The 144,179-nt window shown below is 36.0% G+C and overlaps 3 protein-coding genes across 16 annotated transcripts; 1 reads left to right on the forward strand and 2 right to left on the reverse strand.

Moving 5' to 3' along the window:
- Window positions 1-3,164: 3,164 nt before the first annotated feature.
- LOC141402776 (F-box/WD repeat-containing protein 4) lies at window positions 3,165-100,493 on the forward strand. Of its 4 annotated transcripts, none has more exons than XM_073984718.1 (5): window positions 3,183-3,256; window positions 3,314-3,467; window positions 42,017-42,248; window positions 42,450-43,031; window positions 75,337-76,302. In XM_073984718.1, the coding sequence occupies exons 3-5, from the start codon at window positions 42,049-42,051 to the stop codon at window positions 75,785-75,787; spliced, it is 1,233 nt and encodes a 410-aa protein (XP_073840819.1). In that variant the 5' UTR covers window positions 3,183-3,256; window positions 3,314-3,467; window positions 42,017-42,048; the 3' UTR covers window positions 75,788-76,302. The 4 variants fall into 4 exon arrangements, with proteins under 4 accessions (XP_073840821.1, XP_073840822.1, XP_073840819.1 ...); XM_073984719.1 differs by adding an exon at window positions 7,642-7,757 and having other exon boundaries at window positions 3,216-3,467; XM_073984720.1 differs by having other exon boundaries at window positions 3,165-3,467.
- On the reverse strand, window positions 75,827-87,394 carry fbl (pantothenate kinase 3 fbl). 11 transcript variants are annotated; one of them, XR_012412718.1, is made up of 9 exons: window positions 87,102-87,394; window positions 85,138-85,316; window positions 79,651-79,824; window positions 77,303-77,421; window positions 77,104-77,229; window positions 76,865-77,041; window positions 76,676-76,811; window positions 76,128-76,611; window positions 75,827-76,048 (listed from the first exon to the last, which is right to left on the reverse strand). XR_012412718.1 is itself a non-coding variant. In XM_073984714.1 (8 exons), the coding sequence occupies exons 1-8, from the start codon at window positions 87,145-87,147 to the stop codon at window positions 76,303-76,305; spliced, it is 1,266 nt and encodes a 421-aa protein (XP_073840815.1). In that variant the 5' UTR covers window positions 87,148-87,387; the 3' UTR covers window positions 75,827-76,302. The 11 variants fall into 11 exon arrangements, 5 of the variants coding, with proteins under 5 accessions (XP_073840815.1, XP_073840816.1, XP_073840814.1 ...); XR_012412719.1 differs by having other exon boundaries at window positions 77,303-77,418; window positions 87,102-87,352; XR_012412717.1 differs by lacking the exon at window positions 87,102-87,394 and adding an exon at window positions 86,022-87,033.
- On the reverse strand, window positions 96,586-100,062 carry trbl (tribbles pseudokinase 2). Its single transcript, XM_073984717.1, has 2 exons — window positions 99,227-100,062; window positions 96,586-97,636 (listed from the first exon to the last, which is right to left on the reverse strand). The coding sequence occupies exons 1-2, from the start codon at window positions 100,060-100,062 to the stop codon at window positions 97,090-97,092; spliced, it is 1,383 nt and encodes a 460-aa protein (XP_073840818.1). The 3' UTR covers window positions 96,586-97,089.
- Window positions 100,494-144,179: the final 43,686 nt, after the last annotated feature.

Genomic DNA, 144,179 nt, shown 5'->3' on the forward strand with positions numbered 1-144,179 from the left:
GAATGAAAAAATTTAAATTGACATAAAGCTTTGGCTAACCTTTCTTATTAAACTATGGTGTGATCCATATAAAAAATTTCATCTATCAAAATGATGTGTGACTTTTTCGTTTTAGAGCCCTTCCTATTTTTGTATGTACAATAAATAGAAAACAGCTGATTTGTTTGTTTTGATGAAAGCAGAAATTTGCAAAATTTGCTGAAAGAAATAATTTCTTAAAGAAACAAAAGCTTCGTTCCCGTACTTTTTAATAGTAAAACTCGTAAAAGAGAGAACTGTAAAAAAAATTTTCTCAAACAAAAGTTTTTTGAAATAGTTCGGGAACGGAAAAATGGAAAATACGTCAAAAAAACTGGAACAAATGTCAAAGTCGGCGTATCAGCCAATCAGACGCCGGCAACCCTGTTACTATTTTTTACACGCTCAAATTTGTCGAGTAAAAAGTTTTTAAAGAGAGCGCCATTCAGCGCCATTTTTGTTCAAAGAGAAGTGAACATTTTACAACTTTTTTGTGTACGGGAACGGTTTTTCGGGTAAAATGTGTAAAAGTCGTAAAAATTGTAAAAACTTTTTAGTTCTGGAACACAGCTTTAAATAAATCGATTTGATAAAGGATTTGTGTACATTTGTAGGTTAGTTCACACAAAAAACATATACTGGTGTAATAGCAAAAATTATAAATCATATGTAAAATGTCATTTTTCGCAAACACAAAGAATTACACGAGGACAAACAAATTCAAAACATACACACGTAATGTAATATAGCTATTACGTGTACAACATTAAGTTTATTTGTTTTCTTTTTTGAGATACATCTACCTATTTCTATACAGTTCGACATTTCTATACCTCACAGCGAATTCAAATGACAAATATAAATTTTGACAGCTCCATGGTACAATTACCTAGGTAGAAACATAGGCGAATTGCTACAACAAAGCATTTTTTTGTAATGTAAAATGTCAAAATTTTCGCCAAATTGTCTCTTGTCTCTTTTTATCGCATGTGTTTATCTATAAAGCGAACACATTCTATCTCTTACTTACCAAATGATATGTGGCCTGTTCCAGTACTTTATAAAGTGGTAAAAGTCGTAAAAGTCGTAAACGTAAAATGTCAAAATTTTCGCCAAATTGTCTCTTGTCTCTTTTTATCGCATGTGTTTATCTATAAAGCGAACACATTCTATCTCTTACTTACCAAATGATATGTGGCCTGTTCCAGTACTTTATAAAGTGGTAAAAGTTGTAAAAGTCGTAAACGATTTTCATATAAACTTTGTGTACGGGAACGCAAAATGTGTAAAAGTGGTAAAAATTGTAAAAACCTTTTAGTTCTGGAACAGAGCTATGGTTTTTGTTTTGATTTTTCATGGTGAATTCCTAGTTTTTTGACGTTTTAGATTCGATCAGCTGGGCGGAGGCATCTAGCTAAGTAATTGTACCATGGACAGCTCAAATCGAAATCATCTGATTTTGCCGGAGGACCTATAATTGGGCCATGACACAATAAGAAGGTAGCAGCAACTGCCGTTTTTGGTAACATAAGATGTCAAAATTTGACATAAATTCATTGCAATTGACACATTATGTTACCATCGGCTGGGCTGATAATGCTACCTTCTTATTGTATCATGAATTGGGTCATGGGCACCATGGTACAATAATACAGGTAGCATTATCATGCCAGCTGATGGTAACATAATGTGTCAACTGCATTGAATTGATGTCAAATTTTGACACCTTATGTTACCAACAATTGCCGATACAAATATAAATTTTGACAGCTCCATGGTACAATTACCTAGGTAGAAACATAGGCGAATTGCTACAACAAAGCATTTTTTTGTAATGTAAAATGTCAAAATTTTCGCCAAATTGTCTCTTGTCTCTTTTTATCGCATGTGTTTATCTATAAAGCGAACACATTCTATCTCTTACTTACCAAATGATATGTGGCCTGTTCCAGTACTTTATAAAGTGGTAAAAGTCGTAAAAGTCGTAAACGTAAAATGTCAAAATTTTCGCCAAATTGTCTCTTGTCTCTTTTTATCGCATGTGTTTATCTATAAAGCGAACACATTCTATCTCTTACTTACCAAATGATATGTGGCCTGTTCCAGTACTTTATAAAGTGGTAAAAGTTGTAAAAGTCGTAAACGATTTTCATATAAACTTTGTGTACGGGAACGCAAAATGTGTAAAAGTGGTAAAAATTGTAAAAACCTTTTAGTTCTGGAACAGAGCTATGGTTTTTGTTTTGATTTTTCATGGTGAATTCCTAGTTTTTTGACGTTTTAGATTCGATCAGCTGGGCGGAGGCATCTAGCTAAGTAATTGTACCATGGACAGCTCAAATCGAAATCATCTGATTTTGCCGGAGGACCTATAATTGGGCCATGACACAATAAGAAGGTAGCAGCAACTGCCGTTTTTGGTAACATAAGATGTCAAAATTTGACATAAATTCATTGCAATTGACACATTATGTTACCATCGGCTGGGCTGATAATGCTACCTTCTTATTGTATCATGAATTGGGTCATGGGCACCATGGTACAATAATACAGGTAGCATTATCATGCCAGCTGATGGTAACATAATGTGTCAACTGCATTGAATTGATGTCAAATTTTGACACCTTATGTTACCAACAATTGCCGATGCGGCTACCTGTGTATTTGTACCATGATGGGCACCATGGTCATGATTGATTGATGTCAAATTTTGACACCTTATGTTACCAACAATTGCCGATGCGGCTACCTGTGTATTTGTACCATGATGGGCACCATGGTACAAATACACAGGTAGCCGCATCGGCAATTCTTGGCAACATAAGATGTCAAAATTTGACATAAATTCAATGCAATTGACACATTATGTTACTATCAGCTGGCATGATAATGCTACCTGTATTATTGTACCATGATGGGCACGACGAAAACAAAGTTTTCGCCTCTGTTTACGAATTTTGACATTTCAAATCTGTGTTTTTATTTGAATTCACTTGAGAGAGGTCCTTATAATTGGGGCATGGGCTGACGCATCTACCTCGGCAATTGTGCCACGGTTATCTCCATTTTCGATCTATAGATCCATCTCTGTACCACCATTTTATCAAGCTATGGATCCTTATCGCTACAACCAATTGTCGATCTATAGATCCATCTGGGTACCCAATCTGATTTCCTGTTTTGTTTTGATTTCACAGTTTACTGTCTTTACCTGCATTGTTTTCCATTGTTCAATACTGTAATATTATCTTCGGCTTATTTTTCCTTTAGGAGAAGTTTGACATTTTCACCATAGGTAGCGTTTTTGGTCCTGATTCCAACGGTGTATAAATGTTGTCCCGGAAATGTATACTTCCCGAGATATAGGCCTCGAAAGTTCCGCAAAAACCCCAACTAGGACTTAAACGCATTTACTAAACTCAAATCTTGTCAAAATTTTGTTATTACAGGTAAGTATTGTCCCCCGAAGCGGCTGTAATATCTAAATTTTCCATTTCGGGTAATCGTTCATATATGGAATTGTCTACATTATCTTCGCACCCACTACATTCATTAGGGTTAAGTCCGTTTCGTCGCATTGTGCTTGTGTCATCGTCAGCATATACATAGCTCTCCTAAAAATACTGTAGATGGTCTTCCATATCGTTCTGTGGGCTTATCTTTCCTTTACCGACCCGCCTCAGAAAAATATGAAAAAATTACCACAGATAGTGCTTTTTATCCCGATTCCAACCATGTATTGCTTTTGCTGCGGAAATGTATACTTCCCGAGATATGGCCCTCCAAAGTTCCACAAAGGCCCTAGTATAAAATGTTGGGAAACCACCGCAGAAAATGATTAAAAAATTACCACAGATAGTATTTATACACCGAATCCAACGATGTATTGCTTTTGTTGCGGAAATGTATGCTTCCCAAGATATGGGCCTCAAAAGTTCCACAAATGCCCTAGTCTAAAATGTTGGCAAACCACCGCAGAAAATTATTAAAAAATTACCACAAGTAGTGATGTTTATATTGATTTCAACTATTTTGAGAAACATATTTAATTTGTTCCTGTTCCCGAGATTTGCACCAGTCCATAGGAGAAAGTCCTAAATCGCGGCCGAAGGACGGCTATTTAGAGAAAAATAGGTTAGGGCCTTTGTGGATCTTTTGAGGCCCATATCTCGGGAAGTATACATTTCCGCAACAAAAGCAATACATCGTTGGATTCGTTGTAAAAAGAACTATCTGTGGTAATTTTTTCATATTTTTCTACGGTGGTTTGCCAACATTTTAGACTAGGGCCATTGTGGAACTTTGGAGGCCCATATCTCGGGAATTATACATTTCCGCAACAAAAGCAATACATCGTTGGAATCGGGATAAAAAGCACTATCTGTGGTAATTTTTTTCATAATTTTCTGCGTTGGGTCGCTAAAGGAAAGGAGTTCCCTGTTCTTTCTGACCTTATTTTGTTTCGTAAGAGGTCTTTGTTGTGCCACAGTCATTTCAAGATCTCTTCCAGCTTGCATATTTTCAAAAACTTTGCCTAATTTGTTCTCTCATGGATGTGTAGAGAAGATAACGTTCACCACTTCAATCCTACGTCAGCGAGTTCTTTCGTACTGGATTGACCCAGAACAAAACAAAATCATCGTTCCGGCCAGCGGCTGTGTTGGGAGCAGTCCCGGAATGCCCGCTCCGAATTCTTTTAGTACGTGCCGGGACGGAGGAAAACCCAGGACCAATATATCTGTGCTCAGTTTGTCACATCCGCATTTTCACCCACATCCAACCTTCGGTGAGATGCAATAGATGTCAGGAGTGGGTGCATCTAAGGGGTTGCTCTGGACTTGTCCACGTGAGGGACTACGACAGGGACTATGTTGCTGCGTGAACACAGTCCCCAGTGAGTCGTCGTCGGATGACGAAACTCCCTCGTCGTCTCACTACGAAACTCCCTTGCAGTTTCCTCGACAACAACCGCACGTGCAACCTTTAACACCAGCCGTTGTCCCAATCCCAGAGAATGCATCCTTTTTGCTATTTAATTGCAATGGACTCCGAGGTAAGATCGAGGAAATAGTAGATTTCATGAGTCGGAAGAACATCAAGGTCGCTGCGGTGCAAGAAACCAAGTTCAACAGCAACTGTGGCTTACAACATTGTGATGGTTACAATGTGCTAAGGAAAGATCGCACCAGTGGAGGTGGGGGATTAGCTTTCCTATTGCACCAGTCTGTCCAATACAGAGGTGGATGATTAGCTTTCATATTGCACCAGTCTGTCCAATACAGACCTATCTCGCTTGAGCCTGTCTCTAATGACCCGTACATGGACTGTATGGGGGTAGCAGTCAGGTGTGGAACTGCCGAGATAGAGTTGCTGAACGTATACATCCCGCCGAGAAATAGCTGTATCTCAGATTACGTGCCTAACATTAGCCCGCTTTTGGAAGGTCATAAATAGAGTTGGGCAATCTCGTTCAATTGAACGATCCGGATCACTGTCCTCGTTCAAAAACGAATGAGTAACATCATAAAAACCAACGTGTGAAATTAAGTATACGCAGTTTTACCAAAGAAATTACCGGTGTCCATTCCACGAGATAGTGATCCGGATCGTTCAATTGAACGAGAGTGCCCAACTCTAGTCATAATCGTCTGGTCCTGGGGGACTTTAATGCGCATCATGAGATGTGGTATTCGGCCCTCGGAAACGACCAGAGAGGTACAGCGCTGGCTGAGCAGATGGACAGCTCTTCGTTTTGCACGGTCAATGAGGACGCCCCTACCAGAATTAGAGGAGAGTGTCACAGCTCGCGGGACATAATCATCGTGTCACCTGGTCTGACAAATGACGTTACCTGGCAACCCGTGATTTCCCTTGGATCAGACCATCTCCCCATAATTGTCTCCATTAGCAGACCACCTGATTTCATTACCTTTGAACGCCGCACATTCGTCAATCATAAGAAAGCTGATTGGCCGGGTTTCAGAGAGTTCACCAATCACCGCTTCAGAGAACTGCCCAATCCTTCTGATGTTCGGGTAGCGGAAAGGACGTTCCGAGACATCATCACTGCTGCAGCCGCTCGCCATATGCCTGCTGGTCGAATACCCGAAGTAAGACCAACCTTCCCAGCAGAGACGACGGGATTAGCAAATGAGCGTGATGAGCTTCGCCGAACCCACACCAATGACCCCAGAGTCAGGGAGCTGCCACTGGAATTTAACAGGCTGGGCGGCGAGAATAAGCGGAACAAGTGGTTAAATCATCTGGAGAGTTGCAACATTGGAGCCGGTATAGGTGAATTCTGGGCAACGGTTAAGTCAGAAGGGAAGATAGGACCTTTGTCACGTTTGGCGACGTTACGTTGACTGACCCGACGAGGTGCGCAAGTTATTTCAATCGACAGTGTGTCGAGCACCCCGAGAGTGACAGGGCCAAGAGAAGAGTATTACGTCGCATCAGATCTCTTCCTGCCGAGGAGGAACCACCACAGATTACAATGGATGATGTTGCCAATGCCATCAGACAGGCAGATCAGGAACGCTAAATCATCCAAAGCGCTGGGCCCTGATGGAATCTCCATGGTAATGCTGAAGCAGCTCGATGAGCCGGGAGTGAAGTATCTCACTAAAGATCTCAACTTCTCGCTATCCACCCTCATTGTTCCCGAAGTCTGGAAAATGGGCAGGGTGGTCTCATTACGGAAGCACGGCAAGGATGCCAGCAAAAGTGAATCGTAAAGGCCGATTTCGTTTTTGTCGCCCGTAGAAAAGACCCTTGAGGCCTTAGTCCTCCCCAGTATCAGAAATAGCTATCAAGTTGCCGATCATCAGCATGGATTCCGTAAGCAGCACAGCACGACAACTGCTCTGCACGCCATTACCACACATATTTGTCAAGGACTCAACCAGAGACGGGTGTACGATAGAACAGTGATGGTGGCGCTTGACTTATCAAAAGCCTTTGATAGAAACAGGGAGTTCCCCAAGGTGAGGTGATATCTCAGGAATTGTTTAACCTCTACCTCTCCTGTATTCTGCCCCTCCAGACGACATCGAGATCGTAAAGAGGAACCCAGCAAAATGTTCGATGCCAAAGATGACATTCAATCATGGGTGCAAGTGATCTAGCATGTCATCTTTTTAGCATCTTCATCGATGAATTTTATATGAGCGTGGACCCCAAAAGATGACGTTCTTTTCTGGATCCTAAGCATGTCATTTTAACCAATGCTTTGGCATGTCATTTTCACCAACCCCTTTGCATGAAATTTTCATGTCTTGTTTGGAAAATGGTTTTCATGAAAAACAAAACTCTTTATTAATTCAAACGAATTCATGAAATAGCTACAATTAATTTATCAGTTTAGTTTTTCAAAAGTTTACATCCAAAATTGCAATGTAATCCCGCTGCAACGCAAAAGATTACTTCCTCCGTTCTCCGCAACTGATATTCTTTCATCTTACAAAAGGTTTTTTCAATTATCTTCCCATCACCAGTTCAGATTTCAACATGAACTCCAAAAGCACTCCTTTATGTATTTTTATTTTGTAAACTACTTTTATTTTATAATTTTGTTATTTTATTTTATAACAACATTTTGGTAATTTATACTCTTTTGTTTAGTGACGGAAATATGTAGGGATCTACAACCCGGCTTGCTTTAGGGATCTCTAAGAACAAAATGTAACGAACGGGGAGGAGAGACTTTTTATGGAAAATACCATGGTTTAATAAGAAAGGTTAGCCAAAGCTTTATGTCAATTTAAATTTTTTTCATTCGAGTATTCATAAAACTTCAAAACAATATACACAAACTGTGTATGTGTGTGTGGTGTTTGAATAATATGTCAAACAATTTTAAAAAACAATCGAATTCAATGATTTTTAAAATTATTTTTGGAACATTTGTATGGAAATAATTCGTCAGGTTATCATTGAAACAAGCATTTTAACATACCCACAACTTGATTATGCGGAGAAACATTGGTCCTTCATTCATTTTTCGCGATTTTTATATAATGCTCAAAATTGGTGTTGTAAAAACAAACCCACTTGTTGCTTAATTTTGAAGTTTTAGGAATTCAGGAAAAACAAGGGTTCTATAGATTTTTTTCATTTAAATCTACCTCTTTACTTATACCATGGAAAATACCATTTATGCTTAATTAATTTATTTTTAATTGTTTCTTTCCAAAAGTAGTTTCTTCTTTATTTTCAGATTCTTGTTCCTTTTCGTTTCGGACTTTTTTTCAAATTCCAAGAAGCGAGATTTGATTGATTTCATTCTATGTCAGATTTAGAACAGACAAGGGAACTTTTAAAATAGCAATGTGTGCAGTCCGATTCTATTTTTAGCTCGATGGTTGGGACTTCATATAACACCAATTGTTTAGAAGTTTTTGTTGTTCGATATGCAGGAAATGTAAGACAACATCACGACGACAGTTCTAACAACTTTGGTCTGTTCCAGAAACTACAAGAATCTACTTATTTTTACTACGATAACAATTTTTCCTTTATGTTATCGGAAAAAATAGTAAAAATTAGTAGATTTTTGCAGTACTGGAACATATCAAAATGAAAATAAACAGGTGTGTAAATAAAAACACAAACATCATCTCTATTGGATCGATGGAATGGGTACAAATGCTGATGAAAAGGACGGATCTTTCACGACTTCCTTTGCATTGGTTCAAATCCTAATGAAAAGATCGGATCTTTCACGAGTTCCTTTGAACAAATGCAAAAGATGACATGAAATCACGTCATCGCAAAGAACCCCTTCCTTCAAATTTTGCTTGGATACGGAATAGTGAATGGTTTTATTATCTGGTCATGTGTATAAGCTTAATTATTGTATTAATGGTGATGCTAGCTTGGGTCTATTTGACTTATTGGCATTACAATGTATGAATAATAAATAAAAATTCTGCTACCGTCGACCACGACATTCAATTCTCTTCCAAACTGCGCTGTCCATGTGGTGAACAGAGGCCGTTGATTTTGTGGCGGAAATCTGCATATTAATATAATATATTATATAATATATATAATTCAAATAATGTAATAAAAATCCGACAGAATTCCGACCACAAACTGCCCCAAAATTTTAGGGGTTACATTCGACACTACTTTCACGTCGTGCGCGCACGCCACAGCTATCTGCGACAAACTGAAAAGTACCCAGCAAAATGTTCGATGCCAAAGATGCCATCCAATCATGGGTGAAAGTGATCTGGCATGTCATCTTTTTAGCATCTTCATCGATGAATTTTATATGAGCGTGGACCCCAAAAGATGCTATTCATTTTTGGATCCAAAGCATGTCATTTACACCAAAGCTTTGTCATGTCATTTCCACCAATGCTTTGGCATGTCATTTTCACCAACCCTTTGCAATGACATTATCATTACGACGAGAGTTTTAACAACGTTGGCTGTGATTTCGAGTCTCCGACAACATCAAGTCTATTGTAAATAATAAACATATTTAGAAAAATGTGTATAAATAAAAACACAAAATTCATCCCTATTGGATCGATGGAATGGGATCAAATACTGATGAAAAGATCGGATCTTTCACGACTTTCTTTGCATGGGTTCAAATGTTGATGAAAAGATCGGATCTTTACGACTTCCTTGGCATTGGTTCAAATGCTAATGAAAATATCGGATCTTTCACGACTTCGTTTGATCCAATGCAAAAGATTCCATGAAATCACGTCATCGCATGGAACCCCTTCCTTAAAATTTTGCTGGGTAGGAACAAGGTCCTCAAGTCCCTAGCTGGCAGCACTTTGGGTGCAGATAAAGAAACCTTGTTGACCACATATAACGCGATAGGTCGGTCTGTGGTAAGCGGCGCCAGTCTTGTCCCCGAGATTATGTGATACGAATTGGAAAAAGATTCAAACTTGCCAGAATGCCGCCCTGAGACCAGCAACAAGGAGCCTCCTCAAATCATCAGTGGACATCTATATGAGGAGGCAAAGATTCTTCCAGTTACAGTTGTTACCGTGTGAGCCATCCCAATCACCATCTTGTGGGTAGGCCCGGCACAGACAGGCAGATCAGGAAGTATATCCATGCTCAAGAGGGAGAGGGCCAACGATACAGGAGAGAACCCCTAGATCAACAAGCGTATCAAGCCGGTTTAAATAGTACCCAGCAAACCAATCGTACCGATATCGTAACGAAATCGGAACAAACTTCGGACGTTACGTCCGATATCTGATCCGAAATCGTAACGATATCTTAACGAAAGTTGTATGAAGTGGTTGACATAATTTCGGAACGAAATGTCGGAGCGAAATCGGATCGATTTCGATCAGAATTCGCTACGAAATCGGAATAAAATCCTTGGGAAATTCGGAATTCGAATCTTTTCCTCCGAATTTTCGTACAGATTTCGGTATAATGTCGGCCGATTTCACGTATTTTCTGTACCAAACACGCTATATATTTCCGATTTCGATGAAATTTGGAATGTGTGACTGAATTCAGTCTAGAAATAAATGTGCCAAATTATATCGAAATCGGTTCAGATTTGGATATAGCACCCATATATATTTTCGGCCGATTTCGCGTATTTGCTGCTATATAAGTCGGATTTCAATGATATTTGGAATGTGTGACTGAATTCGGTCTGGAAATAAATGTGCCAAATTATATCAAAATCGGTTTAGATCTGGATATAGCTCCGGTTTATATTTTACATATTCACAGTGGTGTAGGGTATCATATAGTCGGCCCCGCCCGACTTTGATCCTTTCCTTACTGGTTTAATGATAAAAGTGTCAAAAGAGCAAACTGTCGAAAATGAGTCCAACACACACATTTTTCCAAAATGTACGGGAACGAAAAAATGGCAGAAACGCCAAAGAATCTGGAACAATTGTCAAAGTCGGCGTGTCAGCAAATCCGAAGCCGACAAACATGTTGCACATTTTTGCTCGCTCAAATTTGTCGTGTAAAAAGTTTCTAATGAGAAAGCTATTCAGCGCCATTTTTGTTCAAAGAGAAGTGAACATTTTGCAACTTTTTTGTGTACGGGAACGCCTTTCGGGAAAAAATGTGCAAAATGTGTAAAAACTTTTTAGTTTTGGAACGAAGCTAATGTTTATAAAAACTATTTTCAAAGAAATTTGAGAAAACTTTTGTTCTATACCCTGATTTTTTCTCTATCAGGACAATGCCTTTAAAGGCTAGTGTAATATGGGGCAAGCCTTGGCCGATACTATCAAAATATCATTAAATTGTTTGTACATACTCTAGACATAACCGTTAATGATTTTCCATAGTCATATTTTTTGGAAAATAGCTTCAAAGCAGGAAATTTCTAGCCAAATTGCCTATGAAGGGACATTAATAACAATCATGCCAAAAATATGTCAGGAACATCATTTTTTCTATCGGAATCAATGACAACACTACTAAAAACGATGGGGAACCTATTATTCTCCCATTCTGGCATAAAAAGCGAAAAATTTGAAAATTATTAATCGATTATTGTTGTGCATCATTTTTAATGCTCAATTTAAAAATGCCCATTTTTTATTTTTTGTGAAAATTTTAGTATACAGTGAATCACAGTCAAAAGTACCCACTTTACTTTCTTTCATTAAAACTGCGATTTCTAAGAGTTAATGATAGCGATTTCATTCTTTTTTTTATATTTTTACATTAGTGTCTTAACTTAAATATTATAAAATAAAATTAACAAAATTCAGGTAAGTTTAGATAAAAAAATAAAAATTGTTAAACAACATCGATTTCTACCTCACAGTGAAAAGTATGCACTCTAAAAGTTTCATGAAACAAAAAGGATTTTTTAGGGTTTCAGCCCTTGGTATGATATCCTTTGTTATCCTTTACAGCTTTTAGCCTTTTTGACAAAGATTTAACTAAGTTTTCGGGGCTAGATATCGGAATTTTTCCCCATTCTTCTTGCAAGGCATATTTCAGGGTTCCTATATTTTAGATGTTAAGATTTTTTATATTTGTCTCCAAACTACTCAATAAATTATCTATAGGATTCAAATCCGGGGAGGTGTTCGAATCACTTCTGGACAGTTACATAGCATCCATTTTGGAAAAATATGTGATTTGTGCTCGGGCTCATATATTGATAAAATTGGAATGTTGACCCAAATCCCATTTTTTCAGCGCCTAAATTTCAAAATATCCTTTCAGAATGTTTAAATAATACATTTTAATTAATTCCTTCGATAAAGACACGATTTCCTACACCGGAAGCACTCATACAACGCCATGCCACAACAGAGTCTCCTCTGTGCTTTACTTTTGAAATTGTGTGTTTGGGGTCCAAGGCGGTATTTGCTCTATGACATACCTTAATTGGTCCATATGACCAAAACAGGCTGCCAATGAAAGCAATGAAGACAACTTTAACCTGTGAGGTAGAAATCGATGTTGTTTAACCATTTTTATTTTTATCTAAATTTACCCGAATTTCGTTAATTTTATTTTATTATATTTAAGTTAAGACTCTAATGTAAAAATATAAAAAGGAATGAAATCGCTATCATTAACTCTTAGAAATCGCAGTTTTAATGAAAGAAAGTGAAGTGGATACTTTTGACTGTGATTCACTGTATACTAAAATTTTCACAAAAAATAAAAAATGGGCATTTTTAAATTGAGCATTAAAAATGATGCACAACAATAATCGATTAATAATTTTCAAATTTTTCGCTTTTTATGCCAGAATGGGAGAATAATAGGTTCCCCATCGTTTTTAGTAGTGTTGTCATTTATTCCGATAGAAAAAATGATGTTCCTGATATTTTAGGCATGATTGTAATTAATGTCCCTTCATAGGCAATTTGGCTAGAAATTTCCTGTTTTGAAGTTATGGGAAAATTCAGATATCGTGCATTGAAAATTTAGTTAAATTTTTGCCAAAAAGGCTAAAAGCTGTAAAGGATAACAAAGGATGTCATACCAAGGGCTGGAACCCTAAAAAATCCTTTCTGTTTCATGAAACTTTTAGAGTGCATACTTTTCACTGTGAGGTAGAAATCGATGTTGTTTAACCATTTTTATTTTTTATCTAAATTTACCCGAATTTCGTTAATTTTATTATATTTAAGTTAAGACACTAATGTAAAAATATAAAAAGGAATGAAATCGCTATCATTAACCAATTCTTAGCAATCACAGTTTTAATGAAAGAAACTGAAGTGGATACTTTTGACTGTGATTCACTGTACATTCGCAGGAAAGGTTAGTGTTTTTCCTGCTCATTTAACATACTGTTACGAATGTAACTGATAGGTTTAAGTTAGTTTAGTTTAATTTCCGTTAATTTAAAAATTTGAATTGTAACGTAATGATTTTATTACGCAGTTACTTTATTTAAGCAACAACAACTACCATGTAGAACTCTCTTCATTATTCTAGATGTTACTTTACCTTTCATTAATGTGCTTTTATTTTGTTTTGCCATAATCATGGAATTATTGTTTAGTTTGTTACTTCTTTGCACTTGTTTGTTGTTGTTACGTCATTACTGTGCTTGTCGTCCAATTGTATTCCCCCATGTATTTATGTGAGTATGGTTGTTCGCTTAGTGCGAATGTGCGTCTGTGTGTTCGCTGCACAGATTCGAGATGTTGCCATATGTGTTCTGGAGGACTCTAGAACAGGGAGACTTTGGGGTATAAATACCGGGGAAATGGCAATGACGGAGTAGTTGTGTTTTAAGCGTTGAACTGAACAGATCGGTCAAAGAATAGCTGCGTGCTAACTAGAGACTTGCTGTGTGCTTAGTAATTAAAGTCGGTTCCGAATAAGTGTAATAAAGTAAATAAAGCATTGTAGAAACGTAATCTAAAACGAACCCTGTTTTATTTGGTACAAATCGTACTGGGGAATAAAACAACGTCTACATGGAGATTAGTTAAATCTAATTCCGTAACAATACATATGTGTGTTACACGTGTTATGTGTTCAAATTGTCATGAAAACGAGGAAACAAAAAGGAAAAATAAATTATCAGGTATGTGATGAATTTCGAATCGATTTGGTATGAAAACGATTTGTCCAAAACGAGTGAATTGCATTTAGATGTGATGGGAACCGCATCGAATTTCAATTCTACGTTGTTTCAATTTCATTTAATTCCCACATACAAAAAACGGACTAGTGATCCCGAATCTGCAGTTGAAAGCGACATAAAAGACTTTTTGTTGTGGCGAAGGCAAATGCCGAAGTAAAATTTAATGGAAAATTAAATAAATGTGTGTTCTTATTGAAATTGACCTATATGAGAGCTTAATGAGGAAATTTTTGTGCTATTACATGATGAGAACTACAAACAGCGCATAACAACATAAGCGGGTGTCTTCACCAATTTGGAGAAAACACAGATGTTAAAAGTAATTTTTTGTTCTGTGCTTTTTTTATCAAAATTTCAAATATTTTGTTAACAAAATATTCCAAAAATAAGTAAAATAAATGTTAAGTTATCTTTATATTCCCGTTCTTACATTTCAAACTTTTTCTCATAAAAAAATCTATCCAAATTTGTTACATCGTTTTTCAATCGTCCCCAAAAATATGACCGTTTTCAAAACGAGAAAAATAAACGATTATCGGATTGCATCACACGTCTTTTTGATCAATTTTTCCATAGAACAAAATGGAATATGAAACCGATATCGAAAACAATTCGATGTCGGAAAATGGACATGCATCACACCTACAGTCGTTTTTGACTCGTTTTGAGCTCGAAATCGATTTTCATCACATGCCTGTATGTTTCTTTTAATTACCAATGGTTTCTTGGAAACGGGTTAATTCGTGTACGTATTTCGAGAGGCGAACAACGCAGCTCAAACGCTCGTGTGAAGATGACATTAAGTTGAACGTTTTTATTACAAACCTAATATGTGTAGAGTTTTTGCGGAAATTTACAGCTCTTATTTTTATTGTTATTTACATTTTGTAATTTTTAAATTTAGTAAATTTTAATATTTGTAGATATTTACATCATTACAACTGTAAAAATTCGAAACATTTGTAATAATTATTACAAATTATCGCGTACACGGATAGGCATAATAATTGCATATACAGTGATCACACTCAAAAGTATCCATTTCACTTTCTTTCATCAAAACTGCGATTTCTAAGAAATTGTGTGGTATTTGCCCTATGGCATACATTAATTGGTCCATATGACCAAAACAGACTGCCAATGAAAGCAATGAATGTTTTGGTCATATGGACCTATTAAGGTATGTCATAGGGCAAATACCGCCTTGGACCCCAAACACGCAATTTCAACAGTAAAGCACAGAGGAGACTGTTGTGGTATGGCGTTGTATGAGTGCTTCCGGTGCACTATAGGTAATTTGCCCAGTTTTTGAGGCAAAAAGTCGATTTTGCAACTTTTAATAATAATAATTTTTTAGTTGGCATTGAAAAAAGAACATGTCAAAATTTATTAATATGGATGAAATTTTTTAAAATAGCGTCATTATCGCGGTTTAAATTGCAGTCAAATTGAGAATTTCGAAGAAGAACTAAAAAAATATATGTTGTAAGGCGTATTTCAATGTATTTAAAACCGCGGAAAAATAAAACAAATATAAATATACATATGTAAAATGGAATTGATTGGCAATTGCGAGAGGACCAAAAAACACAAAAAGTCAGACATAAATATTTTATTTTTCTTAAACTCACTTCATATAGACTAATACTAAATTGGCCGTGTTTGGCCGTGATTTTGCCACCTAGAACACATTACTGAAAGTCTTCTGCATTGGTATTACTAGTTTTCAAAACCCGATTTTGTCCGTTTTTTGATATTTGAGATTTTATTAGGTTACTTCTCAATAAAAAGTCCTAAAATTGTGGAAGTTTGGTTTGAGGAAATAAGCAATAAATGTAAAAAATATTTTTGTTTACAATTTCATTGCAAATAAAATAAGTAATGGCGACAAATTGTTCGGTATATCTGTAGTTTTCTATAAACGTTGCGGCAGTAGTAAGCTTTATTTTATCTCTCTCTTACATATTAATCATTGATACGGTTTAAGGAAGTACTAAACTCGTCTTTATTAGCGTATATTAAAAAATATACAAAACTGTAGTAACAATTCATTGGAAAATCTACTCGCGGGGACAACATTTTCGTTACTTACTACCATGATCGTTTTCAACAGTTTGTCGTGCATAAGAAAACTAATGAAAATGGCATTGGAAAAAATAGCTTTGTTCGTTATATACGTAGTTGCTTATAACCGTTGTTCCTTATATCTGAATTTATATGTAAAAATCTTTGTTTTATCTCACTTCTACACATAAATAATTTAAAAAGCTAAAAAATCCTTTAATTCCGCTGTTATTAATTTTTGTCTCAAAAACAGGGCAAATTACCTATAGTGCGGTGTAGGAAATCGTGTCTTTATCGAAGGAATTAAGGATAAGATGTATTATTTAAACACTAGCAAATGCCCGCTACTTCGTATTTAGAAAGGCCATAAAAACACACGTTTTCGTATATCCTCATTTAACGGCACCCCTCGACTTCCCAGCAAAATGTTCGATGCCAAAGATGACATTCAATCATGGGTGCAAGTGATCTAGCATGTCATCTTTTTAGCATCTTCATCGATGGATTTTATATGAGCGTGGACCCCAAAAGATGACGTTCTTTTCTGGATCCTAAGCATGTCATTTTAACCAATGCGTTGACATGTCATTTCCACCAATGCTTTGACATGTCATTTTAACCAATGTTTTGGCATGTCATTTTCACCAACCCCTTTGCATGAAATTTTCATGTCTTGTTTGGAAAATGGAAATGCTGTATTGAAATATGGTTTTCATGAAAAACAAAACTCTTTATTAATTCAAACGAATTCATGAAATAGCTACAATTAATTTATCAGTTTAGTTTTTCAAAAGTTTACATCCAAAATTGCAATGTAATCACCACCGCTGCAACGCAAAAGATTACTTCCTCCGTTCTCCGCAACTGATATTCTTTTATCTTACAAAAGGTTTTTTCAATTATCTTCCCATCACCAGTTCAGATTTCAACATGGACTCCAAATGCACTCCTTGAAGTATTTTTATTTCGTAAATTACTTTTATTTTATAATTTTGTTATTTTATAACAACATTTTGGTAATTTATACTCTTTTGTTTAGTGACGGAAATATGTAGGGATCTACAACCCGGCTTGCTTTAGGGATCTCTAAGAACAAAATGTAACGAACGGGGAGGAGAGACTTTTTATGGAAAATACCATTTATGTTTAATTAATTTATTTTTAATTGTTTCTTTCCAAAAGTAGTTTCTTCTTTATTTTCAGATTCTTGTTCCTTTTCGTTTCGGACTTTTTTTTTCAAATTCCAAGAAGCGAGATTTGACTGATTTCATTCTATGTCAGATTTAGAACAGACAAGGGAACTTTTAAAATAGCAATGTTTGCAGTCCGATTCTATTTTTAACTCGATGGTTGGGACTTCATATAATACCAATTGTTTAGAAATTTTAGTTGTTTGATATGCAGGAAATGTAAGACAACATCACGACGACAGTTCTAACAACTTTGGTCTGTTCCAGAAACTGCAAGAATCTACTTATTTTTACTTCGATAACAATTTTTCCTTTATGTCATCGAAAAAAATAGTAAAAATTAGTAGATTTTTGCAGTACTGGAACATACCAAAATGAAAATAAACAGGTGTGTAAATAAAAACACAAACATCATCTCTATTGGATCGATGGAATGGGTACAAATGCTGATGAAAAGATCGGATCTTTCACGACTTCCTTTGCATTGGTTCAAATCCTAATGAAAAGATCGGATCTTTCACGACTTCCTTTGAACCAATGCAACAGATGACATGAAATCACGTCATCGCAAAGAACCCCTTCCGTCAAATTTTGCTGGGTAACTAAAGAGCAAATAAAGAATTATTTTATCGGAGTTTGTCCATCTAAAATAAATAAACGAATTATTTTATCGTTTAGACATCATAATCATCATGATTAAAATCAACTTTGTACATCAAAACAAATTTAATTTTTCCGCCTTGTTAACAAATTTTTACATTTTAAATTATTTTTAGTGTATAATTCACCGATGCATCTACCTTGTTTCTTGTGCCAGCTTGCAACTTTGTGTATTTTCTAGCAACATGTTGCAAAAAACAGAGTTGTATACGAGGATTTATACCAGATTTAAAACAAATCCACTCAATAGAAGGATTTATTTTTGTATGGGAAATCTGGTAGATTTTGACTGGATTTAGCAAATACAGTCAACCAAAAAAGTCTACATACACCCTATAAATTTCGGGTTTTAAGGGTAAGGAAGCATTTTTATGAAAATCCAAGTACATAGTTCTATCTCATATCCCTAATAAACAATATTACATACAACATAAATATATTCCATAATATGAATAACGGTAAATTCTATAAAAATTAAAAAAAATAATAGGGAAAAAGTGTACATACACCCAATGAAATATTAAGATTACCGTAAAATTTATGGAATAAGCAGTAAAATTTTTACATTTTATTCCTTAATCGAACGTCTCTCGTTGTCTATGATATATTTTAGACAAAATAGGAACATATTTGTGGATTAATTGCAGTTACTTAATGTCAGACTTCGCGTATAGCTCGTTAAGGCGGGCCCTTGCAGATTTCTTTGAGTTTTTCAGTCTAGTAGTTTATGAAACCCCAGAAAATACAGTGGGACTAACAATTTTGGGATCCAAGAGCGCTATGAAGTTTTTCTTGTGGGTAATATATGCTCCTGAGCTTCGAAAATATACGAATTCCTGAGGTTTCTCATAAATTTAATAGTTTTCACAACATTCCAAGGGGCAAATTACATGCAGAAGCCTTCGAATTACCTTGTAATAAGGTCTGGTACAATCCTCGAGCATCCATTGAATAAGCAATGTAAAAGTATCCGACATTTATAGCGCTTCAAGTGACCTAACGATCATAATACGAGAGCATACTAGTTAACAGTGTAAATTTCATACAAATTGCATGCATTCTTTGGTGGTGCTTTTATTTTGATACTTTGGAAACTTTAGGAGCGGGTTTGTATAATAATGTTGTACATTTCTGATTGAGTTAAGGTCCAAAAATGTATTACAAAGTAATTCCAAGGTTCTTGCTTGTAGTTTGACCCTTGGAATGCTGTGAAAACTATAAAATTTATGAAAAACTCAGGAATTCGCATATTTAGCGAAGCTCAGGAGCATATATTATCCATAAGAACAACATCAAAGCGCTCTAGGATCTCAAAATAATTAGTCCCACTGTATTTCCTGGGGTTTCATAAACTACCAGACTGAAAAACTCAAAGATATCTGCAAGGGTCCGCCTTAATGAGCTATACGCGAAGTCTGACCTTAAATAACGCCAATTAAAGCACAAATATGTTCCTATTTTGTCTAAAATATATCATAGACAACCAGAGACATTCGTTAAAGCAATAAAATGTAAAATTTCTATTGCTTATTCCATAAATTTTCCAGTAATCTTAATGTTTCATTGGGTGTATGTACACTTTTTCCCTATTAATTTTTTAATTTTTATAGAATTTACCGTTATTCGTATGATGGAATATATTTTTGTTGTATGTAATATTGTTTATTAGGGATATAAAATAGAACTATGTACCTGGATTTTCATAAAAATGCTTCCTTGCCCTTAAAACTCGAGATTTATAGGGTGTATGTAGACTTTTTTGGTTGACTGTAAATCCTGATGATGTGCTAAATCCGGCTAATGGTGTCATATCTAAATGGCATATAAGGGACACAAGTCAAATGCTAATTTATATTAGAACCGTAGACAATTTGTTCAATGCATTTGAAGAAATTTTAAAGTTGAAATCGCTATCATTAATTAACACTTTGCAATCACAGTTTTAATAAAAGAAACTGAAGTGGATACTTTTGACTGTGATTCACTGTATATTATTTTTAATTTTAGTCATACAAAGCGAACGCGCCAACAATATATTTTTTTCTATTTGAAAATTTTGCCTTTTTAGGCGAAGATCATTTTTAGTATTATTTTTTTTTTAATTTATTAATCGAGCTTTTTTATGATCTATAATGCAAATGAAAAAGGAAAGTCGACGATTCGAACCCACACATCCACCACTATGTTTGGCTCTGAACCAGCCATGCACGCGTCTTTACGAAAAAGTTAACTACAACTCTCTTTCCCATACAAAAACCCAAAATAGCATTCTCTTCTTGTGCACCATTGCTCTGAACGCTAACACGCCGTGACAACTTTTTTCCTGTGTTTTTCATTTCATACTCAATATGAAAATCATCACCCTGTTCTGTTCTGTCAGTGTAATTTTACCCACACATAAACAATTTACAGTGAGTGTCAAAAATATTCGGTTTTAAATTTCACCAACAATAACACCTCAGTATTTTAGAAGCCCATATCCGATATTCAAAAAACCAAATACTTAAAAAAATGTTGGTCAGGTGGCAATTAAAAAATGTAATTAACATGGATCCATGGCAACCCTATAAGCGAGAATAACAAAGAAGAAGTTGTTAACCCTGTTTTCAATGCGTCAAAAATATTCGGTTTTTGCAACTTTTGTTAAATATTTCGGCAAAAACAGGTCATTATCGAACTTTTTCTGCAATACTAGTATACATTTTAATAATTTCGAACAGAATCTTTGTTCCTGTGTGCACAAATATCATATTTCTTAGCAAATTATCAAAATTTAGGGCTAAGGAAAAACGCTATCCTAGAAAAGAGAAAACTGTTTATATTTTATTATAAAAACGGCAGTTTGACCAGTTTTCTCTTTTCTAGGGATACGCAGTGGAATGCAATAATCGGTTTTTCGATTATACGGTTTTCGTGAAAAAATTAAAACTCGATTTTCGGTTAGTCGATTATTTGAGAGTGTACTAAAAGTCGACTTTCGATTATTCGTTAACCGCCGAAAATCGATTATAATCGAATATAATCGACCATTTTCGTTGAAGCGATCCATCATGTATATATGTGTACAAAGTACCGTCCATTACGGGGTTTTAGCACAACCAATAGTCAACTACGACTAATAGTTGTCCACGATTAATAGTCGACTACGAATAATAATAGACTACGACTAATGGTCGACTACGAATAATAGTTGACTCCGTCTTTCGAAAGTCGATTAAGAAAAATCGATTATCCGGTTTTCGCACAGTCAATAGTCGACTACGACTTTTAGACATTTTGCGGCTAATAATCGATTAATCGATTAACCGAAATCGATTTTACGTATCCCTACTCTTTTCTAGGATAGCGTTTTTCCTTAGCCCTAAATTTTAATAAATTGCTTTCAAATATAGTATTTTTGCACACAGGAACAAAGTTTCTGTTCCCAATTATTAAAATGTATACTAATATTGCAGAAAAAGTTCGATAATGACCTGTTTTTGCCAAAATATTTAACAAAAGTAAAAGTAACAACGTTTTCTTTGTAATTCTCGCTTATAGGGTTGCCATGGATCCATGTTACGTACACTTTTTAATTGCCACAGGACCAACATTTTTTTAAGTATTTGGTTTTTTGGATACTTGGCATGGGCTTCAAAAATACTGAGGTGTTATTATTGGTGAAATTTAAAACCGAATATTTTTGACACTCACTGTAACCGCTCGCTCTTCTTGGTCGGCTATGATCTAAAGCATAGATGGGCAAAATTTCTCTTAAATAAAATTTAAGGGAAAATTAGAATGGGATTTTTGTTAAAATTGCTTTGCTTGTTTAATATTTTTTAAACACAGGCGGTATCTTAACAAGTCCAAAAAACTATTATATTAAAAACAAACTTGCAAAATTACCCGTAAATGTTTATTTATGTTGTAACAACGAAAAAGAGAAACAAAACATAGCAACGCTGGCGTGCAAGAAAGCCCATCTATGATCTAAAGCAGAGCTGAGCAAAATCGAGAGAGAGGCAAATTTAAGAGAGAATTAGTATTTAATTTTTCTTGATGTTTCAGTACTTATTTCAACATTTTTTAAAAATTAATGTTGTCTAAAATCGTCCACAATGCAAATTTTTAAAAAATATAAATAAAAAATTGCATAAACTTTTAATTGTTTATGGTTCACAAAAAACTAAGAGTACGTTTTCACAATTTGGCTGTGTGCTAGCACACAGGCGTGCTCACCCCTAATCTAAAGCAAGGGTAGGCATTGTGACTCACAAGAGAGCCCATTTGCTCTAAGTGACCGTAAATTTGTTATCGCTCACAGACTGTGTATATGCTAACACGTTGTGAACAACAACAAATTTTCGCTCATTGAGAGCACAAGAGAGACCCAAAAATTTTCTCTGCCTCACTCTGATCCAATGATGGACAAGAAGAGAATGCTATTTTGGTTTTTGTATGGGAAAGAGAGTTGTAGTTAACTTTTTCGTAAAGACGCGTGCATGGCTGCTCCGATCTAAAGCAGACATGACCAAAAAGAGAACGGAGAAAATTCAAAATATTGGCAACTTATAACAGTGTGTTAGTAAGTTTGTATTCACGCAAGCTATAAAACAATAACAAATCAAAACATTTGTTCTCTTTTGTACGCTCTTTCTGTGCATTCGGGTCGTGTGTGTGTAAATTGCCGAAAATCATCGGCACCGCCGTGTCAAAGAAGAACACATTTGATCTAAAGCAAGGCTGTTCAAAGTGCGCACTTGGGCTGTCGGTGTGTGTCAATTTGCTCACACACACATTTTAAAAAGAGAGCTTTTGTTTTGAATATTTTCAAAATTACCAATCAGTCTCTATTGAACATTCAATGAGAAAGGTTCTGTTTTCGATTTTGTCTATGAATTTATACGCGTACACTGAAAAAATGAATGAAGATACTGAATACGAATTTTTATTTGCCGAAAATTATTACGGCAAATTAGAGTGTTTGGTTTGTCAGCGCACTTTGGCGCAACAAATTATAGCATCAACAGTCATATTTGGTCAAAATAAATTAATTCTTCTACTTTAAACTTTGAAACATAAACAGCCCTATTCTGAACGCATGGGACATTCCCACATTTTCGTATTATGAACAAAATTTTGTGGGAGTTTTTTTCCCATTTCCCATCTCCCCTAATTCTGAATGAAGTTCGAATTGGGAATTTGTTCCCATGGGAAAAAAGTACACATTCTATATCTTGAATTGTGTTAGTCTCCTCAACGACACGACAATGATCAAATTATTGCAATGCTATTCCATTTTCCGAAATGCCTTTTCTTGAATAGGATCGTTATTTTTGAACGTAGAAGCTTGAAATTTTTCAAGGGCACGTGTTTTAGTTTTAGATTCAATCAAAAACGTACTTTATTTTTTTTTTTGTTTTTTGAGATACGTCTTCGGAAATTTATGGTGACGATATGTAATAACACGCAAAAATATGTAATAATTGAGAAAAATATCCGAATTTATCTTTTTGATTTTTTTTTAAATATGCAAAATACGAGTTCTAGCGATCATTAGGAATAACTAAAACTAGCGATATAGTCGTTAACCCAGATAAAGCCACTGGTCGTTTAAACGCCACAAAAAATTGTTTGCAAAAATTGACGTAAAACTCTGGTTTTTTTCGAATATTTTTGTGGGGTTTTTCGCATTTTGTTATAGTAGTGTCTGTTATCTGTCATTTCAAGCTTATAACGCTTCATTTGACCTACGCATTTCCACGCAATCGACCTAAAACCCAAGCTATTAAAAAAAAATCGACTTTTTTGTAATTTTCGACTTTTGATGAAAAATTTAAATATGCGATATAAATTTAATCATAAATGTTAGAATCATATAGGGTCAGGGATTTGTTAGGAATATAGTAAGAGTATTTTCTCAATCAAAAACCAAGGGATTGGCATGTAAGGATACACCAATATTACCCTCCAAAGTTTTTGGCACTTTTAAATGAAGGCCCGATTGCAGGAAAACTATGTTTTAGAGAAAAAAGGTATTTCTTAATAAATGCTTAAAAAGTCTCAAAAATAAAATTTTCATAAAAAATTTTAACTTTTCTCGCAAAAAAAAAATCTAGGCGCTAAGTGGGTTAAACCCCTAACTAAAATTACTCCGTATCAACATACAATTTTTAAATTCGTTACAAACTTAAAAAGTTCCGATTACTTTATACACAAAAATTATTTTTGCCTACTAATTAAAAAAATTCTTACACCAATTCGCACATTCTGAAGAAAATGTGCTTATTAGAACAACATCACACATCGCTGACTCCATTCACTTAAAAATCCATAAATCAATGCACGGTTGTTGAATTCAGTTGTGCTTTTGCTAATCTAATTCAAAATCCGCGAATTCAATGCAAATAGGCATTTTGTATTACAAAACAAAATTACAGCTCCCAAAAGTATGCTATAATAATTTGGTGTAACTAATTTCGAAATTTTAGCTCCCATGGTTTGCTGTTCCCACGTCGTTTAGAATATGGAAAACGTGGGAATGGAAAACAGTTCCCATGGGAATGTTCAGAATAGGGCTGAAAATAAAAAAAAACTTGTACAATATTTCTCACAGTGTACAGAGGCAAAATGAAAACATTGAAATTTGTGCATTTCAAAACCAACACAATAACAAAATGTATTTCAGCCTGTTTCTGTATGTCGAAAGAAGAATGTGTGCGAAAGAAACACGTCCAAACTCTTGTGTGTTTTTCAAATTTGTTTTTTGTTTTGAAGCAAAAGCAAAGGTAAAATTATTTCGAAAACTAAAGTTCGGGGGTGTTTATTTCGCACACATTCTTCTTTCGACATACAGAAACTGGCTGTTTGTATGCGTGTGAGCAGGCCTAATCTAAAGCAGAGTGAGGCAGAGAACATTTTTGGGTCTCTCTTGTGCTCTCAATGAGCGTAAATTTGTTGTTGTTCACAACGTGTTAGCATCTACACCAGCCAAGATCATCCATATACGTTAACGTATGTGAGAATAACAATCAGTCGTCGTTGAGCAGCCCACAAGTAAACATGTGCATGGATATACGCATAATTTTAGTGGGGACACTGAACAAAACCGCACACACCCCCCACATGTTTACTGGTCACAGGTCTAGCTATCACTGAATGCTGATACAAACTTTCTTGTGATTCTCTCACTACTTTACTCTCTTTTTTTATTTTGAGCATCAATGATCTACACCATAGCCAGCCATGCACGCGTCTTTACGAAAAAGTTAACTACAACTCTCTTTCCCATACAAAAAACAAAAACAGCATTCTCTTCTTGTGCACTATTGACCATAGCCGACCAAGAAGAGCGAGCGCTTAAATTGTTTATGTGTGGGTAAAATTACACTGACAGAACAGGGTGATGATTTTCATATTGAGTATGAAATGAAAAACACAGGAAAAAAGTTGTCACGGCGTGTTAGCGTTCAGAGCCAAACATAGTGGTGGGTGTGTGGGTTCGAATCGTTGGCTTTCCTTTTTCATTTGCATTATAGATCATAAAAAAGCTCGATTAATAAATTAAAAAAAAAAATAATACTAAAAATGATCTTCGCCTAAAAAGGCAAAATTTACAAATAGAAAAAATATGTTGTTCGCGCGTTCGCTTTGTATGACTAAAATTAAAAATAATATACAGTGAATCACAGTCAAAAGTATCCACTTCAGTTTCTTTTATTAAAACTGCGATTGCTAAGAGTTGATTAATGATAGCGATTTCGTTCTTTTTTATATTTGTACATTAGGGTCTTAACTTAAATATAATAAAATAAAATTAACGAAATTCGGGTAAATTTAGATAAAAAATTAAAAATTGTTAACCCAGATAAAGCCACTGGTCGTTTAAACGCCACAAAAAATGGTTGCAAAAATTGACGTAAAACTCTGGTTTTTTCGAATATTTTTGTGGGGTTTTTTGCATTTCGTTATAGTATTGTCTGTTTTCTGTCATTTCACGCATATAACGCTTCATTTGACCAACGTATTTCCCCGCAATTGGGCTAAAACCCAAGCTATTCGAAAAAATCGACTTTTTTGTAATTTTCGACTTTTGATGAAAAATTTAAATACGCGATAAAAATTTAATCATAAATGTTAGAATCATATAAAGTCAGGGATTTGTTAGGAATATAGTAAGAGTATTTTCTCAATCAAAAACCAAGGGATTGGCATGTAAGGGTACACCAATATTACCCTCCAAAGTTTTTGGCACTTTTAAAAGAACGCCCGATTTCAGGAAAACTATACGTTTTAGAGAAAAATGTTATTTGTTAAAAAATGCTTAAAAAGACTCAAAAATATAATTATCATAAACAATTTTAAGTTTTCTCGCAAAAAAAACTCTCGGCGCTAAGTGGGTTAAACAACATCGATTTCTACCTCACAGTGAAAATTATCCACCCATATTAGTTTTTTTCGCACATTTCCCGTCATTAAATGATATTTTGTATGCGTATTATAATGACGCCTAAGGTAAGATGGATATACATTTTTTATTGTTGCATTGCAGACGAGGCATTCTGCGTCATTAGAAATATTAATACAAAACAAAAAATCATTTTCAAATTCTTCCCTCCACATATTTGCTGTACAACTGCAAAATCTTTTCAGTGTACCCAAAAAAAAAAAAACAAATAAAGCGGCATCAACCTGCTTGCATGACATTCAGTACAAAACTAAATTAAAAAAATCAAAACATTTGCTCTCTTACTTTGCGTTCGGGTCGCGTGTGTGTGATTTGCCGAAAAACTTCGTAACCATATCAATACCAACGAACGGGTTTGATCTACACAGGCTGTGAGCGATAACAAATTTACGCTCACTTAGAGCACATTGGCTCTCTTGTGAGTCACAATGCCTCCTCCTGATCTAAAGTATAGGAACCCTGAAAAATGCCTTACAGGAAGGATGGGTAAAAATTCAGATATCGTGCACCGAAAATTTAGTTAAATTTTTGCCAAAAGGCTAAAAGCTGTAATGGATAACAAAGGATGTCATACCAAGGAATGAAACCCTAAAAAATCCTTTTTGTTTCATGAAACTTTTAGATTGCATACTTTTCACTGTGAGGTAGAAATCGATATTGTTTAACCATTTTTATTTTATTATCTAAATTTACCTAATTTCGTTAATTTTATTTTATTATATTTAAGTTGAGACACTAATGTAAAAATATAAAAAGGAATGAATTCGCTATCATTAACCAATTCTTAGCAATCGCAGTTTTAATGAAAGAAACTGAAGTGGATACTTTTGATTGTGATTCACAGTAAATATGTACCTAATTTAACTTTCAAAAAATATTTTAAACAAAATTTTCTAAGAAGTACATACCTACAATTTAGTTGCAAATTTATTGACTACCATTGTATATGCATCGTCAGCATTTTAAGACCTATGACCTATATAAGACCTATAACGATCCGACCCATGGTACAAATTATTGGCATCGTAAAATTTTGAAAATTTTATGTCAAAATTTTCTTTATGTTGTTGGGGAAATTACAACAAAAAATTTTAAAAAAGGGATTTGACTTTTCATGTTCGTACAGATGGTGTGATACCACTACCTAATTGTGCCATGATCCGACCTTAGTTCGTAGACGCACTACAGACCATGGTGCAAGATAGAAGGTGATACAATAATACCAAGTGATGTCTTCATTTGCAGTCAAAACATATTTTTTAATCAAACATAAATAACAAATATTTCGTTTCTATAAAGAATATCTGTGTACGACAACTTTATTAAAGCTTCGCGAAGAATATTTGACCTTTTCTCCACCTTTTGTGGATATTTCGAGCAAAAAAAATTTGACAGCAAATGAAGACTACGGCCTGAATTCGCCTCAATTTGACTTTTGGATCATCTTCTTAAATTCGCCTTGCTATAGACCAAAAAATATGTTCTTGTTTTCAAAAACTAATAAATATTTACAGTAATATTTTAAGAAATGAAATTACAGAAAATGTGCATATTATTATTATTATTATTCGAAAACACGTGCATATGGGCAAAAATTTTTAAAATTGAGTTTTCTTTTTAAAAAAAATCAAAAATTTTTTTGATGCTACATGAATGATTTTTGGTACATAGATAAAGGGAAAAATCGACATTCCAAATATACAGTCAACCAAAAAAGTCTACATACACCCTATAAATCTCGGGTTTTAAGGGTAAGGAAGCGTTTTTATGAAAATCCAAGTACATAGATCTATTTCATATCCCTAATAAACAATATTACATACAACAAAAATATATTCCATAATACGAATAACAGTAAATTCTATAAAAATTTAAAAATTAATAGGGAAAAAGTGTACATACACCCAATTAAATATTAAGATTAGCGTAAAATTTATGGAATAAGCAATACAAATTTTACATTTTATTGCTTTATCGAATGTCTATGGGTGTCTATGATATATTTTAGACAAAATAGGAACATATTTGTGGATTAATTACCGTTATTTAATGTCTGACTTCGCGTATAGCTCGTTAAGGCGGACCCTTGCAGATTTCTTTGAGTTTTTCAATCTGGTAGTTTATGAAACCCCAGGAAATACAGTGGGACTAATTATTTTGAGATCCTAAAGCGCTTTGAAGTTGTTCTTATGGATAATATACGCTCCTGAGCGTCGCTAAACATGTGAATTCCTGAGTTTTTCATAAATTTTATAGTTTCATAATATTCCAAGGGGCAAATTACATGCAAGTCAAGTATAAATTTCGCCTTGATGTACCTTCAAAACTTGATGTACATCAAGAACTTGGTGAAAAGGAGTTAGTTTAGAATGTCTAAGCAGGAAAATCAGTATACCACCAAGTTTCCCGCCTTTCTGTGTATTCCAACACAAAAAGTACAAAGGAGCCTCCGGACACTAGTATTTATCAATGACTTATGATGTGTTACAAGGCCATGAAAGGCTTTATCCTTACGATTTTTTTGGAATGTAAGTGCATATTTTCCATCTTCTGAAAGTCATTTAGGACTCTGTGACCAATTTCAAGAAAATTAAGGGAGGTTTAACCGTAATTTTTCAGGAGATTCCTCTACCTTTCCTACCAGTCCTTGGTTTTGGCTGGCTTATGTGTTTCACGAAATCGATTATTTCTATAATTTCGGGACTTTTGCACATTATTTCAACTATATTCGACTAAATATTCAAAAGTAAGCAAAATTTCCTTTCATTTCTGCTGTTTTTATAATAAAATATAACCAGTTTTCCCTTTTCTGGGATAGCGTTTTTCATTAGCGCTAAATTTTGATAATTTGCTATCAAATTTAATATTTTTGCACACAGGAACAACGATTCTGTTCGCAATTATCAAAATGTATACTAATATTGCAGAAAAAGTTCGATAATGACCTGTTTTTTGGCAAAATATTTAACAAAAGTTACAAAAACCGAATATTTTTGACGCATAGAAAACAGGGTTAACAACGTTTTCTTTGTTATTCTCGCTTATAGGGTTGCCATGGATCCATGTTACATACACATTTTAATTGCCACAGGATCAACATTTTTTTAAGTATTTTGTTTTTTGGATATTGGACATGGGCTTCTAAAATACTGAGGTGTTATTATTGGTGAAATTTAAAACCGAATATTTTTGACACTCACTGTATGTTCCTATTTTGTCTAAAATACACATAGCCCAGAATGTCTGCGTTCACCTCACTACTTTTCAAAAATGATGCTAAAACTTTAATAAATAGGTAAATGAGATCAGTTTTTCTTTCATAAATATGTTATTGGCACTCTTTAGTACCAGAATAAAAAGAAAAATTCCAGAAAATATATTATTATTGCGAAGATAACGATAGAAAAGTGTTACAACTGCTAAATTAGAGCTCCAAAAAGTCTGCGTTCACTTTGTATGTTGCAATAATACCGTTAGTTTTTTTTGAATTTTTTTAAGTTTTCTCCCATTTTTAATCAATATTGTCACAACTGGTCATTCTGCGAGGTCGCTTGCACACTTAACTTAAAAAAGTAAGTTATTTCAAGAATGGAAAACAAGGGCCAAGAAATTGGCATCGATAAAAGGAAAATTCTAGGTAAATTTTGGAAAAAGCTATCGAAATATTGGCGAAAATGTAGGTAGAACAGATTAGTCCATACATAGAGTGATAATTAACTATAAACAAACCAGAATTTTTACGTCAAAACCCAGATCTGGGCATTATATAGGAACCAAAACCTTACAATCTCAGCAGTATGCTTTGAAACGTTATGTTGTTGCAACCAAAATTCAGTAGTCCTTCTGCATTTTGGTTCAAATTGCGCTTCATGATGTTTAGGTAACCATACTTGTCCATTGTCGATTCAATAAATACAAGTTGGTCCACTCCAGAAGCTGCCAAAAAATATGACTTGATTCCGGAATACTTGAAGACTTGTTTATGTATTCATTAGCAAATTCAATATGCTTCTGCCTGTTCACTAGTGATATGTACGGCTTTCGCCGTGCGACTATACCATGATATCCAGCTTTATGCAGTATTTTTCTGGCGGTTTGTGCACAAATACTTTTTTTGGATGCCATTTTCACATTTTCAACAATTTTTGAAGTAATTATCGGACTGTTTGTTTTAACTTTACTAGTTATGTTACGCTCCTGCCGTTCTGATAATATTTTTGACCGTCCAAAACTGAGCTTTGACCGTCCAGATCTGGGCATTGACTTCAAAATTCCGATTTTTTATAGTTAATTATCACTCTATGTATAGACTAAAATGTTCTACCTATAGTTTCGCCAATATTTCGATAGCTTTTTTCGATGCCAATTTCTTGGCCCTTGTTTTCCATTCTTGAAATAACTTACTTTTTTAAGTTAAGTGTGCAAGCAACCTCACAGAATGACCAGTTGTGACAATATTGATTAAAAATGGGAGAAAACTGAAAAAAAAATCAAAAAAAAACTAACGGTATTATTGCAACATACAAAGTGAACGCAGACTTTTTGGGGCTCTAATTTAGCAGTTGTAACACTTTTTTACCGTTATCTTCATAATAATAATAATATATTTTCAGGAATTTTTCGTTTTATTCTGGTAGTAAAGAGTGCCAATAACATATTTATGAAAGAAAAACTGATCTAATTTACCTATTTATTAAAGTTTTAGCATCGTTTTTGAAAAGCAGTAAGGTGAACGCAGACTTTCTGGGTTATGTGTATATCATAGACAACCAGAGACATTCGATAAAGCAATAAAATGTAAAATTTGTATTGCTTATTCCATAAATTTTACGGTAATCTTAATATTTCATTGGGTGTATGTACACTTTTTCCCTATTAATTTTTTAATTTTTATAGGATTTACCGTTATTCGTATTATGGAATATATTTTTGTTGTATGTAATATTGTTTATTAGGGATATGAAATAGATCTATGTACTTGGATTTTCATAAAAACGCTTCCTTACCCTTAAAACCCGAGATTTATAGGGTGTATGTAGACTTTTTTGGTTGACTGTATTTTTGTTAATAACCTTGATATTTGCGTGCAAAAGATATGACTGTTTTAATTTTTATATTTAGAAAAAATCCTAAAATAATCGTGGCTTGATATAATAAGCTGTTATATCTTATTACTGTTAACTGAATTTGTACCCTTTACGATGATGTCAAAATACTCCTAAAATGTTTCAATGGATTCGCGAAAAGTCAAATTAATTACAAAATTGTACTTATTTTCAAATACATATATTTTTGAAATAAAAGCGCTTATGCTTACAAAAAATATGTAAAAAAAATACAACAGCATCCAGACATTGTGAGAAATAAAATGAGGCCAATGGCGTGAAGGTCGGAGCTATAATATTCATGTTATTTGCAAAAATGCGAAGAAAATATGAGGAACAAAATAAAAATTATATTAATCTAATTTTGTTGTTTTATGATTTTAAAGGAAAAGTTGAAGAAAAAATGTTAAAGTTCTTTCTCTTTTTCGTCAAAATTTCGTGCAATAATGCATTTATTCTGTTTCAAATAATTATTGCTTTATAGTTTATCTATTAGAGAAAGTGTTTAGATCATTATATTAAATCACAAGGACTTCGAATTGTGGCATAAAATTAAAATAAAGTTAAAGTAAATATTACAACTTTTGAAGCGCATAGAAACCGCGTAGTAGTGAAAATGACATGATGTGCATCCGATTTTCGAAAACAGCGAATCAATCCCTTTTATTTGATATACACATAGCCCAGAAAGTCTGCGTTCACCTTACTACTTCTCAAAAACGATATATATTTATTCCTTTAAACTCCTATAAGGAGCATAGGGCAATGTTAGTTATGTTACGCTCCTCCCGTTCTGATAAAATTTTTGACCGTCCAAAACTGAGCTTTGACCGTCCAGATCTGGGCTTTGACTTCAAAATTCCGATTTGTTTATAGTTAATTATCACTCTATGTATAGACTAACATGTTCTACCTACAGTTTCGCCAATATTTCGATATCATTTTCCATAATTTACCTAGAATTGTCCTTTTATCGATGCCAATTTCTTTGCCCTTGTTTCCATTCTTAAAATAACTTACTGTTTTAAGTTAAGTGTGCAAGCGACCTCGCAGAATGACCAGTTGTGACAATATTGATTAAAAATGGGAGAAAACTTAAAAAAAAATTAAAAAAACTAACGGTATTATTGCAACATACAAAGTTATCTTCGTAATAATAATATATTTTCTGGAATTTTTCTTTTTATTCTAGTAGTAAAGAGTGCCAATAACATACAGTGACACAGAAAAGTATACATACACCCTACAAAAATGCAGTTTAGGCTAAATCGTTGGGTTTTTACAGCAACAACTGCACTGTGTGGCTCCTTTTTATTTGAATCTAATACGTATATTTAATACAATTGAACAAATTCAATTTTCACAACACAGAAAAGTATACATACACCCCAAGAAAATACGAGTATTATCGCAAAATTTATGGAATTAGTAGCAAAATTTATACATTTTTTAGCTTTGGCGAGTGTCTCTGGAATATATTAACTTCCTGAGAAATTTTAAGGAAAAACAGGTATTAATCGACGTCCAGGAAGGAATGTTTTGTTCAATAACAACTCCAAAGGTTTCTAGGATCTCAAGATTTGCAATCTGAAACTAATTTTGTGCTTTTTATAAAGTACAATACCTAAAAACGCAAAGAATTAAGCAAGGGTCAGATTTAATGAGCTATACAAGACGTTCGACCTTAAATAACGGCATTATACCCCCAAAAATTATTTGTTTTCTCTAAAATATATCTCAGACACCCAGAGACATTCGCCAAAGCTAAAAAATGTATAAATTTTGCGATAATACTCGTATTTCCTTGGGGTGTATGTATACTTTTCTGTGTTGTGAAAATTGAATTTCTTTAATCGTATTAAATATACGTATTAGACTCAAATAAATTTGTGTAATTATGGTTATTTTATCACCATGGAGCCACACAGTGCAGTTGTTGCTGTAAAAAACCCAACGATTTAGCCTAAACTGCATTTTTGTAGGGTGTATGTATACTTTTCTGTGTCACTGTATTTATGAAAGAAAAACTGATCTCATTTACCTATTAATTAAAGTTTTAGCATAATTTTTGAAAAGTAGTAAGGTGAACGCAGACTTTCTGGGCTATGTGTACACTTTGTAAAATTCTATTTGGTGACCACGATGTAGCATCTGTTGCATATTAGGGTGTAAAAAACAGTGCATTTACATTTTATGCGCATCCGATTTCAATGATCACCATTAAAAAATACATCATTCTATGCTGTTTCAATGCGATCGATCGAGAACCGTGGATGTAGCATCGCACTCAATTTTTAGGAAAAATCTATTACATCTCTGGATTCGCGATAGTTTTTAAATATCTGTTTCCGCATATTTTAAGCAGGCGTATAGTTCTATTTATTTAACAAAAATGACCTATCCAAAACGCGTTTTAATACGCTATACTTAAAAAAAAAACATTTTTTGCAAATTTTCAAAATTTGAGGGTATCATATCAGCCGATCTAGTGGATGGATTTGTACGCGCCATGGCTTATTAGATTCAGAACGCAAAAACTTACGCGGGTTTCCACGGAAATCGTAAGAAAGTTGTAAAATTTGGACCAAAAAATAGGGTTTTCAGAAAAATTTACGCACAAAAATGTTGACTTTGAGTGCAGATTTCTGCGATCCTATGAAGACTACACGCTCGACTTATACATAAAAAAATTTGAGTTCGCGAGTACTACAATCACATAATAAGCTTTTAGGCAAATCTAGTTGCGCGTACGGATTAGGGCAAAAATTCCAAAAACACCTGTTTTTTGCTTCAAAATGTCAGCATCCTTTTGACGCGGGTAAAGTGAAAATTCAAAAAAATGATACGTAGGAATCTTAATGTCTGAAGTATATTATTTAACTTTCTCTTTGAGCATTAGGCTGTGCATTGTGTTCTAAAGATAATAATTGGACAATAACAAACAAAAACGTGTTTGCTTCAACACATTTTTCCCTATTTTTTTACATTAATGTGGTCACAGCCGCCGCACAAATAATTATTTTAAAAAAATCCCTCGGTGAATCGTGCGAAAACAGTACTGGTGATGGGAACTGAAAAACGTTTGTAACTCTAAAGCCACACGCTGAAACTTTCATACGAAACTTTCCCATTATTTTGGCGTTCTTAGGTCGAGTTTCCCTATACAGTAATTTCATAAAATCACTTTACTATGGAACTCGATCTATAAACGCCAATAATGGGAAAGTTTCGTATGAAAGTTTCAGCGTGTAGCTTTAGAGTAAGATGAATCAATCAGTTGCGGAGAAATTAAACTATGTTGCGAGTAGCGGCGGTGCTTAAACTGCAACAGCTGGACGGCCGAATGTCAAGTATCCAAATAAAGTTCTCAACCTGTCGCTAGCCACACACATCGTTTCCGAAGTCTGGAAAATATACGAGCTACTGAAGCCTAGCAAGGATGCCAGCAAAGGTGAATCGTGCAGACCAATTTCGCTTTTGTCGCCCGTAACAAAGGCCCTTGAGGTTTTAGTCCTCCCCAGCATCAGAAATAACTGTCTAGTTGCCGATCAATAATCCACACATATTAGTCGAAGACTCAATCAAAGTAAGCCGTGCGATAGAACAGTGATAGTAACCCTTTGAGACTGTCAAGCACTCCATCGAGTGCTACGCTCCGGCCAATTTTGAAACGTTGGATAATAAATTATATTTTTGGACGCCTGTCGTGCGTAGAATTTAGGATCAATATGTGCGAGACCCGTAGAGTGAAACTTGGAGTTGTCCGAGGTAATATTGCAGGAACTGTCTAACATATAACGTATGGTCGATGGTCAGACTAGCACGATTTCAACATGGCGACGTCAAGTTTATAGGCGAGGGGTATGAAGTAGTGAAACCCATGTACATGGTTTTCTGTGTTTGTTATGTTGCCTCTTCTTGTTTTTCGTTGCAAGATTATTTCTTCCATTTTCTTTCATTTTTATTTTCTCAAGCAAACGTTAACAGCAAAACAAACATAAAAAGATTTAATAAAAACATTTAATTAATGAAATAGTGAAAATTTAACTATTAATATTAATTTAATTATTAATGTTAATTATTTTATGTTGTTATACCCTACACCACTATGTGGGGAGGGTATTATAAGTTGGTTTTGCCCAAAAAGTTTGTAACACATCGAAATAATGGTCGTAGACCCATACTTATATATACCAAAATGAATGTCTCGACGAGCTGAGTCGATCTGGCTATGTGTGTCCGTCCGTCAGTCCGTCCGTCCGTCTGTCCATCTAAACCTTGTAATCACGCTACAGGTCGCAATTTTGATCGGATCGTCACGAAATGGGTGTTGCTGGGGGTCCCGGAGGGGAAGAAGCCTATTGATTTTGGTGATGGTCGGATAATAATTAGGGGTCGGAATGAGCAAAAAAGTTATTTGGAGAAAAAGTCTACATTTTATTCCAAAGCAAATATCTCTGCGTCTATAAGGGGTATATAAAAAGCAAAACTTGGCAATGAAAGTAGAAAATATCGCCTTTGAAACGTTGTAACATAAGCTGTCGTAGGCGGTCACACAACGAAGATATCGCAATAGTCGCTAATAGAACCCAACTTTTCATTTTTGCGATTTTAATAATAATGACGGATATCACACCTTTGGGTGGGGACCTTCTAAAAGCAAAGCCTGACTAAGAAAGTAGAAAATCCCATCTTTAAAATTATGCAAATTAGGTTGGCGTAGGCAGTCAAATAATAGAGATATCGCTATAGTCGGTAATGTATCCATTTTTCCCACTTTTCTGCAATAAAACTACAGGTCGGAATTTTGATCGGATCATCACGAAATTTTCTCAGAGAGATAGAAGCCTATTGATGTTGGTGATGTCGATAGCAGTCAAATACACAATTAAATTTTAATTATTTTGGTTCAGTTCGCCTTAAGTCATTTGGTATAAAAAGCCAGATAGATGAAAACTTTCGTATCTCCCTAAAAGAAATTTTTTTTGAGTGAATAGATTATGCACAGAGGTAGTGGTGTAGGGTATCACATAGTCGGCCCAGTTCCGACTATAGCCTTTTCTCACTTGTTTTTTGGTTTATTTATGTCTTTTTTTGTTTTTATTGGTATGAGAAACACAAAAAATGCGAATGGTAAAAAAGAGGACACGCAAAAATCTTAAATTTCACGTTAACGTGTGTGGACACTAACGAAACTTGAAAAGAAACTTTACCGAAATTGGTTTCAAGAAACCTTGCTAGTCTGACCATCGACATGCGGATGATTGTACGATCTTGGTATCAGGTGCCTTCCCTGATGACATTTGTGAATGGCTGAACTCATTTTTGTCTGATCTTACCACCCTTTTTCACGCGAGGAATATACAAATTACAGCCAATAAATCTACGGCCACTTTGTTCACCACTTGGGCGGCAGAGTTGAGAACAATAGAGTTGAATGTCATGGTCGATGGGAGCAGAACCAGGATCAACAGGCCTATCAAGCAGGTTTAAGAAGTATTCACATGAATGCAGTCGCAGATCCAATAAACAACTATCTATCGTCTGCATGCGGTCCTCGGAGAATATCCACCATTTATCTCAGTTGAGGAGCGTGAAAGTAGAGTATTTTTGGCTCAATACGCTCGGGATGGTGCTGCCGTATAAATTTCTATAGGGCAAGGTTTCAGTACACAAAACATCTGCTTAGCATCAAATCTACTAACAAACTTCAATATGTAGCCCCATTCATTAAGCAGAAAAATCAACATCTCAACTACTGTTACAACAACAAACTGCAATTATAATTTTCATGATAATTAAATTATAGTTACAGTGACACAGAAAAGTATACATACACCCCACAAAAATGCAGTTTTGGCTAAATCTCTGGGTTTTTTACAGCAACAACTGCACTGTGTGGCTCTTTGGTGACAAAATAACCATAATTACACAAATGTATTTTAATCTAATGCATATATTTAATACAATTGAACAAATTCAATTTTCACAACACAGAAAAGAATACATACACCCCAAGGAAATACGAGTATTATCGTAAAATTTATAGAATTAGTAGCAAAATTTATACATTTTTTAGTTTTGGCGAATGTCTCTGGGTGTCTGAGATACATTTTGGAGAAAAGAATATAATTTTTGGGGGTCAAATGCGGTTATTTAGGGCCAAATTTCTTATATACCTCGTTAAAGCGGACCCTTGCTTAATTTTTTGCGTTTTTAGCTATTGTACTTTATAAAAAGCTTGTGCTTTTTAGAAGGCTTTGAAGTTTTTTTGTGCGAAATATACCTTTCTGAACGTCGGTAAACGTACGTTTTCCCCCAGATTTCTCAGGAAGTGAATAGATTCCGCGGAATTCTTGGTGCAAATTACATATAGATGGCCTTGAATTGCCTTGTAATATTGTCGGATACAATCCTTGGGCATCAATCGACACAGAAATGTACAATTATACGAAACGTTTCGCGCCTATAGTAACGGTAATGATCATAATACGAAAACGACGTTGTTCACAGTACAAATTTCATGCTTTTTTGGTAGTGCTTATATTTTGTTGCTTTAGAAGCTTTGGGAACAGGTTTGTAACAAAATATGTCACATTGTTGATTCAATTAATGTCCAAGGATTGTATCCGACAATATTACAAGGCAATTCAAGGCCATCTATATGTAATTTGCACCAAGAATTCCGCGGAATCTATTCACTTCCTGATCTGAGGGAAAACGTGCGTTTATCGACGTTCAGGAAGGTATATTTCGCACAAAAACAACTTCAAAGCCTTCTAGGGTCTCCAGATTTGCCATCTGATACGAATTTTGTGCTTTTTATAAAGTATAATAGCTAAAAACGCAAAAAATTAACCAAGGGTCAGCTTTTACGAGGTATATAAGGAATTTGACCCTAAATAACCGCATTTGACCCCCGAAAATTATTTTCTTTTCTCTAAAATATATCTCAGACACCCAGAGACATTCGCCAAAACAAAAAATGTATAAATTTTGCTACTAATTCCATAAATTTTACGATAATACTCGTATTTCCTTGGGGTGTATGTATACTTTTCTGTGTTGTGAAAATTGAATTTCTTTAATTGTATTAAATATGCGTATTAGATTAAAATAAATTTGTGTAATTATGGTTATTTTGTCACCAAGGAGCCACACAGTGCAGTTGTTGCTGTAAAAAACCGACCGATTTAGCCAAAACTGCTTTTTGTGCGGTGTATGTATACTTTTCTGTGTCACTGTATTTCATAAATTGCTTTGAATAAATAAAAAAGCCATGAAAATCATATTTCAGTACAGCATTTTCCGAACAACACGTGAAAAATTCATGCCAAAGAGTTGGTGAAAATGGCATGCCAAAGATTAGCGAAAATGCTATTCTAGGGAATTAGTTAAGATGGCATGCCAAAGAATTGTTGAAGATGTCATTCCACCGAGTTAATGAAGATGACATGCTTAGGATCTGAAAATGAATTGCATCTTTTGGGGGTCACGCTCTTTTAAAAAGAATGAGTGAAGATGCTAAAAAAATTGCATCCCATTTCACTTGCACCCATTCTTGAATAGCATCTTTGGCATCGAAAATTTTGCTGGGAACAGTTCGCGTGTTACAATACACCAAACATGCGCTTCAACATAAGTTAAATTTCTACAAATATGCCCATATGTAACTTTACTTAAGTTGCAATTTTTGCTTTTAGTTGTTTTACTACGCTGATTAGGTTTTATTGTCATATTAATTGTTCATTTTTGGCAACAAATTATGTAAAAACTATGCTGGTTGTTGTGCAAATCTCTTGCTATTGGTCCTCAAAACAATATTCCGTCAAAATATTTACGATTATGAGGGTTGGTTTTTTTATTTGGGATGACGACTTCTATTTTGCTTTTTAAAATAGTCAGGCTTAATCCCATAGTCGTTGTTTTAATATTTTATTAAAGCAACTTTAATTTATTAGTGGGAACAATTGGCGATGTTTACCAAGGGGTGAGGCAGTGAAGACTTTAGTTTCAGATCTCGCCACAGATCTTCATCAGTTCCCTTGTTTCTTGTTTTTCAACAAGAAACTTTTTTTTACCCAAGTGACAATTCCTCGCTCAAATAGATAAGTGTCCAAAGAAACACGCTTTCGAGAATTTTATTGGCACTACCTAAACTCAAGCAACTTCACTTGCACACAAAACCAAGTCTTTCCCACTGCTATGCGTTCGTTGAGTCTCAACGAAAAAACACAAATTTTTTCCATTAATAAATTAAAGTTGTTTTAATAAAATATTAAAACAACGACTAAGCCTGACTATTATAAAAAGCAATTTACGATTATTTAGGATTTAGGAATACATTAAAAATAAGAATTACCTACTGCCTTGGGTGACAAATAAAGAATTGCAAAAATTATCTTATCATTAGTTTCTTAGGGAATTACCAAAGTTGTATTCCATATTCTTCCCACTTTGGCATTTTTAGTAAATCCTGATCATTCGAATTTGGTTTTTAAAATGGACCCAGAAATATATAATGGTTGATATCAGGAATTTGGCCCGAAGTATTTATCATTTTACTGATGTTATATTACATCAGCAATTTACATAAGTAAGATTAATATGTCACGATCTGGCGTTTGGAATACTGGCAGCTGAACTGGTTTGAGCTTTCTGTATCCCTTTTACTGACTTTCAGAATAATGACTATTAAATATTTCCTAATAATGTCGGTGGGGATGTCTACCAAATCTTTATTATATCCGAGAACCCGATTTCGCAAGCTATTTTGCTTTTTATAGAATATAGTACCCAAACACACGGTATTCCAGCTTCCCAAGTGGGTTTTCAATTTACATGTTTGATAGGTTTTATTGAATTTGGCACATTTTAGGAATTTATTATAATAGTACATTCCAGTACTATTGAGTGAGGAAGCAGTACTTTGATGTAGGTCGATTCAAAACACCGCACTTAGGGACTGTATTTGCTCTATATCTTTAAGAAGATTTGTATAAGTTTGGTATTCGCAATACTTTAGATGTCTAACTGTACATCTTTCCTTTTGGTATTAGTTGAATTTTCAAATGTTAATTAACAAATTTGGGGGCTTAAAAAGTTAATTGTCACTTTTTACTTTAAGATAACCCGAATCCTGGATCTGTTTGAAAAATCCAAACAATAACAAACGAAACTTAAAGTAATTAGTCCGGTCAAAATAGACATGCGTATAAGGGGGAAATAGCAAAAATTCCCACAAAGCTGAATTTTGGTGGAGAGCTAGGGTTGGCCATTAGAAGCAACGTCCTAAAAGTCCCCATCGATCCCATGTGTGCAAAACAAGTTATACGGGGTCAAAGGTCATTTTTGGAGGCATTATTCAGTTTTTTTAATTTTTCTCAAAAACGGTAATACTAAGCAAAAGCCCGCTAAAGTAAAAGTTGTAGATTCAATAATTGTCTACAAGATTGGTATTTATTATTTTTAAAAAAGACTTACAATTTTCGAGATATCTCGATCTAAAGGTCAAATAAAAAATTAGCCGCGTAAGTACATTATGAGGCGAACCGGTTAAAGTAATGACACTATGTGTTAGATACTTCCGTAAGCTTTCAAACGATATTCACTTTGCAGTAATCGGTTCAGTAGAACCGGGTCTAACCCGGTTTTTAAATTTGGCCTTTCGGGTCTAATAACCGGCGAACCGGATCCGCAACCGTTGAAAATTATACATTTCCGTAATCAGCGCAACAAACCCTACCATCGGACAAAACTTGAAAAAAATCGGAGAGTTTTCGTTGGGGTCGTTCCCGTTGGGCTTTCGATTATACATGTGGGTTAAATGGGCTATTTTTGCATAAAATGACTCTAACATTGAATAACTCTACTAAACACACTCCGATTTTATTGGAATTTTTTAAGAAGATAGCTATAATTTCACTCTTCAAGAAAATATATATTTTTTTGGGGGACAGACCCGATTACTTCGCTTATTTTAGCCGGTTCGTCTGAATATGTGCATAATTCCCTTATAAGTGCATAAAAATCATGTGTTTTTTAGAACAGCTATATCTCAAGAATGGTTCCTTCTAAGAAAAAAATTATAAGGGTCAAACTTGTAGATAATTTTTCTATCTACAATATTTACTTTAGTCACTTTTTGATTAGATCAACCGTTTTCAAAAAATAAATCCGAAAACCTGAAAACCCTTAAATTTTGACCTTTGACCCCGAATAATTTTGTTTGCACACATGGGATCGATGGGGACTTTTAGGACGTTGCTTCTAATGGCAAACCCTAACTCACCACCAAAATACAGCTTTGTGGGAATTTTTGCTATTTCAATGTCTATTTTGACCGGACTAAATGTGAGGTTGTCTAATAGTAATTGTGAATTATCAAGGCGTATGAAAAGTTTTAATGCAAATAAATAATACAAATACTTAATACGTGTTTTCTTTTTAGGGCTGTAGATTGAGTAATCATATAAAGATAAAATGGGACGAATTGTTGGTTTGCTGGACATAAACACCGATTGTTTAATGAATATATTTTCATACTGCAACGAAAGGGATTTGCAAACTCTTTGTAAAGTCCACTGGTTCCTCAGAGACGTAATCGTAAATAATATTTTCAGCCTTCGAACACTGGACTTACTTATGTGTGGACGTCGAAATAATCCCAGTATAATGCAACGGTAATTATTATGAAACCAAATATGTTTCCAATCCCTTCATTATAGTGACTGCAACAGAAGAACTCAACAAAAAAAAAAACTGCTAATTAATATAAAACTTATATTTATTGTGCACAATTTCGATTTGATGTATTTTGTAATGAAGGGGTCTCTAAACATATCTTTATATAATATTTTCTTTATGTGTACCTACCTATTTAGCACCCAGCAATCACTTTCTTTTGAGAACCGTATAAAAATTGCCCAAAACTGGTTAAGTGGTTGCTATCGTGAGCAACAGTACTTCCATCGATCTAAAATGTTCGCAACAAAGCTGTTACTCGATAGAGATTGGCTATATCTGTCCCACGCAAGTTATATCAGACAACATAAGCGTTTAAAGCACGAACCGCTCCAAAGCAGATATCATAATGAGATCTCATCAGAAAACTGCAATGATATAGCAGATTTTGTTAAAAAAGATATCTCCATATTTGCAGGTAGAGTGTCAGGAAACTGTTTCATATATGAAGACGACTACGTGACAGAACAACAACTTCATAGCCCCAGAGAATACATGTGGTGCGTTGACTTTGAATGTAATATATATGCGACAAGTACTGACCGCTGTGCTAAAATATGGCGAAGATCGGAGGAAATGGGTCTATTACATTTAGATTTAATGTCAACCCTAAGTGGATCATACAAAACACTGCAATTCCATAAAAATGCAATTCGCCTTTATGGTGGACTGTACGATTCCATTACCCAGCGCCGTGCACTGCATGAAATTGATATTGAAAGGTAAGTCAATAATATATTATTAAATTATAGATGATGCTAACTATACACTTTGGTTGTTTGTGTAACAGTGTTTATTATTATGTTTGTACATATGTTCGTTCTTCTGTTCAATCTGGCTCTGGGTCTATCTCTAGTTCCACGAAAGTGGCTGCTTTGATGGGATGTAACCACAGATCCACTGAAGTTAGATGAGTAGGTTTGGCGGGGCAGGTGAAAAGATGTTTTGTGTCGTGCGGACCCATGCCGCATACTGGGCAGATGTCTTGCACGGCGCGGTCGATTTCCGTGCAATAAGAATTTAAGCGACTGCAATATCCCGAGCGTACCACACACACGTACATATATGAAATCAAATGAAAATTTTGATATTTTCATTGCCTCACATTGGTTTGAGAGTTGCGAATTTAAACACAAAGAATAAGTACAGATTACAGAACCTTGTGTACACAGTTTCACCCCCTTCATAACTCTTGCATTTAAACTCATTTTCACGTTAATGAAAATTTTCATAGTCTGGCATAAGACTTAGGCTAAAAAATGTGAAACTTTCCAAAAAATGTCAAATGATGCCTGACGACACTGCGAGTTGCCTAGGCCAGAAGGTTTTTAGTGCCCCTCGTATTGTAGTATACAGCTCGTAAAGACGAAATGCTGTGCATCGTTTTGAACGAAAATAAATACAGTCGAAATCGCTTATAACGTCGGTCAAGGGACCGACCAAAATCGGACGCTATAAGCGATAGTCGTTATAAATGATATTTAAAAAAGAGGTGAAATTATATTATATAAAGTGACTTTTGGGTATAGATACGTTGTTTTAATAAGTAAAGAAATCAATTCAATTTTTAAGTTTTTCATTCTGTATACATATTTACGTATAAATGACTTAAAAACAAAATAATAAAAAATAACAATATTAAATTCATTCTTCATTAGATATATTACGTTAATATAGGCTATGGTTCTATATTAAATAGTCTCTTATTTTAGTTTGGGCCTTTAAATCCCAACATAAGTCTTAAATTTAATTCAGATCTGAATTTTGAAAGGGTTTGGAAACCCTTTTGTACTTTATTTTGTACTTTTATCCCTTTTTATTTTTGCCAGGATAGTGGATATTTGTCGATTCCGGCAGTGCCATTTTAATGATTTTATTACACCTTGGTTCATGGGTGTAAAACAGATGTGACATTGGGTGGCCAAAATTCAATATTAATTGACTTAAGACCGCCTACATGTGAGTCGAAATTTAGTTGTCCAATAGCATCTTTGAACATGTTGTGTATATGTTTGATAATTTGTTGCTATTTGAGTTTTAACAACAAATTGAGAGAAATTTTTCTTCTTCGTATAGTTCGACCTTATAACCGATAGCAAAATTCAAATATTTCACAGAAAACCGACGTTACAACCGATATGACGTTATAAGCGATATTTATTTGTGTGGAATATAAAGGGCAGAAATTCGGGACTTTTGGATTTCGTCGTTATAAGCGATATGACGTTATAAACGACGACGTTATAAGCGATTTCGATTGTACGCCAATGCGAGAACTGTCCCGATTCGCAAATCAAGGTCTTAGAAACGTTTGCACGTCGGTCAACATAAGCGAGGTCCTTTTTCGAGCCCTGCAAACATTTGGAAGATTGTTGGACGATTTTTTGATTAGATTATTCTTCTGCGCTTCTTTCCGGCGATCTTTTAGCCAATTTTTATATAAAATTCACCCACGCGAGTAATTTGCCATTCGTAGACGATTCTCTACAATTATTGTTTATTATCAACCGTTACAACGAATCTTCTGATTTGCACCTCGGCAATCTTTCCGCTAGTTTGTATTATGTTTCGCTTGTTGTTAGTGCAGGCGAATAATATGTTATTCTTCCGAAGCCCGATCACGCGATTTTTGCTAAAATTTTTGATTTGGTTTCGGTCAACATAAGCGAGGTCCTTTTTTCGAGCCCTGCAAACATTTGGAAGATTGTTGGACTATTTTTTGATCAGATTATTCTTCTGCGCTTCTTTCCGGCGATCTTTTAGCGAATTTTTATATAAAATTCACCCACGCGAGTAATTTGCCATTCGTAGACGATTCTCTACAATTACTGTTTATTATCAACCGCTACAACGAATCTTCTGATATGCACCTCGGCTATCTTTCCGCTAGTTTGTATTATGTTTGGCTTGTTGTTAGTGCAGGCGAATAATATATTATTCTTCCGAAGCCCGATCACGCGATTGTTACTAAAATTTTTGATTTGGTTTCATATATGTAATTCTCATATACATATTCTACATAACTTTGATATATGTATGTAAATGGAACGTATAATATTATGAGTATTGACAAACATAACACATGTCCGGGTTTTGCCAAGTGAAATGAAGAAAGTGAATGGAACCAGTATACAACCACTACAACATAAGGAATAATTAAAAGTTATAACAAATCTGAAAAGAAAACAAAAAGGATAAAAATCGAAGACAAACAAGTGAGCCAAGGCTATAGTCGGGTCGTGGCCGACTATGTGATACCCTACGCCACTACCCCTGTTCATAAGATTTTGACTAATAAAATTCAAAATATTAAAATTGGGTTAGCTTAGCGCCTTTGGTCTGAATGTCTTCATTAACACAGGTTAATTTTTTTTGAAACGCATTTAAGTGCATCGACTGTACAACCCAAATAAAAATGGAAAAGTGGGATGTATGCCAACCATCAATAGGCTTCTTTATCTGTTAGACCCCCATCAACCCCCAAAATTTCGTGAGGATCCGATCAAAATTTCGTAGTGTGATTGCACAAAAATGGAAAAAGGGATGCATTAACGACTATTGCAATATCTCTGTTGTTTGACCACCTATGACAACCTACCCCTGAATAATATCCGACCATTATGATGGGATCCGATCAAAATTTCGTAGTGTGATTGCACAAAAAATGGAAAAAGGGATGCATTAACGACTATTGCGATATCTCTGTTGTTTGACCACCTATGACAACCTACTTCACATCGTTGTAAAGGTGATATTTTCTACTTTCCTTGCCAGGTTTTGCTTTCGATATACGTCCTTTTCCAAATTTTTTTTCACATTCCGACCCCTGAATAATATCCGACCATTATGATGGGTTTTTTTACTTTCATTGTCAGAATTTGCTTTTGGAAGGTCCCGAACCAAAGCTGTGATATTTGTCATTATTATTAAAATCGCAAAAATGAAAATTTGTGTTCTATTAGCGGTTTTTGCATTATCTTCGTTGTTTGACCACCTACGACAACCTACGTAACATCGTTGCAAAGGTGATATTTACTACTTTCATTAGCAGGTTTTCCTTTTGATATACCTCTTTTAGAAGAGGAGATATTAGCTTTGAAATAAAACGTTGACTTTTTCTCCAAATAAGTTTTTTGCCCATTCCGACCTGAATATTATCCGACCATCACCAAAATCAATAGGCTTCTTTCTCTGTAGGATCCCCATTAGCCCCCAAAATTTGGTGACGATCCGATCAAAATTGCGACCTGTAGCGTGATTACAAAAAAATGAAAAAATGGGATGTATTATCGACTATTGTGATATCTCCGTTATGTGGCCACCTACGCCAACGTACTTTGCATCACTGTAAAGATAGACAGACTTTGTTTTTGGAAAATCCCCAACCGAAGCTGTGATATTCGTCATTATTATTAAAATCGCAAAAATAAAAAGTTGGGTTCTATTGCCGGCTATTGCGATATATTCGTTGTTTAATCACCTACGAGAACCTACTTTACATCATTAGAAAGGCGATATTTTCTACTTTCATGGCCAGGTTCTGCTTTTGGTATACCCATATTGAAGCTGAGATATTCGCTTAGGAAATAAACGTTGTCTTTTTCTCCAAATAAGTTTTTTGCCCATTACGAACCCTAAATATTACCCGACCATCACCAAAATCAATAGGCTTTTTCATCTGTGTGACTCCAATTAACCCTCAAAATTTCGTGACGATCCGATCAAAATTGCGACCTGTAGCGTGATTTCCAAAAAAGTGGAAAAATCGGATGTATTGATGACTATTGCGATATCTCCGTTATTTGGTCACCTGCGCCGACCTAGTTTACATCATTGTAAAGATGGGATCTTCTACTTTCATAGCCAGGCTTTGCTTTCGGAAAGTCCCCAACCAAAGCTGTGATATTCGTCATTTTAATTAAAATCGCAAAAATGAAAATTTGGGTTTTATTTGCGACTATTGTGATATCTTCGTTGTTTGATCACCTACGAGAACCTACTTTACATCATTAGAAAGGTATATTTTCTACTTTTATTGTCAGGTTTTGCTTTTGGTATACCCCGTACAGAAGCTGAGATATTCGCTTTGGAAAAAAACGTTGTCTTTTTATCCACATAAGTTTTTTGCCCATTACTTACTTACTTAGTTGGCCCATTACAGAACATTTGTTCCATAGACCGAACTAAGAAAAGATCTCCATTCCTCTCTGTTTTTCGCTTGACTTTTTGAAAAACCGCGCCTTTCCATTTCTTCATCCACTTGTGTGCTCCATCGAAGCTTAGGCCTGCCGATTCTGCGTGCACCGCCATGTGGCATGTATTCATACGCCTTTTTAGCGGGTTCATCATCGCTCATTCTCATGATATGGCCTAGCCAACGCAATCGTTGCATCTCGATACGTTTAACTATATGCATGTCTTTGTATAGCTTATATAGCTCGTGGTTCATACGACGTCGATATTCACCGTCAACGCAAATCGGCCCGTAGATCTTTCGAAGAATTTTCCTCTCAAACACACCAAGCACTGCCTTATCTGCTTGCGCAAGTACCCATGCTTCGGAGCCATACATTAGCACGGGTAGTATCAGCGTTTTGTATAGTGTTATTTTTGTTTGACGAGATGTGGCTTTGTTTTTAAATTGCTTACTTAATCCATAGTGGCATCTGTTGGCCAATACAATTCTTCTTCTTATTTCACAACTGATGTTGTTTGTTGTGTTTATGGCAGTGCCGAGGTAGACGAAGTCTTTAACTACCTCAAAATTGTAGGTACCAACTTCTACGGTTGGTCCGAGCTCTATGGACGCTTTGCGCGTCGACACCATCAATTTGGTCTTTTCGCCGTTTACCGCCAGACCCACTTTCGCAGATTCTGCTTCGACCTTCCTAAAGGTATCAGTTACTTCCTTTACTGATCGTCCCATGATGTCTATGTCATCAGCATAGGCAAGTAACATGTGGCTATTGGTGTAAATTGTGCCATTTCTTTTGACATTTGCATCTCGTATTACCTTTTCCAGCAAAATGTTGAATAGGTCACACGAAAGGCTGTCTCCTTGTCTGAAACCTCTTTTGGTACAAAATTCTTCGGAGAGGTTCTTTCCAATTTTAACTGAGGACCTAGTATCAGTTAGAGTCATCTTACAAAGCCGGATGAGCTTTGCGGGAATACCAAATTCAGACATTGCATGGAATACCTTTGATCGGAGGGGACTGTCGAATGCTGCTTTATAATCGACAAAAAGATGAAATGTGTCGATCTGCATCTCTTGGGTCTTCTCTAGGATTTGCCGCAGGGTAAATATCTGGTCAATGGTGGACTTGCCAGGTCTAAAGCCACATTGGTATGGTCCAATTATCTCGTTGACCATAGGCTTTATTCGTTCGCACAGTATCCCTGACACTATCTTATAGGCAATAGGGAGTAGACTTATGCCCCTATAGTTGGAGCATACAGTCTTATCTCCTTTTTTGTGGACGGGACATAGGATGCTCAGGTTCCAATCGTCGGGTACGCGTTCTTCCTGCCAGATGGTGCTAACTAGCTGATGCATACACCTTATCAGCGCGTCGCCTCCGGTTTTAAACAGCTCGGCTGGTAAGCCATCGGCTCCTGCTGCTTTATTATTCTTCAGCCGGTTGATTGCTGTTTTTACCTCATCTTGGCCGGGTGGTATACATTCTATACTATCTTCTGGGATTGGATCTGCGGTATCATCGTCTTCGCCACTATTGGATACCAGCAGATTGGAGAAATGTTCCTTCCATATCCTGAGCACGCTATCTGTATCTGTTACCAGATTACCTTGCTGGTCTCTACAGGAGGATGTGCCTGTACCAAAGCCATCTGTTTGATGTTTCACTCTTTGGTAGAATTTTCGGACTTCATTCTGGCTCCTGTACATCTCGATTTTTTCACACTCCCGCTTTTCCATTTCTCTCTTTTTCTTGCGGAAAAGACGTTTCTCTTCTCTCCTTTTCTCCCGATATCTCTCTCGTGCGCTACGCGTTGCTACTGATTGTAAAGTAGCTCTATATGCCGCATTTTTATCTTCGGTAGCAGCACGGCACTCCTGGTCATACCATGAATTCCTTTGTGGAGGTCTCTGGAATCCAAGTATGGATTTTGCGGCTGTTTGCATGGAGTGGGCAATATTTTGCCATTGTGTTGTTATGTTATCGGGACAAGGAGTGCTCGCGTTAAGCAATTGGGCTAGTTGAGTGGAATATGCTGTGACTATCTGTTGTGTTTGCAGCCTATCGATGTCCAACTTCCGCGTTGTGTCTGTTCGTGCTTTATTTGCAACGTTTAGACGGGTACGTACCTTTGCTGCAACAAGATAGTGGTCCGAATCAATGTTTGCGCCTCGGAACGATCGTACATCCAACACGCTGGATGAATGTCTTCCATCTATCACAACATGATCAATTTGATTACTTGTTCTTTGATCTGGGGACAGCCAGGTGCCCTTATGAATATCGAGATGATTAAATCTGGTACTGCTAACTACCATGTTTTTTGCAGCTGCAAAGTCTATCAGCCTCATACCATTGTCAGATGTTTCACTGTGGAGACTGAATTTCCCGACTGTTGGGCCAAAGATATTCTCCTTTCCAATTTTGGCATTAAAATCGCCTAGAATGATTTTAATGTCATGGGCAGGGCAACGGTCATATGTTTCTTCTAAGCGCTCGTAAAATATATCTTTGGTCTGTTCGTCCTTTTCTTCAGTGGGAGCATGAGCGCAAATAAAGCTGATGTTGAAGAATTTAGCTTTTATTCGAATTGCAGCAAGTCTTTCATTCACTGGGGTGAAGCTGGATACCAGATGTTTTAGTCTCCGACTAACTACGAATCCGCAACCAAACTCATGCTTTACGTCATGGCAGCTATAATACAGTGCGTCACCTTTAGGTGTTGTTGTGACGCCTTTCCCAATCCATCGTATTTCCTGTATGGCAGTAATATCGGCCTTGTACTTTTCAAGTACGTCTGCCAATGCGCAGACTGCACCTTCTCTATAAAGAGTGCGAACATTCCAGGTGCAGATTCGCAGATCATGGTCCTTAAAACGTTTGCGGGGTTCGTCAACTTTAGAGGGGTTTGTTTTTCTTTTCTTTCGTTTTTTCATAGTAGGCTGTTTTTTCCAGGGGAGGGTTACTAACCCGACGCCCAAACCCAAGTTTTTAACGTTCTTATGGGTGAACGCGCGGCACATGTTAGCTCACTACCTTTAACGGGTGTTAAAGGCAGTTCCCCAGGTGACACCACGGGGAGGTCAGTGTCCACTTGAGATGAAAGAGGGACCAAGATAAATCCTGGGCTTTGCCATGTTAAAACCGGTCAGGACCGTTCCTTGGTATCTTCCATCCCCTACGTCACCCGTTTTTTGCCCATTCCGACCCCTAAATATTATCCGACCACTTATCAATGGCTTCAATAGGCTTCTTCCCCTCCGGGACCCCCATCAACATCCAAAATTTCGTGACGATCCGATCAAAATTGCGACCTGTAGCGTGATTACAAGGTTTAGATGGACAGACGGACGGACGGACTGACGGACGGACACACATAGCCAGATCGACTCAGCTCGTCGAGACATTCATTTTGGTATATATAAGTATGGGTCTACGACCATTATTTCGATGCGTTACAAACTTTTTGGCCAAAACCAACTTATAACACCCTCCCCACATAGTGGTGTAGGGTATAAAAATGGAAGAAACAAAGAACAGAGAAGAATGAAAAATAAATTTCCTCTTAATATTTTCTTCTTCTTAAGATCTTCCATATGATTCGTCAGCGAATCTTGGTAGCGATTCGCATTGCAAATTTAGGTTGGTGATACGCGGAAGATTTTTAGGCGATGTCGCCTGCGACAAATTAATCGCCCGGGAGAATCGCGACTTATTCTTAGACGATAGAAAATGTTTGCAGGGAGTGATTTTAGCAAAAAAAAGTAGTTGATTCATGAGTGCAAGCGTTTCCGGACTACACCTTATCATTCGTAATTTTGCGTTTTAATTTTACCGATTTTTGTCGGTAGCCAAAAAATGCGTTAGAGAATCCCAATACTGATTATTGTGAGTTGAAATATAAGGTTTGTCTGGTTACCCAATATTTACTTTTGTACAAATTGTTACAGAATTTTACATCTTTGTAAAACGCCAACAACAATTGTTACAGAATTTTATCTGTAACCACAGTTTTTAAGTGTACTTCTCTGAGAACTTGCAAGTTTATACAGCAGAAATTTCTTGGAAGTAAACAGACACAGATATAAAGAAACTAAATCAAAATAATGAGTAATCAGACAGACCTAATGTAAATTACGTTATGTTTATTGTATGGCACAATTACCAAGGTAGTGGTATCACACCACCTGTTCGAATATGAAATGTCAAATCCTTTTATAAAAAATATTTTTGTTGTAATTTCCCCAACAACATAAAGAAATTTTTGACATAACATATTCAAAATTCTACGACACCACTACCTTTGTAATTGTGCCATGGTAGAAGTCTAACCCCCAGTTTTTGTAAAAAATTTTATTCTTCTCACACGAATTGTCAAATTTTGTATATCGATTTACTCGCCTTAGCGCAATTGTACAGCGCTGATTTTGAAATGAGGAATTCTCTACTAAATATGGAACGTGTCTACGAAAAATTAGGCCTGTATGTCATCTGGGGGCAGAGCTATGGATGACTAAATTATTACGAAAATAGACGAACGAACAAAAATTAGTTACAAAAACAGGGGGTAAGAACCAGTTTTTGTAAAATAATATTTTTCAAACGTATAGTTCGTACTCAAACGAGTCCGTTTAAAATTTGGTTTTTATAAAAAATTGAAAAGCATTCGTTTGATTCCGAAAAGCTTTGTATATCAGTGTTTCCATTATGTTAATTTTTAATTTTTTTAATTGTTCTCTTTGAAAAATATGTTCCTTGTGGCAACCCCAAAAATATTCTATATACACACAAATTTGGAAAACAATTTTCACAGAATGTCAAAATTCATTTGGAAAAATGCTGATATTTTGCCCGTATTGCGGATTTTTAAGTATATGAGTATCTTAAAATTTCGCTATATCTATTTCCCATCATATGCATGAGTTTTCAGCGAAATTCTGTAAAAAACAACAAAAGTTCAGCTCAAAACATTGGGTCTCTTTCTATCGTCTTTTTCGTTCGTGTTTTTTGGTATGAAAACCAAATATGTATATGAGGGAAATCAAAAGTTTCTTTTGGTTTTCACACAAATACAAACAGCATTGGATACAACCCCCCATATCATTGCTAGCGCAAACGATTCGTTTTCGAATGTTTTTCGATAGTTTTGCGGATATTTTGTTCGAAAACGACACACGAGAACGAATTGAAAACGATTCATTCGTCACTCAGTTTGTGGCAGGAAAACCTTCGAATTCGAATATCGTTAATAATATTATTAGCGAATGAAAGATGATAGTTTTTACGATAGTGCCGAAAAAGCATTTTTGGCGGACATGACATGTTTAACTTTATCTGACGTCTCTTGATAGTTCTGTTATGTACCTTTTTCTTCTTTGTAATGTTTGCGATTCAATGTGTGTAACTGTTTATAAACATTGTTGTCTTGTATTCGTAACCTAGCCATATGTTGGGTTTATCATCACTTCTTGCTTATATTATACCTAGCATTTACATATATCGAAAATATTTGAAAGAAGCAAATGGGAATTCTATACGAACTATATAAAATTATTTTTTAAAACTAAAAAATTTCCGAAGTTAAAAATGTTTCTCTTAACATTTTTTCTTGTGAAGAAAAACATTCGCCAAATGTTCGAAAATGATATCGTTTTTAAACTTTTGAAGAACAAAAGAACAACGTGCTTGTGTACACCCGAAAAACATTTACCAATTCTTCGAATGTGATATCGTTTTCGAAAGTTGTGCCGAACATTCGAATAATATCCGCAATTGGTATGAGGGGTTACAAAAACAGGGGGTAAGCCTATATTTACATTAAGATTTTCCCTTGCGGCAACTGTCAGTTTGTCGTTGAGGGAGGGTGTTGAGAGGCAAAGGGTTACCTTGCATCACCTCTCTCTCCATCAAACTGACAATTTTCGCAAGGAAAATTGCCTAATATAAATATGGCCTAACTGGCCATAACGTCGGGTATACCCCCTGACTACACATGCAAGTAACTTGCAGACATTTGTATATACATATTAGACTGGTTTTAACTCAAAGGTGGTGCAATGGTATGCACGCCCGCCTTGCACGCACAAGGTCGGGGGTTCGATTCCCCGGCCAGGCAACATCAAACATATTTCAACGGTGGCAAAATACCCCTCAGTAATGTTGGCGACATTTCCTGAGTATTTCAGGCTTGAAAAACTTCTGCACAAGTGGTGTCCTAAGACACGCCGTTCGGACTCGGCGATAAACAGTAGGTCCCATATCATTGAGCTAAATATGAATCGGGGTGCACTCATTGATATGAGAGAAGTCTCCCTTGTCCCGTATGGGATGTTGTGGAACAATGTTTTGTGTGTTTACCCCCCTAAAGTGTTTAGTTTTGTTAGATGTTAAGATTGCCAAAGTTTGAGTACAATCGGAATATATTAACACGTGCCAATGGTTTCCATAGTGACAAAGTTTCCATAGTAATTTGTATGGAACCAAAGGCGAATTTTCACGAAATCGCTCTACAGACCACATTTACAGCCGGTTTCACTATGTCGAACAAAAATAAAAACGAACGAAACACAACTAAAATCGTGTATGATTTTTAAATTTTGTAGTTGTTTTAAAGTAAGCAAAAAGTCAATATTGCCATGAAAACAAAAGTTGGTTTTCTTCCGTTTTCTTATTGTTTAATCGATGAAAAAGTTTTGCCAGTGGTCTAATTCTCGTATCCGTTATCGAGCGAGTTTTTGTTTAAAGACAAATTACGAAAGCGGGGTACACACTATCAGTTTTGACTGTCGATTTCGGAATTATCGATAACTGTCAAACAGTCCAGCAACCACAAAATATTTTGTGGTTGCTTGATGACTGACAAAAGTGAGCGGCCACACTGACAATCAACCGATTATTTGAGCAAAACTGACAGTCAAAACTGCTCGCTTTATATCGAAATTATTTAAAAAAGTTATCGATACATGCGGTTATCGAACTCTCGTTAATGTGGGGTACACACGATCAGTTTTGACTGTCAGTGTTGCTCAAATAATTGGCTGCTTCCCAGTGTGGCCGTTAATTTTCGTCAGTCATCAAGCAACCACAAAATAATCAGTTACAGTTTTTGTGGGGGTTTTCAGACATTAACCACTATAACTTAGCCATTTGTGAACCGATTAAAAAAAAATAATAACTTGTTCGAAAGATATTATTCACCCCTTTAAAAGGAAGAAGGATCAATAGAAATCCGCTGTGAAAAAAAGAAGATATGCCCGTTTAAATTTGAAAATGTAAGAAACCCAGATTTTCACTACTTATACCGTTATAAAAAAATAAAACAAAGTGACATAAACGAACTAAAAGCATTTTCGTTGTCCATGGATTCCAACACGATAGGATTTTTCATCAGAACGCTTGAATATTTACTGGTCAACTTCTGTAGTCCAGTGCCATTTATCGATATTTTCTGAAAAGTTTGCACCTTCTCAAGTCTAAAACTGCCTGAAGGAGCGTTCCAATGATTTTGCGATGTATTAGAGAGTTCTTAATCACTGTCTTGGCTACAATTTTTATTTGTATCGAAAATCTCAGTGGTTTGGCCGTTATATGCTAAAATGTCCAAAAAAGTCAAAATCGGGAGGCTCGATTTTCGCGGTAGACCTATGGTGTAGTGGACTTTTTTGCTCAGTTCAATCCCAGGAATCAGAAACGCGAAGGGCCCATTAAGGGTTTTTCCTTCCATACAAATCGCACCGCCCTAATTGCAATTTCCTTGCGGCAATTGTCAGTTTGATGGAGAGAGAGGTGAGGTATATGGTAACCCTTTGCCTCTCAACACCCTCTCTCACCGACAAACTGACAATTGCCGAATGTAAATATGGACTATGTAAATGCTAGTTTGAAGATATGATATTGAGATTCCATAATTACATTCTGTTAACACTCTCTCAAAACAGCTTTATTCAGCGTGAGTTACACTGCCGCTCACTTGAATAGAACCCCCCTGCAACATTTTATTCAACCTTCATTTTTACCGAATTATACAAGATATGAAGTTTTTAACTTTTATTATATTTATCTTCATGTGTTTGGAGTAAACTTAGACATTCATTTCCATTCAAATGCAATTTATATAAAAATTATACAAGAAAAACAAAATAAAGTCAAAAATTGGAGTAAAAAATTTGGCTCATTTGAATAGAACCCCCCTTTAAAACTTGCGAATACAGAAAGACTGTATTAGAATATGGATGCATATTTACTCTATATTGAAAACGAAGTACTTTCAGTACTGTTCAGTAAAAAGATATCCCTCCTGATTAAGGATACACCCGTATATCCTGCTTTGGTAAGGATTCTTTAAATAATCAGGTGTAATGCCATACAAAGCTTGCTTTTTTCTGTCAACAAGTTTATTTTTGGAAGCGTACTGTCTCCTAGAGTCGTATATTTTACGCTTAAGTCATTCCCATACAGTTTAGAGAACATTTACCACTGTAGAATATGGTGGCCCCTCCAGGATATCCGCATTTCTATTCAAATCTTTAAGTTTTGATGACTCGAAGTGTACAAAAGTTTATAAAATCGTGATGAAATTGCCACCCGGGATATCCGAAAATGTTTCTTAATACTGGAAATTCCTGTTTTAGAACTCATTTATAAGTGTCGTGCGCATTTAGGGTGAACTAAATTGACGCCCAAGTTATGTGTATAGGAGTGGATGGAGTTAAATTGGATTAGCTAGTGTAACATAGTGTTGGGAATATTTCCCAGCAGCCAATGGAGTAAATACACATAGCCCAGAAAGTCTGCGTTCACTTTGCTACTTTTAAAAAATGATACGAAAACATTACATATAAATGGGTAAATGAGTACAGTTTTTCTTTTATAAAAATTTTATTCGCACTCTTTAGTACATACATACATACTCTTTAGTACAAGAATTAAAAAAAAAAAATACAGAAAATACATTGTTATTACGACGATAGTGGTATAAAAGTGTTACAACGGCTAAATTAGAGCCCCAAAAAGTCTGCGTTTGCTTTGTGTGTTGTAAGAGTACCGTTAGTTTTTTTGCTTGAGTTGAGTATTCCCCCAAATGGCTCAACTTCATCTATTATAGTAAGTTTACATTTAGGAAATCCACTCGATTTCAACTGTCAATTCCATTGCTCAAACGTCAAACGAAATCCAATCGATTTCAGATGAGTTTTCTATGCCATTTAGATATGACTTCATTAGCCGGATTTAGCACATTATCAGATTTTATTTGCTAAATCCACCCAAAATCTACCAGATTTCCAATACAAAAATAAATCATCGTATTGAATGGATTTGTTTTATTCGCACTCTTTAGTACAATAATTAAAAGAAAAAATACAGAAAATACATTGTTATTACGACGATAGTGGTATAAAAGTGTTACAACGGCTAAATTAGAGCCCCAAAAAGTCTGCGTTTGCTTTGTGTGTTGTAAGAGTACCGTTAGTTTTTTTGCTTGAGTTGAGTATTCCCCCAAATGGCTCAACTTCATCTATTATAGTAAGTTTACATTTAGGAAATCCACTCGATTTCAACTGTCAATTCCATTGCTCAAACGTCAAACAAAATCCAATTGATTTCAGATGTGTTTTCTATGCCATTTAGATATGACTTCATTAGCTGGATTTAGCACATTATCAGATTTTATTTGCTAAATCCAACCAAAATCTACCAGATTTCCCATACAAAAATAAAATATCGTATTGAGTGGATTTGTTTTAAATCTAGCATAAATCCTCGTATACAACTCTGTTTTTTGCAACATGTTGCTAGAAAATACAAAAAGTTACAAGCTGGCACAATAAACAAGGTAGATGCATCGGTGAATTGCTACACTAAAAATAATTTAAAATGTAAATATTTGTAAACAAGGCGGAAAAATTAAATTTGTTTTGATGTACAAAGTTGATTTTAATAAACCAAGACTAATATTTACGATGTCTAAACGATAAAATAATTCGTTTATTTATTTCAGATGGGCAAACAGCGATAAAATAATTATTTTTTGCTCTTTAGTTATCATTAGTAGCATAATGTGCAAACATTTTTAGTATTAAACAATAAATTTGTAATTTGACTTATGTTTTTTGAGAAGAATTCAATTTACAAAAAATTCTTTTGACGTTTTAAATTCGATCAGATGGGCTGATGCATCTACCTTGGTAATTGGGCTATGAACAAAAATCAGCTGACTGAAATGAGATTTGTACTGGATTTATTAAATCCAGTCGAGGATTTATGACTAGTCTAAATGAGCTATTCATTATACGTATACACAAAGGAATTTGGCAGATGAAATCGAGTGGATTTCACAAATGTAAACCAAGCATTACAGAGAGTAATGTTTTTCAAAACGAACTGACAGTGTTGCAAAATTTTACTGATCGATACCAATATCATGATTTCATCCCGGCGAAGGGAATTTTCAATTGGCTTCTCAGTTTTTGAAATGATGCCTTTTTAGCGAAAAACCGAACACTTTAAGTGTCTAGTATTCTCATAAGAATGAGAATCACACTCACTTTTCGGCTTTTCCAAAGAAACACCAAAATCAAAATATTTTGCAACATGTCAGCACGTATTTTTTGATTTTTTTTTCATTTGTCTCCCATTTTTAATCAATATTGTCGAAACTGATCATTCTGTGAGCACGTTTGCACACTTAACTTAAAAAAATAAATTATTTCAAGAATGGAAAACAAGGGCAAAGATATAAGTATTGATAAAAGGAAAATTCTAGGTAAATTAGGGGGAAAAAGCTATCGAAATATTGGTGAAAAAATGTATTTTTTAATGAGACGGGGCTAAAAATGAGAAAAGAAATGGAACGGACAAAGCGGGGTTCTTGAGTTGGGTGAAAATGAGAAAAGAAATGGAACGGGCAAAGTGGGGTTCTTGAGTTGGGTGAAAATGAGGAAAGAAAGGGAACCAGCAAAGTGGGGTTCTTGAATTGGGTGAAAATGAGAAAAAAGCTTTGTTCCTTTACGTTCAAGAATCTTCAAGTTTTACCACTTTTTACTCGAAAAGCGTTCCTTTACTTTAGACACCATACAGTTCATATGGCAGCAGTTTTCAACTTTTACTACTTTTGCCGGTTTTGCCATTTTCAAAAGTAAAGGAACAGACCAAATATGAAACGGGCAAAGTCCATACAGAGAGTGATAATTAACTATAAACAAACCGGAATTTTTACGTCAAAGCCCAGATTTGGACGGTCAAAAATATTATCAGAACGGGAGGAGTGTAAAGTACAATACACATTGTCAGTTTTGTATGACGATTTTTTGCAATTATAGATAACTGTCCAACCGTCCAGCAACCACAAAATATTTGGTGGTTGCATGATGAATGACAAAACTGAACGGCCACACTGGCAAGCAACAACAAAGCTGTCATTCAAAACTGACAATGTGTACCCAGCTTTACATAATTAATATAGATAAAACAAATCGTCCGATAACTACTTCAAAAATTGTAGAAAATGTGAAAGTGGCAATTAAAAACATTATTTGTGCAGAAACCGCCAGAAAAGTACTGCATAAAGCATACAGTTGCGTGCAAATAATAGCAGTGCGGAACTGCTATGTACGAAAATTGCAATAATACTGCTATTATTCCTTAAAGGAATTTAATTATCCTGCATCAGGCGACCTCACGGATAAAAGTATTTTACATAAATATGCAACTATTAAGAAACACCATTGAAGTTTTCTGCTCAGGAAGGTTTTTTAGTTGGCAAAATAATAGCAGTGCAAGTAACCTAAGTAAAATTAACATGTAAAAAGTTATTCATTTATAACTATTTACAGTTGAAAAGTATTTTGGAATGAAAATAAGATGAAATACTGACAATATGTGCACAAATGTGGATCTTCACTGCCTTTAGTGCATCACTGCAGCCCAGATGGTCATAAACATAAAAAATTTAAATTTTTCAATGAAAAACTTTCAACATAGTGGAAGATATCGGCGGTATTTTCTCAAAAATTTGTAATTGTCGAAAATCATCGGATGTATCCTCAAAGCAACTAATATCCACAGTACAAATACTATTTTTGGAATTTAATGTAAAAATAATCTGATAAAGCGAAGCAAATAAGACAAAATCTTTTGTAAACGTACTAAAAACCTACTTTTATGGATTGGCATGGTCTTCATTTTTGTTATCCAGAACTAGAGCTACAAGTTTGCCAAAGATCCAAAAATAAAAATCCAATCGGTTTCCGAGATATGAAACCAGCAACAACCAACAACTTTTTATTTTTGGATCTTTGGCAAACTTGTAGCTCTAGTTCTGGATAGCAAAAATGAAGACCATGCCAATCCATAAAAGTAGGTGGAGTCACGGTGGTGTCGCACGACGAAAGCCATACATATCACTAGTGAACAGGCAGAGGTGTATTGAATTTGCTAATGAATACATTAACAAACCTCCAGAATTCTAGAAACAAGTCATATTTTCGGGCGAAAGCAAGTTCTGCATGATTGGAATAAAAGGACTTCAAATAGTTTGGAGAAAAGTTGGAACAGCGCTTGAAAAACAAAATCTAGTTTGGCACAGTAGAATATGGTGGGGTGCCGTTATGGGTTGGGGGTGTATGGCAGCTTCTGGAATGGGTCAATTTATATTTAACTGTCAATTCCATTGCTCAAACGTCAAACGAAATCCAATCGATTTCAGATGAGTTTTCTATGCCATTTAGATATGACTTCATTAGCCGGATTTAGCACATTATCAGATTTTATTTGCTAAATCCACCCAAAATCTACCAGATTTCCAATACAAAAATAAATCATCGTATTGAATGGATTTGTTTTATTCGCACTCTTTAGTACAATAATTAAAAGAAAAAATACAGAAAATACATTGTTATTACGACGATAGTGGTATAAAAGTGTTACAACGGCTAAATTAGAGCCCCAAAAAGTCTGCGTTTGCTTTGTGTGTTGTAAGAGTACCGTTAGTTTTTTTGCTTGAGTTGAGTATTCCCCCAAATGGCTCAACTTCATCTATTATAGTAAGTTTACATTTAGGAAATCCACTCGATTTCAACTGTCAATTCCATTGCTCAAACGTCAAACAAAATCCAATTGATTTCAGATGTGTTTTCTATGCCATTTAGATATGACTTCATTAGCTGGATTTAGCACATTATCAGATTTTATTTGCTAAATCCAACCAAAATCTACCAGATTTCCCATACAAAAATAAAATATCGTATTGAGTGGATTTGTTTTAAATCTAGCATAAATCCTCGTATACAACTCTGTTTTTTGCAACATGTTGCTAGAAAATACAAAAAGTTACAAGCTGGCACAATAAACAAGGTAGATGCATCGGTGAATTGCTACACTAAAAATAATTTAAAATGTAAATATTTGTAAACAAGGCGGAAAAATTAAATTTGTTTTGATGTACAAAGTTGATTTTAATAAACCAAGACTAATATTTACGATGTCTAAACGATAAAATAATTCGTTTATTTATTTCAGATGGGCAAACAGCGATAAAATAATTATTTTTTGCTCTTTAGTTATCATTAGTAGCATAATGTGCAAACATTTTTAGTATTAAACAATAAATTTGTAATTTGACTTATGTTTTTTGAGAAGAATTCAATTTACAAAAAATTCTTTTGACGTTTTAAATTCGATCAGATGGGCTGATGCATCTACCTTGGTAATTGGGCTATGAACAAAAATCAGCTGACTGAAATGAGATTTGTACTGGATTTATTAAATCCAGTCGAGGATTTATGACTAGTCTAAATGAGCTATTCATTATACGTATACACAAAGGAATTTGGCAGATGAAATCGAGTGGATTTCACAAATGTAAACCAAGCATTACAGAGAGTAATGTTTTTCAAAACGAACTGACAGTGTTGCAAAATTTTACTGATCGATACCAATATCATGATTTCATCCCGGCGAAGGGAATTTTCAATTGGCTTCTCAGTTTTTGAAATGATGCCTTTTTAGCGAAAAACCGAACACTTTAAGTGTCTAGTATTCTCATAAGAATGAGAATCACACTCACTTTTCGGCTTTTCCAAAGAAACACCAAAATCAAAATATTTTGCAACATGTCAGCACGTATTTTTTGATTTTTTTTTCATTTGTCTCCCATTTTTAATCAATATTGTCGAAACTGATCATTCTGTGAGCACGTTTGCACACTTAACTTAAAAAAATAAATTATTTCAAGAATGGAAAACAAGGGCAAAGATATAAGTATTGATAAAAGGAAAATTCTAGGTAAATTAGGGGGAAAAAGCTATCGAAATATTGGTGAAAAAATGTATTTTTTAATGAGACGGGGCTAAAAATGAGAAAAGAAATGGAACGGACAAAGCGGGGTTCTTGAGTTGGGTGAAAATGAGAAAAGAAATGGAACGGGCAAAGTGGGGTTCTTGAGTTGGGTGAAAATGAGGAAAGAAAGGGAACCAGCAAAGTGGGGTTCTTGAATTGGGTGAAAATGAGAAAAAAGCTTTGTTCCTTTACGTTCAAGAATCTTCAAGTTTTACCACTTTTTACTCGAAAAGCGTTCCTTTACTTTAGACACCATACAGTTCATATGGCAGCAGTTTTCAACTTTTACTACTTTTGCCGGTTTTGCCATTTTCAAAAGTAAAGGAACAGACCAAATATGAAACGGGCAAAGTCCATACAGAGAGTGATAATTAACTATAAACAAACCGGAATTTTTACGTCAAAGCCCAGATTTGGACGGTCAAAAATATTATCAGAACGGGAGGAGTGTAAAGTACAATACACATTGTCAGTTTTGTATGACGATTTTTTGCAATTATAGATAACTGTCCAACCGTCCAGCAACCACAAAATATTTGGTGGTTGCATGATGAATGACAAAACTGAACGGCCACACTGGCAAGCAACAACAAAGCTGTCATTCAAAACTGACAATGTGTACCCAGCTTTACATAATTAATATAGATAAAACAAATCGTCCGATAACTACTTCAAAAATTGTAGAAAATGTGAAAGTGGCAATTAAAAACATTATTTGTGCAGAAACCGCCAGAAAAGTACTGCATAAAGCATACAGTTGCGTGCAAATAATAGCAGTGCGGAACTGCTATGTACGAAAATTGCAATAATACTGCTATTATTCCTTAAAGGAATTTAATTATCCTGCATCAGGCGAATACTTATGAGGTTCTAGACCTCACGGATAAAAGTATTTTACATAAATATGCAACTATTAAGAAACACCATTGAAGTTTTCTGCTCAGGAAGGTTTTTTAGTTGGCAAAATAATAGCAGTGCAAGTAACCTAAGTAAAATTAACATGTAAAAAGTTATTCATTTATAACTATTTACAGTTGAAAAGTATTTTGGAATGAAAATAAGATGAAATACTGACAATATGTGCACAAATGTGGATCTTCACTGCCTTTAGTGCATCACTGCAGCCCAGATGGTCATAAACATAAAAAATTTAAATTTTTCAATGAAAAACTTTCAACATAGTGGAAGATATCGGCGGTATTTTCTCAAAAATTTGTAATTGTCGAAAATCATCGGATGTATCCTCAAAGCAACTAATATCCACAGTACAAATACTATTTTTGGAATTTAATGTAAAAATAATCTGATAAAGCGAAGCAAATAAGACAAAATCTTTTGTAAACGTACTAAAAACCTACTTTTATGGATTGGCATGGTCTTCATTTTTGTTATCCAGAACTAGAGCTACAAGTTTGCCAAAGATCCAAAAATAAAAATCCAATCGGTTTCCGAGATATGAAACCAGCAACAACCAACAACTTTTTATTTTTGGATCTTTGGCAAACTTGTAGCTCTAGTTCTGGATAGCAAAAATGAAGACCATGCCAATCCATAAAAGTAGGTGGAGTCACGGTGGTGTCGCACGACGAAAGCCATACATATCACTAGTGAACAGGCAGAGGTGTATTGAATTTGCTAATGAATACATTAACAAACCTCCAGAATTCTAGAAACAAGTCATATTTTCGGGCGAAAGCAAGTTCTGCATGATTGGAATAAAAGGACTTCAAATAGTTTGGAGAAAAGTTGGAACAGCGCTTGAAAAACAAAATCTAGTTTGGCACAGTAGAATATGGTGGGGTGCCGTTATGGGTTGGGGGTGTATGGCAGCTTCTGGAATGGGTCAATTTATATTTATTGAATCGACAATGGACAAGTATGGTTACCTAAACATCTAGAAACACAAATTTAACCAAAATGCAGAAAAAAAAACTTGGCTTAGCTACGACATTTTGGTTCCAATAAGGTAACGTTTCAAGGCATACTGCTGATATTGTAAGGCTTTGGATTCAATATAATGTCCAGATCTGGGGTTTTACGTAAAAATTCCGGCGTGTTTATAGTTAATTATTACTCTCTGTATGGATTAATATGCTCTACCTACAGGTTAGGTCGATATGTTTTTCCATAATTCACCTAGAATTTTCCTTTTATCAATGCTTTTTTCGTTGCCCTTGTTTTCCATTCTTGAAATAATTTATTTTTTTTAAGTTAAGTGTGCAAACAAGCTCACAGCATGATCAGTTGTGACAACATTGATTAAAAATGGGAGGAAACTGCAAAAAAATTTCTAAAAAAAACTAACGGTACTCTTACAACACACAAAGTGAACGCAGACTTTTTGGACTCTAATTTAGCAGTTGTAACACTTTTATACCGTTATCTTCGTAATAGTAATGTATTTTCTGGAATTTTTCTATTTATTCTTGTACTAAAGAGTACGAATAAAATATTTATGAAAGGAAAACTGTTCTCATTTACCCATTTATATAAAGTTTTAGTATCATTTTTGAAAAGTAGTAAGGTGAACGCAGCCTTTCTGGGCTATGTGTATTTCCACAGGACTTGCCACAAGAATAGCATATCATTAGCATTTCGATAACGTCTTTAGTTTTAATTAATAATACCTGTAGAAACTGCTGAAGTTATTGAAGCTTGTTCAAACCTAAACAACAATTCTGATTTAATCGGGCATGTTCTGGAATTCACCGTGCATCCATTTCACATCACCCATGCATTTCACGTGAAAAGAGATTTCTGTATTTCACGTGAAAAGAGATTTCACACTTTAGGCCATGTTTATATTATAGCCTTTTGCAGGGTTAACCTTCTTTATGAGGATTTGTTTGACGTATATGTAATGGAATTGACATTTAAAACCCAGTGGGTTTGTAAAATCCGGTTATATATAAACGTACTATTACGAAAGAACTTTGGAAAGCTTTATTAGAGCTTTCAAATTTTATCATTAACAATGAAAAAATATCAGTCTGTGTTGGCGCATCAACGAATACACATGGTGTGTGGGTACCCAGCAAACACAATGTCGGACGTCCGACGCGTTTGCTCAAAGTCGCAATTTTTTTCCGACGCGTCTGACCGACTTCGGTCCGGTTAGTCTGACGAGCTTTTCCCTCTCTCTCTCTCTCTCTGGAGCGATTTTTATACCCTCCACCATAGGATGGGGGTATATTAAGTTTGTCACTACGTTTGTAACTACTCGAAATAATCATTGTAGACCCCACAAAGTATATATATTCTTGATCAGCGTGCAATTCTACATCGATATAGCCATGTCCGTCCGTCTGTCTGTCTGTCCGTCTGTGGAAATCACTCTAGCGTCCGAACGGATTGACGTAGGTTGATGAAATTTTGGGAAAATATGTTATATTTACGTAGGACTTTTGGTATTGAAAGCGGGCTATGTAGGTCCACGCTTTCGTATAGCCCCCATACAAAATGACGCGTGACGCGTCGTCGTTTTAAGGAATTTTTAAGATATTTGGCCCATTTTACCACCGAATTGGTTGTAATTTGGTACTTTGTGTCTCCAGAGGCCAAACAATATTCCTACCAAAGTTGGGTTATATAGGTCCACGTTTTGATATAGCCCCCATATAAGGCCCCATATAAAGTACGCGTCGTTTTAAGGAATTTTTAAGATATTTGGCCCATTTTACCACCGAATTGGTTGTAATTTGGTACTTTGTGTCTCCAGAGGCCAAAAAATATTTCTACCAAAGTTGGGTTATATAGGTCCACGTTTTGGTATAGCCCCCATATAAGGCCCCATATAAAGTACGCGTCATTTTAATATATTTTGAATGTATTAGACCCATTTGACCAAAGAATCGGTTGAAACGTTGTATTTTGTGTTTCCAGAGGCTAAGAAACATTTCTACCATAAAATGTTTATATAGGTCCACGTGTTGATATAGCCCCCATAATACAAATCTCCCGATTTTCGATATTTTGAACGTTTTAGCCTCATTATCACACCGATATGGCTGTAATTTGGTATTTAGTCTTCTTTAGGCGTATAAAACTTTACCCCAGAAATTTGTAGGTATAGGTCCACGCCATCATATAGCCCCCATAGAACGGTACTTTCCGAATTTCGGTATTTTGAAGGTAGTGGCCACATTAATCCACCGAAACGGCTGAAATTTGTGGTGGAGGGTATAAAAAGTTCGGCCCGACCGAACTTAACGCTTTTCTTACTTGTTTCTATTTTATCTTGTCTTGCTTTGGCAATATTCATTATAAATAAAAAGAGAGAAAGAATTGTACATGTTTTGCGCTCGCAAATTCTGGACAAACTGTAAATAGGTATGTAATTGTTGATGTGCTGACGTTAACGATGTACGAACGAAAAAATTGGGCTCGGGTTTTAATTTCTGCATCGGAGAACAAATTTGGTTTATTTTTGTTATGCGTGTTGATTCATGATAGTGTTTGAAGATCATTCATAGCGAACAGTTGTATTATTTGTTTATTTTTATGAAGTTAATGAAAGTAAAGATTTCCTTCGTCAAACTTCAACACTATTCCGTACAAAGTCATACAGTGCCTGGCATAATTATTTTGACAAAATCTACATTTGTCTTAAAAGGCATATAATTATTGTCAGCATTCATAAAACGGGATATTAACAGCTAAGGGGTTTTTTTGCCTCTCATCTAAATAAACAATAATGGATCAAGAAAATTCCAGCTTAATTTGTGATTGGGCAGGCGAATGTTTAAAATGGGAGGCAAAAGCAAAACGGCATAAGTATTTTGACACATAATTATTACGTTACTTTTGGTACTTAATCGTACCTTTTGGTACCAAAATCAATTGCTTTAGTTAAATTATTAACATTTAAGTAAAAATGTACTTGACACCCATAGATTTTAAATTAAAATAGGGAATGCTGGTGTTAAAAGTTGTAACGAAATTTATAATGACAGTTTCGGTGGTAGTTTTAGCTAATGATTAGATATTGCTGCAGTTATCTATTTATTTTGTAACGAACAAACATCCAAATACCGAAAACGCTGTAAATATGCACGAAAATGTCAAATTACAGACGTTGTTCTCCGGTAAATGGAGCAGAATTACAAATCTAATCTTAATTATGTGCACAAATCCTCATCTTCTGAGCAATTTCGATGTCAAAACAAGTTCTCTATTAAGACTAGAACCTCTACACGTTTGAAAAATATTAATTTGAATTAACTTTTTTTTTTCTATTCCACTCGGTTGATAAGACATAACTACAAAAATTATGAATTAGATTTTCAATAAAAATCATTCACCCCCACAATTATTGTGGCTGAGCATATTGTGGACTGATAAAAATATATTTGATCAAAATTCATCTTAAAATACAGCTTGAGTCAAAAAACCACCAAAAAGTTGGGTATCTTTGTGAAATAAATGTCCTTCTGACACTATTTCCATACCCAAATGATCCCTGGCCTGATCCACCCTTTAAATTACTGCAATATTTAATTTTTATCGTTATTGATGAGGACTATAATGAATATTTTGGCACTTTGAACGATCTTTCATAACAACATGGTAGTAAATGGATCGAAGTGTTATGTATTCATTTGCAGAACACTGCTAACTGTGGTAAGGCTGAATTTTGTGGAGCACGTTTGGAGCGTGTTCCGGGTTCAAACATAATGTTATTTCCTTCAAATATCACATTTGCAAGAGAAGAAATGTTCTTACTCTCATAAAAAAGTCGAAATCCGCAAAATATTCCGAGATAATGGGAGAAAATCCTTGAAAATGTTGTTTAATGATAAATCTTTTGATTATCCCTATATCCTTGAAATATCGATCCGTAAATGGATCCATAATGGTACAGATGTGTGTGAAATATGTTATTTTTACGGTAACTGATAATAATCAATAATATAAAAAACACGTTTTTAATTGTTGAGGTCTAAAAATCAATAGAAACATTTTGTCAAAATATTTATGCCACGCAGTGAAATTTCATTTCCTGTACAAAAGTGCAAGCGTATATTTGAATTGATAAGATGTATTACTAACTTTAAGTACTCTAGTAAAGGATTAGCCAGAATAATTTTTCATATTTTTGTAGAAGACTAATCCGGTAAAAAACCAAACACATCAGTTTTTCAAACATGTCAAAATAAATAATATATTGCCAAAGTTAAGTTTTTTATTAACACTTGTTTTACATATTTCACAGATCCTGTTGATGAATTTGCTGTTTTCCACTGTTGGTTTTTCCTACCAAGTGGCGCACGAACATTTAACAGCCTAAGATAATATTAAAAACTTTAATATGTTTATAGTAGATGAACAAACATTTAAATGCAAGGATTTTAATTTTTCTTGAATTCAATTTGACATTTAACATTTTTAAATAAAAAGACAAATTCTGTTAGATAGCTGGTAAATAAACCAGAAATTCATACAATAGTTCTTCAGACGTCGGACGGAATTCGGTCCGAAAGTCGTCCAAAACTTCCGAATTTCATAAGATTTTACTTCCGAATTCGGACCGATATCTGTCCGAACGTCGGTTAATAAATCAGAAACTCATACGATAGTTCATCAGAATTTGGCCCGAATTCGGTGCGAAAGCCTGCAAAAACTTCCGACTTTCATCCGAATTTCGGTCAGAGAACACGTCAACCACGCCATATGACTTTCGGTCAGAGTTCGGACCGAATTCGCATCCGAACTCGGATGTTTCCTCCGACTTTCGGATCGAATTCGGATGTTTCTTTCGATTTTGGTTTGCTGGGTATGTACCCTTTGTTCGTTTAATTGTTTACGAAAAAGACGCAAAGAAACGAACTTCTAAATGTTGAATTTGGTACTTTAAGAAAAAATACATTTTAAATCATATTTTGTTAAGAAAATGTTTAAATGCTAATAGAAAACACATTAAATGTTAGTCCTATGCAGTTTTTTTGTAGAAAATTTCAATTAATTTCTTTAAAAAAATAAGGATACACTCAGCTCTCGCCATCAAAATTACAGTGTGAGGAATACACCCCAACTAGGTGTAAAGTGTGTTGCAGAATAGCTTTATACCCTAGACCAGGGGTGCTCAGAATATTTGGTTATTACAAGTGGTAAGACACTCTCCCAATTGTTAAGCAATGGCAAATCAGAAATAAAGAGAGAATACGTGTGGTTTGTTTTTACACTACCGTAAGGAAGCGATCACCAATGCCCTAGACCGACGGCAACGTTAATTTGCATTAAGATGTGTATTTACCAGGGGTGCCAACTTGGTGGTTTTCCCGCTACTTGTGGTGATTTTTGACGTACAAAAACCACTGTTTAAGCAGGAATTTCAACTGTTTTAAGGTAAAAATCGCTACAGACCTATGGTGCGTATGTGGCTGTAGCGATTTTTACCTCGGAACAGTTGACATCCCTGGTATTTACCAGTGTGGCTAAATTTAGCATTACTTTATTGTATTTAGCCGCAAAATTTCAATTTAGCATTTAGAATTTTTTCAGCATTTTTTAATTATTAGTATAGCATTATTCTATCCACAAATTCTGAAATAAATACTAATACTTTTTTATAAAAAAAAAACAGAATAAATGTTGGTTGAATTGAATTGAACAGCTGCTTGAACAGTTCAAAACAACGAAGTTTTCCGTCTTTAAGACCTCGACACATAAGAAACATGGCGTTCTTGCTTAAGTCATACCTGGTAAATGACTAAAGACAAAGTTCGACTCAATTCAAATGTGATTCTGAAATATTTTTATTAGGTCGAACTTGGTCTTTAGTCTTTTTTTCATATATGACTTCAGCAAGAATGTCATGCTTCTTATGTGTCGAGGCCTTTACTCTGATTTAAAGGATTGAAAATGTGAATAAGCAACCAAAATAAAACAAGTAAACACTGTTAAGTTTGGCCGGTTCGAACTTGTCATATCCTCCACCACGAAATATTCAGAACTGAAATGGAATAACTAGATTTTATTTTTGTTACGAAAGTATCAATGCCACTATTTTAGGTGGAGAAGTTTTTTGACCACTGGGAACCCCAAATACTTAATAATTCAGTCATCTAAAAACTTGAAACTAAAACAGTACCGGGTAGGGGGTATAGCACAACTTGGGCCTATGTACTCAATTTTCGATGGAGAAGTTTTTAACTACTGCGAACTTTAAATACCAAATGACATCAAATTTTTCCCGAAAATGTAAATAAAAACATAAAAAAAAAAACTAAAATCGATGGTTTTTAAAGCACGGGTTTTTTAATCGATCACTGCGGTGTATCATTTTCGATGCTCAATTTAAAAATTCCCATTTTTTGTTTTTCGGTAAAATTTTACTTTTTATTTTTAAAGTAAAATTTTACTTACTATTTGTATGTAAGTCAAGCTAAATCTCATATTTTTATACCCTCCACCATAGGATGGGGGTATATTAAGTTTGTCACTACGTTTGTAACTACTCGAAATAATCATTGTAGACCCCACAAAGTATATATATTCTTGATCAGCGTGCAATTCTACATCGATATAGCCATGTCCGTCCGTCTGTCTGTCTGTCCGTCTGTCCGTCTGTCCGTCTGTGGAAATCACTCTAGCGTTCGAACGGATTGACGTAGGTTGATGAAATTTTGGGAAAATATGTTATATTTATGTAGGACTTTTGGTATTGAAAGCGGGCTATGTAGGTCCACGCTTTCGTATAGCCCCCATACAAAATGACGCGTGACGCGTCGTCGTTTTAAGGAATTTTTAAGATATTTGGCCCATTTTACCACCGAATTGGTTGTAATTTGGTACTTTGTGTCTCCAGAGGCCAAAAAATATTCCTACCAAAGTTGGGTTATATAGGTCCACGTTTTGGTATAGCCCCCATATAAGGCCCCATATAAAGTACGCGTCATTTTAATATATTTTGAATGTATTAGACCCATTTGACCACAGAATTGGTTGTAATTTGGTATTTTGTGTCTTCAGAGGCCAGAAAACATTCCTACCAAAGTTGGGTTATATAGGTCCACGTTTTGGTATAGCCCCCACATAAGGCCCCTTATAAAGTACGCGTCATTTTAATATATTTTGAATGTATTAGACTCATTTGACCAAAGAATCGCTTGTAACTTTGTATTTTGTGCTTCCATAGGCTAAGAAACATTTCTACCATAAAATGTTTATATAGGTCCACGTTTTGATATAGCCCCCATAGGACGATATCTCCCGATTTTCGGTATTTTGAAGGTTTTGGCCTCATTATCACACCGAGATGGCTGAAATTTGGTATTTAGTCTTCGTTGGGGATATAAAACTCCCCCCCAGAAATTTGTAGGTATAGGTCCGCGCCATCATATAGCCCCCATAGAACGGTAACTTCCGATTTTCGGTATTTTGAATGTTGTGGCCACATTAATCCACCGAAATGGCTGAAATTTGTGGTGGAGGGTATAAAAAGTTCGGCCCGACCGAACTTAACGCTTTTCTTACTTGTTTGTTTTCAAATTTAAAAAGAACAAGTTTAAAGTGGGATGTAGTTAAAATTGATTACTTTAGGGCAGTGCCGAACAGCCATTTGTCTCTGGTTACGAAGATTTACGGCAATTCACACACATACGATCCGAACGCAAAGAAAGAGCGTGCAAGATAGATCAAATGTTTTGATTTGTTTTTTAGCTTGCCTGCATACTCTTACTAACACGCTGTCATAAACTGAACAATAAACTACTTACTTACTTTTTTACGTCCCATAATCGTCATAGTTGTCCAACATGTTGCCCAAGTAGCCTTAATTTTAATTGTCGTGCGCAATTGAAAAAAAGAAGGAAAAAAACCTCAACCACAGACACACGCCTAAGGGCTTCTTCTTGGCCGGCACTGCTTTAGAAAATCGTCAAGATAACGTTTGAAAAATCGTCAAGGTAACGTTTGAACTTTCCATATTCTACTCATCGTGGCGAAGCACCTCATGTTCTTGATGTAAGTGTGCTGAGACTCCCGATCTTTTTGGAATCTAATTGTGACCTAATTTACTAAACAAAAGTCATGTGGCTATGCTTTATGGTGAAGAAGTTGTTAAACCACTGGGACCTATGTCTACAATTTTTGGTAGAGAAGGGTTTTGGAACCTCAAACGCCAAATCATAGCTAATTCAGTCTGAATATGTAGCCAAAATCAGAAAAAAACATGAACAGCCCTATTCTGAACATTCCCATGGGAACTGTTTCCCATGGGAACGAAATTTCCCATTCCCACGTTTTCCATATTCTCAACGACGTGGGAACAGCAAAAACATGGGAGCTGAAATTCGAAATTAGTTACACCAAATTATTATAGCATACTTTTGGGGGCTGTAATTTTGTTTTGTAATACAAGATGCCTATTTGCATTGAATTCGCGGTTTTTGAATTAGATTAGCAAAAGCACAACTCACTTAATTCAACAACCGTGCATTGATTTATGGATTTTTTAAGTGTTCTAATAAGCACAGTTTCTTCTGAATGTGCGAATTGGTGTAAGCATTTTTTAATTAGTAGGCAAACATAATTTTTGTGTATAAAGTAATAGGAACTTTTTAAGTTTGTAACGAATTTAAAAATTGTATGTTGATACGGGGTAATTTTAGTTAGGGGTTTAACGAGTATATCGCTAGTTTTACTTATTCCTAATGATCGCTAGAACTCGTATTTTGCATATTTTTAAAAAAATTCAAAAAGATAAATTCGGATATTTTTCTCGATTATTACATATTTTTGCGTGTTATTACATATCGTCACCATAAATTTCCGAAGACGTATCTCAAAAAAAAAAAAAAAATAATAATAATAATAATAATAAAATACGTTTTTGATTAAATCTAAAACTAAAACACATGCCCTTGCAAAATTTCAAGCTTCTACGTTCAAAAATAACGATCCTATTCAAGAAAAGGCATTTCGGAAAATGGAATAGCATTGCAATAATTTGCCATATATGTATGTACGTTTGTGTGATCGTTGTCGTGTCGTTGAAGAGACTAACACGTTTTCAATAGAACGTTAGTCGTCTAATTTAAAAAACCCGATGTTTATATTACGAACATGAGTAAAAGTTGTAAAGATTGTATATATTATGGTTATTTTCCAATATATTTTAATAATTATTGCCAAAAATTCTTTTGAAATTGATTTGTTTTTACTTGCTGTGCTGCGTTAATAGAATCAACCATGACTCTTTTTCTCATATTTCAATACATACGGTCTGTTCCAGAACTGCAAAAATCTACTAATTTTTACTACTTTTTTTGGTTTTGTTTTGTTCGATAACATAAAGGAAAATTTTTTATCGGTGTAAAACATGTTAGATTCTTGCAGGTTTTTGTATCATATAAGAATATGCAAAATCCGAAGTCTACTAATGACATATTTTACAGTACATTTTGTATGCTTTTATTAAGCAAATACATGGCGATTAAATATGAAATTTCATAAAAATATGAAATTTCTTGAAAATTTTTTTTTCAAACTCCCACACTGTTTTCTGGGGAGATTTTTCCCACAAAAACACACAAAATTCTCCCACAAATCAAGATAGAGAATGTATCCTTTTTTTTCCATGGGAACAAATTCCCAATTCGAACTTCATTCAGAATGAGGGAGATGGGAAATGGGGAAAAAAATTACACAAAATTTTATTCAGAATACGAAAATGTAGGAATGGGAAAAAATTCCCAACTCCCATGCGTTCAGAATAGCCTGGAAATCTTCCTGCACCTTTTTATAGATGTTGTATCAAAACATGGACCGATATAATATATCTTCGAACTTGACCTGAAACTGAGTTGCCTATCTCAGTTTTTGTGGATGTCAGAGTGATTACCACAGACGGACAGACATACATAGATCGACTAAGAATTTTACTCTTATCATGAATATACATATATACTTTATATGGTCGCAAATGATTATTTCAATGCTCTACAAACGGAAAAACAAACTTAATTAAACCTTCTATACTGTGGTGGAGGATATATTTTATTAAAAAATAACGTTTTTAAATTTAGCATTATTTTTTGGCATTTTTATATTCGTTTTAGCATTTTTTGCCATTATTTTAATGCTGATTTAGTTGAAACACTTTTTTAAATCTGGTCACACTGGTATTTACGACAGTTTCTGCATTTACGAAACAGCTGTTTCCTGGTAAACAACTGTTTTGTTGTTGTTTGCAACATAGACTAATGAAAACATAGACGAAGGAATGCTCTCACCGAGTATGTTCGAATTGAGTGTGTTGAAAAAGAAACTCAATATAAAATGCCAAAAAATACAAGTTAATAAATATTTTCTTCTGGCAAAAGGCTACATGGGGTTAGTTTTTGATGGGAACTATATCCTCAGATAAAAATATCCATGAAAATATTGCCATTTTCCCGAAAAATCGTCTTCGAACTTTTTTGAGTTTTCGGATTTGAGCAACTTGATTGCGGCAAAATTGAGTATTCCTTCGTCTATGTTTTCATTAGTCTATGGTTTGCAATGCAAAAGGCTACATGGGGTTAGTTTTTGATGGGAACTATATCCTCAGATAAAAATATCCATGAAAATATTGCCATTTTCCCGAAAAATCGTCTTCGAACTTTTTTGAGTTTTCGGATTTGAGCAACTTGATTGCGGCAAAATTGAGTATTCCTTCGTCTATGTTTTCATTAGTCTATGGTTTGCAATGCAAATTGTGTCTCAGAGCATGAATATATGAATATGAGAATATATGAATGGAGAGAGACTCTCCTACATGAATATGGGCTCTCTTTTACAGCATTGTCATATTAAAATACCTAAATTCAGTTTAAATTCCCTTTGATTTTGTGCATTAAGAATGTGGATAATGCACGAATTAATTTGAATTAAGGCAGTTAATGCAAATTAACGCTGCCGTCTGTCTAGGGTATTAGGGGTGTTCAATACACGTGAGGTGCAGAGGTGATTGCCAGAAGATGTCCGGTTATTAAACTCAATTACAATTTCGATTAACAAACTCTGAACTGTGCACCATAGACTCCAAGCCACAGTTTGAAAGGCAACTGTTTATTTTTTCTCAAACATTAGTACTATAAATTTACGTATCGTAGTAATAGTAGTAAATTGGATGAGCTAGTGTAACATAGTGTTGGAAATATTTCCCAGCAGCCAATGGTGTGCTACAAGAATAGCATATCATTAGCATTTCGAAAACGTCTTTAGTATTAATTAATAATACCTGTACAAACTGCCAAAGTTATTGAATCTTGTTTAAACCTAAACAACAAATCTGATTTAAAATAGCGCCGCCAAAAATGTTATTAAACTCAATTACAATTTCGATAAACGAACTCTGAATTGTACACCATAAACTCCAAGCCACAGTTTGAAAGGCAACTGTTTATTTTTTCTCAAACATTAGTATTAACAAACATTAGTATTTTAAATTTACGTATCGTAGTAATGATTGGTTTTTCAAATTTTATATGGATCAACATTATTCTATTTTTAGTGGAACCGAAATCGTCCTAAATTCGAATACAATTTCAATATACGATCTCAAAATTAAAGATGAAAATGTATTACTTACCGCCAATTTTGATACAACTTTTCGTCTTTATGATCGACGTTCCGACAACGACGAACATATATGGGAAGACCCTTTTGATTCATCATTATACTGTTTGGACTACGATGGCTTGTATGCAGTTTTGTGTGGCACAAAACATCATAGTCGAGTAAATTTGTACGACATACGTGTTCCGGGAAAACACATGCAGTTGTACTTTCCACAATCACGAGACAAATACCGAAGAGAGTTTAGGTCATCACCGGTATATAGTATAGCTTCCGATAGCCGATACTTATTTGTGGCAACTGATCGTAGTGTCCACGTAATGGACTTCAAGGTAAACTGTGGTACAATCAGGGACTATAGCAATATAAACGTGCTTCGTAAATAATTCGTAAAAGAATACGTTTGATCATTTCAAATAAAATTATTTTTTACCGTGAAATCATCTCATGTTATTTATTATTTCTGTCAACATATATAAATAGTCAATAAAAATAAAACTATAAGCAATATAATACGAACAAATCACAAAAATGAGCAAAAGATCTAATATGTTGTGCAATGGATATTTGTTGTCATCTGGATTTCGACAGACGCGTCGTCATAGGTATGCCCGTTAAAACAGTCAATTTCATTCGAAAAACCATTTCTAGATTAAATGAGAAATCGATAATGTACACACTCGGTTAATACCAGGAAACCAGGAATGAACGAATGAATTTACATACCTATGGGAGACAATGTGGTCTATATACAATATATAGTATTATTTATGCTATCTACTAGAGTTAAAACAAAGGCCAAAACATAATCGATTACACATAGTCTAGGGGATAATGTTGTGGAAGTATGTTGTTTAATGCTTAAAATAAATAAAGGCACCGCTTAAAAGCAAATTAAAAACTATCTCTGTGTTTCTTTTGGTAAATTGGAATCAGTAGATGTGGTTGGAAAATCGTCTACTGGGGACAGTAGCTCTTCTGTTTTATCCGATGTAGGTGATAATGAAGTGGTTGTACATTTTTCAGACGTGTCATTTAACGCTGCGGCAATTTCTCCATTGAATTGAAGTAAACAGCCTAAAGCGCCAAAGTATCCTTCGTGTTCCAAGAACAATCCCTTAAGTGTACCGTTGGACCAAAATTCCATTGCATAAGCCAAAAGCTTCATGGCTATTGGATTGACCCGTAAGAAATTACCAACAAACACCACCTGCAAACATATGAAATAAGGTAATAACATTGTTTTTCTTCAAATATGTTAAATTGTTACTGACCTTGTCTATTTTTTCATTCAGTGCACACATGCGAGCAATTAAACCAATATTGTTCGTTATTGTTACCAATGTGGCATTTGCAAGATCTTCTCGTGACACCGATGAACGCTTATCTTTGATGTGCATTTGCCCGAAGCTGAAAAATATGCAAAATAACAAACGGGAAGAAATCATAGGTAATTTACGAACCTTGATGCTACAAGATCCCCAGTTAAACCGAAACGGTCGTAATCCCCGCCATAAATATCACGAACCAATTTGTCTACTTTGCGATTATCACCTTTTGTAGCAAGTTGAATTGCCTCCTCGAATGTGTTGCAGCCGGTTAAGAGGCAGCAAAGGCCAAGGAAGGTACCACCACCCAAACTAAAATGAATTATTTAAATTTTATTTTTCAACGCATATGCACATTCTGCGTTCTAATATACCTTGTACCAGAAACTCGTTTGTAGTTGTCGGGACCATATACCGCCAATATTGAAACTCCAGATCCAACGTTGACTAAAATAAATGGGTACGGCTGTGAAAAATCGAAGGCTTTCTTTTCGCTTTTCCTGCGCATTAAAGATACATTTCAATTAATTTAACTTATTTGTATCGTTATCTCTCATTACATTGATTACTCACATAATATCCCTGGCATTTTCATAATAATAACACTCTGTGCGGTTTTGTATTTCAGCAAAAAGAATGCCTTTGATGAGTGTATCCAGTTCATCAAATTTCGCCAATTTCATATTCACCTGCTGTAAGAGAAGGAAGTAGTGCGACATATTTAACGAAATTGTGTGTTGTTAGATGTTCACAGTTGAAAAAGTAAAGCTGCCTCTTTATAAAATACACTGTGTTATAGGTATTTTTGAATCTCAGTTATCTTTAAGATATATAATCAATATATTTAAATGAATGTGTTAAAATGAATTGATTTTACAAACAAAGAAGGGCGAAAATATCCAGCAGTCTATTTCAAAGGTGTTCTATTGGGGAAACACTTATTACACAGTGCAAAATTTTTAAGTTATTCCTTAGCAAAGAACCTACACGGAGTGTTTCTTTAAAGAAAATAACCAAACGACAAAAAATACTACTTCCGTTTTGTGTTGTCAGATCGAGTTTGGATTTGATGGCCTCATCTACACATGGCTAAATATTCAGCCTTATTACGGTTGGCGTAGTCGACGTGTTGAAACGACTGATTGGTATTATGAATATATTCGTCCTTAAAAGCTAAAATATCAAATTTTAAAGAATTCGTTTGGTAAAAATATTAATAGAATTGTTAGTAGATCATGTTTAAACTTTTAATCCAGAATAAAAACCAACCCTACAGTTTTTATAATCAAAATAATTGTTTGGCGTAGATGTTTTTGTAGTCATTGGCGTAGTCGTTGTCGTATGGTTATTTTATGGTATCACGAAAAATTTACGACAACGACAATTTTTTTCTCATACAAAATTAAAAAAAAAAGAAATAAACGAGAAAATTAATAAAAAATATATATTTTTTAATTGTAAAATAATTTGTTCCAAATCATCTTTTGAACAAGAACTAAGAAACTAAGAAAATTTGCATTTTCAATAAAAATTTGTCATCTTATAAAAAAACGAAATTTGTCATACGAAAATGAAAAAGAAATAAAAATTTTATTTATCTTAGTTATTTCCCAATATACATACATATTTCATTAATCATTACCAAAAAATTCTTTTGAAATTGATTTGTTTTTATTTTTATATGCAGTCGTTAACAAAATCGGTCACGACTCTTTCCTCGTATTTCAACGCTTTACGTGATACCGATTTGTCGTATCAAAAAAATAAATGTTATTTATAACCCAAGAAATCCGTCCAGGGAATGATGAATGTGTTTCTTTCGATATTATATGGATCTATGATGCTATAAAGTAAAAAAATGATCGTAGTATATCATTTTTCATCATATAAAAATGTAAACTACGCCTACGACATTAGAACGCATACGACTGCGCCAACCGTAATAAGGGGGATTGACTTTTTGCAGCAAATCTTGTCTATATCTCTGAAACCGATTCAAATCTTATTTTTCTTATTATTTCCCAATATACATACATATTTCATTAATCATTACCAAAAAATTCTTTTGAAATTGATTTGTTTTTATTTTTATATGCAGTCGTTAACAAAATCGGTCACGACCCTTTCCTCGTATTTCAACGCTTTACGTGATACCGATTTGTCGTATCAAAAAAATAAATGTTATTTATAACCCAAGAAATCCGTCCAGGGAATGATGAATTTGTTTCTTTCGATATTATATGGATCTATGATGCTATAAAATAAAAAAAATGATCGTAGTATATCATTTTTCATCATATAAAAATGTAAACTACGACTACGCCTACGACATTAGAACGCATACGACTGCGCCAACCGTAATAAGGGGGATTGACTTTTTGCAGCAAATCTGGTCTATATCTCTGAAACCGATTCAAATCTTTTTTAATTTCTGCGTAAAAATTGTAAATAATTTCTCGAAGAAAATAATTCGTATATATAAAGGAAAAAAGTAGATGTCGGATTGTTTTGGCGGCGAAACCTTTCGTCGAAAAATAACGTTAAATCACTCTTCATGTCCTCAGAGTAACTACTATGTATCAACAAAAGAGACTTATTTCTAATTGCGCCCACGTGTTTCAGGCATTTGCGTCGCGACTTTTTCAACAGAAGAGTAGTATTTCGATTTGCTCCCCCTCTCTGTGTTATCAGTCGTCGCCAATTTTTTCAGTTAAACGGGTACAAGTCGTAATAACATTTCTACTAAAACAAAGAATTTTTTCAACAAAATGGTAATAAATCGAAAATGGGTTAGAAAGAAATATAACCAAATACTTAACGAAATCAAAAGAAATCCAGTACTGTGGTGTAGTGAAGAAGATATCTTTGTCTCTACTGAAAAATGTACAGCGTTATTCTAACAAGTATTATTTATTACTTACCTCACGAAAATCGTTTTCAAACTTAAACGCTCCTCCCCCGGTTGCGCAAACTGTTGTCACCAATTCTGCCATTCCCTTCTGCTTGGCTAACGACAAAAAGTTACCCATATCTGTGGTCTGAAAGCGTATAAAATGGAGGGAACCTTTTCGTTTACGTATCTCTACATTGTCCATCTGAAAATAGAAACAATAATGATTTAGAAAAATCATCTCATATATGTATCTGATATATGATGGTAGTGTTTCAAAAAAATATTTCTAATGCTGTTTATGCTTCTGTTATGTTCTTACGGAGGTGGTCGATTGAATGAAAGACGATGTTTAAACATAACAATCAATTCATTTATTGAATAAAACTTTAAGTTGTTTTATGAGTTGAAATAAAGTATTAATTATGAAGAACAATGAAATATGACGAAATATGTACAGATGAGATGTCTATTAATTGGTGGTTGCAAAGTAACTAACTGACTGTGTACTGACAATGAATAGAGAGAGAGATAATAACTTAAAACTACTGATGCATGCAACACTGCTATGATGCTGCCAGATTGTTGCATTTTATGTGGTAGTACTAGGGTTACCCTAATATCTCCCCTTTTAAGTTTGAACCTGGGTTCTGGATATTACTTCAACTGGTTGTCGTCTGTGGATGATTCTGGTTGATATGCTGTAGAATCTGTATACGGCAATTTAATGTTGAATTCTCGAAGTAATATGTCCAAAGGTGATAATTTGTTTGATGAAGCAGAAGTATCGCCTATTTTTGTTTGAAGTTGATCTGCATGTACCTTGATGCGACTTCCGTGTTTGGAATTATACTGACTTTCCTTTTTCTGATTTCTGTCCATGACTGATGAACATAGATTTTTATGAACGTTGAATACGTTGTGAGTTTTTCTTCTTGAAGATGCTTTTGCGGTCGCTCCTTCCTCTTCCCTTTTTTTGAGTGCTGTTTTGACTTGCCTATTTGGGCTGGGATGAAAGTGAGCATTGAGTACTTGATAAGCATTGTTAAATGACTTAGTCCCTGTGAACTTGATCTGATGACACCATTTTGCTATTGGAATATCCCATAGATTAAATTTCTCAATCCAATCTATGCCTAGGACATTTAATGATTCCAAATTTGAAATGTAACAATCCACAATTTTTGATTTTCCTGCAACTGACACTTCTATTGGAAAAAGTTTTGCAAAAAATGTGAGTTTATTGCCACCTGCATCTTCGGCGGTGTCTGTGGTTTCAAATGCATCCGGCTTTCCGATTCTTTTCCACGTTGATTTGGAAATTATGGTAATGTCTGATGCCGTGTCCAACTGTAGTTTCACTTGCTTTGAATTAATACTCACTGTAGCATATTTTCTTGCCTGCTTGATTTTGACTGGATCTGTTGTAGATACTGTTTTTGTGCTGAATTTTGTTTTGTTGGTGTTAAAATTCTGATGACTCACATTGTTCTGTTCTGAGTTTTGATCATGATTGGTTTTGCTTTGTTGATGTTTGTCGTTGTTGTGTTTTGATTTGCTCTGCCTGTGCATGCTGTTGCAAAATCCTTCTTTGTGACCAATCTGTTGACACTTGGTACACTTGTGCTTGGAGTAGGGGCAATGTTTTGCATAATGCATATCTCCACAATACCAACATGCTGTTTTTGGTATCTTTTGTTTTTGTTGAGGCTTACCAATTTTGTTGCACTGTTTTTGGCTTCCCTCAATTAGTTCTGTGTCACTTTTCAAATCCAAAATGCTTTGTGTTTCATCAACTAGCTTTTCTAGGTTGACTACTTCCTTACTTTCATTAAGATGCCTTAATAAACGGATTCTGATGTCACTGTCTTGTGATGATTTAAGACCAAGTATGAAAATTAAACACTTGAACTGGTCTGTAGTTAAGTCATCCAGTTTAAAAAGTTCACACTGAAGATTGACACGACTGGCGTATTCTTTAAAATCTTCATTTTCCATCTTTGTGATTTGGAGACACTTGTATCGTAGACTTACTTGTGTTTCTGTTCTGCCAAATAGTCTTGTAAGATGCTTGACTGTGTCTGCCAATGAAAGTTCTTGAGGTTGTTTTGGTAACACGAAATTCTTGAATCGTTCATGAATGTGATTGGACATTTTTCTCCACAAAAGTCCTACTTTGTCTGCATCGTCCAATGCACTTGCTTCCCTTTCGAAGATGTGTTTGAAACGATTGTACCACGATTCAAATAATAAACCACTGTCAGGCTCATAGTGAAAATCCGTCATGGAATTAGCTAAAGATTCCATGAGGTGGGCTTTTGCCACTGATGATTCACCTGGAATTGATGATGAAACTGTGTTTGCACCTTGTTGTCCAGCAATGATTTGTGTGAGTTTATTTAGTAATTCCTGTTGTTGCGCAAATTGTTCCTGCTGCTTAGCTATTTGCTCTTGCTGCTGTGCAAGTAATTTTACAATATTCGCTTGTTCCGACATGTCTAGATTTTTCTAGTGTCTGTGTTTTCAGCCGTTACAATTTTGTTAGAGACGCTGCCGTCGTATATCTGTATGTGTGTACAGCAAAAATGATGAAATTCCCAACGTTGTAGTGGTGTGTGTGTTGAGCTAAAAAATGTATATGTGAGACTGCAACCTGTTGTTTGTGTGAGTGTTGATCGCTGAAGATTTCTTGAAAATTCTTGTTAGAATATTCCTGATGAACTTGCGCCTGTGCGTTTTGATGTTTTCCTTGAAAATCTTCCTGCCACAACTTTTATTGTGTGCGATGTCTTGATGTTATTACGCAGCCTTGTTGAAACTTATATTTGTTCCAAAATCCTCGTCGCCAAATTGTTAGCGAGAATGATACATATTTGTTCCAAAATCCTCGTCGCCAAATTGTTATGTTCTTACGGAGGTGGTCGATTGAATGAAAGACGATGTTTAAACATAACAATCAATTCATTTATTGAATAAAACTTTAAGTTGTTTTATGAGTTGAAATAAAGTATTAATTATGAAGAACAATGAAATATGACGAAATATGTACAGATGAGATGTCTATTAATTGGTGGTTGCAAAGTAACTAACTGACTGTGTACTGACAATGAATAGAGAGAGAGATAATAACTTAAAACTACTGATGCATGCAACACTGCTATGATGCTGCCAGATTGTTGCATTTTATGTGGTAGTACTAGGGTTACCCTAATAGCTTCTTACTTTAAGAGAATCTTGTGGGTCGATTCCGTATTGCGACGCGAGTCGTGTAGCGTTGCCAATTGCAATTTTTCCATTACGTATGGCAAAAGTCACCCGACGACGTCAAATTCTGTCGCCATAAAGTTAATTTTCCGGCGACAACAAATTAGCTTTCGCCGTGCATTTTTACAAACGAATAAAAACGAAAAATTGAAACATTTTCATTTATTTTAAGTGAATTTCATGATATTAGATATTATATACGTTTTTTGGTGTTTCAGTACTTACTATATTGGTAAAAACAACAAAACAGCAATTAGAAATGCTGCTTGAAAAAATGGAAGCCCACCGAAACGTAGCTCGTGGAGTCCGACTTTTTGGCGAAACTAAAGGCACTTTTGATGAGGCGTGGAAGGATGTTGCGGAGCAATTAAATAGGTGTGAGCGTACACCAGATGAATGGCACAGAGTATGCACTCATTTTAAATCCAATCTAAAGACAACAAGTAGGAAAAGCGTTAAATTCGGTCGGGCCGAACTTTTTATACTCTCCACCACAAACTTCAGCCATTTCGGTGGATTAATGTGGCCACAACCTTCAAAATACCGAAAATCGGAAGGTACCGTTCTATAGGAGCTACATGATGGCGTGGACCTATACCTACAAAATTTCTGGGGGAAAGTTTTATACCCCAACGAAGACTAAATACCAAATTCCAGTCATCTCAGTGTGATAATGAGGCCAAAACCTTCAAAATACCGAAAATCGGGAGATCTCGTCCTATGAGGGCTATATGAAAACGTGGACCTATATAAAAATTTTATGGTAGAAATGTTTCTTAGCCTCTGGAAACACAAAATACAAAGTTGCAACCGATTCTGTTGTCAAATGGGACTAATACATACAAAATATATTAAAATGACGCGTACTTTATATGGGGCGTTATATGGGGGCTATACCAAAACGTGGACCTATATAAACCAACTTTGGTAGGAATGTTTTTTGACCTCTGGAGACACAAAATACCAAATTACAACCAATTCGGTGGTAAAATGGGACAAATATCTTAAAAATTCCTTAAAACGACGACGCGTCATTTTGTATGGGGGCTATACGAAAGCGTGGACCTACATAGCCCGCTTTCAATACCAAAAGTCCTACGTACAAATAATAGATTTTCCCAAAATTTCATCCACCTACGTCAATCCGTTCGGACGCTAGAGTGATTTCCACAGACGGACAGACGGACGGACATGGCTATATCGATGTAGAATTGCACGCTGATCGAGTATATATATAGTTTGTGGGTCTACAATGATTATTTCGAGTAGTTACAAACGTAGTGACAAACTTAATATACCCCCATCCTATGGTAGAGGGTATAAAAATTTCTCAAAAAAAAAAAGAACATTACAGCTACAGGAGGTGGACCATCACAAGAAATATCTTTGTCGTCGATGGAGCAAGCGGTAGCAGACTTACAAATTAATATGGTGCGATCTATGGAATTGAAGAGACATGGGATGATAATAACAGTGAAATCGGACAATCTGCTGAGGTAGAAAATGAAAAACCTCAAAATGAAATAGAAATTCAAAACGTACTTGGCAACAAAACGTTTAAACCAAAATATCCTTTTCTATTCAGATATAAATGGCGAACATCTTTCTTTGGTCTCAATGCATCCGACAACGCCCGGGAAATTTGCTTTTGAATAAAAATATTTTTTTTTTAATTTTTCTCTTCTGTTCATTTGGACACAATCCAATTTTACACAGCTTTTCCTCTATTGACTCCAGAACTTCACTTAATACCTTTGACAATGTGGGCTGAGCCTTCCCGAGGTTAAAGTTGTGTGTTGTTGTGTTCATTCTCATTGCTTAAATATTCGTCATATTTTCTAAACAATTCATCGCAATGACTATAAGCAGCATTTTATGGTACGAGGTCCTAAATATAATGAGATTGGACGAATATTGAATTGTACTGTCTTCTTCTACGACCAATATTTTTACAACGTCAAATGTAAATAAAGTGTATGTGCACCAAAAAATGTCTGTATACGCTAATTAACTATGCATTTTGTTATGTTAATTTAATGGAAATACTTAGAAGCGCTGGCAAATACGTAAGTGCTGGATACTTCGTGTGTACAAAGGTCTGCCGTATAACAACATGAACCAAGCTCTTTTTTGCTTTGCTACGCCTCTTCATTTGTACATATATAAGAAAAGATCTTACATAAGCTGTATCGTGCTCTTAGTGTAATTGGAAGGATTGATATGATTGTTATATATATATACGGGCATGACTTACCTGTAAATGAGCATCCCTATGGCCTGTTTTACCATAAGCTGAATTCTTCGTTAGATATCGTCGGATGCTGCGCAAACTTTCTGCTTCTTCATCTTGTTCACCGGGAGTGATATCCTTTGGTTCAAAATACACCAATTTCGTCAGTGTGCCGCCAATGTCCATTCCAAACCAAGGCATTGCTAGAGAAATTGTAAAAGCAAATGTTTTTTATTTAACCAAACATTTAACGTATTGTTAGCCTCAGATCTGAATGGCATTACAATAAACAAATACAGCATATGATCGTATGTATATATTAGATTGTGCGAGCTCGTCATGACAAGTAATTGCTTAATACCACTATCAAAGTTTTGCGTAATGTAGTTCAAAAAACACACATATTTAGAATACGTATTTACTTATATCTATTGGAATTTCGAAAGTTCCCTTATCCCCCTCGATAACTAAATGAGCGAGAACGGGGTCCAAAAACTAAAAGCAAGGGAGCCATATAAACACCAATGGCATTATTTCTTCTTGAAATTGACCATCAAATAATTAATAATCAAATTCATTGAACTTATCTAGAACGGTAGTAGTGTCAGTGAATAAGTATATATATTTCGAATGAGTTCGAACCTACCCACCAAACTAATAAATGTCCATTTAACATATGAGTATTTACGAATGTGTATGTAATTATAAATATTAAAGGTGGTGTGCTTATCAAGCGGTCGACTATAAAAACAAAAGTACTTTGCGAGGGGTAAATCATGTCATTTTGACAGCCTCTCATTTCGGCCCTAATGAAAAATAACTGCAATACTAAATAAGTCATTTGCTTTAAACAATTCTGCAAACATTACGGAATATTCGGATTGAACAGTAATTCAACTATAACTTACACAGATACTCATCATCCTCTAGACGTGAATCGGAACATATACAATTATGTTTAATCTTTTCACCATTTTGTCGATCGGTTATTTTAGTCTGTCGCAGTTTAGAATGGGGGGGATTGTTTTGGTGCGGGACGGCACTCTTGGCAACATTGCGCCAAGGACTCTTCCTAACGTGTGTTTTAGGAGGTTTGTGCATAGTTATTGTAGGAACTGCAAAAGTGATACTGGAATATTTTTTTTCACTCGGAGAATGTAATTTCAACAATTTTAAATTATGTGTATATTTTGAGGCATCGCGCGCCGTTACTTTCATGTTTGTTTCAAATGGCAAAACGAATATCACGACGTAAATTGCACATTTACTTTATAATTGAAATTTTACGTATTTATAAGACGAGCACGGAACCGGTTGAGGTTAAACTGATTGAAGTCGTGGTTGAAAACTGAATGAAATTTCAAAATCGAAAGTCCATTTCGATGGCGAATACATTCAAAACGTATAGATCTATAAACAAAGTGGGTTTTGCAACGACCGTCTCTTCGTGCACTACAAAAACTTATTAAGAAACCCATTGCGAGAGGAAATGAGTATGTTGAGAGAAAGAGAGGTATTTTCGCAAAGGTTTGAACGATCGGTTCGGCCCGGTCCACATTAAGAGCGAGTAAAAAAACAATGACGGTCACAAAACACTGGAATCACCTGAGTCGGCTGAGATTACAAGCACCCAATCGTATAAGCACAAAGACAAGCACTTTTAATATCTCGTGCCTCATTCATTTGCAAACGAGTTTGGTGTTATTGGCACAGTGGCTTCAGAAATTCGTTGTCAGTAGACTATTAAAAATGTCGTTGTTTTCTTTTAAAGAAAAGTTTTAATTAATATTGCATCTCATTGACACCATTGAACTTTGGCCTAGCTTCAAAGAACGCCTGAGTGTACCACAATAAGCCATACCAAACAACCTTTATTATAAGTAAAATCGAACTACTCAAGACACGTCTACAAAATTTTATTTTACAAAAATTAGGTGCAATCTAATGATGATATTTAACCATAATAATTTCCATTAGCAAATACCTACCTTTAGCTAGTTGTCTGTTAATCATGTCCTCCTTTTGGTGAGACATTACGATGACTTGCAGACTTAATATTTGTGCATATATGTTTACGAGGAGGAGTTAACGTTTGTTAAAACTGATAAATCTCTTTGCGAACAAAGTCTGGAATGTTTGAATGTTTAAGAATTAAAATGGATTTAATAAATATTTACACCAATTTCTAGCCAACAATGCACAGCTGTTCCTTATACCGACGACATGTTGGTATTAGTCATATACGTCAGCTTGAAAGCTGTCAATGAAAATACAGCACTAAAAGATAGTGGGTTGGTTTTCACCTCCTTCAATGGAGACGTACCGTACAGATGACAGCAAATAATTCCTATATGTTTAAATTTATTTAAAAATCACTAGAATTTCCCTTCTATAAGACGTTTTATGTCAATATAGTATTTACTGGAGCGTTTGTAATATATGTATATTTCTTTCTACCACTATTTCAAGCACAAAAACATACGAATAAATTTCTTTACATGCAACACGTTTTTAAGATTATATAATTATGTATGTTTGAATTAAACTTAACAGAAAATAAAACTTAAACAGACACCATTCACAGTCTAGGAAATAATTGATGACATTCGAATTTAAAAGCTGTGTCTGGTTACCCTAAAATTTGTAACAATTTGTACCAATTGTTGCTGGAAGTCGTCTGTTAACACAAAAAACCAGCAAAAGAGAGCGATTCGAGAGAGACATTTTGACAGTTCTTTCACTGAGAGCTTGCAAATTCTTGCTGGACAAATTTCTTCTAGCAAGCACTTGCAAGCTCTTCTTCTTCCTGAAAACAATCAATCAGCCGTTTTTAGTTGATTTATGTTTGTGAACATTAAAAACAATTTTATTGTGGAAATAACATAGTTTAATTGTATTGTTTTATGAAGAACAAATTTGTAAAGTGGAAAAATACTTTTTTGTTTCATTTTCTTATTTATTTTTAATAAAATACAACGTGTTTGCATCCTTTGTTGGCGGACAAATTGTTCTGTTTTGGTAAGTCAGCTGATTGCTTGCTAGTTTTTGCTAGGAAGGTGTCTGTTTACTTTTTACAATTTTCTAGCAAAAGAGAATAAAAACCCCTTACTCTCTGAGAAAGTTCTTGCTGGGAAAGTAACCAGACAGACTTAAAGTCTTAGGGCGAAACCTATAGCTCTGCGTGTTGCGTGTGCGTTCAAAAATACAAAAACAAAATACATGTATTTGTTGTTGTTCTCAATTTGAAATACATGTATTTTGTTTTTGTATTTTTGAACGCACACGCAACACGCAGTGCTATAGGTTTCGCCCTTAGAGGTAGTTTACACTACATACCTATCAATGTCATATGACACGAAATAAAAACATTCCATACCCAGCAAAAAATTTTGGAAGTTGTGCATGTGGAGTTATGATTTCACAACATCCTTCGATACAATCCACACGGAGTTATGAAAAATGTACTCCGTTGGATACAATTTATAAGCAGCAAAGACATAGAACATAAAAGCTGTGTCTTTTTACGTGATAATTAGTAATAATTATTACTAATGTTGCGGATTTTGACAGTTGTGTAAAGAAAAAGTTGCTAAAAAAAATGTTTCAGCAACATTTAGTAAGTAAAAAGACACACCAAAAGACTAGAAAAGATGCATAATGCAAAAATGTTTATGAAACAAAGTATATAAACATTTTATCAACAACAGGTGTATGTTAATGTTAAAAACCCCACTAAAGTGCAATTTGGCTTATACAAATTGAAGGAAAGCAAAGATTTGGACTCAGGAATGTATTCCATAGCAGTATCCAGTTCATTGAGTATGAACTTGGTGGTTAAAATCGCCTGAAATGGTAAACTACTTAACAGAATGTTGTTATGATATCATAACAACAGAGCTTAACTCCATCTATTGACAAATGTTAACAATTGAGTTTTCCAATCTTAATGTATTTACATCTTTGTCTTCAAAAGACAAACGAGAGTGTATACATTTCGGAGAGTTTGTTATAAAATAAAGAAATAAAAACTGAAGTTGCGAACATTTTTGCTGTAATTCACGAGACGGAAATTGTTAATGGAGTGAAGTGCAGTTTGAGTCCAAGTCGAAAGCTGAACTAGTGATGGGAAGTCAACATAAAAAAACCTTTAGAATGATGAAGCAAAATCAGATGCGCTTGGATTAATTGGATATATAGCTTGCATTTTATTGCATACCACATAAAAAGTTGTGATTTGGATCGAAAACGGAGTGCATCCTAGCTGTGTGCTGTGGAAGCAAAATGGAGTGCATCCTAGGAAAAGATGTATTCCAACGGCAAATGTACCGTCCACTTGTAGTGATTCAACTGCGTCCGTGGATGCAAACTATTTTATAGAATTTACGTTTATTCAATTTATGGAATATATTTTTGTTGTATTTAATTTTGTTTATTAGGGATATGAAATAGAACTATGTATGTACTTGGATTTTCATAAAAATGTTTCCTTATAGTACGTTTATATATACCAGCATTTAACAAACCCACTGGGTTTCAAATGTCAATTCCTTTGCGTATACGTCAAATAAATCTTCATTAAATAAAGCTGTGTTCCAGAACTAAAAAGTTTTTACAATTTTTACGACTTTTACACATTTTACTCCAAAAACCGTGCCCGTACACAAAAAAAGTTGTAAAATGTTCACTTCTCCTTAAATAAAAATGGCGCTGAATGACGCTCTCTTTAAAAACTTTTTACACGACAAATTTGGGCGAGTAAAAAAATAGTAACATGGTTGCCGGCGTCTGATTGGCTGATACGCCGACTTTGGTTAGGATGGTCGTAGAGAAATGATTAGACAGAAACTCGTTTTATCACAAAACAAAACGAATTAGGCACAGAAATTTTTGCATAGCTGAAATGTTGTGTTAAGTCTTCGTTAGGGGTATGAAACTTTACACCTGAAATTTGTCCGCATGGATCCACGTCTTCATATAGCCCCCATAGAACGGTACCTCCGGATTTCTGGTATTTTGAAGGTTGTGGCCTCAAAATCCCTCCGAAATGGCTGAAATTTGGTAATAAGTCTTCCATGGGGGTATAGAACATTCCACTTGAAATTTCTCGATATTAGTCCACGTCTTCATATAGCCCCCATAGAACGGTACCTCCGGATTTCTTGTATTTTGAAGGTTGTACCCTCAATATCCCTCCGAAATAGGTGAAATTTGGTACTAAGTCTTCCTAGGGGTTATAAAATTTTCCACCTGACATTTGTCGGTATAGGTCCACGTCTTCATATAGCACCCATAGTACGGTACCTCCGGATTTCCGGTATTTTGAAGGTTGTGGCCTCAATATCCCGTCCAAATGGCTGAACTTTGGCATTAAGTCTTCCTTGGGGGTAAACAATTTTCCACCTAAAATTTGTCGGTTTAGGATCAGGCCTTCATATAGCCCCCATAGAACGATACCTCCCGATTTTCGGTATTTTGAAGATTGAGGCTGTGGTTATACATTTCTCTATTTTATTGACTTGTCTAAAAAGAATTTAAACAGAAAAATTGTACATACAAACTTGTTTGTAAGTATTATTGAAATATTTGTTGCATAAGAAAATATGTAAAATGCTTAAATTTTGCATAATTTTGCATATGTTCTGCGTTTCGATTGCAATTGAATCAGAAGCCAAAAATATGCCCTGTCCCAAAATTTGACATGAATCGGACCAAAAATAGGGGTTGCATAAAATTCCGCTGTCTACTTATGAGAATTAAAAGTTACATTTAAATTGTTTAAGATCACTTAATTTATATTAACAATAATATTCGATTGTTCGGCACAACTTTCGAAAACGACTATCACTGTCGAATGTTTGGCAAATGTTTTTCGTGTGTACACAAGCACGTTGATCTTTTGTTCGTCAAAAGTTCGAGAACGATATCATTTTCGAACATTTGGTGAATGTTTTTTCTTCACAAAAAAATTGTTTCGAGAAACATTTTTTACTTTGAAAGTTTTTTTGTTTCAAAAAATAATTTTATGTTGTTTGTATAAAATTCCCATTTGATTTTTTCAAATAATTTCGATATGAATGCTTCGTATAATATTTTTTACTACGATAACAATTTTACTTTTATGATATCGAAACAAGTGGGAAAAGCGTTAAGTTCGGTCGGGCCGAACTTTTTATACCCTCCACCACAAATTTCATCCATTTCGGTGGATTAATGTGGCCACAACCTTCAAAATACCGAAAATCGGAAGTTACCGTTCTATGGGGGCTATATGATGGCGCGGACCTATACCTACAAATTTCTGGGGGGGGGGACGTTTTATGCCCCCAACGAAGACTAAATACCAAATTTCAGCAATCTCGGTGTGATAATGAGGCCAAAACCTTCAAAATGCCGAAAATCGGGAGATATCGTCCTATGGGGGCTATATCAAAACGTGGACCTATATAAACATTTTATGGTAGAAATGTTTCTTAGCCTCTGGAAACACAAAATACAAAGTTGCAACCGATTCTGTTGTCAAATGGGACTAATACATTCGAAATATATTAAAATGACGCGTACTTTATATGGGGCGTTATATGGGGGCTATACCAAAACGTGGACCTATATAAACCAACTTTGGTAGGAATGTTTTTTGACCTCTGGAGACACAAAATACCAAATTACAACCAATTCGGTGGTAAAATGGGACAAATATCTTAAAAATTCCTTAAAACGACGACGCGTCATTTTGTATGGGGGCTATACGAAAGCGTGGACCTACATAGCCCGCTTTCAATGCCAAAAGTCCTACGTACAAATAATAGATTTTCCCAAAATTTCATCCAACTACGTCAATCCGTTCGGACGCTAGAGTGATTTCCACAGACGGACGGACATGGCTACATCGATGTAGAATTGCACGCTGATCATGTATATATATAGTTTGTGGGGCTACAATGATTATTTCGAGTAGTTACAAACGTAGTGACAAACTTAATATACCCCCACCCTAAGGTGGAGGTTATAAAAATTAGTAGATTCTTGCAGTGCCGGAACAGACCATATAAGTGTTGATAAAGACAACATATGGGTAGGTTGCCAAACACAAGACAACAATAGGTCTTTTAGTTTAGACCGCCTGCAGACAGTGAAATTAATTTCATGAAATTATGCGCTCTTAGATCGAGTTCCATACTAAAGTCACTTTACTATATTGCTTGTAGCGGGTAATTCGATCTAAAAACCCCTGTAAAATGTGAAAATTTTCAGTGCCAGTTTCACAGTCTGGCATTAGTCTTAAGGCCTGCGTACATAAGCTGCCTTGCCTGATTGCCTTGCTTTGCTGCTTCATTTCTGACATAATAAAAATAAAAGAATAAAGAAGGCCGAACAAATTTCGAACTGGGTTGCCCTTTTCTTTTTTATTCTTTTATCAGAAGCAAGCAAGGCAATCAGGCAGAGCAGCTTATGTACGCAGGCCTTTAAGGCCTGCGTACATAAGCTGCTCTGCCTGATTGCCTTGCTTTGCTGCTTCAATAAAAAAATAAAAGAACAAAGAAGGCCGACCCAATTTCCAACTGATGGCAACCCAGTTCGAAATTTCGTCTTTATTCTATTATTTTTATTACGTCAGAAATGAAGCAGGTAAGCAAGGCAATCAGGCAAAGCAGCTTATGTACGCAGGCCTTTACTCAATAATTTGTACAAGTCCAGTAACTTATTGTAATCAACTAAAGGGGAGTACACACTAACAGTCAACGTACTTTAAGGACAATTTTCCGGCAAATAACAACTTTTATTTAGCTAAAAACGTTTGAAATACAATACAAAATTTTTCAATTAGGCTTTGATACTCACGAAATAGACCTCGATGACTGTCAGTTTTGCTTGTCAATGTGTACTATACTTAAGGAATTTTGAATGGCACTGTAGAGTAAACGAACAACATCCAGTAACAATTTGTTCAAATTGTAAGTAAATAAAAGAACACACATAATGTTTGTCAACAGTTACATATTCGAGTCGCAAACATAACAAACAAATAAAAACGGAAAAGGTACATAACATAAACTTCAAGAAACTCCACAAAAAATGTTTTTCGCCACTATCGTAGAAACTATCGTCATTCATTCGCTAATAATATTATTGCCGATATTCAAAATCGAAGGTTTTCCTGCCACAAACGGAGCGACGAATGAATCGTTTTCGCTTCATTCTCGTGTGTCGCTCTCGAACAAAATATCCGCAAAACTATCGAGAAATATTCGAAAACGATATCGTTTTCGATAGCAATGGTATGATGGGTAAATACAACAATAAATATTGCTCTGTTCCAGAACCTGCAAGAAGCTACTATTTTTTACTACGATAACATTTTTTCCTTTATGTTATCGAAAAAAATAGTAAAAATTAGTAGATTCTTGCAGTACTGGAACAGACCATTTAATATTCCAGATTTAAATATCGTCAAACTAGTTCTAAGCGGTACTGTTACACAAATGACCACTAAGTAATGCGAAGGGAACCAACTCTCACATTTTTATCCCCATGTAGACGACGAGACGTCAGTTGCGATTATTCACTCTTAAATTAAATCCACCATTTTTACCGTTAACGACGATTTGTATAAATAATTATTATTTGCATTTTCTTAATAACTTACATATAAATGCAGCATCCAATAACAGAAGCTAGTACTGATGGACTGAACATATTCGTCGTACCTATTATTCACATTGTTCTGGTATAAAAAAGGAATACGAAGGAAGTATACAGTTTGCCATCTTCCTCTCTCTACCCGCTACCAATGAAAATACCAATTGCACAATTAGTCCAGATATAATTCTAGGCCGATGTAGTACCAAATCGTCACAAAGAAATGCCAAGGGAACCAATTGTGACCTTTTTATCCCCAAGTAAACAACGATGCAATGCGAGACCTTTCTACCACAACAACGCTTTCTGAGCGTCCGTATTACCCAAATACGTTGAGTACAAATTCACATTTAAAATACCAAATCCGCGACCAAAACTTATTTAAATGTTTTCATTCGTAAAATAAATAATTTTACTTTGCAATTAATTGGATTTGAGGTTTTGTTGGGCTTTTGTTTTCAAAATACAAAAAACACACACATACATGCATACAAAACGTTCTGTCATAGTTGAATTTGTTCAACTTACAAAAAGTATGCACTCGACGTATTTCGGTAGTTCTCATAAGAATACATGTGTTCTACTTTTTTCACCACACACGCCCTGAGCATGGCAGAACTACCAGGTAGTGGTATCACACCAGCTGATCGAATATGAAAAGTCAAATCCCTTTATAAAAAAATTATTTTTGTTGTAATTTCCCCAACAACATAAAAAAAGTTTTGACATAACATATTCGAAATTTTACGATGCCACTAACTGGGTAATTGTGCCATGCGCCCTGAGTATACGTCCGTATATAGGTATGGGCCTAATTATAGTGATGTTTGGAATGATGTGTGTTCGTTTAATCAAAATTTGTACAAATTCTTACTGGATGTTGTTCGTTTACTCTACAGTACAATACAAAAGACCTTAGCCGATTGCAAGAAGTTACTGAACTTGTACAAATTGTTGAGTAAACGAACACACCTATTGACAGTTTACCAAATGGTGGTCCATTGAAATATCACCGTTAAGGCTATGTTTACATTTACGAAATCCATTCGATTTCAACTGTCAATTCCATTGCTCAAACGTCAAATGAAATCCTGTCGATTCCAGATGAGTTTTCATTTGACGTATAGGCAAAGGAATTGACAGTTGAAATCGAGTGGATTTCGTAAATGTAAACATAGTATAAGACTGGGAATTGAAATCAAAACCTTCAGATTGCTAGTTTAATGGTCACTTACCCGCGTAGGCCAATAAGTCAGTTCTAATTTGATTATATTTTTCATTTATACTAGTTTCTTTAAATGTATGCACAATAAACTGTAGGTTACGTCTTTTGGCATTTCAGAATAATACAATACCAAAAGACGTAACCCACACAGCTTCTGAAATTCTGAAAATAATTTAATTTTTTCCAAAAAAAAAAAAAAAAAATATTTCTTCTCTGTCTTAAAACACGATACTAAAAATTTTCGTTATTTTATAACACCGTTTTTTGTTTCTCCTGTAAAGTTTTAGTTTTGTGGATTACGTCTTCTGCAATTTATGGTGACGATATAAATCCTGAACTTATCCCACAAATGAAAACTCAATAAAACGGAAGCTAAGTTCGACTGGCCCCCGTCAGAAAATCTTGAAGCTGTGAACATTGTCAGCTTGAAGGGGCTATAAGAACGTTGATCCATGTGAAATCAAAACAACTCGGTTCTGTGACGTATTTAAAATATACAACTTTAAACTCTGTACAAAATTCAACAGACATACTGACATGGCAAAATAGACATAGAAATTGATTATGGTGGAGCTCAAATGATAGTAAATATTTTCTGCCTCATCCTCTGAGTAGAATGTAGTTTTTGCCTGCATGTTTTCATAGTTTTCTCATAATATGGATAAACAAACGGGCGAACAAAATTTTTTATTTGAATATTTTTCATATAAGAATAAAATAAACCTTGTATTAATGTAGGAAAAATATTTAGCACGGAGTCGGAGTCGAGTTATTTTTTCGACTCAGACTCCGTTTCCAGCAAAATTGCTTGACTCATAGACTCCGACTCCGAAACCATAGGGGTTAATCTGTATTGCGATGCGTTTGATATTTCGTTAGCGCAAGGTATTTGCGTTAAGGCACGATTTTGACATACGTTTTTGTATTACAGATTGCGCTGATACTAGAAGGGAAATAATAGTTGCGAAAAGAAATACGAAAACGTATTGGAGACGCATTTAATTTTCTTACGCATCGCAATAGAGCGTAACCTCCTGGACCTCCTGGAATAAACAACGATACGATAATTTACCTGCAAGAAAAAATTATACATGTTCTTTTGTTGTATTTAATTTATCCAAACTTAATAAAGTGGAATATATTGTCACCATAAATGCCCGAAGAAGTATATCAAAAAAGAATTAAAAATAAATTTTGATTAAATCTAATACTTACGACTAAAATACATGCTTTTGCAAAATTTCAAGCTTCTGCGTTCAAAAATAACGGTCCTATTCAAGAAAAGGCATTTTGGAAAATGGTATAACATTGCAGATTTCATTGTAATAACGGATCCCAAAACCAAGCGTCTGCGCGATATTGGGTTCATTACTAACACCCATTCGTATATGATTGATAATATCCCAAATGCTCGCCCTCGTAAGATTAATATTCCATAAAACAGTTTTTCATTTTATAACGTTTTTTGCTTCTCCTGTAAAATTATTATTTTGTTAGTTACGTCTTTGGGCATTTATGGTGACGATATGCATTATGAAGTAAACTATAAACGCACGTGTATATATCTTATTATTTATATTGGTTCCCATAAAGGATAAGCCTTAAACAAATTATATTTTAAGCACAATGAGATCAAAATATTCTTTATTACTCAATCATGGAACAAAAAATATTGTTTCGTTTCAATACGAATTAAACAAAAATAGTTTTACTTAAAAATACATTTTCAAATGGAAACGTTGGAAGAACATCGAATAAATATATATCCATAAATCAAGGCAACATTTTAATATTTAAGTTTATAACAAAATCTACTTTAATTTATTTACAGGTTCCGAATGTAGAACTTTACATTGCACTTTCAGCACGATGAATGTCTACCATATCTCAGTCTCACAATCTCAATGTTAATGTACAGTTGGGATGACAACAATTCTGTTTCAGCTGATGTAGATTATAAATTAATTAGTCGGCATTAACGATAGGTGTTTACGCCCTATAACGGAGGCAAACGGGTCCAAAGCTAGTCGATGGCAGCGTTCCAATATTACCGACTACAAGCCTCGATAACATGCCTATTTATACCCTATTCTTTCTAAGATCTACGTTATTTGTCAACCCATTTCGGCATACGAGTAACTACAGTTAAGGCTGTTGCAGGTATAATCCAAAGGTTGGACGCCAACATCTTCATCGGTATCTTCACACTCCATGGAACTATTTGCGGGCAATGATTCTTCTTCGACTGGGATTTCTACGTTAACTGGTATATACATATGAAAAGGCCGTTGTTCCTTTAACCAGGGAGACAAAAATATATGTTCTATTGGTACTCGATCGTTGATGTTTTTTCGTAGTAGAGCCAGAAGCAGCCATCTGGCGGACCGAGACAAGTGACCCGGAAGTTGTACAAAACATTGTCGAATGATGGAGATAAGATTGCTGTTTCCTTTAACAAAGAAAGGATAGTGACCAACAAGCATGGTATATAGTATTACTCCTAGAGCCCACATGTCGGCGGGTTTGCCTTTGTACTTTGGTTCGGGACAGAGCAACTCGGGTGCAGTGTATAATGGACAACCGATTTTTTCGCTAAGTGTGTCGTCATCAGGATTATCAAGAATCATTGAGCCTTCTAGAGATTCATACTGCAATTTTGTTCTGAAAAAAATAAATAAATTTCGTTAATATTGTATGCTTCAAAATATTTATACAAATGTATTAGGAAACTAGTATGTAGATATTCTGATTCTCTTGCTCGACGATCACAACAGCAACGCCCAGACATCTGCATGTTGTAATAAATTCATTGCCAACACGATCACTCATAAACACAATCGTAGTAATATACGACATTCAGTCAGCAGTGATCGCAGCAACACCCAAAACCTAAAATTTCAACAAGTATTACAACAATGCACGAAACCTCGAACTGACCCTGATATCAATACACAAACACACACAAATTCAACCACACAATCACAAGCTGTTGCTTTTGGTTAGTGAAGAAGAGCACGGCAACTCCACGAATCGTCAATACACATTGCCAGATACAAGGTGAAAACATTTAACAGAAAGAAGAGAGAACGCTAGTCGCACCAGCTATTTATGTAGGGGTAAACATACTATACAGAAATAATAACACAATTACTCCGAATGACCTCGAATCGGTTTAAGAAAAAAACTATGAATAGGGACAGACAATTTGTTGATGTGGTTTTGCAATACATACAATAATAGAATGGATAAAGCTAAATACAACCGATGAACTTTTAAATGTAAATAGAATAACACCGATAAACTCTATTTCACCAAACAAACATATGACCGAGAAATCTTTTCGGCTTTTACGTCTAATGTTCAATGACCTTAGAAATATGGGTATCGTAGGCAAACGTGACGGGCGGTATGTCTTTTATTTGGCAATAAAAATGTCAACTTCATTATATACATATGTAAGGTTATTGTAACGTTGGCCTTATATTGTGTTCTCTTGTTTAATAAATAACATTTAGCAAGAAATAACACAATTTAAAATAGTAAAGAAATATAGGCAGGACTACAGCAAAACGAGATTAGCTAATAGGAAGTATCTTGAACTAATATTGGCTTTTGCCAGCATTCCATCTTAATTGTAGATATTCTTAGACAAGATTTTACACATGTAATTGGATAGCATAAAGTCCTCTATAAAGGCTGTGTGGCATAATAACAGCGTGAGGAACTAATTGTCCTCTACTTTATGTTGCAAATTGTCATTCTGAAGAATATTTGTTGTTAGGTTATTTTCAAATGATTTGCAGTCGCTGGCATAGATAAATTAGACGAGGAGGGTTTCAATGTTATTGATTTCGACATTTCCAAAACGTTCAATGTTACCAAAACCTAAAAAATACATTTTGTATTTGGTGTAGCTGCTTGTATTTCGTCGGCTGGAGTTTTTTTTATCTCGTTATACATTTATTTGTTAATGCCAATAACGAGTTTAAACTTTGATGTTGGAAGCAAAAATATCAACATTTGTATGTGAGTATGTGTGCATTACAAAACTATACTGCTGTGAGTAAGAAGGTTGGTTGTACGTCACCATGTAATATTTTATTGAGAATAAATTGCGGCTTCTTCAATATAGAGAATAAATATGTGCAAACTGATTTTTTCTGATCAATCGTATCTTGGCAATCTCTAATCCCAGAATGAGATTGCTCAGAATCGATAGATCTCAAAAATTATGAAATTTCTGATAGTTACCTTGATTCGTCGACGAAAAAGAAACGTTTGAGCTTGAGGTCACGTAGTATAATTCCATTTCGGTGACAAATAAGAACAGTTTCGCATATCTGATGAAATAGTGTGCGTGCCTCTGTTTCACAAAGACGGTGGTTCTCCCTGAGATATGTGTGCAAATCCTCATACACTTCGGGAGCATCAGATGATTTATTGTTGACTGGTGCTAAAATGATGTAGGTTCGTTGCTTATCCATGGGAACAATATCGTGCGCCTCGCGTATCAGTCGATGGCCATAAATACTGCTGTAGCGTTTTTCACTTTCCAATTGCAGTTTGAAGTAGGCTTGTTGCACCTTATGAAAAGGCTCGTTGATTATTTTGACGGGATATTGTTCACCGGTGTAAATATCCGTACATACAAGATTAGACATACTCATGTCCACCAAATGACGGTAGCACGACTGTCCCTTTGAATCGGTCACATTCTTAGGTCTGGCACATATTAGATATTTACCCTGTATTACTTTGACTTGAGAGTCGGCGGTACAGTCTAAACGCAAGGATTGTAGTTCGAATACACTGCTGCCCGGAGTTGCCAGTTTCTTTCGTATTGTCTGCAGCATTACTGTATCCAACAAATGTTTCTTTGGTGTGCTAAGAAGGGTGGCATATGCTGCATTTAAAGGGCAGTTACTAGTAACCCCCGATGATGTGGTGAAATGTCTGCTTGATCTACTATCCCCTATAATTGAGGGCGACGACGGAGATGCAGTAGAAGAATATTCTGTCTTAATAGCAGCTGCTACAGGAGAATTCATGTTAGACGTGGCAAGTGGTACAGCTGTATTTCTTTCCATTGTGTATTCCAGATTCCTCAGTAAAGAGAATCGCCTCGTTATTCCGTAAGAATTGTGAATTGTATTGCCTTTTTTGTTTTTTTTTTTGTATTTATGTATATCTTTTAGTTATCACAATGCCAAGTTTGATCTTTTCTTATTATCCACAAAATCCACAAAATATTCATGTATATCTTTAAGATACTTTATTTTCTGCACGTTGAATATGTTGTAACATTAAAAAAAAAAAAAAAAAACTCGCGAAGTATTTAGTATTTGGCGTATTTAGTATAAACGATGTTCTCTTAAAATTAGCTGATGCAAGAGTTTACGAAATTTATGCACTGTGAATTTATTTCCTTGGTTATCTTTGTTACTTTTTGTTTCTATATTTTTAGATTAGCATTTTAGCACTTTTTATATTACAATTAATAAAATTAAAACAAAAATTACTCGCCGCCTCACTTTGTTGAATGTGAAATGTTGAAGATCTTAGATACGAATGAGTATAGTAATGAGCAATGTAGGTAGGTATATATGAAGAAGAGAAAGAGATTAAAGAGAGGGAGAGTGTAAAAACCCGTGTTGTTGGTTTTTCCGTGGGAAAAAAACTGTTGAACTGTCGTTGAGAGAACAATTTTGAAAATAACGCCTGACAAGCAGGGCTGCCAGATTATTTTTATGGAAAATCGTCAAATCTATTTCATAAAATCGACAAAAATTAAAATACACACTTTTAGATACATATATTTAAATATATTTTTTTATTAAAAGAAACATAAAATGGATATCAAGTTATTAAACATGTTTTTACTTCAATCAGTAAATTGAAGCTATTTATGAGACATCACCACGTTTCAAACTGAATATTGCATTCCAAAAGCGAAATAAATCCGTTTCGTTATTTTTAAAAATTTTCGTAAAATGCAAAAATCATAGTTCACGAAATTTTGAATCCATTTTTTGTTTTTCCTCCATGTTTACATTTCGTAAAATGTGAAAATTAAAGATTTCGAAAAACTAATAAAATTGCTTTCACAATCAAATTTATTTCAATTTTAATGCTTGCAGTTAATTTTAATTGCACTGTTCCAGAACTTGCAAGAGTCTACTATTATTGAAAGTTTGATCAATTTTCCTTCATAAATTTTGCAAAAATTCAAAAATAATAGATTTTTGCAGGTTCTGAAGCCTAACAATTGTATATTTTGCATGTTTCTCTTGCATCCTGTTTTGTAAACAATTCCTTTGTATATACACATAAATATATTTAATTGTCTAAGAATTAATTATTAAAATCAAACGAGGGCCATTATTACATGTATTCTTTTACTATCTGATGGATTTGAAAACGCAAAATAAACCATTTTGGAGGCATTGAAATATATAATTTTTGCATTGAAAGTTAATTCCAATTCAATCATCACATTTAACTTTAAGTTAACCGGAACGCTATAAATCTGTTCGGTAAATCCAAACTATAACAAAAGAATACTTATAATAATGGGGGGTAAGAATATTTGAGCAGTTATGACTTATTTGCAAAATAACCAAAAATCGTAATTTGTTGGACAATCAATTTTTGACCAAAAAATCGTCAAATCTGGCAGCCATGCTGACAAGGAGAAAAAACTGAGAGTGAAAATACGAGCAAATACAAGAGAGAGAGAGAGAGAGAGAGAGAGAGAGAGAACGGAGGTATATATTTCAAAATGATGCGTAAATAAACGTTGCCTTGTTGAACTGAACTTTGATGCGTCATTTTAATAAAATGTTATATTAAAACATTATGCTAGCATAAAGACTAATTTGTCTCAAAAGAAAAAAACATTTTCTGCATTATTAATTTATTTTTATCTCTGTGTCTATCGATTAACAGGTTTCATATAAACCACGTTTGAGGAGGACACTCGTTAAAAGTGTTGAATGTAACGACATTCCACCTAACATCTGTACCTTTGTATGTGTGCTTCTTAACATTTTACAATTAACGCATGGAAAATACCAACTCGAATTTTTTGTATTGGTACAGTTGTCTCGAATTCCTTCGTCCTGCCGAAAAGAAACCTACATTTCTCAGCTGCTACTTGTCGTTGCAGGTAAAAATAGGACACAGTTGTAAACATCCATCCCTTACATGTGTGGGGATGAGAATGCAGCTGTTGCAAGGTGTCTTCTTTGCAAAGAAACAAAGCCATATGAACAGACTCATGACTGTGAATTCTTGATTACAATTGGGGTGGATTCATTAAGTAAAAATACGTTTAAGATAGCAATCCCCATTACAGAAGACATTTAGAGTTTTGCTTTACAATCCAGTTGTTGCCGAGTTTTTCTCACGGGTAATTCCTAGTAAAATACATTTACATTAAAAACTAAAACTATACCCTCGTTTGCACAAATACCTGCACTTCTTCGAATACAAGCATGACAGGAGGCGGATTAGGTCTTGAAATTTGCACATGTAACATCTGTTACACATAACTCAGGTAGTTAGATGATGGGCGGAAATTCACATCCAATACGAACATACATTATTTACTTAATCCCTTTACTGCCAAACTGCCACAACCGAAAGTAATCGTACACACGTTGTTTTGTTTTCATTTTCGTATTTTCGCAATGTACGATGTTGTTATTTCCATTCTACATTTGACGGCGATAGAAACTAACGGCGGCGCATTTTTGACAGTGACACATTTTTTGATGACTGAAGAAAATAACACTGCTTTTACAGCATGGTACAAATACAAAGGTAGCCGCATCGGCAATTGTTGGCAACATAAGATGTCAAAATATGACATCAATTCAATGCAATTGACACATTTGGTATGTTCCAGTACTACACATTTCTACACATTTTTACTCCGATAACTGATTTTTTCCTTTATGTTATCGAAAAAAATAGTAAAAATGTGTAGAAATGTGCAGTACTGGAACAGACCAATTATGTTACCATCAGCTGGCATGATAATGCTACATGTTTTATTGTACCATGTTTTACAGGAGCGAACTGCTAATAGTCCGTTTAGACTATGCTGAATTTAGCAAATCCAGTCGATTTAAGTTGTCGTTTTCATGCAATATATTTCAAATAAATCGAGATAATCCAGTCGATTGAAGTCGTCGTTTTCATTCAATATATGTCAAATAAATCGAGATAATACGCATAAACATGTTATATGTGTTTAATCTAACATGCGTTTAAATGGGAAAACAATCGTATTTAAAAAGCGGAAAATACAGACATTTAAAAGAAAAATTTATAAAAGCCGTCATATCTCCTAAACGAGAAGAGTGAGAGCAAAAATAAAAAGAAATTGAATGGAAAATAAACCAGTTTTTTTAGAAAGGATCTAACCATCCGACAAAAAAATTTAAAAAAAGTGAAAAATAAAAACGTTGAAAAAAATTATAAAAAAAATGATCTATTGATATCTAATCTATCTAAGCTGGGTACACATTGTCAGTTTTGAATGTCGATATTTCGCAATTATCGATAACTGTCAAACCGTCCAGCAACCACAAAACATTTTACGGTTGCATGATGAATGACAAAAATGAACGGCCACACTAGCAAGCAACAACAAAGCTGTCATTCAAAATTGACAATGTGTACCCAGCTTTACATCGAAATACAACCCTGTCTACTGTTGCGTACTATTTGCTATTCACTGCGAACTGGCAGCATAAAACACATTTCATTCACTGCTAACTTTATATCGACGTATGTATAGTTCCTTCTTCTTTGTGCGGCAGCGTAGATCAGTAGATAGTGTGCCAGACTGCCAGTCGAAGGATGCCAGGTTCGAATCCTGGTGGAGGAAAAGTCTTTCAAAGTAGTTTTCGAATAATTATTAGAAATTGCATACATCATAATATGCATGGTAGGAAATAGCGCCTCCACAGTGGAAAAATGGCAACACAAAATTAGCAATAACTGAAATTTCAGGAAATAGAATTAGACATCAGGCACAGGAAATAGAATTAGACATATCAGGCACAGGAAATAGAATTAGACATCAGGCACAGGAAATAGAATTAGACATATCAGGCACAGGAAATAGAATTAGACGGACAACACCAGAGTAGAGGAAAGTAACAAGCGACAATAGAAGAAGACAGACCAACAAATAGAAGGTGTACCAGCAGGAACCAACTGGAGTAAAAGCGAAGATGGTTCCTGCTGGTACAATAGAAGGCTGCAATAGAAGAAGATAGGCCAACAAATAGAGAAGGTGGTGTACCAGCAGGAACCAAGATCGTAGACTACAGGAATAAAAGCGAAGATGGTTCCTGCTGGTAAATAGGACGCGCATTGCGCAAAGGAATTAGTAGACAGACAACACCAGAGCAGACAATAGAAGAAGGTAGGCCAACAAATAGAAGATGTACCAGCAGAGGAACCAAGATCGTAGACTACAGGAAAAAAAAGCGAAGATGGTTCCTGCTGGTGGTAACCCAGGAAGTAAAATCGTAGACTACAGGAATAAAAGTGATGAGGTATAACTAGCACAGAAAGCGGAAAACCATGTACAGCAGCACATACAGAGTGGAAAAGAAAATAGTGGTGAAAGGCGGAGTTGGAATCAAAAATGTCAAAGAAAGCTAGGAGGCCGGCCGCAAGAAGAGACAAAAGAAAGTTCCTAGGATATCGGCAAAGACGACGACAACACCAGAGCAGAGGAAAGCACCAAGCCAAGATAACATGAGAAAGCTACACCAGACGACAATAGATAGTCCTCCCACAAATCGAAGGTGTACCAGCAGGAACCAAGTAGTAAAATCGTAGAGTACTGGAAAAAAGCGATGAAGTTAAGTTAGCAGCACAGAAAGCGGAAACCATGTACAGTACACATACAGTGCAAATGAAAATGGTGGTGAAAGCGGAGTTGGTCCAAAGATAGCAAAGACGCCGCAAGAAGAGAGACAAAACAAAGTTCCTAGAAAATCTGGCAAAGACGACGACGAAAACAACGCTAGAACAGAGGAAAGCAGCAGAAGCGCAAGCCAGAACAACATGACAAATCTACACCAGACAACAATAGATGATAGTCCTCCCACAAGAAGAGACAAAATAAACTTCCTAGAATATCTGGCAAAGACGACAACACCAGAGCAGAGGAAAGCAGCAAGCCAGATTAAGAAGATAGTTCCACAAATCGAAGGTGTACCATCAGCAGGAACCAAACAGAAAATTCGTAGACTTCTGGAATAAAAGCGATCAAGTTACTACAGGAAGCGCAGTTGGAATCATAATGTCAAAGAAAAGCTAAAGATAATGGCTCGATTCAAGAGCGATACAAAGGAAAGTAGGGACCGACAACACCAACGCCCAATAAACCTACACCAGACACAATAGATAGTCTAACAAATCGAAAGAGTACCAGGAACCAATCAGTAAAAGATTGAAATGTCAGACTACTAACGAACAATGATGAACAAATTCAAAGATAGAGAAAACATTTCGAACATATAATAAAGCCACTGAGAATAACGAAATGTACAACAGCAGTCCAACAGAAAATACTTTCAATATACCGTGTAACACTTGAACGAAATAAAAGAGGCAACAGAACTACTAAAGAGTAACAAATCACCAGGAGATGATGGTTTACCGGTAGAAGCTCTACAGATCGACGCCATAACAGCGGCTGAGTTACTTAGAAGAGGCCTCACAATAACCCCTACTCAACACCATATACAAAGATACTACCAGTCATAATACAAGAATTCCATAGCCCAAACGTTACATAAATCCTCATAAAGAAGGTTAACCCGGCAAAGAGCTCTAGTGCAAACGCATTTAAGAACAAATCTCCATAGCATAACCAAGAGGTCGACAAAAAACAGCTGGCAACGAACAATAACCCAAGAACTAAGACAAAACCACCTTACATCGAACTACAAATCGATCTGTTCATCAACACTACCTTCAGTTTTTGGATGTTGCATTTATAACAAAGTTTTTACAATTTTTTTACAAAAATTTTATAAAAGTCGTCATATCTCCTAAACGAGAAGAGATAGAGCAAAACCGCAAATAATGTAAAACAATTATAGTAAAAAAAGCAAACAGCTTTGCAAAAAAAAATTTTAAAGAATTGCAAAATAAAAATTTTTTAAAAAAAATTTTTATAAAAATCGTCATATCTCATAAACGAGAAGAGATAGAGCAAAAATACAAAGAAATTGAATAGAAAATAAACCAGTTTTCTTTAGAAAGGATCTAACCATCCCCCAAAAAATTTTTTAAAAAAAGTGAAAAATAAAATTTTTTATAAAAAATGGTTTTTATAAAAGTCGTCATATCTTCTTAACGATAAGAGATAGACCAAAAACACATTAAATGAAAAACATTTCTAATAAAAAAACTAACAACATTGCACAAAAAAATTTTTAAAAAATTGGAAAATGAATTTTTTTAAATTTTTTTTTATAAAAGTCGTCATATCTCCTAAACGCGAAGAGATAGAGCAAAAATACAAAGAAATTGAATAGAAAAGAAACCAATCTTATTTAAAAAAGATCTAACCATCCCCCAAAAAAAATTTTAAAAAAAGTGAAAAATAGAAAAAGTTGAAAAAAATTCATAAAAAAATTGATTTCTTATATCGCCATCTGTCGGTGTGAACGTGATTTATTACAGTAAAACTAATCTCTTGATGTGAACCTGATTTATTACAGGAAAACTGATCTATTGATGTGAACTACCTTGTGAACTGTTTTTTGGATGTTGCATTTATATCAAAGTTTTTTAGAAAAAGCGAATGCGAAGTATAAGCAACGAAACCAACAATTGGTCATTTTTCGATTTACAAATCCATCTGGGTAATCATTTTTCGATTTATTGATCTCTCTAGATACCAAAAAACACTTTTCATTCACTGCTACCTTTATATCGACGAATAGTTGCTTGTTCTTTGGGGGGCAGCGTAGATCAGTAGATAGTGTGCCAGACTGCCAGTCGAAGGATGCCAGGTTCGAATCCTGGTGGAGGAAAAGTCTTTCAAAGTAGTTTTCGAATAATTATTAGAAATTGCATACATCATAATATGCATGGTAGGAAATAGCGCCTCCACAGTGGAAAAATGGCAACACAAAATTAGCAATATCAGAAATTTCAAATAGTAAGTAATAGAATTAGACATATCAGGCACAGGAAATAGAATTAGACATCAGGCACAGGAAATAGAATTAAGACATATCAGGCACAGGAAATAGAATTAGACATCAGGCACAGGAAATAGAATTAGACATCAGGCACAGGAAATAGAATTAGACGGACAACACCAGAGTAGAGGGAAGTAGCAAGGGACAATAGAAGACGACAATAGAAGAAGACAGACCAACAAATAGAAGGTGTACCAGCAGGAACCAACTAGAATAAAAGCGAACATGGTTCCTGCTGGTACAATAGAAGACTGCAATAGAAGAAGATAGGCCAACAAATAGAAGGTGGTGTACCAGCAGGAACCAAGATCGTAGACTACAGGAAAAAAGGGTTCCTGCTGGTAACCAAGAAGTGGACGCGCATTGCGCAAAGGAATTAGACAGACAACACCAGACAGAGCAGAGGAAAGTAGCAAGCGACAATAGAAGAAGATAGGCCAACAAATAGAAGATGTACCAGCAGGAACCAAGATCGTAGACTACAATAAAAAAAGCGAAGATGGTTCCTGCTGGTGGTAACCCAGAAAGTAAAATCGTAGACTACAGGAATAAAAGTGATGAGGTATAACTAGCACAGAAAGCGGAAAACCATGTACAGCAGCACATACAGAGTGGAAAAGGAAATAGTGGTGAGAGGCGGAGTTGGGATCAAAAATGTCAAAGGAAGCTAGGAGGCCGCAAGGAGGTTCCTAGGATTATCGGCAAAGACGACGACAACGCCAGAGCAGAGGAAAGCAGCAAGCCAGGACAACATGAGAAAGCTACACCAGACAGACGACAATAGAAAGATAGTCAAACAATAGAAGGTTACACCAGACAGACGACAATAGAAGAAGATTGTCCCACAAATCCAAGGTGTACCCAGCAAAAACCACGGAGTAAAATCGTAGACTACAGGAATAAAAGCGAAGATATCGGCAAAGACGACAACGAACAGCAGAGGAAAACAGCAGGAGCAAGCCAGAAAAACATGAGAAAGCTACACCACCAGACAAGACGACCGACCACAATAGAAGATAGTCCCACAAATCGAAGGTGGTGTACCAGCCAGCAGCAGCAGGAATCGTGTGAGTACAACATGGAGGAGCTCTCTGTCAGACGTCAGAAATAAAAGAGGCGCTGACATTGACAGTGACCACGACCACGACCGCATCATAGGTGAAATTAAAATTGAAAGGCAAAAGAACAACCACCAGACACAGAAACACCGGAAACAACTCCAAAACAACACAACCAGAAACACTCTAGCCACGGCAATACGCGAAAAGATACCAACAAACACCACACGTGAGAGGAAATAACATCAACATACCACCAAGTTCCGGAAGAAACACTTGGGAGTAGTCCAAAATCAGAGAAACATGAACCTAATTTCTCAAAGAGTTGAACATAAGATGCAGTTGAAAAACAACAATATCACAAGAAAGCAGTATAAACAACTACCAAAACAAGTGAAGAAAGCTGCAAGAAGAGACAAAAGACACTTCCTACAAGATCTCTGGCGAAGCCTCCAACACCATCACGCAAAAGCTACAGGTATTCGTAACCAAATGCAGCAGGATCATATGCATTCATATGTAACTTACAACTATTGAATGTAACAAACCAGGAAGCCACACCAAACCAGATTAGACCTAGGAAATGGAGGTGAGATTGGTCACACTTTAAGAAAAAATCTTCATAGCATAACCAGGATGGCGCTTGAATGGAATCCCCAAGGATCACGAAATAGAGGTCGACCAAGAAACGCCTTGCGACGAACAACAAGCCAAGAACTAAGACAAAATAACCTTACATCCAACTACAAACTATCTAATTAAAAAAGTGGAACATGCAAACATGTTAAAAGAAAAAATTATAAAAGTCGTCATATCTTCTGAACGAGTAGATGTAAAGAAAAAAAACACATATAATATAAAACAATCCTTATAAAAAATCTAGCTACTTTACAAAAAAATTTTTAAAAAATTGGAAAATAAAATTTTTAAAAAAAAAAATTATAAAAGTCGTCATATCTCCTAAACGCGAAGAGATAGAGCAAAAATACAAAGAAATTGAATAGAAAAGAAACCAATCTTATTTAAAAAAGATCTAACCATCCCCCAAAAAAAATTTTAAAAAAAGTGAAAAATAGAAAAAGTTGAAAAAAATTCATAAAAAAATTGATTTCTTATATCGCCATCTGTCGGTGTGAACGTGATTTATTACAGTAAAACTAATCTCTTGATGTGAACCTGATTTATTACAGGAAAACTGATCTATTGATGTGAACTACCTTGTGAACTGTTTTTTGGATGTTGCATTTATATCAAAGTTTTTTAGAAAAAGCGAATGCGAAGTATAAGCAACGAAACCAACAATTGGTCATTTTTCGATTTACAAATCCATCTGGGTAATCATTTTTCGATTTATTGATCTCTCTAGATACCAAAAAACACTTTTCATTCACTGCTACCTTTATATCGACGAATAGTTGCTTGTTCTTTGGGGGGCAGCGTAGATCAGTAGATAGTGTGCCAGACTGCCAGTCGAAGGATGCCAGGTTCGAATCCTGGTGGAGGAAAAGTCTTTCAAAGTAGTTTTCGAATAATTATTAGAAATTGCATACATCATAATATGCATGGTAGGAAATAGCGCCTCCACAGTGGAAAAATGGCAACACAAAATTAGCAATATCAGAAATTTCAAATAGTAAGTAATAGAATTAGACATATCAGGCACAGGAAATAGAATTAGACATCAGGCACAGGAAATAGAATTAAGACATATCAGGCACAGGAAATAGAATTAGACATCAGGCACAGGAAATAGAATTAGACATCAGGCACAGGAAATAGAATTAGACGGACAACACCAGAGTAGAGGGAAGTAGCAAGGGACAATAGAAGACGACAATAGAAGAAGACAGACCAACAAATAGAAGGTGTACCAGCAGGAACCAACTAGAATAAAAGCGAACATGGTTCCTGCTGGTACAATAGAAGACTGCAATAGAAGAAGATAGGCCAACAAATAGAAGGTGGTGTACCAGCAGGAACCAAGATCGTAGACTACAGGAAAAAAGGGTTCCTGCTGGTAACCAAGAAGTGGACGCGCATTGCGCAAAGGAATTAGACAGACAACACCAGACAGAGCAGAGGAAAGTAGCAAGCGACAATAGAAGAAGATAGGCCAACAAATAGAAGATGTACCAGCAGGAACCAAGATCGTAGACTACAATAAAAAAAGCGAAGATGGTTCCTGCTGGTGGTAACCCAGAAAGTAAAATCGTAGACTACAGGAATAAAAGTGATGAGGTATAACTAGCACAGAAAGCGGAAAACCATGTACAGCAGCACATACAGAGTGGAAAAGGAAATAGTGGTGAGAGGCGGAGTTGGGATCAAAAATGTCAAAGGAAGCTAGGAGGCCGCAAGGAGGTTCCTAGGATTATCGGCAAAGACGACGACAACGCCAGAGCAGAGGAAAGCAGCAAGCCAGGACAACATGAGAAAGCTACACCAGACAGACGACAATAGAAAGATAGTCAAACAATAGAAGGTTACACCAGACAGACGACAATAGAAGAAGATTGTCCCACAAATCCAAGGTGTACCCAGCAAAAACCACGGAGTAAAATCGTAGACTACAGGAATAAAAGCGAAGATATCGGCAAAGACGACAACGAACAGCAGAGGAAAACAGCAGGAGCAAGCCAGAAAAACATGAGAAAGCTACACCACCAGACAAGACGACCGACCACAATAGAAGATAGTCCCACAAATCGAAGGTGGTGTACCAGCCAGCAGCAGCAGGAATCGTGTGAGTACAACATGGAGGAGCTCTCTGTCAGACGTCAGAAATAAAAGAGGCGCTGACATTGACAGTGACCACGACCACGACCGCATCATAGGTGAAATTAAAATTGAAAGGCAAAAGAACAACCACCAGACACAGAAACACCGGAAACAACTCCAAAACAACACAACCAGAAACACTCTAGCCACGGCAATACGCGAAAAGATACCAACAAACACCACACGTGAGAGGAAATAACATCAACATACCACCAAGTTCCGGAAGAAACACTTGGGAGTAGTCCAAAATCAGAGAAACATGAACCTAATTTCTCAAAGAGTTGAACATAAGATGCAGTTGAAAAACAACAATATCACAAGAAAGCAGTATAAACAACTACCAAAACAAGTGAAGAAAGCTGCAAGAAGAGACAAAAGACACTTCCTACAAGATCTCTGGCGAAGCCTCCAACACCATCACGCAAAAGCTACAGGTATTCGTAACCAAATGCAGCAGGATCATATGCATTCATATGTAACTTACAACTATTGAATGTAACAAACCAGGAAGCCACACCAAACCAGATTAGACCTAGGAAATGGAGGTGAGATTGGTCACACTTTAAGAAAAAATCTTCATAGCATAACCAGGATGGCGCTTGAATGGAATCCCCAAGGATCACGAAATAGAGGTCGACCAAGAAACGCCTTGCGACGAACAACAAGCCAAGAACTAAGACAAAATAACCTTACATCCAACTACAAACTATCTAATTAAAAAAGTGGAACATGCAAACATGTTAAAAGAAAAAATTATAAAAGTCGTCATATCTTCTGAACGAGTAGATGTAAAGAAAAAAAACACATATAATATAAAACAATCCTTATAAAAAATCTAGCTACTTTACAAAAAAATTTTTAAAAAATTGGAAAATAAAATTTTAAAAAAAAAAAATTATAAAAGTCGTCATATCTCCTAAACGCGAAGAGATAGAGCAAAAATACAAAGAAATTGAATAGAAAAGAAACCAATCTTATTTAAAAAAGATCTAACCATCCCCCAAAAAAAATTTTAAAAAAAGTGAAAAATAGAAAAAGTTGAAAAAAATTCATAAAAAAATTGATTTCTTATATCGCCATCTGTCGGTGTGAACGTGATTTATTACAGTAAAACTAATCTCTTGATGTGAACCTGATTTATTACAGGAAAACTGATCTATTGATGTGAACTACCTTGTGAACTGTTTTTTGGATGTTGCATTTATATCAAAGTTTTTTAGAAAAAGCGAATGCGAAGTATAAGCAACGAAACCAACAATTGGTCATTTTTCGATTTACAAATCCATCTGGGTAATCATTTTTCGATTTATTGATCTCTCTAGATACCAAAAAACACTTTTCATTCACTGCTACCTTTATATCGACGAATAGTTGCTTGTTCTTTGGGGGGCAGCGTAGATCAGTAGATAGTGTGCCAGACTGCCAGTCGAAGGATGCCAGGTTCGAATCCTGGTGGAGGAAAAGTCTTTCAAAGTAGTTTTCGAATAATTATTAGAAATTGCATACATCATAATATGCATGGTAGGAAATAGCGCCTCCACAGTGGAAAAATGGCAACACAAAATTAGCAATATCAGAAATTTCAAATAGTAAGTAATAGAATTAGACATATCAGGCACAGGAAATAGAATTAGACATCAGGCACAGGAAATAGAATTAAGACATATCAGGCACAGGAAATAGAATTAGACATCAGGCACAGGAAATAGAATTAGACATCAGGCACAGGAAATAGAATTAGACGGACAACACCAGAGTAGAGGGAAGTAGCAAGGGACAATAGAAGACGACAATAGAAGAAGACAGACCAACAAATAGAAGGTGTACCAGCAGGAACCAACTAGAATAAAAGCGAACATGGTTCCTGCTGGTACAATAGAAGACTGCAATAGAAGAAGATAGGCCAACAAATAGAAGGTGGTGTACCAGCAGGAACCAAGATCGTAGACTACAGGAAAAAAGGGTTCCTGCTGGTAACCAAGAAGTGGACGCGCATTGCGCAAAGGAATTAGACAGACAACACCAGACAGAGCAGAGGAAAGTAGCAAGCGACAATAGAAGAAGATAGGCCAACAAATAGAAGATGTACCAGCAGGAACCAAGATCGTAGACTACAATAAAAAAAGCGAAGATGGTTCCTGCTGGTGGTAACCCAGAAAGTAAAATCGTAGACTACAGGAATAAAAGTGATGAGGTATAACTAGCACAGAAAGCGGAAAACCATGTACAGCAGCACATACAGAGTGGAAAAGGAAATAGTGGTGAGAGGCGGAGTTGGGATCAAAAATGTCAAAGGAAGCTAGGAGGCCGCAAGGAGGTTCCTAGGATTATCGGCAAAGACGACGACAACGCCAGAGCAGAGGAAAGCAGCAAGCCAGGACAACATGAGAAAGCTACACCAGACAGACGACAATAGAAAGATAGTCAAACAATAGAAGGTTACACCAGACAGACGACAATAGAAGAAGATTGTCCCACAAATCCAAGGTGTACCCAGCAAAAACCACGGAGTAAAATCGTAGACTACAGGAATAAAAGCGAAGATATCGGCAAAGACGACAACGAACAGCAGAGGAAAACAGCAGGAGCAAGCCAGAAAAACATGAGAAAGCTACACCACCAGACAAGACGACCGACCACAATAGAAGATAGTCCCACAAATCGAAGGTGGTGTACCAGCCAGCAGCAGCAGGAATCGTGTGAGTACAACATGGAGGAGCTCTCTGTCAGACGTCAGAAATAAAAGAGGCGCTGACATTGACAGTGACCACGACCACGACCGCATCATAGGTGAAATTAAAATTGAAAGGCAAAAGAACAACCACCAGACACAGAAACACCGGAAACAACTCCAAAACAACACAACCAGAAACACTCTAGCCACGGCAATACGCGAAAAGATACCAACAAACACCACACGTGAGAGGAAATAACATCAACATACCACCAAGTTCCGGAAGAAACACTTGGGAGTAGTCCAAAATCAGAGAAACATGAACCTAATTTCTCAAAGAGTTGAACATAAGATGCAGTTGAAAAACAACAATATCACAAGAAAGCAGTATAAACAACTACCAAAACAAGTGAAGAAAGCTGCAAGAAGAGACAAAAGACACTTCCTACAAGATCTCTGGCGAAGCCTCCAACACCATCACGCAAAAGCTACAGGTATTCGTAACCAAATGCAGCAGGATCATATGCATTCATATGTAACTTACAACTATTGAATGTAACAAACCAGGAAGCCACACCAAACCAGATTAGACCTAGGAAATGGAGGTGAGATTGGTCACACTTTAAGAAAAAATCTTCATAGCATAACCAGGATGGCGCTTGAATGGAATCCCCAAGGATCACGAAATAGAGGTCGACCAAGAAACGCCTTGCGACGAACAACAAGCCAAGAACTAAGACAAAATAACCTTACATCCAACTACAAACTATCTAATTAAAAAAGTGGAACATGCAAACATGTTAAAAGAAAAAATTATAAAAGTCGTCATATCTTCTGAACGAGTAGATGTAAAGAAAAAAAACACATATAATATAAAACAATCCTTATAAAAAATCTAGCTACTTTACAAAAAAATTTTTAAAAAATTGGAAAATAAAATTTTTAAAAAAAAAAATTATAAAAGTCGTCATATCTCCTAAACGCGAAGAGATAGAGCAAAAATACAAAGAAATTGAATAGAAAAGAAACCAATCTTATTTAAAAAAGATCTAACCATCCCCCAAAAAAAATTTTAAAAAAAGTGAAAAATAGAAAAAGTTGAAAAAAATTCATAAAAAAATTGATTTCTTATATCGCCATCTGTCGGTGTGAACGTGATTTATTACAGTAAAACTAATCTCTTGATGTGAACCTGATTTATTACAGGAAAACTGATCTATTGATGTGAACTACCTTGTGAACTGTTTTTTGGATGTTGCATTTATATCAAAGTTTTTTAGAAAAAGCGAATGCGAAGTATAAGCAACGAAACCAACAATTGGTCATTTTTCGATTTACAAATCCATCTGGGTAATCATTTTTCGATTTATTGATCTCTCTAGATACCAAAAAACACTTTTCATTCACTGCTACCTTTATATCGACGAATAGTTGCTTGTTCTTTGGGGGGCAGCGTAGATCAGTAGATAGTGTGCCAGACTGCCAGTCGAAGGATGCCAGGTTCGAATCCTGGTGGAGGAAAAGTCTTTCAAAGTAGTTTTCGAATAATTATTAGAAATTGCATACATCATAATATGCATGGTAGGAAATAGCGCCTCCACAGTGGAAAAATGGCAACACAAAATTAGCAATATCAGAAATTTCAAATAGTAAGTAATAGAATTAGACATATCAGGCACAGGAAATAGAATTAGACATCAGGCACAGGAAATAGAATTAAGACATATCAGGCACAGGAAATAGAATTAGACATCAGGCACAGGAAATAGAATTAGACATCAGGCACAGGAAATAGAATTAGACGGACAACACCAGAGTAGAGGGAAGTAGCAAGGGACAATAGAAGACGACAATAGAAGAAGACAGACCAACAAATAGAAGGTGTACCAGCAGGAACCAACTAGAATAAAAGCGAACATGGTTCCTGCTGGTACAATAGAAGACTGCAATAGAAGAAGATAGGCCAACAAATAGAAGGTGGTGTACCAGCAGGAACCAAGATCGTAGACTACAGGAAAAAAGGGTTCCTGCTGGTAACCAAGAAGTGGACGCGCATTGCGCAAAGGAATTAGACAGACAACACCAGACAGAGCAGAGGAAAGTAGCAAGCGACAATAGAAGAAGATAGGCCAACAAATAGAAGATGTACCAGCAGGAACCAAGATCGTAGACTACAATAAAAAAAGCGAAGATGGTTCCTGCTGGTGGTAACCCAGAAAGTAAAATCGTAGACTACAGGAATAAAAGTGATGAGGTATAACTAGCACAGAAAGCGGAAAACCATGTACAGCAGCACATACAGAGTGGAAAAGGAAATAGTGGTGAGAGGCGGAGTTGGGATCAAAAATGTCAAAGGAAGCTAGGAGGCCGCAAGGAGGTTCCTAGGATTATCGGCAAAGACGACGACAACGCCAGAGCAGAGGAAAGCAGCAAGCCAGGACAACATGAGAAAGCTACACCAGACAGACGACAATAGAAAGATAGTCAAACAATAGAAGGTTACACCAGACAGACGACAATAGAAGAAGATTGTCCCACAAATCCAAGGTGTACCCAGCAAAAACCACGGAGTAAAATCGTAGACTACAGGAATAAAAGCGAAGATATCGGCAAAGACGACAACGAACAGCAGAGGAAAACAGCAGGAGCAAGCCAGAAAAACATGAGAAAGCTACACCACCAGACAAGACGACCGACCACAATAGAAGATAGTCCCACAAATCGAAGGTGGTGTACCAGCCAGCAGCAGCAGGAATCGTGTGAGTACAACATGGAGGAGCTCTCTGTCAGACGTCAGAAATAAAAGAGGCGCTGACATTGACAGTGACCACGACCACGACCGCATCATAGGTGAAATTAAAATTGAAAGGCAAAAGAACAACCACCAGACACAGAAACACCGGAAACAACTCCAAAACAACACAACCAGAAACACTCTAGCCACGGCAATACGCGAAAAGATACCAACAAACACCACACGTGAGAGGAAATAACATCAACATACCACCAAGTTCCGGAAGAAACACTTGGGAGTAGTCCAAAATCAGAGAAACATGAACCTAATTTCTCAAAGAGTTGAACATAAGATGCAGTTGAAAAACAACAATATCACAAGAAAGCAGTATAAACAACTACCAAAACAAGTGAAGAAAGCTGCAAGAAGAGACAAAAGACACTTCCTACAAGATCTCTGGCGAAGCCTCCAACACCATCACGCAAAAGCTACAGGTATTCGTAACCAAATGCAGCAGGATCATATGCATTCATATGTAACTTACAACTATTGAATGTAACAAACCAGGAAGCCACACCAAACCAGATTAGACCTAGGAAATGGAGGTGAGATTGGTCACACTTTAAGAAAAAATCTTCATAGCATAACCAGGATGGCGCTTGAATGGAATCCCCAAGGATCACGAAATAGAGGTCGACCAAGAAACGCCTTGCGACGAACAACAAGCCAAGAACTAAGACAAAATAACCTTACATCCAACTACAAACTATCTAATTAAAAAAGTGGAACATGCAAACATGTTAAAAGAAAAAATTATAAAAGTCGTCATATCTTCTGAACGAGTAGATGTAAAGAAAAAAAACACATATAATATAAAACAATCCTTATAAAAAATCTAGCTACTTTACAAAAAAATTTTTAAAAAATTGGAAAATAAAATTTTAAAAAAAAAAAATTATAAAAGTCGTCATATCTCCTAAACGCGAAGAGATAGAGCAAAAATACAAAGAAATTGAATAGAAAAGAAACCAATCTTATTTAAAAAAGATCTAACCATCCCCCAAAAAAAATTTTAAAAAAAGTGAAAAATAGAAAAAGTTGAAAAAAATTCATAAAAAAATTGATTTCTTATATCGCCATCTGTCGGTGTGAACGTGATTTATTACAGTAAAACTAATCTCTTGATGTGAACCTGATTTATTACAGGAAAACTGATCTATTGATGTGAACTACCTTGTGAACTGTTTTTTGGATGTTGCATTTATATCAAAGTTTTTTAGAAAAAGCGAATGCGAAGTATAAGCAACGAAACCAACAATTGGTCATTTTTCGATTTACAAATCCATCTGGGTAATCATTTTTCGATTTATTGATCTCTCTAGATACCAAAAAACACTTTTCATTCACTGCTACCTTTATATCGACGAATAGTTGCTTGTTCTTTGGGGGGCAGCGTAGATCAGTAGATAGTGTGCCAGACTGCCAGTCGAAGGATGCCAGGTTCGAATCCTGGTGGAGGAAAAGTCTTTCAAAGTAGTTTTCGAATAATTATTAGAAATTGCATACATCATAATATGCATGGTAGGAAATAGCGCCTCCACAGTGGAAAAATGGCAACACAAAATTAGCAATATCAGAAATTTCAAATAGTAAGTAATAGAATTAGACATATCAGGCACAGGAAATAGAATTAGACATCAGGCACAGGAAATAGAATTAAGACATATCAGGCACAGGAAATAGAATTAGACATCAGGCACAGGAAATAGAATTAGACATCAGGCACAGGAAATAGAATTAGACGGACAACACCAGAGTAGAGGGAAGTAGCAAGGGACAATAGAAGACGACAATAGAAGAAGACAGACCAACAAATAGAAGGTGTACCAGCAGGAACCAACTAGAATAAAAGCGAACATGGTTCCTGCTGGTACAATAGAAGACTGCAATAGAAGAAGATAGGCCAACAAATAGAAGGTGGTGTACCAGCAGGAACCAAGATCGTAGACTACAGGAAAAAAGGGTTCCTGCTGGTAACCAAGAAGTGGACGCGCATTGCGCAAAGGAATTAGACAGACAACACCAGACAGAGCAGAGGAAAGTAGCAAGCGACAATAGAAGAAGATAGGCCAACAAATAGAAGATGTACCAGCAGGAACCAAGATCGTAGACTACAATAAAAAAAGCGAAGATGGTTCCTGCTGGTGGTAACCCAGAAAGTAAAATCGTAGACTACAGGAATAAAAGTGATGAGGTATAACTAGCACAGAAAGCGGAAAACCATGTACAGCAGCACATACAGAGTGGAAAAGGAAATAGTGGTGAGAGGCGGAGTTGGGATCAAAAATGTCAAAGGAAGCTAGGAGGCCGCAAGGAGGTTCCTAGGATTATCGGCAAAGACGACGACAACGCCAGAGCAGAGGAAAGCAGCAAGCCAGGACAACATGAGAAAGCTACACCAGACAGACGACAATAGAAAGATAGTCAAACAATAGAAGGTTACACCAGACAGACGACAATAGAAGAAGATTGTCCCACAAATCCAAGGTGTACCCAGCAAAAACCACGGAGTAAAATCGTAGACTACAGGAATAAAAGCGAAGATATCGGCAAAGACGACAACGAACAGCAGAGGAAAACAGCAGGAGCAAGCCAGAAAAACATGAGAAAGCTACACCACCAGACAAGACGACCGACCACAATAGAAGATAGTCCCACAAATCGAAGGTGGTGTACCAGCCAGCAGCAGCAGGAATCGTGTGAGTACAACATGGAGGAGCTCTCTGTCAGACGTCAGAAATAAAAGAGGCGCTGACATTGACAGTGACCACGACCACGACCGCATCATAGGTGAAATTAAAATTGAAAGGCAAAAGAACAACCACCAGACACAGAAACACCGGAAACAACTCCAAAACAACACAACCAGAAACACTCTAGCCACGGCAATACGCGAAAAGATACCAACAAACACCACACGTGAGAGGAAATAACATCAACATACCACCAAGTTCCGGAAGAAACACTTGGGAGTAGTCCAAAATCAGAGAAACATGAACCTAATTTCTCAAAGAGTTGAACATAAGATGCAGTTGAAAAACAACAATATCACAAGAAAGCAGTATAAACAACTACCAAAACAAGTGAAGAAAGCTGCAAGAAGAGACAAAAGACACTTCCTACAAGATCTCTGGCGAAGCCTCCAACACCATCACGCAAAAGCTACAGGTATTCGTAACCAAATGCAGCAGGATCATATGCATTCATATGTAACTTACAACTATTGAATGTAACAAACCAGGAAGCCACACCAAACCAGATTAGACCTAGGAAATGGAGGTGAGATTGGTCACACTTTAAGAAAAAATCTTCATAGCATAACCAGGATGGCGCTTGAATGGAATCCCCAAGGATCACGAAATAGAGGTCGACCAAGAAACGCCTTGCGACGAACAACAAGCCAAGAACTAAGACAAAATAACCTTACATCCAACTACAAACTATCTAATTAAAAAAGTGGAACATGCAAACATGTTAAAAGAAAAAATTATAAAAGTCGTCATATCTTCTGAACGAGTAGATGTAAAGAAAAAAAACACATATAATATAAAACAATCCTTATAAAAAATCTAGCTACTTTACAAAAAAATTTTTAAAAAATTGGAAAATAAAATTTTTAAAAAAAAAAATTATAAAAGTCGTCATATCTCCTAAACGCGAAGAGATAGAGCAAAAATACAAAGAAATTGAATAGAAAAGAAACCAATCTTATTTAAAAAAGATCTAACCATCCCCCAAAAAAAATTTTAAAAAAAGTGAAAAATAGAAAAAGTTGAAAAAAATTCATAAAAAAATTGATTTCTTATATCGCCATCTGTCGGTGTGAACGTGATTTATTACAGTAAAACTAATCTCTTGATGTGAACCTGATTTATTACAGGAAAACTGATCTATTGATGTGAACTACCTTGTGAACTGTTTTTTGGATGTTGCATTTATATCAAAGTTTTTTAGAAAAAGCGAATGCGAAGTATAAGCAACGAAACCAACAATTGGTCATTTTTCGATTTACAAATCCATCTGGGTAATCATTTTTCGATTTATTGATCTCTCTAGATACCAAAAAACACTTTTCATTCACTGCTACCTTTATATCGACGAATAGTTGCTTGTTCTTTGGGGGGCAGCGTAGATCAGTAGATAGTGTGCCAGACTGCCAGTCGAAGGATGCCAGGTTCGAATCCTGGTGGAGGAAAAGTCTTTCAAAGTAGTTTTCGAATAATTATTAGAAATTGCATACATCATAATATGCATGGTAGGAAATAGCGCCTCCACAGTGGAAAAATGGCAACACAAAATTAGCAATATCAGAAATTTCAAATAGTAAGTAATAGAATTAGACATATCAGGCACAGGAAATAGAATTAGACATCAGGCACAGGAAATAGAATTAAGACATATCAGGCACAGGAAATAGAATTAGACATCAGGCACAGGAAATAGAATTAGACATCAGGCACAGGAAATAGAATTAGACGGACAACACCAGAGTAGAGGGAAGTAGCAAGGGACAATAGAAGACGACAATAGAAGAAGACAGACCAACAAATAGAAGGTGTACCAGCAGGAACCAACTAGAATAAAAGCGAACATGGTTCCTGCTGGTACAATAGAAGACTGCAATAGAAGAAGATAGGCCAACAAATAGAAGGTGGTGTACCAGCAGGAACCAAGATCGTAGACTACAGGAAAAAAGGGTTCCTGCTGGTAACCAAGAAGTGGACGCGCATTGCGCAAAGGAATTAGACAGACAACACCAGACAGAGCAGAGGAAAGTAGCAAGCGACAATAGAAGAAGATAGGCCAACAAATAGAAGATGTACCAGCAGGAACCAAGATCGTAGACTACAATAAAAAAAGCGAAGATGGTTCCTGCTGGTGGTAACCCAGAAAGTAAAATCGTAGACTACAGGAATAAAAGTGATGAGGTATAACTAGCACAGAAAGCGGAAAACCATGTACAGCAGCACATACAGAGTGGAAAAGGAAATAGTGGTGAGAGGCGGAGTTGGGATCAAAAATGTCAAAGGAAGCTAGGAGGCCGCAAGGAGGTTCCTAGGATTATCGGCAAAGACGACGACAACGCCAGAGCAGAGGAAAGCAGCAAGCCAGGACAACATGAGAAAGCTACACCAGACAGACGACAATAGAAAGATAGTCAAACAATAGAAGGTTACACCAGACAGACGACAATAGAAGAAGATTGTCCCACAAATCCAAGGTGTACCCAGCAAAAACCACGGAGTAAAATCGTAGACTACAGGAATAAAAGCGAAGATATCGGCAAAGACGACAACGAACAGCAGAGGAAAACAGCAGGAGCAAGCCAGAAAAACATGAGAAAGCTACACCACCAGACAAGACGACCGACCACAATAGAAGATAGTCCCACAAATCGAAGGTGGTGTACCAGCCAGCAGCAGCAGGAATCGTGTGAGTACAACATGGAGGAGCTCTCTGTCAGACGTCAGAAATAAAAGAGGCGCTGACATTGACAGTGACCACGACCACGACCGCATCATAGGTGAAATTAAAATTGAAAGGCAAAAGAACAACCACCAGACACAGAAACACCGGAAACAACTCCAAAACAACACAACCAGAAACACTCTAGCCACGGCAATACGCGAAAAGATACCAACAAACACCACACGTGAGAGGAAATAACATCAACATACCACCAAGTTCCGGAAGAAACACTTGGGAGTAGTCCAAAATCAGAGAAACATGAACCTAATTTCTCAAAGAGTTGAACATAAGATGCAGTTGAAAAACAACAATATCACAAGAAAGCAGTATAAACAACTACCAAAACAAGTGAAGAAAGCTGCAAGAAGAGACAAAAGACACTTCCTACAAGATCTCTGGCGAAGCCTCCAACACCATCACGCAAAAGCTACAGGTATTCGTAACCAAATGCAGCAGGATCATATGCATTCATATGTAACTTACAACTATTGAATGTAACAAACCAGGAAGCCACACCAAACCAGATTAGACCTAGGAAATGGAGGTGAGATTGGTCACACTTTAAGAAAAAATCTTCATAGCATAACCAGGATGGCGCTTGAATGGAATCCCCAAGGATCACGAAATAGAGGTCGACCAAGAAACGCCTTGCGACGAACAACAAGCCAAGAACTAAGACAAAATAACCTTACATCCAACTACAAACTATCTAATTAAAAAAGTGGAACATGCAAACATGTTAAAAGAAAAAATTATAAAAGTCGTCATATCTTCTGAACGAGTAGATGTAAAGAAAAAAAACACATATAATATAAAACAATCCTTATAAAAAATCTAGCTACTTTACAAAAAAATTTTTAAAAAATTGGAAAATAAAATTTTTAAAAAAAAAAATTATAAAAGTCGTCATATCTCCTAAACGCGAAGAGATAGAGCAAAAATACAAAGAAATTGAATAGAAAAGAAACCAATCTTATTTAAAAAAGATCTAACCATCCCCCAAAAAAAATTTTAAAAAAAGTGAAAAATAGAAAAAGTTGAAAAAAATTCATAAAAAAATTGATTTCTTATATCGCCATCTGTCGGTGTGAACGTGATTTATTACAGTAAAACTAATCTCTTGATGTGAACCTGATTTATTACAGGAAAACTGATCTATTGATGTGAACTACCTTGTGAACTGTTTTTTGGATGTTGCATTTATATCAAAGTTTTTTAGAAAAAGCGAATGCGAAGTATAAGCAACGAAACCAACAATTGGTCATTTTTCGATTTACAAATCCATCTGGGTAATCATTTTTCGATTTATTGATCTCTCTAGATACCAAAAAACACTTTTCATTCACTGCTACCTTTATATCGACGAATAGTTGCTTGTTCTTTGGGGGGCAGCGTAGATCAGTAGATAGTGTGCCAGACTGCCAGTCGAAGGATGCCAGGTTCGAATCCTGGTGGAGGAAAAGTCTTTCAAAGTAGTTTTCGAATAATTATTAGAAATTGCATACATCATAATATGCATGGTAGGAAATAGCGCCTCCACAGTGGAAAAATGGCAACACAAAATTAGCAATATCAGAAATTTCAAATAGTAAGTAATAGAATTAGACATATCAGGCACAGGAAATAGAATTAGACATCAGGCACAGGAAATAGAATTAAGACATATCAGGCACAGGAAATAGAATTAGACATCAGGCACAGGAAATAGAATTAGACATCAGGCACAGGAAATAGAATTAGACGGACAACACCAGAGTAGAGGGAAGTAGCAAGGGACAATAGAAGACGACAATAGAAGAAGACAGACCAACAAATAGAAGGTGTACCAGCAGGAACCAACTAGAATAAAAGCGAACATGGTTCCTGCTGGTACAATAGAAGACTGCAATAGAAGAAGATAGGCCAACAAATAGAAGGTGGTGTACCAGCAGGAACCAAGATCGTAGACTACAGGAAAAAAGGGTTCCTGCTGGTAACCAAGAAGTGGACGCGCATTGCGCAAAGGAATTAGACAGACAACACCAGACAGAGCAGAGGAAAGTAGCAAGCGACAATAGAAGAAGATAGGCCAACAAATAGAAGATGTACCAGCAGGAACCAAGATCGTAGACTACAATAAAAAAAGCGAAGATGGTTCCTGCTGGTGGTAACCCAGAAAGTAAAATCGTAGACTACAGGAATAAAAGTGATGAGGTATAACTAGCACAGAAAGCGGAAAACCATGTACAGCAGCACATACAGAGTGGAAAAGGAAATAGTGGTGAGAGGCGGAGTTGGGATCAAAAATGTCAAAGGAAGCTAGGAGGCCGCAAGGAGGTTCCTAGGATTATCGGCAAAGACGACGACAACGCCAGAGCAGAGGAAAGCAGCAAGCCAGGACAACATGAGAAAGCTACACCAGACAGACGACAATAGAAAGATAGTCAAACAATAGAAGGTTACACCAGACAGACGACAATAGAAGAAGATTGTCCCACAAATCCAAGGTGTACCCAGCAAAAACCACGGAGTAAAATCGTAGACTACAGGAATAAAAGCGAAGATATCGGCAAAGACGACAACGAACAGCAGAGGAAAACAGCAGGAGCAAGCCAGAAAAACATGAGAAAGCTACACCACCAGACAAGACGACCGACCACAATAGAAGATAGTCCCACAAATCGAAGGTGGTGTACCAGCCAGCAGCAGCAGGAATCGTGTGAGTACAACATGGAGGAGCTCTCTGTCAGACGTCAGAAATAAAAGAGGCGCTGACATTGACAGTGACCACGACCACGACCGCATCATAGGTGAAATTAAAATTGAAAGGCAAAAGAACAACCACCAGACACAGAAACACCGGAAACAACTCCAAAACAACACAACCAGAAACACTCTAGCCACGGCAATACGCGAAAAGATACCAACAAACACCACACGTGAGAGGAAATAACATCAACATACCACCAAGTTCCGGAAGAAACACTTGGGAGTAGTCCAAAATCAGAGAAACATGAACCTAATTTCTCAAAGAGTTGAACATAAGATGCAGTTGAAAAACAACAATATCACAAGAAAGCAGTATAAACAACTACCAAAACAAGTGAAGAAAGCTGCAAGAAGAGACAAAAGACACTTCCTACAAGATCTCTGGCGAAGCCTCCAACACCATCACGCAAAAGCTACAGGTATTCGTAACCAAATGCAGCAGGATCATATGCATTCATATGTAACTTACAACTATTGAATGTAACAAACCAGGAAGCCACACCAAACCAGATTAGACCTAGGAAATGGAGGTGAGATTGGTCACACTTTAAGAAAAAATCTTCATAGCATAACCAGGATGGCGCTTGAATGGAATCCCCAAGGATCACGAAATAGAGGTCGACCAAGAAACGCCTTGCGACGAACAACAAGCCAAGAACTAAGACAAAATAACCTTACATCCAACTACAAACTATCTAATTAAAAAAGTGGAACATGCAAACATGTTAAAAGAAAAAATTATAAAAGTCGTCATATCTTCTGAACGAGTAGATGTAAAGAAAAAAAACACATATAATATAAAACAATCCTTATAAAAAATCTAGCTACTTTACAAAAAAATTTTTAAAAAATTGGAAAATAAAATTTTTAAAAAAAAAAATTATAAAAGTCGTCATATCTCCTAAACGCGAAGAGATAGAGCAAAAATACAAAGAAATTGAATAGAAAAGAAACCAATCTTATTTAAAAAAGATCTAACCATCCCCCAAAAAAAATTTTAAAAAAAGTGAAAAATAGAAAAAGTTGAAAAAAATTCATAAAAAAATTGATTTCTTATATCGCCATCTGTCGGTGTGAACGTGATTTATTACAGTAAAACTAATCTCTTGATGTGAACCTGATTTATTACAGGAAAACTGATCTATTGATGTGAACTACCTTGTGAACTGTTTTTTGGATGTTGCATTTATATCAAAGTTTTTTAGAAAAAGCGAATGCGAAGTATAAGCAACGAAACCAACAATTGGTCATTTTTCGATTTACAAATCCATCTGGGTAATCATTTTTCGATTTATTGATCTCTCTAGATACCAAAAAACACTTTTCATTCACTGCTACCTTTATATCGACGAATAGTTGCTTGTTCTTTGGGGGGCAGCGTAGATCAGTAGATAGTGTGCCAGACTGCCAGTCGAAGGATGCCAGGTTCGAATCCTGGTGGAGGAAAAGTCTTTCAAAGTAGTTTTCGAATAATTATTAGAAATTGCATACATCATAATATGCATGGTAGGAAATAGCGCCTCCACAGTGGAAAAATGGCAACACAAAATTAGCAATATCAGAAATTTCAAATAGTAAGTAATAGAATTAGACATATCAGGCACAGGAAATAGAATTAGACATCAGGCACAGGAAATAGAATTAAGACATATCAGGCACAGGAAATAGAATTAGACATCAGGCACAGGAAATAGAATTAGACATCAGGCACAGGAAATAGAATTAGACGGACAACACCAGAGTAGAGGGAAGTAGCAAGGGACAATAGAAGACGACAATAGAAGAAGACAGACCAACAAATAGAAGGTGTACCAGCAGGAACCAACTAGAATAAAAGCGAACATGGTTCCTGCTGGTACAATAGAAGACTGCAATAGAAGAAGATAGGCCAACAAATAGAAGGTGGTGTACCAGCAGGAACCAAGATCGTAGACTACAGGAAAAAAGGGTTCCTGCTGGTAACCAAGAAGTGGACGCGCATTGCGCAAAGGAATTAGACAGACAACACCAGACAGAGCAGAGGAAAGTAGCAAGCGACAATAGAAGAAGATAGGCCAACAAATAGAAGATGTACCAGCAGGAACCAAGATCGTAGACTACAATAAAAAAAGCGAAGATGGTTCCTGCTGGTGGTAACCCAGAAAGTAAAATCGTAGACTACAGGAATAAAAGTGATGAGGTATAACTAGCACAGAAAGCGGAAAACCATGTACAGCAGCACATACAGAGTGGAAAAGGAAATAGTGGTGAGAGGCGGAGTTGGGATCAAAAATGTCAAAGGAAGCTAGGAGGCCGCAAGGAGGTTCCTAGGATTATCGGCAAAGACGACGACAACGCCAGAGCAGAGGAAAGCAGCAAGCCAGGACAACATGAGAAAGCTACACCAGACAGACGACAATAGAAAGATAGTCAAACAATAGAAGGTTACACCAGACAGACGACAATAGAAGAAGATTGTCCCACAAATCCAAGGTGTACCCAGCAAAAACCACGGAGTAAAATCGTAGACTACAGGAATAAAAGCGAAGATATCGGCAAAGACGACAACGAACAGCAGAGGAAAACAGCAGGAGCAAGCCAGAAAAACATGAGAAAGCTACACCACCAGACAAGACGACCGACCACAATAGAAGATAGTCCCACAAATCGAAGGTGGTGTACCAGCCAGCAGCAGCAGGAATCGTGTGAGTACAACATGGAGGAGCTCTCTGTCAGACGTCAGAAATAAAAGAGGCGCTGACATTGACAGTGACCACGACCACGACCGCATCATAGGTGAAATTAAAATTGAAAGGCAAAAGAACAACCACCAGACACAGAAACACCGGAAACAACTCCAAAACAACACAACCAGAAACACTCTAGCCACGGCAATACGCGAAAAGATACCAACAAACACCACACGTGAGAGGAAATAACATCAACATACCACCAAGTTCCGGAAGAAACACTTGGGAGTAGTCCAAAATCAGAGAAACATGAACCTAATTTCTCAAAGAGTTGAACATAAGATGCAGTTGAAAAACAACAATATCACAAGAAAGCAGTATAAACAACTACCAAAACAAGTGAAGAAAGCTGCAAGAAGAGACAAAAGACACTTCCTACAAGATCTCTGGCGAAGCCTCCAACACCATCACGCAAAAGCTACAGGTATTCGTAACCAAATGCAGCAGGATCATATGCATTCATATGTAACTTACAACTATTGAATGTAACAAACCAGGAAGCCACACCAAACTAGATTAGACCTAGGAAATGGAGGTGAGATTGGTCACACTTTAAGAAAAAATCTTCATAGCATAACCAGGATGGCGCTTGAATGGAATCCCCAAGGATCACGAAATAGAGGTCGACCAAGAAACGCCTTGCGACGAACAACAAGCCAAGAACTAAGACAAAATAACCTTACATCCAACTACAAACTATCTAATTAAAAAAGTGGAACATGCAAACATGTTAAAAGAAAAAATTATAAAAGTCGTCATATCTTCTGAACGAGTAGATGTAAAGAAAAAAAACACATATAATATAAAACAATCCTTATAAAAAATCTAGCTACTTTACAAAAAAATTTTTAAAAAATTGGAAAATAAAATTTTTAAAAAAAAAAATTATAAAAGTCGTCATATCTCCTAAACGCGAAGAGATAGAGCAAAAATACAAAGAAATTGAATAGAAAAGAAACCAATCTTATTTAAAAAAGATCTAACCATCCCCCAAAAAAAATTTTAAAAAAAGTGAAAAATAGAAAAAGTTGAAAAAAATTCATAAAAAAATTGATTTCTTATATCGCCATCTGTCGGTGTGAACGTGATTTATTACAGTAAAACTAATCTCTTGATGTGAACCTGATTTATTACAGGAAAACTGATCTATTGATGTGAACTACCTTGTGAACTGTTTTTTGGATGTTGCATTTATATCAAAGTTTTTTAGAAAAAGCGAATGCGAAGTATAAGCAACGAAACCAACAATTGGTCATTTTTCGATTTACAAATCCATCTGGGTAATCATTTTTCGATTTATTGATCTCTCTAGATACCAAAAAACACTTTTCATTCACTGCTACCTTTATATCGACGAATAGTTGCTTGTTCTTTGGGGGGCAGCGTAGATCAGTAGATAGTGTGCCAGACTGCCAGTCGAAGGATGCCAGGTTCGAATCCTGGTGGAGGAAAAGTCTTTCAAAGTAGTTTTCGAATAATTATTAGAAATTGCATACATCATAATATGCATGGTAGGAAATAGCGCCTCCACAGTGGAAAAATGGCAACACAAAATTAGCAATATCAGAAATTTCAAATAGTAAGTAATAGAATTAGACATATCAGGCACAGGAAATAGAATTAGACATCAGGCACAGGAAATAGAATTAAGACATATCAGGCACAGGAAATAGAATTAGACATCAGGCACAGGAAATAGAATTAGACATCAGGCACAGGAAATAGAATTAGACGGACAACACCAGAGTAGAGGGAAGTAGCAAGGGACAATAGAAGACGACAATAGAAGAAGACAGACCAACAAATAGAAGGTGTACCAGCAGGAACCAACTAGAATAAAAGCGAACATGGTTCCTGCTGGTACAATAGAAGACTGCAATAGAAGAAGATAGGCCAACAAATAGAAGGTGGTGTACCAGCAGGAACCAAGATCGTAGACTACAGGAAAAAAGGGTTCCTGCTGGTAACCAAGAAGTGGACGCGCATTGCGCAAAGGAATTAGACAGACAACACCAGACAGAGCAGAGGAAAGTAGCAAGCGACAATAGAAGAAGATAGGCCAACAAATAGAAGATGTACCAGCAGGAACCAAGATCGTAGACTACAATAAAAAAAGCGAAGATGGTTCCTGCTGGTGGTAACCCAGAAAGTAAAATCGTAGACTACAGGAATAAAAGTGATGAGGTATAACTAGCACAGAAAGCGGAAAACCATGTACAGCAGCACATACAGAGTGGAAAAGGAAATAGTGGTGAGAGGCGGAGTTGGGATCAAAAATGTCAAAGGAAGCTAGGAGGCCGCAAGGAGGTTCCTAGGATTATCGGCAAAGACGACGACAACGCCAGAGCAGAGGAAAGCAGCAAGCCAGGACAACATGAGAAAGCTACACCAGACAGACGACAATAGAAAGATAGTCAAACAATAGAAGGTTACACCAGACAGACGACAATAGAAGAAGATTGTCCCACAAATCCAAGGTGTACCCAGCAAAAACCACGGAGTAAAATCGTAGACTACAGGAATAAAAGCGAAGATATCGGCAAAGACGACAACGAACAGCAGAGGAAAACAGCAGGAGCAAGCCAGAAAAACATGAGAAAGCTACACCACCAGACAAGACGACCGACCACAATAGAAGATAGTCCCACAAATCGAAGGTGGTGTACCAGCCAGCAGCAGCAGGAATCGTGTGAGTACAACATGGAGGAGCTCTCTGTCAGACGTCAGAAATAAAAGAGGCGCTGACATTGACAGTGACCACGACCACGACCGCATCATAGGTGAAATTAAAATTGAAAGGCAAAAGAACAACCACCAGACACAGAAACACCGGAAACAACTCCAAAACAACACAACCAGAAACACTCTAGCCACGGCAATACGCGAAAAGATACCAACAAACACCACACGTGAGAGGAAATAACATCAACATACCACCAAGTTCCGGAAGAAACACTTGGGAGTAGTCCAAAATCAGAGAAACATGAACCTAATTTCTCAAAGAGTTGAACATAAGATGCAGTTGAAAAACAACAATATCACAAGAAAGCAGTATAAACAACTACCAAAACAAGTGAAGAAAGCTGCAAGAAGAGACAAAAGACACTTCCTACAAGATCTCTGGCGAAGCCTCCAACACCATCACGCAAAAGCTACAGGTATTCGTAACCAAATGCAGCAGGATCATATGCATTCATATGTAACTTACAACTATTGAATGTAACAAACCAGGAAGCCACACCAAACCAGATTAGACCTAGGAAATGGAGGTGAGATTGGTCACACTTTAAGAAAAAATCTTCATAGCATAACCAGGATGGCGCTTGAATGGAATCCCCAAGGATCACGAAATAGAGGTCGACCAAGAAACGCCTTGCGACGAACAACAAGCCAAGAACTAAGACAAAATAACCTTACATCCAACTACAAACTATCTAATTAAAAAAGTGGAACATGCAAACATGTTAAAAGAAAAAATTATAAAAGTCGTCATATCTTCTGAACGAGTAGATGTAAAGAAAAAAAACACATATAATATAAAACAATCCTTATAAAAAATCTAGCTACTTTACAAAAAAATTTTTAAAAAATTGGAAAATAAAATTTTTAAAAAAAAAAATTATAAAAGTCGTCATATCTCCTAAACGCGAAGAGATAGAGCAAAAATACAAAGAAATTGAATAGAAAAGAAACCAATCTTATTTAAAAAAGATCTAACCATCCCCCAAAAAAAATTTTAAAAAAAGTGAAAAATAGAAAAAGTTGAAAAAAATTCATAAAAAAATTGATTTCTTATATCGCCATCTGTCGGTGTGAACGTGATTTATTACAGTAAAACTAATCTCTTGATGTGAACCTGATTTATTACAGGAAAACTGATCTATTGATGTGAACTACCTTGTGAACTGTTTTTTGGATGTTGCATTTATATCAAAGTTTTTTAGAAAAAGCGAATGCGAAGTATAAGCAACGAAACCAACAATTGGTCATTTTTCGATTTACAAATCCATCTGGGTAATCATTTTTCGATTTATTGATCTCTCTAGATACCAAAAAACACTTTTCATTCACTGCTACCTTTATATCGACGAATAGTTGCTTGTTCTTTGGGGGGCAGCGTAGATCAGTAGATAGTGTGCCAGACTGCCAGTCGAAGGATGCCAGGTTCGAATCCTGGTGGAGGAAAAGTCTTTCAAAGTAGTTTTCGAATAATTATTAGAAATTGCATACATCATAATATGCATGGTAGGAAATAGCGCCTCCACAGTGGAAAAATGGCAACACAAAATTAGCAATATCAGAAATTTCAAATAGTAAGTAATAGAATTAGACATATCAGGCACAGGAAATAGAATTAGACATCAGGCACAGGAAATAGAATTAAGACATATCAGGCACAGGAAATAGAATTAGACATCAGGCACAGGAAATAGAATTAGACATCAGGCACAGGAAATAGAATTAGACGGACAACACCAGAGTAGAGGGAAGTAGCAAGGGACAATAGAAGACGACAATAGAAGAAGACAGACCAACAAATAGAAGGTGTACCAGCAGGAACCAACTAGAATAAAAGCGAACATGGTTCCTGCTGGTACAATAGAAGACTGCAATAGAAGAAGATAGGCCAACAAATAGAAGGTGGTGTACCAGCAGGAACCAAGATCGTAGACTACAGGAAAAAAGGGTTCCTGCTGGTAACCAAGAAGTGGACGCGCATTGCGCAAAGGAATTAGACAGACAACACCAGACAGAGCAGAGGAAAGTAGCAAGCGACAATAGAAGAAGATAGGCCAACAAATAGAAGATGTACCAGCAGGAACCAAGATCGTAGACTACAATAAAAAAAGCGAAGATGGTTCCTGCTGGTGGTAACCCAGAAAGTAAAATCGTAGACTACAGGAATAAAAGTGATGAGGTATAACTAGCACAGAAAGCGGAAAACCATGTACAGCAGCACATACAGAGTGGAAAAGGAAATAGTGGTGAGAGGCGGAGTTGGGATCAAAAATGTCAAAGGAAGCTAGGAGGCCGCAAGGAGGTTCCTAGGATTATCGGCAAAGACGACGACAACGCCAGAGCAGAGGAAAGCAGCAAGCCAGGACAACATGAGAAAGCTACACCAGACAGACGACAATAGAAAGATAGTCAAACAATAGAAGGTTACACCAGACAGACGACAATAGAAGAAGATTGTCCCACAAATCCAAGGTGTACCCAGCAAAAACCACGGAGTAAAATCGTAGACTACAGGAATAAAAGCGAAGATATCGGCAAAGACGACAACGAACAGCAGAGGAAAACAGCAGGAGCAAGCCAGAAAAACATGAGAAAGCTACACCACCAGACAAGACGACCGACCACAATAGAAGATAGTCCCACAAATCGAAGGTGGTGTACCAGCCAGCAGCAGCAGGAATCGTGTGAGTACAACATGGAGGAGCTCTCTGTCAGACGTCAGAAATAAAAGAGGCGCTGACATTGACAGTGACCACGACCACGACCGCATCATAGGTGAAATTAAAATTGAAAGGCAAAAGAACAACCACCAGACACAGAAACACCGGAAACAACTCCAAAACAACACAACCAGAAACACTCTAGCCACGGCAATACGCGAAAAGATACCAACAAACACCACACGTGAGAGGAAATAACATCAACATACCACCAAGTTCCGGAAGAAACACTTGGGAGTAGTCCAAAATCAGAGAAACATGAACCTAATTTCTCAAAGAGTTGAACATAAGATGCAGTTGAAAAACAACAATATCACAAGAAAGCAGTATAAACAACTACCAAAACAAGTGAAGAAAGCTGCAAGAAGAGACAAAAGACACTTCCTACAAGATCTCTGGCGAAGCCTCCAACACCATCACGCAAAAGCTACAGGTATTCGTAACCAAATGCAGCAGGATCATATGCATTCATATGTAACTTACAACTATTGAATGTAACAAACCAGGAAGCCACACCAAACCAGATTAGACCTAGGAAATGGAGGTGAGATTGGTCACACTTTAAGAAAAAATCTTCATAGCATAACCAGGATGGCGCTTGAATGGAATCCCCAAGGATCACGAAATAGAGGTCGACCAAGAAACGCCTTGCGACGAACAACAAGCCAAGAACTAAGACAAAATAACCTTACATCCAACTACAAACTATCTAATTAAAAAAGTGGAACATGCAAACATGTTAAAAGAAAAAATTATAAAAGTCGTCATATCTTCTGAACGAGTAGATGTAAAGAAAAAAAACACATATAATATAAAACAATCCTTATAAAAAATCTAGCTACTTTACAAAAAAATTTTTAAAAAATTGGAAAATAAAATTTTTAAAAAAAAAAATTATAAAAGTCGTCATATCTCCTAAACGCGAAGAGATAGAGCAAAAATACAAAGAAATTGAATAGAAAAGAAACCAATCTTATTTAAAAAAGATCTAACCATCCCCCAAAAAAAATTTTAAAAAAAGTGAAAAATAGAAAAAGTTGAAAAAAATTCATAAAAAAATTGATTTCTTATATCGCCATCTGTCGGTGTGAACGTGATTTATTACAGTAAAACTAATCTCTTGATGTGAACCTGATTTATTACAGGAAAACTGATCTATTGATGTGAACTACCTTGTGAACTGTTTTTTGGATGTTGCATTTATATCAAAGTTTTTTAGAAAAAGCGAATGCGAAGTATAAGCAACGAAACCAACAATTGGTCATTTTTCGATTTACAAATCCATCTGGGTAATCATTTTTCGATTTATTGATCTCTCTAGATACCAAAAAACACTTTTCATTCACTGCTACCTTTATATCGACGAATAGTTGCTTGTTCTTTGGGGGGCAGCGTAGATCAGTAGATAGTGTGCCAGACTGCCAGTCGAAGGATGCCAGGTTCGAATCCTGGTGGAGGAAAAGTCTTTCAAAGTAGTTTTCGAATAATTATTAGAAATTGCATACATCATAATATGCATGGTAGGAAATAGCGCCTCCACAGTGGAAAAATGGCAACACAAAATTAGCAATATCAGAAATTTCAAATAGTAAGTAATAGAATTAGACATATCAGGCACAGGAAATAGAATTAGACATCAGGCACAGGAAATAGAATTAAGACATATCAGGCACAGGAAATAGAATTAGACATCAGGCACAGGAAATAGAATTAGACATCAGGCACAGGAAATAGAATTAGACGGACAACACCAGAGTAGAGGGAAGTAGCAAGGGACAATAGAAGACGACAATAGAAGAAGACAGACCAACAAATAGAAGGTGTACCAGCAGGAACCAACTAGAATAAAAGCGAACATGGTTCCTGCTGGTACAATAGAAGACTGCAATAGAAGAAGATAGGCCAACAAATAGAAGGTGGTGTACCAGCAGGAACCAAGATCGTAGACTACAGGAAAAAAGGGTTCCTGCTGGTAACCAAGAAGTGGACGCGCATTGCGCAAAGGAATTAGACAGACAACACCAGACAGAGCAGAGGAAAGTAGCAAGCGACAATAGAAGAAGATAGGCCAACAAATAGAAGATGTACCAGCAGGAACCAAGATCGTAGACTACAATAAAAAAAGCGAAGATGGTTCCTGCTGGTGGTAACCCAGAAAGTAAAATCGTAGACTACAGGAATAAAAGTGATGAGGTATAACTAGCACAGAAAGCGGAAAACCATGTACAGCAGCACATACAGAGTGGAAAAGGAAATAGTGGTGAGAGGCGGAGTTGGGATCAAAAATGTCAAAGGAAGCTAGGAGGCCGCAAGGAGGTTCCTAGGATTATCGGCAAAGACGACGACAACGCCAGAGCAGAGGAAAGCAGCAAGCCAGGACAACATGAGAAAGCTACACCAGACAGACGACAATAGAAAGATAGTCAAACAATAGAAGGTTACACCAGACAGACGACAATAGAAGAAGATTGTCCCACAAATCCAAGGTGTACCCAGCAAAAACCACGGAGTAAAATCGTAGACTACAGGAATAAAAGCGAAGATATCGGCAAAGACGACAACGAACAGCAGAGGAAAACAGCAGGAGCAAGCCAGAAAAACATGAGAAAGCTACACCACCAGACAAGACGACCGACCACAATAGAAGATAGTCCCACAAATCGAAGGTGGTGTACCAGCCAGCAGCAGCAGGAATCGTGTGAGTACAACATGGAGGAGCTCTCTGTCAGACGTCAGAAATAAAAGAGGCGCTGACATTGACAGTGACCACGACCACGACCGCATCATAGGTGAAATTAAAATTGAAAGGCAAAAGAACAACCACCAGACACAGAAACACCGGAAACAACTCCAAAACAACACAACCAGAAACACTCTAGCCACGGCAATACGCGAAAAGATACCAACAAACACCACACGTGAGAGGAAATAACATCAACATACCACCAAGTTCCGGAAGAAACACTTGGGAGTAGTCCAAAATCAGAGAAACATGAACCTAATTTCTCAAAGAGTTGAACATAAGATGCAGTTGAAAAACAACAATATCACAAGAAAGCAGTATAAACAACTACCAAAACAAGTGAAGAAAGCTGCAAGAAGAGACAAAAGACACTTCCTACAAGATCTCTGGCGAAGCCTCCAACACCATCACGCAAAAGCTACAGGTATTCGTAACCAAATGCAGCAGGATCATATGCATTCATATGTAACTTACAACTATTGAATGTAACAAACCAGGAAGCCACACCAAACCAGATTAGACCTAGGAAATGGAGGTGAGATTGGTCACACTTTAAGAAAAAATCTTCATAGCATAACCAGGATGGCGCTTGAATGGAATCCCCAAGGATCACGAAATAGAGGTCGACCAAGAAACGCCTTGCGACGAACAACAAGCCAAGAACTAAGACAAAATAACCTTACATCCAACTACAAACTATCTAATTAAAAAAGTGGAACATGCAAACATGTTAAAAGAAAAAATTATAAAAGTCGTCATATCTTCTGAACGAGTAGATGTAAAGAAAAAAAACACATATAATATAAAACAATCCTTATAAAAAATCTAGCTACTTTACAAAAAAATTTTTAAAAAATTGGAAAATAAAATTTTTAAAAAAAAAAATTATAAAAGTCGTCATATCTCCTAAACGCGAAGAGATAGAGCAAAAATACAAAGAAATTGAATAGAAAAGAAACCAATCTTATTTAAAAAAGATCTAACCATCCCCCAAAAAAAATTTTAAAAAAAGTGAAAAATAGAAAAAGTTGAAAAAAATTCATAAAAAAATTGATTTCTTATATCGCCATCTGTCGGTGTGAACGTGATTTATTACAGTAAAACTAATCTCTTGATGTGAACCTGATTTATTACAGGAAAACTGATCTATTGATGTGAACTACCTTGTGAACTGTTTTTTGGATGTTGCATTTATATCAAAGTTTTTTAGAAAAAGCGAATGCGAAGTATAAGCAACGAAACCAACAATTGGTCATTTTTCGATTTACAAATCCATCTGGGTAATCATTTTTCGATTTATTGATCTCTCTAGATACCAAAAAACACTTTTCATTCACTGCTACCTTTATATCGACGAATAGTTGCTTGTTCTTTGGGGGGCAGCGTAGATCAGTAGATAGTGTGCCAGACTGCCAGTCGAAGGATGCCAGGTTCGAATCCTGGTGGAGGAAAAGTCTTTCAAAGTAGTTTTCGAATAATTATTAGAAATTGCATACATCATAATATGCATGGTAGGAAATAGCGCCTCCACAGTGGAAAAATGGCAACACAAAATTAGCAATATCAGAAATTTCAAATAGTAAGTAATAGAATTAGACATATCAGGCACAGGAAATAGAATTAGACATCAGGCACAGGAAATAGAATTAAGACATATCAGGCACAGGAAATAGAATTAGACATCAGGCACAGGAAATAGAATTAGACATCAGGCACAGGAAATAGAATTAGACGGACAACACCAGAGTAGAGGGAAGTAGCAAGGGACAATAGAAGACGACAATAGAAGAAGACAGACCAACAAATAGAAGGTGTACCAGCAGGAACCAACTAGAATAAAAGCGAACATGGTTCCTGCTGGTACAATAGAAGACTGCAATAGAAGAAGATAGGCCAACAAATAGAAGGTGGTGTACCAGCAGGAACCAAGATCGTAGACTACAGGAAAAAAGGGTTCCTGCTGGTAACCAAGAAGTGGACGCGCATTGCGCAAAGGAATTAGACAGACAACACCAGACAGAGCAGAGGAAAGTAGCAAGCGACAATAGAAGAAGATAGGCCAACAAATAGAAGATGTACCAGCAGGAACCAAGATCGTAGACTACAATAAAAAAAGCGAAGATGGTTCCTGCTGGTGGTAACCCAGAAAGTAAAATCGTAGACTACAGGAATAAAAGTGATGAGGTATAACTAGCACAGAAAGCGGAAAACCATGTACAGCAGCACATACAGAGTGGAAAAGGAAATAGTGGTGAGAGGCGGAGTTGGGATCAAAAATGTCAAAGGAAGCTAGGAGGCCGCAAGGAGGTTCCTAGGATTATCGGCAAAGACGACGACAACGCCAGAGCAGAGGAAAGCAGCAAGCCAGGACAACATGAGAAAGCTACACCAGACAGACGACAATAGAAAGATAGTCAAACAATAGAAGGTTACACCAGACAGACGACAATAGAAGAAGATTGTCCCACAAATCCAAGGTGTACCCAGCAAAAACCACGGAGTAAAATCGTAGACTACAGGAATAAAAGCGAAGATATCGGCAAAGACGACAACGAACAGCAGAGGAAAACAGCAGGAGCAAGCCAGAAAAACATGAGAAAGCTACACCACCAGACAAGACGACCGACCACAATAGAAGATAGTCCCACAAATCGAAGGTGGTGTACCAGCCAGCAGCAGCAGGAATCGTGTGAGTACAACATGGAGGAGCTCTCTGTCAGACGTCAGAAATAAAAGAGGCGCTGACATTGACAGTGACCACGACCACGACCGCATCATAGGTGAAATTAAAATTGAAAGGCAAAAGAACAACCACCAGACACAGAAACACCGGAAACAACTCCAAAACAACACAACCAGAAACACTCTAGCCACGGCAATACGCGAAAAGATACCAACAAACACCACACGTGAGAGGAAATAACATCAACATACCACCAAGTTCCGGAAGAAACACTTGGGAGTAGTCCAAAATCAGAGAAACATGAACCTAATTTCTCAAAGAGTTGAACATAAGATGCAGTTGAAAAACAACAATATCACAAGAAAGCAGTATAAACAACTACCAAAACAAGTGAAGAAAGCTGCAAGAAGAGACAAAAGACACTTCCTACAAGATCTCTGGCGAAGCCTCCAACACCATCACGCAAAAGCTACAGGTATTCGTAACCAAATGCAGCAGGATCATATGCATTCATATGTAACTTACAACTATTGAATGTAACAAACCAGGAAGCCACACCAAACCAGATTAGACCTAGGAAATGGAGGTGAGATTGGTCACACTTTAAGAAAAAATCTTCATAGCATAACCAGGATGGCGCTTGAATGGAATCCCCAAGGATCACGAAATAGAGGTCGACCAAGAAACGCCTTGCGACGAACAACAAGCCAAGAACTAAGACAAAATAACCTTACATCCAACTACAAACTATCTAATTAAAAAAGTGGAACATGCAAACATGTTAAAAGAAAAAATTATAAAAGTCGTCATATCTTCTGAACGAGTAGATGTAAAGAAAAAAAACACATATAATATAAAACAATCCTTATAAAAAATCTAGCTACTTTACAAAAAAATTTTTAAAAAATTGGAAAATAAAATTTTTAAAAAAAAAAATTATAAAAGTCGTCATATCTCCTAAACGCGAAGAGATAGAGCAAAAATACAAAGAAATTGAATAGAAAAGAAACCAATCTTATTTAAAAAAGATCTAACCATCCCCCAAAAAAAATTTTAAAAAAAGTGAAAAATAGAAAAAGTTGAAAAAAATTCATAAAAAAATTGATTTCTTATATCGCCATCTGTCGGTGTGAACGTGATTTATTACAGTAAAACTAATCTCTTGATGTGAACCTGATTTATTACAGGAAAACTGATCTATTGATGTGAACTACCTTGTGAACTGTTTTTTGGATGTTGCATTTATATCAAAGTTTTTTAGAAAAAGCGAATGCGAAGTATAAGCAACGAAACCAACAATTGGTCATTTTTCGATTTACAAATCCATCTGGGTAATCATTTTTCGATTTATTGATCTCTCTAGATACCAAAAAACACTTTTCATTCACTGCTACCTTTATATCGACGAATAGTTGCTTGTTCTTTGGGGGGCAGCGTAGATCAGTAGATAGTGTGCCAGACTGCCAGTCGAAGGATGCCAGGTTCGAATCCTGGTGGAGGAAAAGTCTTTCAAAGTAGTTTTCGAATAATTATTAGAAATTGCATACATCATAATATGCATGGTAGGAAATAGCGCCTCCACAGTGGAAAAATGGCAACACAAAATTAGCAATATCAGAAATTTCAAATAGTAAGTAATAGAATTAGACATATCAGGCACAGGAAATAGAATTAGACATCAGGCACAGGAAATAGAATTAAGACATATCAGGCACAGGAAATAGAATTAGACATCAGGCACAGGAAATAGAATTAGACGGACAACACCAGAGTAGAGGGAAGTAGCAAGGGACAATAGAAGACGACAATAGAAGAAGACAGACCAACAAATAGAAGGTGTACCAGCAGGAACCAACTAGAATAAAAGCGAACATGGTTCCTGCTGGTACAATAGAAGACTGCAATAGAAGAAGATAGGCCAACAAATAGAAGGTGGTGTACCAGCAGGAACCAAGATCGTAGACTACAGGAAAAAAGGGTTCCTGCTGGTAACCAAGAAGTGGACGCGCATTGCGCAAAGGAATTAGACAGACAACACCAGACAGAGCAGAGGAAAGTAGCAAGCGACAATAGAAGAAGATAGGCCAACAAATAGAAGATGTACCAGCAGGAACCAAGATCGTAGACTACAATAAAAAAAGCGAAGATGGTTCCTGCTGGTGGTAACCCAGAAAGTAAAATCGTAGACTACAGGAATAAAAGTGATGAGGTATAACTAGCACAGAAAGCGGAAAACCATGTACAGCAGCACATACAGAGTGGAAAAGGAAATAGTGGTGAGAGGCGGAGTTGGGATCAAAAATGTCAAAGGAAGCTAGGAGGCCGCAAGGAGGTTCCTAGGATTATCGGCAAAGACGACGACAACGCCAGAGCAGAGGAAAGCAGCAAGCCAGGACAACATGAGAAAGCTACACCAGACAGACGACAATAGAAAGATAGTCAAACAATAGAAGGTTACACCAGACAGACGACAATAGAAGAAGATTGTCCCACAAATCCAAGGTGTACCCAGCAAAAACCACGGAGTAAAATAGTAGACTACAGGAATAAAAGCGAAGATATCGGCAAAGACGACAACGAACAGCAGAGGAAAACAGCAGGAGCAAGCCAGAAAAACATGAGAAAGCTACACCACCAGACAAGACGACCGACCACAATAGAAGATAGTCCCACAAATCGAAGGTGGTGTACCAGCCAGCAGCAGCAGGAATCGTGTGAGTACAACATGGAGGAGCTCTCTGTCAGACGTCAGAAATAAAAGAGGCGCTGACATTGACAGTGACCACGACCACGACCGCATCATAGGTGAAATTAAAATTGAAAGGCAAAAGAACAACCACCAGACACAGAAACACCGGAAACAACTCCAAAACAACACAACCAGAAACACTCTAGCCACGGCAATACGCGAAAAGATACCAACAAACACCACACGTGAGAGGAAATAACATCAACATACCACCAAGTTCCGGAAGAAACACTTGGGAGTAGTCCAAAATCAGAGAAACATGAACCTAATTTCTCAAAGAGTTGAACATAAGATGCAGTTGAAAAACAACAATATCACAAGAAAGCAGTATAAACAACTACCAAAACAAGTGAAGAAAGCTGCAAGAAGAGACAAAAGACACTTCCTACAAGATCTCTGGCGAAGCCTCCAACACCATCACGCAAAAGCTACAGGTATTCGTAACCAAATGCAGCAGGATCATATGCATTCATATGTAACTTACAACTATTGAATGTAACAAACCAGGAAGCCACACCAAACCAGATTAGACCTAGGAAATGGAGGTGAGATTGGTCACACTTTAAGAAAAAATCTTCATAGCATAACCAGGATGGCGCTTGAATGGAATCCCCAAGGATCACGAAATAGAGGTCGACCAAGAAACGCCTTGCGACGAACAACAAGCCAAGAACTAAGACAAAATAACCTTACATCCAACTACAAACTATCTAATTAAAAAAGTGGAACATGCAAACATGTTAAAAGAAAAAATTATAAAAGTCGTCATATCTTCTGAACGAGTAGATGTAAAGAAAAAAAACACATATAATATAAAACAATCCTTATAAAAAATCTAGCTACTTTACAAAAAAATTTTTAAAAAATTGGAAAATAAAATTTTTAAAAAAAAAAATTATAAAAGTCGTCATATCTCCTAAACGCGAAGAGATAGAGCAAAAATACAAAGAAATTGAATAGAAAAGAAACCAATCTTATTTAAAAAAGATCTAACCATCCCCCAAAAAAAATTTTAAAAAAAGTGAAAAATAGAAAAAGTTGAAAAAAATTCATAAAAAAATTGATTTCTTATATCGCCATCTGTCGGTGTGAACGTGATTTATTACAGTAAAACTAATCTCTTGATGTGAACCTGATTTATTACAGGAAAACTGATCTATTGATGTGAACTACCTTGTGAACTGTTTTTTGGATGTTGCATTTATATCAAAGTTTTTTAGAAAAAGCGAATGCGAAGTATAAGCAACGAAACCAACAATTGGTCATTTTTCGATTTACAAATCCATCTGGGTAATCATTTTTCGATTTATTGATCTCTCTAGATACCAAAAAACACTTTTCATTCACTGCTACCTTTATATCGACGAATAGTTGCTTGTTCTTTGGGGGGCAGCGTAGATCAGTAGATAGTGTGCCAGACTGCCAGTCGAAGGATGCCAGGTTCGAATCCTGGTGGAGGAAAAGTCTTTCAAAGTAGTTTTCGAATAATTATTAGAAATTGCATACATCATAATATGCATGGTAGGAAATAGCGCCTCCACAGTGGAAAAATGGCAACACAAAATTAGCAATATCAGAAATTTCAAATAGTAAGTAATAGAATTAGACATATCAGGCACAGGAAATAGAATTAGACATCAGGCACAGGAAATAGAATTAAGACATATCAGGCACAGGAAATAGAATTAGACATCAGGCACAGGAAATAGAATTAGACATCAGGCACAGGAAATAGAATTAGACGGACAACACCAGAGTAGAGGGAAGTAGCAAGGGACAATAGAAGACGACAATAGAAGAAGACAGACCAACAAATAGAAGGTGTACCAGCAGGAACCAACTAGAATAAAAGCGAACATGGTTCCTGCTGGTACAATAGAAGACTGCAATAGAAGAAGATAGGCCAACAAATAGAAGGTGGTGTACCAGCAGGAACCAAGATCGTAGACTACAGGAAAAAAGGGTTCCTGCTGGTAACCAAGAAGTGGACGCGCATTGCGCAAAGGAATTAGACAGACAACACCAGACAGAGCAGAGGAAAGTAGCAAGCGACAATAGAAGAAGATAGGCCAACAAATAGAAGATGTACCAGCAGGAACCAAGATCGTAGACTACAATAAAAAAAGCGAAGATGGTTCCTGCTGGTGGTAACCCAGAAAGTAAAATCGTAGACTACAGGAATAAAAGTGATGAGGTATAACTAGCACAGAAAGCGGAAAACCATGTACAGCAGCACATACAGAGTGGAAAAGGAAATAGTGGTGAGAGGCGGAGTTGGGATCAAAAATGTCAAAGGAAGCTAGGAGGCCGCAAGGAGGTTCCTAGGATTATCGGCAAAGACGACGACAACGCCAGAGCAGAGGAAAGCAGCAAGCCAGGACAACATGAGAAAGCTACACCAGACAGACGACAATAGAAAGATAGTCAAACAATAGAAGGTTACACCAGACAGACGACAATAGAAGAAGATTGTCCCACAAATCCAAGGTGTACCCAGCAAAAACCACGGAGTAAAATCGTAGACTACAGGAATAAAAGCGAAGATATCGGCAAAGACGACAACGAACAGCAGAGGAAAACAGCAGGAGCAAGCCAGAAAAACATGAGAAAGCTACACCACCAGACAAGACGACCGACCACAATAGAAGATAGTCCCACAAATCGAAGGTGGTGCACCAGCCAGCAGCAGCAGGAATCGTGTGAGTACAACATGGAGGAGCTCTCTGTCAGACGTCAGAAATAAAAGAGGCGCTGACATTGACAGTGACCACGACCACGACCGCATCATAGGTGAAATTAAAATTGAAAGGCAAAAGAACAACCACCAGACACAGAAACACCGGAAACAACTCCAAAACAACACAACCAGAAACACTCTAGCCACGGCAATACGCGAAAAGATACCAACAAACACCACACGTGAGAGGAAATAACATCAACATACCACCAAGTTCCGGAAGAAACACTTGGGAGTAGTCCAAAATCAGAGAAACATGAACCTAATTTCTCAAAGAGTTGAACATAAGATGCAGTTGAAAAACAACAATATCACAAGAAAGCAGTATAAACAACTACCAAAAC

This window comes from Musca autumnalis, unplaced genomic scaffold (assembly GCF_047663935.1).
Source record: "Musca autumnalis isolate F117 unplaced genomic scaffold, ASM4766393v1 scaffold_4, whole genome shotgun sequence".
Classification (NCBI taxonomy): domain Eukaryota; kingdom Metazoa; phylum Arthropoda; class Insecta; order Diptera; family Muscidae; genus Musca; species Musca autumnalis.

What these genes read in the sequence shown, in the direction of transcription:
- fbl (XM_073984713.1), bottom strand. Translation starts at nt 86,331, where the DNA reads ATGAAAGTAACGGCGCGCGATGCCTCAAAATATACACATAATTTAAAA. An exon ending in GAAAATGCCAGGGATATTAT is followed by an intron (nt 77,230 to 77,302) that starts GTGAGTAATCAA and finishes TTTAATGCGCAG; the next exon opens with GAAAAGCGAAAAGAAAGCCT. An exon ending in GGGGATCTTGTAGCATCAAG is followed by an intron (nt 76,812 to 76,864) that starts GTTCGTAAATTA and finishes CATATTTTTCAG; the next exon opens with CTTCGGGCAAATGCACATCA.
- trbl (XM_073984717.1), bottom strand. Translation starts at nt 100,062, where the DNA reads ATGGAAAGAAATACAGCTGTACCACTTGCCACGTCTAACATGAATTCT. An exon ending in TTTTTCGTCGACGAATCAAG is followed by an intron (nt 97,637 to 99,226) that starts GTAACTATCAGA and finishes TATTTTTTTCAG; the next exon opens with AACAAAATTGCAGTATGAAT.
- LOC141402776 (XM_073984720.1), top strand. Translation starts at nt 42,049, where the DNA reads ATGGGACGAATTGTTGGTTTGCTGGACATAAACACCGATTGTTTAATG. An exon ending in AATCCCAGTATAATGCAACG is followed by an intron (nt 42,249 to 42,449) that starts GTAATTATTATG and finishes CTACCTATTTAG; the next exon opens with CACCCAGCAATCACTTTCTT. An exon ending in CATGAAATTGATATTGAAAG is followed by an intron (nt 43,032 to 75,336) that starts GTAAGTCAATAA and finishes TTCTATTTTTAG; the next exon opens with TGGAACCGAAATCGTCCTAA.